The 144,179-nt window shown below is 36.9% G+C and overlaps 9 protein-coding genes, 1 long non-coding RNA gene and 1 pseudogene across 12 annotated transcripts; 9 read left to right on the plus strand and 2 right to left on the minus strand.

Moving 5' to 3' along the window:
• Window positions 1-8,000: 8,000 nt before the first annotated feature.
• Window positions 8,001-9,356, plus strand: LOC143579173 (uncharacterized). Its single transcript, XM_077062557.1, has 3 exons — window positions 8,001-8,157; window positions 8,301-8,475; window positions 9,256-9,356. The coding sequence occupies exons 1-3, from the start codon at window positions 8,001-8,003 to the stop codon at window positions 9,350-9,352; spliced, it is 429 nt and encodes a 142-aa protein (XP_076918672.1). The 3' UTR covers window positions 9,353-9,356.
• Window positions 9,357-11,235: 1,879 nt separating this feature from the next.
• LOC143579175 (monooxygenase 1-like) lies at window positions 11,236-14,062 on the plus strand. Its single transcript, XM_077062560.1, has 5 exons — window positions 11,236-11,491; window positions 12,248-12,295; window positions 12,662-12,839; window positions 12,967-13,195; window positions 13,473-14,062. The coding sequence occupies exons 1-5, from the start codon at window positions 11,271-11,273 to the stop codon at window positions 13,964-13,966; spliced, it is 1,170 nt and encodes a 389-aa protein (XP_076918675.1). The 5' UTR covers window positions 11,236-11,270; the 3' UTR covers window positions 13,967-14,062.
• Window positions 14,063-16,502: 2,440 nt separating this feature from the next.
• On the plus strand, window positions 16,503-17,824 carry LOC143579177 (monooxygenase 1-like). The gene is made up of 3 exons (XM_077062562.1): window positions 16,503-16,673; window positions 16,803-17,031; window positions 17,326-17,824. The coding sequence occupies exons 2-3, from the start codon at window positions 16,827-16,829 to the stop codon at window positions 17,814-17,816; spliced, it is 696 nt and encodes a 231-aa protein (XP_076918677.1). The 5' UTR covers window positions 16,503-16,673; window positions 16,803-16,826; the 3' UTR covers window positions 17,817-17,824.
• A 13,218-nt stretch (window positions 17,825-31,042) lies between these two features.
• LOC143579176 (monooxygenase 1-like) lies at window positions 31,043-34,278 on the plus strand. The gene is made up of 5 exons (XM_077062561.1): window positions 31,043-31,263; window positions 31,559-31,606; window positions 32,640-32,817; window positions 33,338-33,566; window positions 33,654-34,278. Exons 1-5 carry the CDS (start codon window positions 31,043-31,045, stop codon window positions 34,058-34,060), a joined length of 1,083 nt encoding a protein of 360 aa, XP_076918676.1. The 3' UTR covers window positions 34,061-34,278.
• A 5,762-nt stretch (window positions 34,279-40,040) lies between these two features.
• On the plus strand, window positions 40,041-42,899 carry LOC143579174 (monooxygenase 1-like). The gene is made up of 5 exons (XM_077062558.1): window positions 40,041-40,319; window positions 41,076-41,123; window positions 41,499-41,676; window positions 41,804-42,032; window positions 42,310-42,899. Exons 1-5 carry the CDS (start codon window positions 40,099-40,101, stop codon window positions 42,801-42,803), a joined length of 1,170 nt encoding a protein of 389 aa, XP_076918673.1. The 5' UTR covers window positions 40,041-40,098; the 3' UTR covers window positions 42,804-42,899.
• Window positions 42,900-49,542: 6,643 nt separating this feature from the next.
• Window positions 49,543-52,294, plus strand: LOC143579179 (monooxygenase 1-like). The gene is made up of 5 exons (XM_077062564.1): window positions 49,543-49,804; window positions 50,561-50,608; window positions 50,984-51,161; window positions 51,289-51,517; window positions 51,795-52,294. Exons 1-5 carry the CDS (start codon window positions 49,584-49,586, stop codon window positions 52,286-52,288), a joined length of 1,170 nt encoding a protein of 389 aa, XP_076918679.1. The 5' UTR covers window positions 49,543-49,583; the 3' UTR covers window positions 52,289-52,294.
• Window positions 52,295-52,690: 396 nt separating this feature from the next.
• On the plus strand, window positions 52,691-56,148 carry LOC143579187 (monooxygenase 1-like; annotated as a pseudogene). Its single transcript, XR_013143411.1, has 4 exons — window positions 52,691-53,154; window positions 54,748-54,997; window positions 55,127-55,355; window positions 55,650-56,148. The product of XR_013143411.1 is annotated as a monooxygenase 1-like (transcript).
• A 13,211-nt stretch (window positions 56,149-69,359) lies between these two features.
• On the plus strand, window positions 69,360-72,549 carry LOC143579178 (monooxygenase 1-like). The gene is made up of 5 exons (XM_077062563.1): window positions 69,360-69,580; window positions 69,876-69,923; window positions 70,958-71,135; window positions 71,656-71,884; window positions 71,972-72,549. Exons 1-5 carry the CDS (start codon window positions 69,360-69,362, stop codon window positions 72,472-72,474), a joined length of 1,179 nt encoding a protein of 392 aa, XP_076918678.1. The 3' UTR covers window positions 72,475-72,549.
• An 18,722-nt stretch (window positions 72,550-91,271) lies between these two features.
• On the minus strand, window positions 91,272-92,937 carry LOC143579180 (uncharacterized). Its single transcript, XR_013143410.1, has 3 exons — window positions 92,360-92,937; window positions 92,178-92,273; window positions 91,272-91,455 (listed from the first exon to the last, which is right to left on the minus strand). It is a non-coding gene; the product is annotated as an uncharacterized LOC143579180 (long non-coding RNA).
• Window positions 92,938-95,360: 2,423 nt separating this feature from the next.
• LOC143579188 (uncharacterized) lies at window positions 95,361-96,914 on the minus strand. Its single transcript, XM_077062571.1, has one exon. The coding sequence runs from the start codon at window positions 96,912-96,914 to the stop codon at window positions 95,361-95,363; it is 1,554 nt and encodes a 517-aa protein (XP_076918686.1).
• Window positions 96,915-133,779: 36,865 nt separating this feature from the next.
• On the plus strand, window positions 133,780-138,412 carry LOC143579181 (uncharacterized). Of its 2 annotated transcripts, none has more exons than XM_077062565.1 (6): window positions 133,780-134,288; window positions 134,390-134,525; window positions 135,046-135,223; window positions 136,084-136,120; window positions 136,206-136,491; window positions 137,313-138,412. In XM_077062565.1, the coding sequence occupies exons 1-6, from the start codon at window positions 134,070-134,072 to the stop codon at window positions 137,351-137,353; spliced, it is 897 nt and encodes a 298-aa protein (XP_076918680.1). In that variant the 5' UTR covers window positions 133,780-134,069; the 3' UTR covers window positions 137,354-138,412. The 2 variants fall into 2 exon arrangements, with proteins under 2 accessions (XP_076918680.1, XP_076918681.1); XM_077062566.1 differs by having other exon boundaries at window positions 133,782-134,288; window positions 137,293-138,412.
• Window positions 138,413-144,179: the final 5,767 nt, after the last annotated feature.

A 144,179-nucleotide genomic window follows, 5' to 3' on the forward strand; every position in this document is an offset into this window, starting at 1 on the left:
GTACGTCAAGTAATATATAATACTTAAAGATTAACCTAAAATAAAATATGGATATAAAATTACAATTTTCGTAAAGAAAATTTTGTTACGCTAGCTATTACAATTTGAAATAGAAATAAAATCAAGAACATGGAGGAATAGGTTGTTGTGAGGTTGTGTTGACGCAGTTTTCTTAAAACAGATTTTCCGTCTTAACTTTGAACGTGCGTGTCTCTAGTGGTACAATAGCTGCAAGCAATAGTTATACTCAGCAATGACAATCGAGTCTAAATGTACCTAGCAGAAGTGTCATGCTGGAAATTTTGTGCTTGCTGAAATGACTCAAACAAAGGTAGCACCGCGGTTTATAGTCATTCTGAAAAGAAAAAAAAAACCTATCACACTATTTGTAGCATATATAGTAGATGTAAGAGTTTGATTAGTGAATGCGAGTTGTAGTTCTAATTCTTTTTAACCTTACTACATGAAATTACACTGCATTATGCGTGCTCAATAGTAATTTTATCGGTTTAATTAGTAATACTTACAAGTAATTCAAAATTGTTGACTTGTTTGACATATATGTTGTTACCCTTTTCGAAGTGTTACGAGTGTCTATGTATAACATTTAACCTATGACACGGTTCTAGTCCATCCTCAAAACTAGAGACCATTTCAAAACCAACAACCGCTTATGAACCGTACTTTAGAAGGCTTTGAATGAACTAGTTAAGAGGTCTTTGAGTCTCGAGCACACCTTAAAAACATTAAGACAGTACTTAAACGACTCGTGGTTACGCGAATGTGCAAAGTGCACCATCAACTTATTAACCACGACATGTGTTGTGGATGTCTGTGAGTCAGCGTTTAGGGTCCCACGATTTACTTATACAATCTAAGGAGTACTCCTAATATGCCTTTCCAAGATTTCTCCATCCTCGTATGTGGGACAAGTTGACAATCATTTCACTCACTTTCCTCTCAATTTTCGTAGGTCTCACAACTTCGATCATCAACATCTCTTTCATCCTAACTCTATTTTTAATGTACATAATTATAAACTTATTTCATGCCATAGAGTAGAGTTTTCTGTTAGGAGCTACTAGATTTGACACATAGTACTAGTTCATGAGCAAATCAGATAAAGCAATAACAAAATTAATGTAAAACCGGTTAAAAACAGATCAAGCATACCTTGTCGGCTGGTTTTTTAAACTGATTAAACTAGACGATTGAATACCGTTGAGATTTCCACAATAAGAAAATGAATATCAAATGCGGACATGATCCATTGGTAATTACCGACTTTATTTAAAAAAAAGTAGAAAAAAGGAAATCAAAAAACATCGTTAATCCATCACTAATCACTGAACGAATACCACAATGGACGAAAGAAAGACGGTCACATATGGATTACACAAGGAACCCGATGTAAGTTAGTCGGATTTGAGGATAAAATTTCGGACAATTCCTGCTTAGGCCCTTTGTTTTAAATCTGAAAATAAATTAAAACCATAAACGTGATTAGTCATTAGATGCTCATTTGACATAAAATAAAGATGTTTGAAACCATAAAATATTTATCTCTACTAAATATAATGAAAATACTTGTTACAAGTTTAATAAAACACGTTATGGACCATAAGAAGGCAGTATATATCCTTTTGAGAATTACTTGAACTTAATTTGTTTAGAGAAACTATGACCGGCCAACCGCAAAGCTCCAAAAGCCAACAACATTATATATATATATCGTCCCGCCGGTAATCCAATAATCATATATTATTATTATACATAATAATATATTTACGATAAAAAATATGAAAATCTTATAGCATGTAGATATATGTGGGCCAAACTCACAGTCTACAAATAATAAAAAAGAAAAGAAAAGAAAAGAAAATGGAAATGGCCCTTCAATCAGTTCAATGTAAAAGTTTTGATGAGGATGGATCATTTGTTGGTGGACCAAGAATGGTGACATATATAACTATGTGTACTTCTAACAAGTAAATAATGTGAATAGAGACAATTGGTCCCTTAAATCAACAGAAATGGAACAGTACTGAAAAACTCTATCAACACTATGTCGGCTATTGTTAAGTTACGATTGATAATCAAGTTGTAATTAATGATCACTTACAATTGATCATCATTTACCACTAAACTATGTTCCACTGAAGGTACTTATCACGAATGTTTCAATTTTGTTGTTCACAGTTATAACTGATAATCGATGCAATTAACTTGCTATTGATTCTATGTTCACATGCGCTTATGGTTTTTCATATAACTTTTCATTAATGCAATCTACGCCAGCGGCTCAACTCTTGGACTCGCCAACGTTGCTCGTTAGACCACACCAAGGGGCCATGCCTCCTTAGACACCCCCCCCCCCCCCCCTGGCAGTTACTATGGGAGTCGCCCCCTTGAACCATTGAATTCTAAAATGCTATAAAGGAGAATAGTGTGTACAAGTGTATACTCTACATCTTACAACTCTTTAACAATGTTTATTCTCATTTTTCTTTTAGTTTTTATATAACTTCTAAGCAATAAGTGATGTGCCACTAGGTGTTATCCACTTCTTTATATATTACATGTTGCCAAAATCTCTTTATCTCAGTTGATCAATATAAAATTGTTACATTAACATTAGTTCAAGCCGTTATCATGCTTTAGATTCTTTTGTTATACCTTATCTTGTTATCTGGCCTCATGGATGTGCTTTTGCATATATTCCACACCGGCCCTGTTATCGATCTTTGAAACCCGACCTTTATAATTTTAGCCATCATTAGGGGTGTACACGGACCGGACCGAACCGGACGAGAGCATGTCCGTGTCCGTCCGTTAAGCTTTTGACGGACAAACTGACGGTTCACGAACACTCTACCGAACGAAAATTCATGTCCGTGTCCGTCCATTAAGAAATTGAGTTTGTCCGTGTCCGTCCATGTCCGTCCGTTAACATTTTAAACGGACGTTAACGGACAATAATGGGTAAACGGACAATAATGGACATTAATGGACAAGCAAACATGTGAACATTAATGGACAACGAACACTAATGGACAAATATAAACGGTTGCATATTGACACCAAGCATATATCTAAACAACTTCACATACAAATTAGGAATTACACCATATAACATCCAAATATACTTAACACTTAATATATTAACATAAAGTGGATCACTATAATATAAGAGACATCAAACATGTGTAGTAATATAAAAGTGTTATTAATAACACTAGAAATTCTGCCGTTAAATTACAATACTGGATATATATAAACAATAACAATACCTGACGGACATTACCGGACGTAATCGGACGAACGTTACCGGACGTTCACGAACACTATCGAACGGACTTGGCCCTTGTCCGTGTTCGTCCGTTAAGCAAACTGAACGAAATTTTTGTGTCCATGTCCGGTTCGTTTATTAAAGGACGAACATAAACGAACTTCTTGACGCGCAAGAGGGGTAGCGGCTGGGAATAGGCGTGAAGGGGTCTTGGGTTGCGTAAATAGAGCCGTTGGGCTCTTTGTTTATTAAAAAAAAAATTTTTTTTTCTTTATAAAACCAATATCACATATCACATACCAATATCACATACCATCAACCCATTTTAACCATATCAAACACAACTTCAATCTCCAAACTCATATATAATATCCCAAAACCAATTTTAATTTTAAAAATAATGTCGTCGTACTCGTCTGATTCCGACTCCTCCGAAGAGGATGATTTGCTTCTTCATGTAGGGGGAGTTTTGACCGCAACCGTGGTCAATCTCTTGCAAAATCAAGCCCATCAACCCCGACTCCCGAGGGTTAGAGCACCACCTCGTGATCGTGATCGATCGGGTGCTAACGATACTTTGATGAGGCATTATTTTAGCCCTCAACCGGTATACGCGGAGTCGGATTTTCGAACTCGTTTTCGAATGAGCAGGCAATTGTTCACGCGTATAGCGAGTGATTTACAGGCACGTTATCCCTTTTTTCAACAAAGGGAGGATGCTAGGGGTCTTCCCGGTTTTACCCCTCTTCAAAAATGCACGGCTGCTATCCGTCAATTAGCGTACGACATCTCGTCGGACGCTTTGGATGAGTATTTACAGATGTCGAAAAGGGTTGCACGTGAATCCCTTCATTTTTTCTGCCAAGGTAAAAAACATTAATTTTACTTTTTATTAAATATTTATTACATTTTGTAATATATATTGTACGTAGGAGTCATATCGACTTACGCTCGGAGATATCTGCGTAAACCTACAACGTATGACATCCAACGCATATATGAGGTGCACGCAGAAAAACATGGTTTTCCTGGGATGCTAGGTAGCATCGATTGTACGCATGTTGGATGGGCTATGTGTCCAACGGCCTGGCGAGGTCAGTTCCACCGTGGTGATCATGAAGGGCCGACCCTCATACTTGAGGCGGCGGTGTCACAGGATCTTTGGTTTTGGCATGCTTTTTTTGGTGTTGCTGGGTCAAATAACGACTTTAATGTTATCGATCAGTCACATTTGATCAACGACCTTATCGACGGGGTTGAACCACCTCAATCTTTTCTTGCAAATGGAGAACTCTTCAAGTACGGGTACTATCTGGTCGATGGTATTTACAACGAATGGGCTGTGTTAGTTCAAGCTTTTACAGATCCAATCGCCGACAAACGGAAGTATTTTACGAAGAAGCAAGAGTCTGCTAGAAAAGATATTGAAAGAGCTTTTGGAGCTATAAAAAAACAATATTATGTTCTGGCGAACCCGATACGTTATTGGACTCGGGAGAGGATAATGGACGTCGTCTACACGTGTCTTATCCTACACAACATGACGTTAGAAGACGAGGGCAAAGCTATATGCCAAAACTACCAATGTGACATTCCGCCACAACCGTCCACAATCAGTGATCAACAAAAACTTCATAACATAGCAAATATCAAGAGCCGTGAGATACACGGGGATCTTCGACATGAGTTGGTTGAACATTTGTGGGCGAGGCGACCAGATGATCTTGTATTAGATTAGTTTTATTATTAAATATTATTGTTTGTTTAATTTTTAGTATGTTTTTTTTTATTATGAATTTTCAAAAAAATGTGTGTTTTTTTAAATAATTTCTTGTTTTTTTAATAATACGTTTTTTTAATACATTTATAAAAAAATAAAAAAAAAACCGCTCGCGCCCCCTCTCGCGCCCCTCCACACCAGGGCCCGGGGCGCGAGCACAAAAACCAACACCCATCTTATCAAGTTTCTCTCTCTGCCACACGTCACAATATTATTGGCTGGAGCCCCCAATCGCGCCCCCTCTCGCGCCCCCCACACCCCTCAGCCTAATACATAAACGACAAAAGTATATATGGTTGAGATTGTTAAAGATGATAAGTTGATGTTGAGGTGACAACTAATGAGAGACTGAGAGTGATGCGAACCAAATGTTAAATGTTGCAATGATAGGTAGATCGAATACATAAATTATTTTTGTTAAATACCTAAAAGTAACTAGGCTTAATTATATAATTTAAGTTCGATCATACAAGTCAATAAAAGATCAAAATATCTAAAAATCTATACATAGCAAACACACAAGAGATACTGCTAAGAGAATACTCTGAAGAAATTTACTACCATTAATAATGAAATTATCATATGAGATTTTCCGGTTTTTTTCTCTCATTTTTCTCCAAACGTACACCGTACTGTAGTCCCATTTTATAACAATTTTCCCCATTCTGATTTGTTAAATATTAATAATAATCAATACTAGTAATTAGATTAATGATAGTTGTCATGTTTTCTAGAACTCTATATATTTTAAGATCAACAGATTGAGGACTAGAATATCATTTGTCGCATCCTTATCTTCAATCTTAAAACATTAGGATTGTGTCTCTGTCTCTTTGTCTTTCTTTTCTTTTGAGGAGCTTCAAATTTTGAAATTTATTTGACAAAATTTTGAAACTATAAATTTTCAAATAAATAGTGAACTAAACCGCCTATGGTTGTTTCCCACATAATATCGTCCGCCAAAACCTATATGTCCGTTGTTTTTTAGGCCCCATATAACTCCACTCTAGTTATCGAAGTAATGCTTGTTTTATATTAGGCCTCTTTGTCTTGTTTTTCCCTTGTCTAGTTGCCCACCCTCATCATTGCAGTGTCGCGCAAACTAATCTTGCCTCATGTTAGTGTCCCAATGCGATACCATTAACTACAACCCCAAACAGTTGAGAGGGATTCTTAGAGTGGTTAGGAATGAAATGAAAAACGATAATATGATATGAAAAAGAGCGTGGTAGGGACATGTGACCCCCTCCACCCCTAAGGTTGTGTGGCATGCTTCGAAAATAGCCAAGAATGGAGCTGACATGGGACCCAAACCCTACGGGCGGCCTTGAAAGTAAGAAACACAAATTTAACTGTCAAGATATCATTCTTTCAACTAATAATATTTCTTAAAAACAGCTTAATCAAAACATGATTAGGACGCATGCTCATCCATCGACGTATTGACACAACTCAATTTTTAATTAAAGCGAAAAAATATATAAATAAGTTTGAGTTGGTAACCCATTTCACATAAATCTTGGCAACGAGCCAAAATTAATACTCCAATTTAACGTCTAGTTATTCGTCCGGTCTTTGAATTCATTGCCACCAGGCAGCCTTCTATAGCTCATGTGTGACGTGACACAACTTTTGTACTTATGTGCATCACTTTTAGTTTTCTATGTGACTTTAGAGTCAACCATCATGTTTAAATAATCCTTGTATGATTATATGGATCAATCCAAAACATCTATCACTAATCATTTTCAAAGAAGTGGAGATGAGTAAGATTTGACGTAAAAACAAGATTCATAAGGATGATATAACATAAAGATGCGCCTGAATTCATATACTGTAAATCATGAATAGACACCATTTCATGAATAGTCATTATAAGTGAGTTTCAAATCAGAAAATAGACCTAATATAAGTCTTAACATCCAGTGACGAAGCTTGGACGAGTTCGTAGGGGGCCGGACTCAAAATGTATTATAAAAATCACAAACTTAGAAGGGGCGGGCTCAAATTTTCGGTATAAAACGGGTAAATTTACACTACGTATACAAATTTTCGGACGGAAAAATGGTCGATTTACACTACCGCGCAAAAAAACAGGGGGAGGACCCCCGGCCCTAAGGAAGCTTCGCCCCTGTCAACATCGCGAGCATAATCTTCTAATTGTTATCATTAGCTGTGGTATGAGCTATATAGCATGATTTAAGTAGTTTAAATAACATTTTTGCTAATTATATCATTTAATACCGTACTTGTTCCATATTCACATATATATATTTTTCTTAAAAACTAATCACATACTCGGTCTCATAACTAAATACCTATAAAAACAAAGACAAAGTATTATAAAATAAGCTTACAACGGTACATATATAGAACAAAACAAACAAAACTAGCGAACACATGAAAATGGCTAACTTTTATGTACAAACTTTCCTACAAACCTATTTAGAGGTGCACAAATCTGCAGGGAGGGGGCTTCTTTTAATTGGTTTCGGATATGGCCAGATTTTTGACCAGTTTGGCCGGGTTCTTATCGGTTTTAGTCCGGGTCGGGCCAAGTCTGGACCGGGTAGAGGTGTAACGAGTTTTGGTTGTTCCAGTTTGGTTCCGGGTCTGGGTACACTTTCTTTCAGGAACTGAAACCTGATTTGTATCTATGGGTCGGGCTGAACGGGTCCAGTTCCAGGTATGTTTCACCATATTTCGGGCTTTGGATATGCCTTCGAACCCAAACCAATAATATCTTTCTCATTGGTCAGAGACCCGGCCCAACCCAACCCAACCCAACCCAACCCAACCCAACCCGAACGGTGAGCCACTAAACAAGTCAAGACGCTAATTCCACTCAATTACGAAACCATCAATCAAACTGAAACCCTGTTTGCATAATCAATAAAATTATTATTCAATCATAAACCCCAATAAAATAAAATGCCTCACCGGAATCACGGCGACGAGGACGAGAAAGGCCTGCTATGGAAGCTTCCCGTCGTGTATTCATCCAAACTCGGTAAACTCGGTAAACTCGGCCCGGGTTTTGGCCTCGGTGCCGGTTGCGGTCTTGGTTTCGGTGTCGGACTCATCGGAGGTCAAATTCTCATTGCATATTATTATTATTATTATTGATGAAATTGGTTATTATTCTTTATCTTAATAACTCTGTTTTTGAGATTTTGATATTGGTTTAATGGATATTGGATGCTAAAATGATTTGGATGAATATTGGTTCAGGTGCAGGGATAGGCCCCGGAATCCCGGGTTTACAGGTCGGGTTTGGGTTCGGTGCGGGATGTGGAGTTGGTCTAGGGTTTGGGTATGGTGCAGGAAGAGGCATTGCTTATGATGAGAATCGGAAGCATTCGAATGTCGGGAGGTTGTTCAGCGGGCCTGGAAGTCTTCCTACTCAGTAAGTTGCGTGTGTGGGTTCGGGGTTGTTTAAAGTGTAAGTAGAAACAATTTGGCCTGTAAGCAAACCGAACGTTTAGTGAACAGTTCGGTGGGTAGTTCATATAGCTAAATGAATGGACATGAACACACGTTACGAATGTGTTGTTTGTTCATTTATGTTCGTTCATATAAATTTGTTTATGTTCGCTCGTTAATTTAAGTTCGTTAACATATTCATTTACATTTTTTGGGCCATTAGTGTAGTTTCAATAAGTTTTTAGGTAATTAGGCCTAACACATTGCTCTTTACATTACTTTTAACTAGATTCAGGCTTGTAGCTCAGTTATGTTCGCCCATCTATGCTCACTTATGTTCGTGAACCATTCGTTTATACTAAGAACAATCGAACGAACATAAACACGAACATGTTGAATTCCTCTACTAACTAACACGGACAAGAAACTCTGTCTGTTTTATTGATCATGTGCGATCGTCTGTTCGGTTAAAGTTAAACGAACAAACATGAACATGCTTTGTTCGCATTCTTTCGATTCAGTTACAAGCCTAGAAGTTATAAAGCTTATTTGGTTGTATATATACGCAGCCTCACGCCTCGGATTTTGGGACTAAAACGCCTTGTAGCGACTTGCACTTTTTATAGACTATTTATTTCAATAGTATTTTGAATCTTTAATAAAAGGATTAATGAGGTTGTATACATTGGAAATATTATTCTAGGAAATGTGTACTATGTTTCTGATTTGTCAATGGTTTGACCTTTTGACTTGTTAATACTAGGGATGAGATTGGTGTTTTGATCGAGGAGGTTGTCGTGAACAAGAAGAAGCTGATCAAAGCAACTCACAGAGAAGTTGAAAAGTGGAGACGGTATTAACTTATTAGGTTATTGCTTCTGGAATTCAAGATGTTTGATATGATGTATATAAGATTGATTAACATATATACTGTGTATATGTTCTATCTTAAAGATGACTTTTTTGGAAATAAATTTCTGTATATCGCTTTTAAGGCAACCGGACTAGATGGTCGAAATAACTTGCTGTTTGTAACTTTCTTGAAATCTGCTAAAACAACCTCGGGTCAGATAAAGCTTGGTTGAAATCAAGAACCTTTTAGCCAAAATGAATTTGCCGAAGTTGAGATCAGTTAAGGTTTTATATATTGACAGAGAAAACTTAATTCAGCTTGTCTTACAGACCAGATTTTGTAGTTTTAAGATCAAACTGATCTTCAATTCATGTTGTGGAACCTAATTGAGATTCTTGGAATTGAAAACCTAATTCGGTTTTGGTCAAAAACCAAACAACTTAATATGCAAATCAGTTAAGTTTTAAACGGTTACGGGTTGATTTTATTTTTGGTTAATCAGTTCAAAACCGAATAGTGATCACCCATAAATAAGTGTGCTTTCCCAAAGTTGCTTAGAGGTGATTGCCTCCAATACACCAACCAAACTATAGATAAGTGTGCTTCCCAAAGTCATTATATTATTTTCGCATTTGTTTTGATTTTATAAATTTTTTATATTATTATTTTATGTTGAATGGTTTTTTTATGTTCCGAAATAGTTCTTAAAATTATTAATTTTTAAATGGTTCTCACAAATATATATTCCATGAACTCATTCTGATACATTATTTAAAGTTTAAACGGAAGACTTAAAGTCGTTATCTTGATGACCTAAGTCATGATGTAAATTATTTTGTTTTAGAGACTTGATGACCCAAGTCATGATGCAAATTATTTTAAAAAACATTTTATGGATCATGACTCATGAGCAAATAATATATAATATATTCAAATTGGATTTCCTATGGTCAATTTTACATTGAAATCCTCATCATGCTATACATTAGCTTAAAAAATACTACGTCTAAAATTTGTTCATTAAATGGTATTTTTATTATTATTTGTTCTTCAGCTTTAAGAAAATAATATAGGAAATGGATAGAAAATGGTTGTTTTATATTATTCGCATTTAATATTTATATATTTTTTTGAATTATTTATTGTAAGCAAGTTAATAATATACATAGGGTTTGATGATGAAAATGTTATAACTCAGTTTAAAAACTATCTGGATTTATTGAGACTCATGACCAGCTTATATTTTTTAGTATAAAATTGTTTCTTAAATAATATTTTTTTTTTAAAAAATCGGATATTAATTTTTAGTATATTTTTATTTTATAAGATTTTCATATCAAATATTTGGTGAGATTAATTTTTAATTTAATAAGATGTTATAACCCGTTTAATGACTATCTGGGTTTGGTTAGACTTATATCCGTGAATTCGGAACAAATGTATAAGAAACCTCCGATTACAAATAAAACAATCTGGTGGCTAGAGAGGAGATGTGGAGCAACCAGTGAGCTTTTAGTGGTTTCGTCTATATATATTTAAGATATATTAATAAATCTTTTTTGTTATTTAATAAAATGTTTTTTATTAAATAGGTTAAATGATCAATTTGTCCTCATAAAAAGTCACGTAATCCGACTTAACGAGAAAAGCTATCATTTTATTTAAACTATCCTATTCTGAGTATTTTATTTTTAAAATGATTCATGAAGTTACTTTTGTTTAATTTTTAAGACGTCACGATTCCAGCGTATTCCTCAGACTAATCTTTTGTCCCACACTATTTGTGCGACTCTTTTGGCAGAGGGCCCAACATTCTTTGATTTTATTGTGTGGCATGCTTTATATATAATCAAACTACAACCAACCACTGAATTTAGTTACAAAAAAAAAAAGAAAAAAAAAATAACAGTCTTTGAGAAGTAACGATGTGTGATGAAGAAGTGGTGATAATCGGGGCTGGGATTTGCGGGTTAGCCACAGCCCTCGCGCTTCATAAGAAAGGGATTAAAAGCATAATAATGGAAAGATCAGAAAGTCTGAGGAACAACACAGGAGCAGCTATTGGAATCCGGCCAAACGGGTGGCGAGCTCTGGATCAGCTTGGTGTCGCGGACATCCTTCGTCACACGGCTATCCTTCTTCAAAGGTCGCTTATCCTTTACATTTCTTTTGCTTCGTTCAACTAATTTCATAACACGACAACATGAAACATAGAATTATTTTTTATTAAACGAATATGGTTTGAGTCTCTATATGTACACAAAAAAGTTTTTCGGTTTCTTTTTTTTTAAGTATAACTGAAGGTGGACTTATTACACGATTCATAAACTTATGTCTAGAAAATAAGAATTCTAGAATCTACACGCAGAAGGTATTATTTTAAATAGAATACCCGTTTTAAAAAGCCATTTTCAGTATACAAATACAAAATTAGAGACTAGAGAAAAAAGACAGTAAAAAGAACTTGGCAATATCAACTGAATTCAGTATACAGTTAACCCGTATAATTTGTTTAACCTCCAAACCATACCCTTTTGATTTGTGTAGATAAAAAGTTGCATGGGTTATATATATATGCTGCCAGGTTGCAAGTGTATTTGGGTTAAGATAGATATGTTTAACACGAATGGTTACATGGGGTCTTTTTTGGGTTTGTCAACTTTAACCAATTAACTCGAAACAGCCAGCAAGAATAACACGTACCTTTTCGGACATGATATTTTAAGAATTTTATTTTCAGTTTTGTTTAGTAAATTTAAAAGTTCGTTTATAAGTTTTATCATTTATGGTATGTGTGCTTTTATGAATTTAGACATCAGATATCAATTATATCATGTTCGTCAATCTTAATTGGTATATATTTTTGATAATGAGTTAACGGCGATAACATGTCCTTGTACAGGGAAAGAGTCGTATCACTTGATGGAGGGAGACAACAAAAAATCTCATTGTAAGTTTTTACAAGTTTAGGAACTTAATTAATGACATTTTACATTGTTTTTTTGGTTAATTTTTATATATTTAATTAGGATTTATTTATGTGAAAATAATGTTGAATTGTATAATATTAAATGAATTTTGATCCTTATTTGTTTTTTTCTTCATGCTTGCCATTTGCCAATATAATAAGGAAAAATAATATGAGATGGTGGGTTTAAATCTTTACAAATACCCATGATCTATTAGTCTTATTTATCCACAGTACGTACGTTTAATCCAACATTACTCCAATATCAATATATGCAATGTCTACATCTTCTTTTTTTTTTCTCCAAAAGCTTCTGGTATATATATATTTTATTGTTTGTGTATTGAGGAACCATTGTGTTGGCGAAACACGCTGCTTGAGAAGAAAAGATCTTATAGACACTCTTTATGCTGCACTTCCGCCCGCAACTGTCAAGTTCGGTTGCCAACTTGAATCTATAAAACTAGACCCGCAAACTAATAATCCAATTCTAAGGTTCATTGATGGAACCTCAATCATTACCAAGGTATATATTAACATAATTTGAGTATGAAAACTTATACAACATGATCAATAATAATTCTATTTCAAAGCATTTTTGTTTCACAATTTTCATCAAAGTAACAAAGCTAGCTTCTTGGTTAATATTGTAGGTTGTCATTGGTTGTGATGGTGGGAAGTCAATCGTTGCTGATTTCCTTAACCTCAAACCTATAAAGATGTTCCCTAGATATGCAATTAGAGGCTTAACAAACTACCCTCATGGCCATCCCTTTGGCCATGAGTTTACGAGATTCAGGAAAGATGACATGCTTCTTGGTAGAATTCCGATCGACAATAACTTGATATACTGGTTTTTTTCACAACCAAACATTCCTAAAGGTTGTTTATCATCACTTTTTTTATTAGCAGGTGGTTTAGGATACAACTAAGTATTTTTAGATTTTCTATTACTTCTAGACAGTTCGTTACCCTTATTTTTTGAATGAAGGGGTAGCGTACTGCCTTGAAGTACATGAACTTTCAAAATAGCTTGTATAACTAACTACTCATATGAACTCTAAACCACCTACTAAAAAAACTCTTTTATCATCAGATTGCATATAGATTTCTCTTCAAATGTTAGATTGATTGCTTCATTTCAAAAACTGATGAACAGACGAAGGAATTTGGAAAAATAACGAGGTGATTCGACAATACACCATAGAGTGGCTAAGCAACTGTCCCCAAGAAATTCAAGAAATGGCTAAAAACGCAGACATAAACTCATTGTCTTTTACAGACTTAAGATACCGCGCCCCATGGGACTTGCTCATAGGGAACTTTTCTAGAGGAACTGTGACAGTTGCTGGCGATGCTATGCATATCATGGGTCCCTTTTTAGGGCAAGGTGGTTCGGCAGCACTAGAAGATGCAGTTGTGTTGGCTAGAAATATGGCTACAACGGGTTTGAACCATAGAGAAATTGGGGAAGCATTTAATGAGTTTGTAAGAGAACGAAGGATGAGAGTGGTTCGATTGTCATTGCAGGTGTACCTCATTGGCATGCTGTTAGATAGTTCACGTTTAAAGAAGACACTATGGATCATTTTATTAAAGCTTCTGTTTCCTAACCAGGAGAGTCACATGGATTATGATTGTGGTGGTCTTTGATGCGTTCATATATATAGTGTTGGTGCTAAGATACAAACTCGAATAAGTTTTGTAAAATGATTGCACGTTTGATGAAATATTTATGTTTAAATTTCCTTTTTTGTGAGAAGCCCGTGGTATTCAAAGAAATTGGAATGGAAAATCTTTCCGTCAAAAAGTATGTTATTGGTGGTTGAAGCCAATCCATCCATTAGCAAAACAATAATTTTTTTTCTTTTCTTTTTAGTATTTAAATAATATAAATAAAAAGTATAGCACGTGTTGAGTGTTGTGGTTGAATGACAGAAGAAAAGCTGAGGTGACACTAATGTGACGAATGATACACATGAGAGTGACCCATAACACATAGCCTTATATAAAAAGCATGAAGTTGCCGCTCTTCTTACGGCTTGGTGGTTTCTTAGTCTGTCTTGAAATCAAATGGTCACATGTTCTAGTTTGGTATCGAAACATGAATAGAAAGTGTGAAGTTAAGTGTGTTTTTTACCAAGTACGCACAAAAAGTATGAATTTATGATTCTTTGACGTCCGCGATTCTATTTCTAACATATTCTTCGTGTGACTTCCAACATTCTTTGTTTTTATTGTGTGACATTCTATATATAATCTAACTAAATACTTAATTTCTCTCTTTGAGAAGTAATCATGCAAGATGAAGAAGTGGTGATCATCGGGGCCGGGCTTTGCGGATTAGCCACGGCCCTCGCACTTCATAAGAAAGGGATCAAAAGCATAATAATCGAGAGATCAGAATGTCTAAGGAACAACACCGGAGCAGCGATCACAATCCAACCAAATGGGTGGCGCGCGCTGAATTAGCTTGGTGTCGCAGACATCCTCCGCCGCACGACTATTCCTTTACAAAGGTCCGTTTTAATCATAAAATGACTATGTTTACAACTAATTTCAAAGAGATCGATTTACAACATGAAAGTTAGAATGAATTTTCTATAAAAACTAAAGTAACTATAATACGTCCTCCGTCCCTCTACAAATGTCATAATTTGAAAAACACAAAATTTAAGAAAGTTTGAATGATTGCATTTTTTGCTTAACAAATTTCTATAATGCCCTTGACATATATAAAAAGACAAAATTTAAAAGTTTGAATGATTGTATTTGTGTAAGGGTAAACTTGGAAATTAGTTAATAAATTTTAAAAGTGGACATTTGTAACTGGACAAACTAAAAAGGAAATGTGGACATTTTCAAAAGGACGTGGAGAATAAAACATTTTAACCTCCAACATGTGCATAAAAATTTTAAGTTGTACGTGTCGTATATATAGGTTGTAAGGTTTTAAGTCTATGGGGGTTAAGGTTGATGTTTAACTTACATGGGTCTTTTTTGGATTCATCGATTTTAACCAATTACCCTGAACCTGTCGACATGATTAACACTTGTACGACCATTTCTATTAAAAGAGTTTATTTTCTAGTTTTCGTTAAATTAAAAAAAAAACATTTATGAGTTGTCAGTTATAGTATGTGTCTTTTCATGAAGAATATCAAGTTCGTTACTTATTGTTATATATCCATGATAACAAGTTAATGATCATTGTAAGTTTATATAAGTTTAGGAGCTTAATTAATGACATATTTGATTTTTTGGTTAAGTTTTACATATTTAGGATTTTTATGTGAAAATAAAGTTAAATTGTATAATATTAAATGAATTTTTATCCTTTCGTTTTTTTTTCTTTTTAATTCATGATTGCCATTTGCCAATATATTAAGGAAGTTGTATCATCTATCAGTGGGTTAATAACTTAATAAGGACCAACTCATCAATTTTTATAACTTTATGGATTAAGGCTTCTAACGTTTTAAATTCAAATTTTTGTCTTGTTTAAATATATATAACGACATAACTTGTACAATTTTTTTAATCTCGTGTTACATAGATTTAAATGAGAAAAAGAACGCATGGGTTAACCTCTACCAAGAAGAAACATGGGCTTAAATCACTAAAATCGTCAAAGTCAATATTGCTTTGTTAAATATGAAAATGAGAAACGGATTTAAATTTCAAATAAACAAGTTCGAGTTGGTTTTGTTTAAACTCGTGAACACGACTAGCTAAATAGGTTGTGTTCATGTCAACCTAATAGGTTAATTATGGGTTGATTTGTTTAACATGTTGATATATTTTTTTTTCTCGAACTCTTTGACATCCAAATGTAACTATTTTTTCCGTATATAGTTGTGAATTTTGTTATAAATTAATGATTTTAAAGTATTTAAAAGTAAAAGGAACATGGGTCAGCATGCCGTGTTTGTGTCAAAGAGCAAATGTTCGTGTTGTTTTTGGGTCCAACACGATTACTGGGTTTGTGTCAGTTTGGACCCACCAACTCGCAAACCCAACGTGTTTTGTACACATCAAGTTTGTATGTATATTGAATTACATGCATGTATTCTTATGTCCCTTAAACTAAGGTTTTCTCAATCAAATTAGACTTGGGTTGGGGTTTTACTTTGTTTACGAATTGTTGTTTATCTTCAACTATTTTATTGTTTGTGTATTGAGATACCACTGTGTTGCCGAAACACGTTGCTTGAGAGGAAATTATCTTATACAAACTCTTTATGCTGCACTTCTGCCGGAAACTGTCAAGTTTTGTTGCCAACTTGAATCTATAAAATTAGACCCGTGCACTAATAAACCAATTCTTAGGTTCATCAATGGAACCTCAATTATTACCTAGGTATTGACATAGTTTGAGTATGGAAACTTATACAACATGATCAATAATATAATTCTATTTCAAAGCATTTTTGTTGCCCAATTTTTAGGTTACTACATGATTTCATCAAATTAACAATACTTATTGTAGGTTGTCATTGGTTGTGATGGTGGGATGTCGACCGTTGCTGATTTCTTTAACCTCAAACCTATAAAGATGTTCCCCATATATGCAATTAGAGGCTTAACCAATTACCCTTATGGTCAATGCTTTGGCCGTGAGTTTACGATTTTCAGGAAAGATGTCATTCTTGTGGGTAGAGTTCCGATTGACAATAACATGATATACTGGTTTTGTGAACAACCATACATTCCTAAAGGTCGTTTAAAATCATATTCTTTTGAATTAGTACGTGGTTTAAGATTCAAGTAAGTGATTTTGGATTTTTTTCGGTGAGTTTTGTACTTCTTGACAGTTCGCTACCCCAAGTCCCCAACAATCAAAGTTTGATTGTTTAAGGTTTAGGGTTTAGGGAACTGCCTAGAAGTACACGAACTTCCGAAATAGGGTAAATTCTAAATCACCTACTAAAAAAACTCTTTTATCATCATTACTATATAAATTTCTCTTCACATGTTTGATATATTGTTTCATTTTTAAAACTGAAAAACAGACGAAGGAATTTGGAAAAATAACGAAGTAATTCGACAATACACCATAGAGTTGCTAAGCAACTATCCCCAAGAAATTCAAGAAATGGCTAAATATGCAGACATAAACTCATTGTCTTTTACACAATTAAGCTACCGCACCCCATGGGACTTGCTCACAGGGACCTTTTCAAGAGGAAGCGTGACAGTTGCTGGTGATGCTATGCATATCATGGGTCCCTTTTTAGGGCAAGGTGGTTCGGCAGCACTAGAAGATGCTGTTGTGTTGGCTAGAAATATGGCTGCAAGGTGTTTCAAACGTAGAGTTGGGGAAGCATTTCATGAGTTTATAAGACAACGAAGGATGAGAGTGGTTCGATTGTCATTGCAAACTTACCTCATTGGCATGCTGTTAGGTAGTTGTTCATGTTTAAAGAAGATATGGATCATTTTATTAAAGCTTCTGTTTCCTAACCAGAGGAGTCACATGAACTATGATTGTGGTGATCTTTGATGTGTTCAAAGATAAATATACTTTTTAATTGTTATATTACTAAATTTCTTTTTTAAACATGCATGGTTATACATACTATTGGTGCAACACAGACTCGAATAAGCTGTGTTACATGATTACACATTTGATTATATGCATCTGTTTTTAAATTTTCCTTTTTGAGAGAGCTGGAAGTATTAAACTCGATTCGTAATATATTGAATCAATCATTAGGCCCGTTTGGTTTGTGGTATATATTCAAAGAAATTGGAACTAAGAAACCTTTTACTCAAAAAATATGCTATAGGTTGTTGATGGAATTAACTGTCCAATAGAATGTTCAAGGATTACCAATGAACCAATGTTAATACCTCTAAATGATAGTTCCACCTTGGTTCGTTTTGCAATGAACCAATAGTTGTACTGAGGTCTCCGGGTTCGTTTTGCAAAACACACACCCAACATCTCCCATGTTAATACCTCTAAATGATAATTCCACCTTGGTTGATAACTTGATATATATCCGGTCCAACAACAATCTCTTCACACTAAAAAATTTTAACTTTAATCGAGACCCAATTAATCCATAGAGAAAAGTAATGATTAAAATTTTCTACTTCCCCGTCTTTCACAAACAAGGGTTCCAAACCCAACAATCTGGCCGTCTATTAATTGGACGTTTATGATCAAATTTTCACAACGATGTAGTTCAAGTTGCAAATGGGCTGAAAGGAGTCTTTTCCACCTCAAGGTCCAACCTGTTCAACAAGTGATGTTCTAACTTCTAAATGCGGTCCATTAAACTTAACCTAACTTAGACACTCTAGTTTTAAGTTTATAAACCTACGCTCTCCTAATGCTACAACACTAGGCAAGCGATTGTCCGGATATCAAACCCAAGACAGAAAAGAAAAAGCTATCTTCTTTTTCACCTCCATGGACAGGGTTATCGAAACAATCCGCTACCTTACTCTTCTTTTTCAAAACGTTTGCAAATAAATTAGTAAAAACCTCTAAGAGACTCGGTGGTTATCCACCCGAACCTTATACTCGTACCATCCCCAAGGACACCAATTATCAAATTACACATATTTAAGTTGGAAACGGAAAGGAATTCCAAACTTCCGGAATACGTTTAGCATGTAGTAAAATAGACCAGGTGCGAGAGCAACCGTGAATGGCTAGAATTACTTTTCTCCACGTCATTCAGTTTTGAACCACCATGCATGCATAATATAGTGATATACTTATATAGAGTCATGGGTAGCTATTGCATATATTCTTACCATTAGATGTGTTAATCTAATGGTTAAGATTTATTCTTACCATCCTAAGAAAACAATGTATTCTTATTAAATCCACCCTTATATATATACTCATTTAGCGGACCTGAAGCCCGAACCCGACGCCTCATAGTCCGACCGACCCATCCCACTCATAACGATCGCCACTTACCAAACTTGAACCGCAAGCTTTACATCTAGAAAATGTCTTTTAACCTATTATTATATTATCAAAACGAGAGAAAAGACTGCAAAATATCCTAGCTCATCTATCAACTCACCATCTACTCAAAATTAAGTACAATCCATCTTCATGCCAACATCAAGAGAGAACATTTTGCATAAATGGGTTTTTAGCCAAAATAAAGCAGGTATCTTTTTAGAGATCCAGACTGATACAGTCAGTATTGCGCAGATCTCGAACAAGTACGCCGCCCTACGTCTCCAGAGTTTGGTAACCAGAGAGATAATGTCATCGAACAAGTACGCCGCCCTACGTCTCCATGTCTACCTTTTTGGGACTATAGCAGTCTTCAGGGCTGAGGTAACGTTTTCTTTTGCAGTAAACGACCGACGAGTCTTAACTCTATACAAGATTGCGGGTCTGGCTTTTTTGACGGTTGGATGCTTTTACGTCATTGTTTACAATCTTGTAAAGAGTTAAGGCTCGTCGGTCGTTTACTGCAAAGGAAAAGTTATTGTAGCTCCGAACACTACTAGAATCCAAAGAAAGTAAAACATGGAGCTTGTTCTTTTAATTACTTACATAAAAACCTAGAATATTAACCAATAATTAATGAAACTAGAAACCGTGTAGAGACGCAAGATATCGCCACTCGAGTGCTCCAATAGGTGCATTTTGGCCAGAATCATCAGAAAACGCCCTTCCTCCATAGCAACCGCATGGTAAAGACGGTCCGAGTCGATGATCACGTCATTCTGATGCTTCGATGGGTTATATAAAGCCGACGTGGCAGAGAAACCAAGTTTTTTTGGTGGTGAGATGCTTTTACGTCCATGATGACATTATCTACCTGGTTACCAAACTTTGGAGATGTAGGCTGGTGTACTTGTTCGGGATCTCTGCAATACTGATTGATTGTATCAGTCGGAACATATGTGATGCTTTGATCAAAACGTGGAATTGATGACGCATTGCAGGAAGTTTTAGCGGCAATTTTTAAATAAAGTGTTGGTTTATTAATTTTGTGTTTTTTAATTGTTAGGGTGTAATTGAAGTTTACTACTCGATGTGTTTGTTGGAATTGTTAAGGCCAATTTAATGGACATCTAATTATCGTTTGTCTTAAAGCACCTTATCTTTACTTAACTATTTTTAAAAAAACAATTCTTTCACTTATTTGTATTGCAGCTTTGTCGGGACGGGACAAACATAGACACTGATCGTAGTAGGCTTGACATTTCGAAAGAAATTTGGATATGAGGTGAAGCAGGTATGAATGTAGAGTCTGTATATATATGGTATAGATATACCCTACATCTCATACCTGCTTTACCATTTATCCAAATTTCTTTCGAAATGGCAAACCTACTATGATCAGTGTCTTTGTTTGTCCCATCTAGGGATGACATTATGGTGAATCTTCACCACAGTTTCCCTGCAACGACAACTCTATTTACCCCCAGAGCATCATTAGAATGACGGATCATCGACTCAGACCGTCTTTACCATGCGATTTCTATGGAGGAATGATGCTTTTTGATAGTCCCGGCCGGCCAAACCGCACCTATTGGAGCACACGAGAGATTCTATATCTTGTGCTTCTACAAGTACAGTTTCTAGTTTTATTCCATATATATATATATATATATATATATATACTCGTTCATGCATGATGCATATGTGTAGTTGATTTGGTGCATGATAGCGTGGTGAAACTAAGACTTCAATCGCGGACTCACCATGGCGTTTGGAGTCGAAATTAGTTTCAATGTTTTGTAGAGTGGCCAAACTCATGTTTAACATTTACAAATACGAATATGCGATAGAAGTGTTTTCTAAAATAGTAAAGATAAGGTGCTTTAAAACAGACTGATAATTAGATGTCCATTAAATAGGCCCTGAAAATTCAAACAAATAGATCGAGTAGTAACTTTAATTATGCCCTAAAATTAAAACACACAAATTTTATAACCACCACTTTAATAGAAATTGCCACTAAAATTTCTGCAGTGCGTCATCAACTCCATATTAATTCGATCAAAGCAACACATATGTTCTGACTGCCACAATTAGTATTGCAGAGATCCCAAACACACCAGCCTACGTCTCTAGAGTTTGGTAACCGGAGAGATAATGTCATCAAGGACGTAAAAGCATCCGACCGCAAAAAAATATCGCAAACTTGTATAGAGTTATGATTCGTCGTTGTTTACTGCGAAGGAAAACGTTAATGCAGCTCCGAAGACTGCTAGAATCCTGAAAAGTAGACATGGAACTTGCTCTTGTAAATTTACGTACGTGCAAAAACTAGAATATTAACTGTAATTTGCGTACGTACAAAAACTAGAATATTAACTGAGAGCATTCACGTCTTATCCGTAAAAAAATGTGTGTGAGGTTTTATAATGTAGGGAGTGGGTTAGGGTATTGTGAGAGAAGAAAAGGGAAAATGCAATGATATTTCTGTATATTTGAAAATTTCTGTTCACCGCATATAATATTTTAATAATTTTTTAAAGTGTTTATACGTGAAGGAGAAATAAAAGGTGATGGTAAAGTTATAAAAAAATTATTTAACTGAGAAGAAAAAATAAGAGGGAAAATTCCCAAACTAACCATTTTTTACCAAGTTTTTCCAAGTATAACTCAAGACCAACACAAATTCCCAAAATAGCCAAATTATTCTGCCCGATCCGACGAAATTTTAACACCGTCCGACAAAATTTTTGGACCTTTAAAATTGCGTCACGTGTCAACTTATTAATGGATTCGACGGAATTATAGTGGGTCCGCTGGAATCCTTCATCTTCTACCTCTTAACCCCTAAACCTACATAACCAACCTCTGTCTCCATCTTTCTTATTTCTCTACAAAATCAAGCAAATTATTAATACAAATTGCTTTGTTTTTCTGAGAAGAACACAACCATAGTGGTCAATTTCACTATAGAACTCAAAATCAATCCCCCCTCAAATTGAAAAATCTAATCTAGAGTTCGTCGGACAAACTAAACAGTCGGATCAGACGGAAGCAAGAACTAAACCGTTAGATCCGACAGCTTATTAATACGTCGATTTGTTTCATTAATCCGTCGGACAAAACGGAAAAAACGTCGGATACGACATAATTGTATGCTTCGTGGCTCGTCCTGATAGACTCATTATTCCGTCGGATCGACATATTAGTTTAGCTATTTTGGAATTTGTTTTGGTATTGGGCTAAAACTGGAAAAGGTGGTTCAAAAATGGCTAGTATGGGAATTTTCTCAAGATAAAATGTAATGATTTTTAGTGTAATTTTGTATTTGAAGAATGAGGGAAGGGATGTGAATAATCAATAGATTTTATCTTTCCTTATCAATAATAATTTTTTATAACTTTTTCATTAAATTTTCTCTCTCATTTACATACAAACACCTTCAAAAAGTATTAAAAAACTAATATAGGGGTGAACAAATTTTCAAATATACAAAAAAAATTGCTGTATTTTCTCTCTACTTCTCTCATAACACTCTAAACCACTTTACATTAAAAAAAACCCACACTCACATTTTTTGGTGGATATGATGTGAATGCTTTTAGTTAATATTCTAGTTTTTGTACGTATGTAAATTTACGAGAACATGTTTCATGTCCACATTTTTGGGATTCTAGCAGTTTTTGGAGCTACATTAACTTTTTCATTCGCTGTAAACAGCCGATGAATCATAACTTTATATATGATTGCGGTTCCGTTCTTTTTTTTTGCGGCTAGATGCTTTTACGTCCTTGATTACATTATCTCTCTAGTTACCAAACTATAGAGACGTAGGCTAGTATGTTTGGGATCTCTGCGATACTGATTGTGGCAGTTAGAACATATGTGTTGCTTTGATCGAATTAATATGGAGTTGATGATGCATTGTTGGAAGTTTGAGCGGCAATTTCTAAATAAAGTGGTGATTTATTAATTTTGTGTGTTTTAATTGTTAGGGGGTAACTAAAGTTTACTACTTGATTTGCATGTTTGAATTGTCGGGGCCTATTTAATGGACATTTGATTATCAGTTTGTCTTCTTTACTATTTTAGAAAACACATCTATCGCATATTCGTATTTGTAAATGTTACACATGGGTTTTGCCACTCTACATAACATTGAAATTAGTTCTGATTCCAAATGATGCACCCGTTTACATGACCGCCATGGCGAGTCCACTTGAAGTTTAGTTTCACCACACTATCATGCACCAAATCAACAATACAAGTGCATCATGCATGAGGGCGTACTATATATATATAAAGGGAGACTTGAATTATATAACATTTTCAAAGTTTTGTGCTGTAATATTTCGACTTGTTTATCCTATCGTTTTGTGTACTTGTTTTAAATAAATAAAGCAATTACGTATCTAAGGTAATAAAAAATGTTATTTTCAATATCAAACACATTTCTCTTGTAGTACTCTCATGTTCGTTTCTTTTTCCTTTTTCTCCTCTTTGAAACATGACAGTCGAGTCAAGTGCTTTTGTGGGTGATCCGCAATAATTTTCTATTAGTAGAAGATATATAATAAAAAATAGAAGATATTCCATATATTCTGCCTTGTTTACATTTGATATGCTACCGTATTTAGTGACGTTATGTTTGACAATATTGTATCTATTAATATCATTGAAATCATGAATAGAACATCGCCAAACGCCATGATGAGTCCGCTTGAAGTCTTACTTTCCCCACACTATCATGCACCAAATGAACTACACATATGCATCATTCATGAACGCAAGATATATCACCTCTCGTGTGCTCCAATAGGCGCGGTTTGGCCAGCCTGAACCATCAAAAAACATCCTTCCTCCATAGAAACCTTTGGTAAAGACGGTCCAAGTCGATGATCATGCCATTCTGACGATGCTCCGGGGGTTAAATAGAGTCATCGTGGCAGAGAAACTGAGGTGAAGATTCACCATAATGTCAGCCCTAGATGAGACAAACAAAGACACTGATCCTAGTAGGCTCGCCATTTCGAAAGAAACTTGGATAAGTGGTGAAGCAGGTATGAGATGTAGAGTTTGTCTATACCACACACACACACACACATATATATATATATGTATATATATATACACACACACATGGAAAAAATTTACATTTTCGTCCCTCTAGAATTAAATGCATTGCTTACGTTTACACACAAAGTTCTTGGGTATTTTAGTTTTAACCTTTAAGGTTAAGGACCTTTTAGGGGAATCGGGTAGGTATTCAGGTTAGGTTTCAAAGTTCTAAATCTAGATCCGAAACTAGAAACGTGTGTTAATTACCTTACAATTACTTCCTGATTCTCAGTTTTAGCATTAAACGGTTTCACATAGAATCGGCAGCTCAAGGTGTGGAGCTGAAGAACCGAACCATTGATGTTAATAACTTTACCCTATTTTTTTAATCGGCCTCTTTATATTCACTTTTCAAAACGTCCGTGAACAAATAGATGCACATTTGACATTTGTTAAAACCTTAAGGCTAAAACGATTGAACTTTAATCAATCTCTTACAATTGTTCGATCTCAATCTCAAACTCTTTCACATTTACCCAAGTGTTTATCTCTTTCTCTTTGTTGATTTTAAGTGATAGTCTTCATGAACTTGTATTAATTTTTGTTTATTGGCTATAATCTTAAGCAAAAGCCAATATTTGTTTTATACATAATTGAATCCTATCGTTTTGTGTACTTGTTCTAAATAAATAAAGAAATTATGTATATGAGGTAATAAAAAATGTGAGTTTTCAATATCAAACACGTTTCTCTTTTAGTACTCTCTTGTTCGTTCCTTTTTCTCTTCTCTTTGCAATGACAGTTGAGTCAAGTGCTGTTGTGGGTGACCCGCAATAATTTTTTTTACCACAACTAAATTGAGACTATCATGAAACATGCATTTATTCGGTTGTGATTAATTCCGACCAACATGTCTAAGTTGAGATTATTATAATCAATAACACTTTATAAATCCATGTCTCAGTATAATTGTTTTCAAAGCCGGGTTATCAGGAGTAATGTACAAGTAATCAAATCATAAACGTAAATGTTATCAAATCTACCTATGATTTAGTAATTTTTTTTAGTCAAAGCAGCTTCGCCCTTTTGTTTTGCAATATACATATTTTCCACCCATTGAGCAGGGTAAACTTCCATTCCTTGTACACTTTTTAAAAATCTATATTGCATGGTAAACTTCCATTCCTATTTCCTTGTACACTTTTTAAAAAATCTATATTGCTTTGTGTTGTTATGTTTTGTCCAATGTAGAGATACCAAGTTATAAGAAATGACTCGTCTCAAATATTAGCAACAGGTTTTGGGTCGTTGGCTATGAACCAAAGGGAAATTTCATAGTCAAATGTGCTTGGTTTGAAGCAATCCATTGTGATTTGTGAGTGACTTTCTAGTAAGTTTCCTCTAGTCCAACAAAAAACAAATCACATGAGCTTCTCTTGGGCAAAACAAAGAATCTTGGTTGGTACACGAGACGTCGTATATAACAAGTGTTATTCGAGTCCCTCAATTTGGGTGAATTCATTAGGATACAAAATGAAAATTTATTATCCTTAACTTGGTGTTATTTGAGTCCATCCATTTATTCAGGTGATAATTACTTAAAAAAACATAAATTGAGGGTTGAGATGTGTATGAATCACCATGAACTTGTTCCAACCACATAAACAAATGAAATTCATTACTGCCATGTTGATAAATTTTTGATTCACCAAGAATTTATGTGTTTCAACAAATCAATATGAAAAGTTAAAAGAGAAAAAAAAAATCCATGAATCATCAATGGTTCTCATGTTTTAACACAAATAAAATAACTAAAACTGGGTTGAAGAGTTGAAGTGTCCATGAATCACCATAGGTCTTTCATTCTTCAACTAAAACAAATGAAATTATTTAGAGAGATGAAACATCCATGAATCACCATGTTATGCTTCACAAAACAAGATAAGGAATGTAGCTATCTTTATTCAAGATACCACGAGACTAGTTAAAGATTTTGAATCATATGACGTACGTTTAGCTTTGGCCTATAGGATCAAACACTATGTTCGGAAGTCTCATAGGAAAGGAATAGCATCTTTCCTTTGATTCTCGAAATTTTTTGCCAAGGTCTGACACCTAGTTTTCTCCTCATTCCAATTACTACGAAAACCCGTCATACATTTATGCGTTAAGGAGAGTAGATAAAACTAGTGGAATTCGTAAGGAATTACGCAAATAAAAACTAGGGTTAAAAAAAGTAAGATTTTTTTTTCGACCAACGCTAGAATATGTTGGGCGCAACGTATTGATTGTACAACAGCTCAAAAGACACTAACTAAAGCGGAAATAATTATATAATTTATTAACATTAAATCAAGTACACAATTACAATAATTAGATCAGATAAACCGTACATTAATCTTTTGAACGAATAATCTAAGGCCAAACTAAATGTCTTCGATCTTAATTACATCAAATACCTGAACATGTAGCATGCATAAAAGTAGAGTTTCTTAACACGAATGTTGGTGAGAATACAAAAATTTATAAATATTTTATAGATAAAAATTACAATTCACATGTAAATGATGAGTATTACAATCTTTGTGAATATGTAAACAAATAAATAGATGTGAACCCGTTCCTCTTAATACAAATTTTGACGTACTTTGATAATTGTATGATCATACTAGATGAAGCCAAACTAACACTTCAGAATTAAACACATAGACACATAAAGCATGTAATAATCACACATATACATGTGGTTGAATTGTTTGAAATAGATGAGACAAAAACATTAACAAAACTTGATATGGTATACATGATACCCCAAAATATGAAATATGAAAAAGGGTATGTAAACTCACATAGAATTTGGTGGGCTGAAATATTAAGATCATGGTTAAGCGTGTGAATATCATAAAGTATAAACCTTAAACAAATGTTATAAAGCTAATTTAGTTTATGTTTGATGAATAATAACTAAGAATTAAAATATGAAACAATTCAACTTAAAAAAGGAAAAGAAAGATTAAAATAGAATTGGACAGCTTGTCGTCACAGAATTTATAAATTATTAAAAAATATGAAACAATTCTTAGAAATTATAAAGAAAATTGGGACAACTAGATCAATGTGTTAGAAACAACTTTGATTTAGAAGGTTTGATCCAAAAACATGGTGTTTGCATAATATTTCTTTTGTTTGACCATAGAAAATCAAAGATGTGTTCACGGGTCAACTCAGGTTAGATTTGTGTCAAGCCACGGGTTTTTTTTTTTTATAAAAAAGAAGTTGGTAATTTGTGGTTGTTCACGTTTACCAAGGAAAGTCAAATTAAGTGGGTTTCGCATTGTTCGACCGGTTCAGAGCTTATCATTTCTACATTATTTTCATGACGTTCAGGAGTTGGATTCGTGGTTTATAATATTTGAAGATGCTTGTTAAGATTGCAGTGCTTGAGGAAACTAAAGTTAAAGATGGTTAAGCACATAAAAGTAAACGACAACGCAACAAGTTGGGAGATCCATACGGATTGTAGGTTCTCGTATGGATCTCCCAACAATGTATCAGATCAATCTGTGTTGAAGGTGAACGAAAATCACCAACAACACTCGGATCATGTTCTAGCTAAAAACCCGTATTGAGAGAGAAAGTAGAAAGAGAATGCAAGTGTGCAAGAATATGGAGGATAGAGTATATTTTTCTATTTATACTCCATGTCCATAGGTTTATTACTTGAGCCTCATGGGTCGGCCCAAATGGGCAGTTACATAGTCTTCGGCCTCAGGACCATATATAGATTAAACAAAAGCTAGACAAGATGTCAAAATTACATAACTAAATTATCTAATACATAAGCCTACTAAATATCACCGTACATTTTTTAAACATCGTTATGTATAGTATTTGTGCAAAGATACTAACTCAATTAAGTTGTGTAACATAATTACACGTTTGATGACATATAGGGGGCAACTCTGACCCAAAGTCATATAATTGGGTCAGTTTGGGTTAAATTTAAAACCTTATAGGTTGAAATGAGTTGGGTAATTTAATTAGAAGCGTCGAAATGGGTTATTCATGAAAATCCTGAACTTTGAATTGGGTCAAATTGGGTTGATCGTTTTAAAAGATTGGGTTGTTTAGGGTTACTCAGTTTCTTCTCAGAAAATCATGGGTTAGTGAAGTCTTCCTGTCAGCACTCAACACCGTCGTTCGTCGTCGCCGCCGACAACCGGTCAGTACCGTCGTTTTCCGCCGTGTTTAATGGTTTAACATCTTCATCTCCGGGTAACCCTAGGTTATATATCGTGTAACCCTAGTTTAATTGTTTAACATCTTCATCTCCGCCGTTCGCCGCCGGCAACCAGTCAGCACCGTCGTTCTCCGCCGTGTTTAATTGCTTAATTGGTTATGTAACTTGCCGAAACAGCGAAAACGAGCTGAATTGCTGATTTTTATTGCTGAATTGCTGCAAAATTGGTCAAAACATGCTGAAACAAGCTGTTAAGTACTTAAACAAACTGAACAATCGCTTAAATGAGTTGTTAAGTGCTGAAACGAACTGAACAATCGCTTAAACGAGCTGTTAAATCTTGAAACAAACTGAAAAATCGCTTAAACGAGCTGTTAAGTCCTGAAACGAACTAAACAATCGCTTCAATGAGCTGTTAAGTGCTGAAACGAACTGAAAAATCGCTTAAACGATCTGTTAAGTGCTGAAACAAACTGAACAATCGCTTGAACGAACTGTTAAGTCCTTAAACGAACTGAACAATCACTTAAACGAGCTGTTAAGTGCTGAAACGACCTGAACAATCGCTTAAACGAGCTGTTAAGTGTTGAAACGAACTGAAAAATCGCTTAAACTAGCTGTTAAGTGCTGAAACGAGCTGAACAATCTCTTAAATGAGTTGTTAAGTGCTGAAACGAACTGAACAATTGCTGGAACGAGCTTTATGTTAAAACGAGCTGTAGCGTGTTGAAAACGCGCTGATTCGTTGATCCAAAAAAAAAACCGACCCGAAACCCGTTTTGACTCGAACCTGTTGACTCTGACCCGTTCCGACCCGAACCAAAACAACCCTTTTTTTAAGTGACCCGTTTCGACCCTAACTAGTTCCGACCCATGACCCATTTCGACCCAACCCAACCCATTTGCCACCTCTTGACATGTTGTTGTTTTAAATTTTCTATTTTGAGAGAATTGAAAGTATTACACTTAATTATATATAGTAAATGGAAAGATTGGTGACGCATGGCCGTGACTGGTCCTTGTGACGTCATTTGATTGGATCAAACTATTTTTTTATTTTTTGTTTATTTAATTTGATTACTAAACGGTTATTCACGTTGACTCGTCCTTGCAATGTATGAAGCCGACAACGTTCGGGTTTTACCAATGATCGGGTTTTATCAACTTTTTTGTTTTAGTTTCGGTACCGTCAAAAATGTAATCGAAATCGTCCGAAATCGCATAGACTCGCTGCGTTTTGTTTTTGTTCCGATATCGTAACGAAAACCGACTGGATGCCGATGCTTTTCAAGTTATAGTATTCTCAGAAACGTGACGGAGACTGACAGAATTTGCGTCTCACCGCTTCAACGCCCGAAATCAACAATGGTCGGTTTTACAGCACTCGAGTTTTAACAATCGACACCACTCCATTGGTCCATCTCAATTTTTATAATTTTTTCTTGGTCTTATAACGCACGTAATCAAAATTGACCGAATTCGCGTCAACGTTTGGATCGATATCACTTGACTTTTACCATTGTTCTGGTTTTACCAAACTACCCCGCGCAACGCGTCGAACAAAACACTAGTTTATGATATGTTGAATCAATGATAAGGCCCGTTTGGTTTGTGATTTTCAAAAGAAATTGGAATTGGAAAATTTTTCTTCGAAATTTATGCTATTGGTTGTTGATGGAATTAAAACCGGGTAACTTTCCATCAATCAAAGGAATTCACATTCCTTTCTTTATGTGATGGAATTCTCAACTTTCCAAACTAAATGTTCCAAGTATTACTAATATACCCTCAGTTCTTCTTCCTTCAAAACCCAAAAATTAGATATTAAACATAAACATGTTAAGGAGAAATGAACGAGCAAACAATAAAGTATGAGCCAAAATCAAAGTTAAAACATAACTAAAAACCATAATCAAAATCAAAACATGATACTTGTGAACAACTTTGATTTTTGGCTCCTTCATGGGCACATATTCGATCTCGATAAGTGTTTGAAGCCAATCGATTCATTAGCAAACAATAAATATGACTATGGTTACCAAAAATCCTATGTTTCGTTGACGCATGTTTTGTCTATAATTTTTTTGGGATGAGTTATCGTAAAAATACATAGTTTCCTAAGAAGCCTAGAAATAGATCTATGCTTTTGGAATATGGTAGTTAATGATTTATATCTATAATATGCTAAAAAACTATATAATAGTTTTAATTACACGGTATGCTTTATTTTAAGTCTACCTACAAAACAATCAATTCTTATTTGAGCCATTTTTTATATTTTCTTTTAAGCTAATTGAGTTTGGGTTTCACGTGTGTAACTACAAATTCTAAGGCGGCCCAACTATTCCTAATTGAGGTTACTTAAAATTAGTTTTCTAATATATTGTTTTTTATTTATCTGTTTGTCTGTATGTTCTTTTGGTGGAGGACCCAAAATTCTTTAACATCCTTAATATAATTGTTTTAGCCATCAATTCCTTTATGAACAAACACTTGATAGCAATCGATGTCTGGTGATGAAGTGGTGATAATCGGGGCAGGGATTTGCGGGTTAGCGACCGCCCTCGCTCTTCACATGAAAGGGATCAGAAGCATAGTGATGGAGAAATCAGAAAGTCTAAGGAACGTCACGGGAGCAGCGATCACAATTCGACCAAACGGGTGGCGAGCTCTAGATCAGCTTGGTGTCTCCGACATCCTCCGTCACACTTCCATCCCTTTGCAAAGGTCCATCAAATTTTTCTCATACACAAACTTTATTTTTTTAATTTAACATAGTAAAACTAAAAACTGATGTTCTATATGACGAGTAAATTGTTTGGTTCTTATATTGTATCTTATACTTGTTTATAATATTGTTTCTCCTATCAAATATTAGTTAATGTTTAGTTATCAAATATTCTTTTTAACACATTAATTACTTCGAGATATGTTATCGTGTGTTCTTGTAATTTTTGATGTTTGTCCTCACGAACAAGTTAATGATGTTTTAACATCTGATAAGGTACCATTTTTGATACAGGGAAAGAGTTGTATCACTTGACGTTGAGAGACTAGACGAAATATCATTGTAAGTTGTTATTGTAATAAAAAAACATTTTTTTTGACAAATTCAAGGCATGCATACATGTGTTTATCACCTTCAAATAGTCTCACTTTTTTAATTTTCGAGAATTTGACGTCGTAATCTAAATTGTCGAGTAACCAAGAAATCAAGTTAAAAAAGCCAGAACCAATTGTTAATTATCCACTCAATTAAAAAATATTCCAAATAAGTGTCTAAAGTGTAGACGTATATCTCGTATGATTAAGTTGCTAATCTTAAAATTCAACGAGAAGTCCTGTATATAAACTTTAATAACATCATAATTCGACAAGTATTTAATTATATAAGTTTAGCAATTTACATTTATTAAAGATAAATCAAGTTACATTTTATTAAACTTTCATAAGTTAAGTAGTATAATTATATTTTAAATAAATACAATAAAAAAAGCTACACACTCTGATTCTACTCATAAATCTACATTAATATTCTATTCTGATTCTACTCATAAATCTACATTAATATCCATCATGTTACTCAATCTCATTGGGAAAATGCCTAATATAAGTCACTTTTGCCCAATAGTATCCTTTAGATATTTTTGAACGACAGGATCGTTTAGATATTAAGTTCTTACAATTTAAAGAAAAACATTTTGGTTTTTTTATCTTGATTTATTGAGCAACTCCCTGTTGACTTATTTTTCTAATTTCTCTCTTTTGTAAGATATGACCACCTTGTAGAAATAAGTGACTTCCTTTTTGGAATAAATGACATGTTGACAATGCATTTATACATATTATTTTTTTAATGTAATACATAACACGGTTATATAGTCACCTATATTTCTCTCTCAATACTTATTATCTTTTATGTACGATGTGCAAGTGTCCAATTTGCGGTTCTCCTGTAGCATAACTAATTATGAGAGTTGAATAAACATTTACAAGTTATGGTCGCGAGCCATTATACAATTGGAAAACCGTCTTGTAAATAAAAATATGTAAAGAGCATATATATTTCGGGCTAATTGTTTTAAATGTTTTTGTATATTAAGGTACCATTGTGTTGGTGAAACACGTTGCTTGAGAAGGAAAGATATCATAGACACTCTTTATGCTGCACTTCCACCCGCCACTGTAAAGTTCGGTTGCCAACTTGAATCCATAAAATTGGACCAACACACTACTAAACCAATTCTTAGATTCATCGATGGAACCACACTTACTACTAAGGTACTGACATGAGTATAACAACTACAGCCTGGTCATGGATCCAGTTATTTCATTGTCACGAGAAAACTAATTATCAACAACAAAAAAGAAAATTAGTAATAGATAGTTGAAACCACAAAAAGGAAATGAAAAAATATATATAATTTTATATATCGATCCGTCTATAATCTCTTGATGATCAGCGAGTGAGGTATGGGTCAATGCTTTTTTGACAACACGCCTTCATGATGATGATTGTCAATGAAACACCCTTTGTTGATCCGTTGGTAAAATATCATTCGGTTGATCCTTCGGTAGAAACCATTCTAGTTTTGAGTTGGTTTCTTGATTATATTAATAATACGAGAATACTTCCTAATGTGTGTTTGTTTGTGTTTCTGATTATCAATTCGTTCTTGACTTTCCGTGCTAGCTAACATTCATCCACAGATTACCTACGACTATTACTTCCAAAGAGAGCTGCAACCTTTTCTCCATCGTTGAAGGTCCTCAAATCTGTAATATTTTTTTGTCGTTGTAGGTTGTAATCGGTTGTGATGGTGCCAAGTCCATAGTTGCCGACTTCCTTAATCTGAAACCTACAAAGAAGTTTCCTCTATGTGAAGTTAGAGGCATAACAAACTACCCATTCGGTCATTCCTTTACATACGAGTTCACTCGTTTCAAGAAAGATAACCTACTTGTGGGCAGAATTCCCATCAACAATAACTCGGTATATTGGTTCTGTACACAACCATGCATTCCTAAAGGTACTTTTGTTATCGACTTTAATTATGTTTATTTTAACTTCAAATGTTACATAATAACTTGTTTCATTTTACAACTATGATGAACAGATGAGAGAATTTGGAAAGATCCCGAGATGATACGACAACACACCCTACAGTTGCTAAGCCATTATCCCGAAGAAATTCAAGAAATGATTAAAACCACAGACACTAATTCATTATCGTTGAAGCAATTAAGATATCGCGCCCCATGGGACTTGTTAATGGGCACATTCTCTAGAGGTACAGTGATAGTTGCTGGTGATGCTATGCATGTCATGGGTCCATTTTTGGGGCAAGGTGGTTCAGCCTCGTTAGAAGACGCGATCGTCTTGGCTAGAAATATGGCTCAAATTATGGGTTTGAACCATGTCCGTAAAGACGAGGAAGCTTTTTATCGGTTTGTAAGGCAACGAAGGATCAGAGTGGTGCGACTGTCATTGCAAGCATACCTCATTGGCATGATTTGCGTCTAAAGAAGTTTATATGTATCATGTTAGTGACTCTTCTCTTTCGAAATCAGATGAGTCATATGGATTATGATTGTGGTGATATTTGATAAACAGGGTTATTTATAGAGTTAGTGCAAAGATATAAACTCGAATAAGTTGTGTAATATGATTGCAGGTTCGATGATATATAAGCGTTATATATAGATGGAGTACATATATTGTGGTGCACTTGTGAAATATGAATAATCATGGCCATATTATCAAATTAACGACAGCATTAATCGTAATAATCGAAGTATTCGTAGCTACACAAAATATGTATATTTTGACTACATTTGAAGAGGTTACCCTGCTTAGCCCATTAGTAATTAGCCCATCAGGTTTTGGGCCCAATAATCTCAAAAGATGGTACACGCGAATTTTTGGGTCCGGGTAACACTAGATAACGGTGAGGACACTCCGTCAATCCTGTATGCCTTTTATACACCAACCATAGAAAATTAGACACATTGTTTTAACTATTACAAGGCTTGCATCTAATTTACCAAGTATGATTAATTTTAGTATTGAGTTCTTATGCATTTTATGCATCGATCTTCTATATACTTTATAGTTTTTATATATATTATTATTTATTAAATTTTTTTTTTAATTTGAATATGGTATTGTATATAAACAAACGTTTATTTTAAATATTTTATCGATCTTAAGCATTGTTGCATGTAAACATATTACGAAAGGCGTGCCATACTCATTCACAAAATGATGTTAATTTTTCAGGTTTGATTTGCTTTAATAACTAATTTATGTTTTAATGTTGATTCAATGATGCGTCCAAACCGTTATTATAGTACACTTAACTTCCAGTCTGATTTAACTATTTTATTGAGTTCTGAGTGTGTGAGTACATATCCCTCCATTACATTATTGGTCTAAAAACCACTACAAGGGTGAGTCTAACTAACATATATTATTGTAAGAACGTGTATACACTACAACAAATCAGACCTATCCCGACAACTATTTCTGAACTTTTCCCGACAACATGTAGTTGGTATAACTCTAAAATTTCTATCCCGACGATAAATAGTCGGGAAAAGTGTTGTCGTCATAGCTTCGTCCCGAAAAAAACATAAACTCTTTCCCCACTACATGTCGTCGGGATAAATATTACAAAAAACATTTTTAAGAAAATGTTTTATTCTTTAATAGAAAGATAAAAAAATATTTTAATAAATTATTAAAATCTTATCCCGACAACATGTCGTCGAAATAGTAAAAAAATATGAAAATGAGAAACGGATTTAAATTTCAAATAAACAAGTTCGAGTTGGTTATGTTTAAACTCGTGAACACGTCTAGCTAAATAGGTTGTGTTCATGTCAACTTAATAGGTTAATTATGGGTTGATATACTTACAAGTAATTCAAAATTGTTGACTTGTTTGACATATATGTTGTTACCCTTTTCGAAGTGTTACGAGTGTCTATGTATAACATTTAACCTATGACACGGTTCTAGTCCATCCTCAAAACTAGAGACCATTTCAAAACCAACAACCGCTTATGAACCGTACTTTAGAAGGCTTTGAATGAACTAGTTAAGAGGTCTTTGAGTCTCGAGCACACCTTAAAAACATTAAGACAGTACTTAAACGACTCGTGGTTACGCGAATGTGCAAAGTGCACCATCAACTTATTAACCACGACATGTGTTGTGGATGTCTGTGAGTCAGCGTTTAGGGTCCCACGATTTACTTATACAATCTAAGGAGTACTCCTAATATGCCTTTCCAAGATTTCTCCATCCTCGTATCTGGGACAAGTTGACAATCATTTCACTCACTTTCCTCTCAATTTTCGTAGGTCTCACAACTTCGATCATCAACATCTCTTTCATCCTAACTCTATTTTTAATGTACATAATTATAAACTTATTTCATGCCATAGAGTAGAGTTTTCTGTTAGGAGCTACTAGATTTGACACATAGTACTAGTTCATGAGCAAATCAGATAAAGCAATAACAAAATTAATGTAAAACCGGTTAAAAACAGATCAAGCATACCTTGTCGGCTGGTTTTTTAAACTGATTAAACTAGACGATTGAATACCGTTGAGATTTCCACAATAAGAAAATGAATATCAAATGCGGACATGATCCATTGGTAATTACCGACTTTATTTAAAAAAAAGTAGAAAAAAGGAAATCAAAAAACATCGTTAATCCATCACTAATCACTGAACGAATACCACAATGGACGAAAGAAAGACGGTCACATATGGATTACACAAGGAACCCGATGTAAGTTAGTCGGATTTGAGGATAAAATTTCGGACAATTCCTGCTTAGACCTTTTGTTTTAAATCTGAAAATAAATTAAAACCATAAACGTGATTAGTCATTAGATGCTCATTTGACATAAAATAAAGATGTTTGAAACCATAAAATATTTATCTCTACTAAATATAATGAAAATACTTGTTACAAGTTTAATAAAACACGTTATGGACCATAAGAAGGCAGTATATATCCTTTTGAGAATTACTTGAACTTAATTTGTTTAGAGAAACTATGACCGGCCAACCGCAAAGCTCCAAAAGCCAACAACATTATATATATATATCGTCCCGCCGATAATCCAATAATCATATATTATTATTATACATAATAATATATTTACGATAAAAAATATGAAAATCTTATAGCATGTAGATATATGTGGGCCAAACTCACAGTCTACAAATAATAAAAAAGAAAAGAAAAGAAAAGAAAATGGAAATGGCCCTTCAATCAGTTCAATGTAAAAGTTTTGATGAGGATGGATCATTTGTTGGTGGACCAAGAATGGTGACATATATAACTATGTGTACTTCTAACAAGTAAATAATGTGAATAGAGACAATTGGTCCCTTAAATCAACAGAAATGGAACAGTACTGAAAAACTCTATCAACACTATGTCGGCTATTGTTAAGTTACGATTGATAATCAAGTTGTAATTAATGATCACTTACAATTGATCATCATTTACCACTAAACTATGTTCCACTGAAGGTACTTATCACGAATGTTTCAATTTTGTTGTTCACAGTTATAACTGATAATCGATGCAATTAACTTGCTATTGATTCTATGTTCACATGCGCTTATGGTTTTTCATATAACTTTTCATTAATGCAATCTACGCCAGCGGCTCAACTCTTGGACTCGCCAACGTTGCTCGTTAGACCACACCAAGGGGCCATGCCTCCTTAGACACCCCCCCCCCCCCTGGCAGTTACTATGGGAGTCGCCCCCTTGAACCATTGAATTCTAAAATGCTATAAAGGAGAATAGTGTGTACAAGTGTATACTCTACATCTTACAACTCTTTAACAATGTTTATTCTCATTTTTCTTTTAGTTTTTATATAACTTCTAAGCAATAAGTGATGTGCCACTAGGTGTTATCCACTTCTTTATATATTACATGTTGCCAAAATCTCTTTATCTCAGTTGATCAATATAAAATTGTTACATTAACATTAGTTCAAGCCGTTATCATGCTTTAGATTCTTTTGTTATACCTTATCTTGTTATCTGGCCTCATGGATGTGCTTTTGCATATATTCCACACCGGCCCTGTTATCGATCTTTGAAACCCGACCTTTATAATTTTAGCCATCATTAGGGGTGTACACGGACCGGACCGAACCGGACGAGAGCATGTCCGTGTCCGTCCGTTAAGCTTTTGACGGACAAACTGACGGTTCACGAACACTCTACCGAACGAAAATTCATGTCCGTGTCCGTCCATTAAGAAATTGAGTTTGTCCGTGTCCGTCCATGTCCGTCCGTTAACATTTTAAACGGACGTTAACGGACAATAATGGGTAAACGGACAATAATGGACATTAATGGACAAGCAAACATGTGAACATTAATGGACAACGAACACTAATGGACAAATATAAACGGTTGCATATTGACACCAAGCATATATCTAAACAACTTCACATACAAATTAGGAATTACACCATATAACATCCAAATATACTTAACACTTAATATATTAACATAAAGTGGATCACTATAATATAAGAGACATCAAACATGTGTAGTAATATAAAAGTGTTATTAATAACACTAGAAATTATGCCGTTAAATTACAATACTGGATATATATAAACAATAACAATACCTGACTTTGGGAAGCACACTTATCTATTGTTTGGTTGGTGTATTGGAGGCAATCACCTCTAAAGCAACTTTGGGAAAGCACACTTATTTATGGGTGATCACTATTCGGTTTTGAACTGATTAACCTAAAATAAAATCAACCCGTAACCGTTTAAAACTTAACTGATTTGCACATTAAGTTGTTTGGTTTTTGACCAAAACCGAATTAGGTTTTCAATTCCAAGAATCTCAATTAGGTTCCACAACATGAATTGAAGATCAGTTTGATCTTAAAACTACAAAAGCTGGTCTGTAAGACAAGCTGAATTAAGTTTTCTCTGTCAATATATAAAACCTTAACTGATCTCAACTTCGGCGAATTCATTTTGGCTAAAAGGTTCTTGATTTCAACCAAGCTTTATCTGACCCGAGGTTGTTTTAGCAGATTTCAAGAAAGTTACAAACAGCAAGTTATTTCGACCATCTAGTCCGGTTGCCTTAAAAGCGATATACAGAAATTTATTTCCAAAAAAGTCATCTTTAAGATAGAACATATACACAGTATATATGTTAATCAATCTTATATACATCATATCAAACATCTTGAATTCCAGAAGCAATAACCTAATAAGTTAATACCGTCTCCACTTTTCAACTTCTCTGTTGAATGGTTTTTTTATGTTCCGAAATAGTTCTTAAAATTATTAATTTTTAAATGGTTCTCACAAATATATATTCCATGAACTCATTCTGATACATTATTTAAAGTTTAAACGGAAGACTTAAAGTCGTTATCTTGATGACCTAAGTCATGATGTAAATTATTTTGTTTTAGAGACTTGATGACCCAAGTCATGATGCAAATTATTTTAAAAAACATTTAATGGATCATGAGCAAATAATATATAATATATTCAAATTGGATTTCCTATGGTCAATTTTACATTGAAATCCTCATCATGCTATACATTAGCTTAAAAAATACTACGTCTAAAATTTGTTCATTAAATGGTATTTTTATTATTATTTGTTCTTCAGCTTTAAGAAAATAATATAGGAAATGGATAGAAAATGGTTGTTTTATATTATTCGTATTTAATGTTTATATATTTTTTTGAATTATTTATTGTAAGCAAGTTAATAATATACATAGGGTTTGATGATGAAAATGTTATAACTCAATTTAAAAACTATCTGGATTTTTTGAGACTCATGACCCGCTTATATTTTTTAGTATAAAATTGTTTCTTAAATAATATTTTTTTTTTAAAATCGGATATTAATTTTTAGTATATTCTTATTTTATAAGATTTTCATATCAAATATTTGGTGAGATTAATTTTTAATTTAATAAGATGTTATAACCCGTTTAATGACTATCTTGGTTTGGTGAGACTTATATCCGTGAATTCGGAACAAATGTATAAGAAACCTCCGATTACAAATAAAACAATCTAGTGGCTAGAGAGGAGATGTGGAGCAACCAGTGAGCTTTTAGTGGTTTCGTCTATATATATTTAAGATATATTAATAAATCTTTTTTGTTATTTAATAAAATGTTTTTTATTAAATAGGTTAAATGATCAATTTGTCCTCATAAAAAGTCACGTAATCCGACTTAACGAGAAAAGCTATCATTTTATTTAAACTATCCTAATCTGAGTATTTTATTTTTAAAATGATTCATGAAGTTACTTTTGTTTAATTTTTAAGACGTCACGATTCCAGCGTATTCCTCAGACTAATCTTTTGTCCCACACTATTTGTGCGACTCTTTTGGCAGAGGGCCCAACATTCTTTGATTTTATTGTGTGGCATGCTTTATATATAATCAAACTACAACCAACCACTGAATTTAGTTACAAAAAAAAAAGAAAAAAAAATAACAGTCTTTGAGAAGTAACGATGTGTGATGAAGAAGTGGTGATAATCGGGGCTGGGATTTGCGGGTTAGCCACAGCCCTCGCGCTTCATAAGAAAGGGATTAAAAGCATAATAATGGAAAGATCAGAAAGTCTGAGGAACAACACAGGAGCAGCTATTGGAATCCGGCCAAACGGGTGGCGAGCTCTGGATCAGCTTGGTGTCGCGGACATCCTTCGTCACACGGCTATCCTTCTTCAAAGGTCGCTTATCCTTTACATTTCTTTTGCTTCGTTCAACTAATTTCATAACACGACAACATGAAACATAGAATTATTTTTTATTAAACGAATATGGTTTGAGTCTCTATATGTACACAAAAAAGTTTTTCGGTTTCTTTTTTTTTAAGTATAACTGAAGGTGGACTTATTACACGATTCATAAACTTATGTCTAGAAAATAAGAATTCTAGAATCTACACGCAGAAGGTATTATTTTAAATAGAATACCCGTTTTAAAAAGCCATTTTCAGTATACAAATACAAAATTAGAGACTAGAGAAAAAAGACAGTAAAAAGAACTTGGCAATATCAACTGAATTCAGTATACAGTTAACCCGTATAATTTGTTTAACCTCCAAACCATACCCTTTTGATTTGTGTAGATAAAAAGTTGCATGGGTTATATATATATGTTGCCAGGTTGCAAGTGTATTTGGGTTAAGATAGATATGTTTAACACGAATGGTTACATGGGGTCTTTTTTGGGTTTGTCAACTTTAACCAATTAACTCGAAACAGCCAGCAAGAATAACACGTACCTTTTCGGACATGATATTTTAAGAATTTTATTTTCAGTTTTGTTTAGTAAATTTAAAAGTTCGTTTATAAGTTTTATCATTTATGGTATGTGTGCTTTTATGAATTTAGACATCAGATATCAATTATATCATGTTCGTCAATCTTAATTGGTATATATTTTTGATAATGAGTTAACGGCGATAACATGTCCTTGTACAGGGAAAGAGTCGTATCACTTGATGGAGGGAGACAACAAGAAATCTCATTGTAAGTTTTTACAAGTTTAGGAACTTAATTAATGACATTTTACATTGTTTTTTTGGTTAATTTTTATATATTTAATTAGGATTTATTTATGTGAAAATAAAGTTGAATTGTATAATATTAAATGAATTTTGATCCTTATTTGTTTTTTTCTTCATGCTTGCCATTTGCCAATATAATAAGGAAAAATAATATGAGACGGTGGGTTTAAATCTTTACAAATACCCATGATCTATTAGTCTACTGATTATTATTTATCCCCAGTATGTACGTTTAATCCAACATTACTCCAATATCAATATATGCAATGTCTACATCTTCTTTTTTTTTTCTCCAAAAGCTTATGGTATATATATATTTTATTGTTTGTGTATTGAGGAACCATTGTGTTGGCGAAACACGCTGCTTGAGAAGAAAAGATCTTATAGACACTCTTTATGCTGCACTTCCGCCCGCAACTGTCAAGTTCGGTTGCCAACTTGAATCTATAAAACTAGACCCGCAAACTAATAATCCAATTCTAAGGTTCATTGATGGAACCTCAATCATTACCAAGGTATATATTAACATAATTTGAGTATGAAAACTTATACAACATGATCAATAATAATTCTATTTCAAAGCATTTTTGTTTCACAATTTTCATCAAAGTAACAAAGCTAGCTTCTTGGTTAATATTGTAGGTTGTCATTGGTTGTGATGGTGGGAAGTCAATCGTTGCTGATTTCCTTAACCTCAAACCTATAAAGATGTTCCCTAGATATGCAATTAGAGGCTTAACAAACTACCCTCATGGCCATCCCTTTGGCCATGAGTTTACGAGATTCAGGAAAGATGACATGCTTCTTGGTAGAATTCCGATCGACAATAACTTGATATACTGGTTTTTTTCACAACCAAACATTCCTAAAGGTTGTTTATCATCACTTTTTTTATTAGCAGGTGGTTTAGGATACAACTAAGTATTTTTAGATTTTCTATTACTTCTAGACAGTTCGTTACCCTTATTTTTTGAATGAAGGGGTAGCGTACTGCCTTGAAGTACATGAACTTTCAAAATAGCTTGTATAACTAACTACTCATATGAACTCTAAACCACCTACTAAAAAAACTCTTTTATCATCAGATTGCATATAGATTTCTCTTCAAATGTTAGATTGATTGCTTCATTTCAAAAACTGATGAACAGACGAAGGAATTTGGAAAAATAACGAGGTGATTCGACAATACACCATAGAGTGGCTAAGCAACTGTCCCCAAGAAATTCAAGAAATGGCTAAAAACGCAGACATAAACTCATTGTCTTTTACAGACTTAAGATACCGCGCCCCATGGGACTTGCTCATAGGGAACTTTTCTAGAGGAACTGTGACAGTTGCTGGCGATGCTATGCATATCATGGGTCCCTTTTTAGGGCAAGGTGGTTCGGCAGCACTAGAAGATGCAGTTGTGTTGGCTAGAAATATGGCTACAACGGGTTTGAACCATAGAGAAATTGGGGAAGCATTTAATGAGTTTGTAAGAGAACGAAGGATGAGAGTGGTTCGATTGTCATTGCAGGTGTACCTCATTGGCATGCTGTTAGATAGTTCACGTTTAAAGAAGACACTATGGATCATTTTATTAAAGCTTCTGTTTCCTAACCAGGAGAGTCACATGGATTATGATTGTGGTGGTCTTTGATGCGTTCATATATATAGTGTTGGTGCTAAGATACAAACTCGAATAAGTTTTGTAAAATGATTGCACGTTTGATGAAATATTTATGTTTAAATTTCCTTTTTTGTGAGAAGCCCGTGGTATTCAAAGAAATTGGAATGGAAAATCTTTCCGTCAAAAAGTATGTTATTGGTGGTTGAAGCCAATCCATCCATTAGCAAAACAATAATTTTTTTTCTTTTCTTTTTAGTATTTAAATAATATAAATAAAAAGTATAGCACGTGTTGAGTGTTGTGGTTGAATGACAGAAGAAAAGCTGAGGTGACACTAATGTGACGAATGATACACATGAGAGTGACCCATAACACATAGCCTTATATAAAAAGCATGAAGTTGCCGCTCTTCTTACGGCTTGGTGGTTTCTTAGTCTGTCTTGAAATCAAATGGTCACATGTTCTAGTTTGGTATCGAAACATGAATAGAAAGTGTGAAGTTAAGTGTGTTTTTTACCAAGTACGCACAAAAAGTATGAATTTATGATTCTTTGACGTCCGCGATTCTATTTCTAACATATTCTTCGTGTGACTTCCAACATTCTTTGTTTTTATTGTGTGACATTCTATATATAATCTAACTAAATACTTAATTTCTCTCTTTGAGAAGTAATCATGCAAGATGAAGAAGTGGTGATCATCGGGGCCGGGCTTTGCGGATTAGCCACGGCCCTCGCACTTCATAAGAAAGGGATCAAAAGCATAATAATCGAGAGATCAGAATGTCTAAGGAACAACACCGGAGCAGCGATCACAATCCAACCAAATGGGTGGCGCGCGCTGAATTAGCTTGGTGTCGCAGATATCCTCCGCCGCACGACTATTCCTTTACAAAGGTCCGTTTTAATCATAAAATGACTATGTTTACAACTAATTTCAAAGAGATCGATTTACAACATGAAAGTTAGAATGAATTTTCTATAAAAACTAAAGTAACTATAATACGTCCTCCGTCCCTCTACAAATGTCATAATTTGAAAAACACAAAATTTAAGAAAGTTTGAATGATTGCATTTTTTGCTTAACAAATGTCTATAATGCCCTTGACATATATAAAATGACAAAATTTAAAAGTTTGAATGATTGTATTTGTGTAAGGGTAAACTTGGAAATTAGTTAATAAATTTTAAAAGTGGACATTTGTAATTGGACAAACTAAAAAGGAAATGTGGACATTTTCAAAGGGACGTGGAGAATAAAACATTTTAACCTCCAACATGTGCATAAAAATTTTAAGTTGTACGTGTCGTATATATAGGTTGTAAGGTTTTAAGTCTATGGGGGTTAAGGTTGATGTTTAACTTACATGGGTCTTTTTTGGATTCATCGATTTTAACCAATTACCCTGAACCTGTCGACATGATTAACACTTGTACGACCATTTCTATTAAAAGAGTTTATTTTCTAGTTTTCGTTAAATTAAAAAAAAACATTTATGAGTTGTCAGTTATAGTATGTGTCTTTTCATGAAGAATATCAAGTTCGTTACTTATTGTTATATATCCATGATAACAAGTTAATGATCATTGTAAGTTTATATAAGTTTAGGAGCTTAATTAATGACATATTTGATTTTTTGGTTAAGTTTTACATATTTAGGATTTTTATGTGAAAATAAAGTTAAATTGTATAATATTAAATGAATTTTTATCCTTTCGTTTTTTTTTCTTTTTAATTCATGATTGCCATTTGCCAATATATTAAGGAAGTTGTATCATCTATCAGTGGGTTAATAACTTAATAAGGACCAACTCACCAATTTTTATAACTTTATGGATTAAGGCTTCTAACGTTTTAAATTCAAATTTTTGTCTTGTTTAAATATATATAACGACATAACTTGTACAATTTTTTTAATCTCGTGTTACATAGATTTAAATGAGAAAAAGAACGCATGGGTTAACCTCTACCAAGAAGAAACATGGGCTTAAATCACTAAAATCGTCAAAGTCAATATTGCTTTGTTAAATATGAAAATGAGAAACGGATTTAAATTTCAAATAAACAAGTTCGAGTTGGTTTTGTTTAAACTCGTGAACACGTCTAGCTAAATAGGTTGTGTTCATGTCAACCTAATAGGTTAATTATGGGTTGATATACTTACAAGTAATTCAAAATTGTTGACTTGTTTGACATATATGTTGTTACCCTTTTCGAAGTGTTACGAGTGTCTATGTATAACATTTAACCTATGACACGGTTCTAGTCCATCCTCAAAACTAGAGACCATTTCAAAACCAACAACCGCTTATGAACCGTACTTTAGAAGGCTTTGAATGAACTAGTTAAGAGGTCTTTGAGTCTCGAGCACACCTTAAAAACATTAAGACAGTACTTAAACGACTCGTGGTTACGCGAATGTGCAAAGTGCACCATCAACTTATTAACCACGACATGTGTTGTGGATGTCTGTGAGTCAGCGTTTAGGGTCCCACGATTTACTTATACAATCTAAGGAGTACTCATAATATGCCTTTCCAAGATTTCTCCATCCTCGTATGTGGGACAAGTTGACAATCATTTCACTCACTTTCCTCTCAATTTTCGTAGGTCTCACAACTTCGATCATCAACATCTCTTTCATCCTAACTCTATTTTTAATGTACATAATTATAAACTTATTTCATGCCATAGAGTAGAGTTTTCTGTTAGGAGCTACTAGATTTGACACATAGTACTAGTTCATGAGCAAATCAGATAAAGCAATAACAAAATTAATGTAAAACCGGTTAAAAACAGATCAAGCATACCTTGTCGGCTGGTTTTTTAAACTGATTAAACTAGACGATTGAATACCGTTGAGATTTCCACAATAAGAAAATGAATATCAAATGCGGACATGATCCATTGGTAATTACCGACTTTATTTAAAAAAAAGTAGAAAAAAGGAAATCAAAAAACATCGTTAATCCATCACTAATCACTGAACGAATACCACAATGGACGAAAGAAAGACGGTCACATATGGATTACACAAGGAACCCGATGTAAGTTAGTCGGATTTGAGGATAAAATTTCGGACAATTCCTGCTTAGACCTTTTGTTTTAAATCTGAAAATAAATTAAAACCATAAACGTGATTAGTCATTAGATGCTCATTTGACATAAAATAAAGATGTTTGAAACCATAAAATATTTATCTCTACTAAATATAATGAAAATACTTGTTACAAGTTTAATAAAACACGTTATGGACCATAAGAAGGCAGTATATATCCTTTTGAGAATTACTTGAACTTAATTTGTTTAGAGAAACTATGACCGGCCAACCGCAAAGCTCCAAAAGCCAACAACATTATATATATATATATATCGTCCCGCCGATAATCCAATAATCATATATTATTATTATACATAATAATATATTTACGATAAAAAATATGAAAATCTTATAGCATGTAGATATATGTGGGCCAAACTCACAGTCTACAAATAATAAAAAAGAAAAGAAAAGAAAAGAAAATGGAAATGGCCCTTCAATCAGTTCAATGTAAAAGTTTTGATGAGGATGGATCATTTGTTGGTGGACCAAGAATGGTGACATATATAACTATGTGTACTTCTAACAAGTAAATAATGTGAATAGAGACAATTGGTCCCTTAAATCAACAGAAATGGAACAGTACTGAAAAACTCTATCAACACTATGTCGGCTATTGTTAAGTTACGATTGATAATCAAGTTGTAATTAATGATCACTTACAATTGATCATCATTTACCACTAAACTATGTTCCACTGAAGGTACTTATCACGAATGTTTCAATTTTGTTGTTCACAGTTATAACTGATAATCGATGCAATTAACTTGCTATTGATTCTATGTTCACATGCGCTTATGGTTTTTCATATAACTTTTCATTAATGCAATCTACGCCAGCGGCTCAACTCTTGGACTCGCCAACGTTGCTCGTTAGACCACACCAAGGGGCCATGCCTCCTTAGACACCCCCCCCCCTGGCAGTTACTATGGGAGTCGCCCCCTTGAACCATTGAATTCTAAAATGCTATAAAGGAGAATAGTGTGTACAAGTGTATACTCTACATCTTACAACTCTTTAACAATGTTTATTCTCATTTTTCTTTTAGTTTTTATATAACTTCTAAGCAATAAGTGATGTGCCACTAGGTGTTATCCACTTCTTTATATATTACATGTTGCCAAAATCTCTTTATCTCAGTTGATCAATATAAAATAGTTACATTAACATTAGTTCAAGCCGTTATCATGCTTTAGATTCTTTTGTTATACCTTATCTTGTTATCTGGCCTCATGGATGTGCTTTTGCATATATTCCACACCGGCCCTGTTATCGATCTTTGAAACCCGACCTTTATAATTTTAGCCATCATTAGGGGTGTACACGGACCGGACCGAACCGGACGAGAGCATGTCCGTGTCCGTCCGTTAAGCTTTTGACGGACAAACTGACGGTTCACGAACACTCTACCGAACGAAAATTCATGTCCGTGTCCGTCCATTAAGAAATTGAGTTTGTCCGTGTCCGTCCATGTCCGTCCGATAACATTTTAAACGGACGTTAACGGACAATAATGGGTAAACGTACAATAATGGACATTAATGGACAAGCAAACATGTGAACATTAATGGACAACGAACACTAATGGACAAATATAAACGGTTGCATATTGACACCAAGCATATATCTAAACAACTTCACATACAAATTAGGAATTACACCATATAACATCCAAATATACTTAACACTTAATATATTAACATAAAGTGGATCACTATAATATAAGAGACATCAAACATGTGTAGTAATATAAAAGTGTTATTAATAACACTAGAAATTCTGCCGTTAAATTACAATACTGGATATATATAAACAATAACAATACCTGACTTTGGGAAGCACACTTATCTATAGTTTGGTTGGTGTATTGGAGGCAATCACCTCTAAGCAACTTTGGGAAAGCACACTTATTTATGGGTGATCACTATTCGGTTTTGAACTGATTAACCAAAAATAAAATCAACCCGTAACCGTTTAAAACTTAACTGATTTGCACATTAAGTTGTTTGGTTTTTGACCAAAACCGAATTAGGTTTTCAATTCCAAGAATCTCAATTAGGTTCCACAACATGAATTGAAGATCAGTTTGATCTTAAAACTACAAAAGCTGGTCTGTAAGACAAGCTGAATTAAGTTTTCTCCGTCAATATATAAAACCTTAACTGATCTCAACTTCGGCGAATTCATTTTGGCTAAAAGGTTCTTGATTTCAACCAAGCTTTATCTGACCCGAGGTTGTTTTAGCAGATTTCAAGAAAGTTACAAACAGCAAGTTATTTCGACCATCTAGTCCGGTTGCCTTAAAAGCGATATACAGAAATTTATTTCCAAAAAAGTCATCTTTAAGATAGAACATATACACAGTATATATGTTAATCAATCTTATATACATCATATCAAACATCTTGAATTCCAGAAGCAATAACCTAATAAGTTAATACCGTCTCCACTTTTCAACTTCTCTGTTGAATGGTTTTTTTATGTTCCTAAATAGTTCTTAAAATTAATAATTTTTAAATGGTTCTCACAAATATATATTCCATGAACTCATTCTGATACATTATTTAAAGTTTAAACGGAAGACTTAAAGTCGTTATCTTGATGACCTAAGTCATGATGTAAATTATTTTGTTTTAGAGACTTGATGACCCAAGTCATGATGCAAATTATTTTAAAAAACATTTTATGGATCATGAGCAAATAATATATAATATATTCAAATTGGATTTCCTATGGTCAATTTTACATTGAAATCCTCATCATGCTATACATTAGCTTAAAAAATACTACGTCTAAAATTTGTTCATTAAATGGTATTTTTATTATTATTTGTTCTTCAGCTTTAAGAAAATAATATAGGAAATGGATAGAAAATGGTTGTTTTATATTATTCGCATTTAATGTTTATATATTTTTTTGAATTATTTATTGTAAGCAAGTTAATAATATACATAGGGTTTGATGATGAAAATGTTATAACTCAATTTAAAAACTATCTGGATTTTTTGAGACTCATGACCCGCTTATATTTTTTAGTATAAAATTGTTTCTTAAATAATATTTTTTTTTAAAAAAATCGGATATTAATTTTTAGTATATTCTTATTTTATAAGATTTTCATATCAAATATTTGGTGAGATTAATTTTTAATTTAATAAGATGTTATAACCCGTTTAATGACTATCTTGGTTTGGTGAGACTTATATCCGTGAATTCGGAACAAATGTATAAGAAACCTCCGATTACAAATAAAACAATCTGGTGGCTAGAGAGGAGATGTGGAGCAACCAGTGAGCTTTTAGTGGTTTCGTCTATATATATTTAAGATATATTAATAAATCTTTTTTGTTATTTAATAAAATGTTTTTTATTAAATAGGTTAAATGATCAATTTGTCCTCATAAAAAGTCACGTAATCCGACTTAACGAGAAAAGCTATCATTTTATTTAAACTATCCTAATCTGAGTATTTTATTTTTAAAATGATTCATGAAGTTACTTTTGTTTAATTTTTAAGACGTCACGATTCCAGCGTATTCCTCAGACTAATCTTTTGTCCCACACTATTTGTGCGACTCTTTTGGCAGAGGGCCCAACATTCTTTGATTTTATTGTGTGGCATGCTTTATATATAATCAAACTACAACCAACCACTGAATTTAGTTACAAAAAAAAAGAAAAAAAAAAATAACAGTCTTTGAGAAGTAACGATGTGTGATGAAGAAGTGGTGATAATCGGGGCTGGGATTTGCGGGTTAGCCACAGCCCTCGCGCTTCATAGGAAAGGGATTAAAAGCATAATAATGGAAAGATCAGAAAGTCTGAGGAACAACACAGGAGCAGCTATTGGAATCCGGCCAAACGGGTGGCGAGCTCTGGATCAGCTTGGTGTCGCGGACATCCTTCGTCACACGGCTATCCTTCTTCAAAGGTCGCTTATCCTTTACATTTCTTTTGCTTCGTTCAACTAATTTCATAACACGACAACATGAAACATAGAATTATTTTTTATTAAACGAATATGGTTTGAGTCTCTATATGTACACAAAAAAGTTTTTCGGTTTCTTTTTTTTTAAGTATAACTGAAGGTGGACTTATTACACGATTCATAAACTTATGTCTAGAAAATAAGAATTCTAGAATCTACACGCAGAAGGTATTATTTTAAATAGAATACCCGTTTTAAAAAGCCATTTTCAGTATACAAATACAAAATTAGAGACTAGAGAAAAAAGACAGTAAAAAGAACTTGGCAATATCAACTGAATTCAGTATACAGTTAACCCGTATAATTTGTTTAACCTCCAAACCATACCCTTTTGATTTGTGTAGATAAAAAGTTGCATGGGTTATATATATATGTTGCCAGGTTGCAAGTGTATTTGGGTTAAGATAGATATGTTTAACACGAATGGTTACATGGGGTCTTTTTTGGGTTTGTCAACTTTAACCAATTAACTCGAAACAGCCAGCAAGAATAACACGTACCTTTTCGGACATGATATTTTAAGAATTTTATTTTCAGTTTTGTTTAGTAAATTTAAAAGTTCGTTTATAAGTTTTATCATTTATGGTATGTGTGCTTTTATGAATTTAGACATCAGATATCAATTATATCATGTTCGTCAATCTTAATTGGTATATATTTTTGATAATGAGTTAACGGCGATAACATGTCCTTGTACAGGGAAAGAGTCGTATCACTTGATGGAGGGAGACAACAAGAAATCTCATTGTAAGTTTTTACAAGTTTAGGAACTTAATTAATGACAATTTACATTGTTTTTTTGGTTAATTTTTATATATTTAATTAGGATTTATTTATGTGAAAATAAAGTTGAATTGTATAATATTAAATGAATTTTGATCCTTATTTGTTTTTTTCTTCATGCTTGCCATTTGCCAATATAATAAGGAAAAATAATATGAGATGGTGGGTTTAAATCTTTACAAATACCCATGATCTATTAGTCTACTGATTATTATTTATCCACAGTACGTACGTTTAATCCAACATTACTCCAATATGAATATATGCAATGTCTACATCTTCTTTTTTTTTTCTCCAAAAGCTTATGGTATATATATATTTTATTGTTTGTGTATTGAGGAACCATTGTGTTGGCGAAACACGCTGCTTGAGAAGAAAAGATCTTATAGACACTCTTTATGCTGCACTTCCGCCCGCAACTGTCAAGTTCGGTTGCCAACTTGAATCTATAAAACTAGACCCGCAAACTAATAATCCAATTCTAAGGTTCATTGATGGAACCTCAATCATTACCAAGGTATATATTAACATAATTTGAGTATGAAAACTTATACAACATGATCAATAATAATTCTATTTCAAAGCATTTTTGTTTCACAATTTTCATCAAAGTAACAAAGCTAGCATCTTGGTTAATATTGTAGGTTGTCATTGGTTGTGATGGTGGGAAGTCAATCGTTGCTGATTTCCTTAACCTCAAACCTATAAAGATGTTCCCTAGATATGCAATTAGAGGCTTAACAAACTACCCTCATGGCCATCCCTTTGGCCATGAGTTTACGAGATTCAGGAAAGATGACATGCTTCTTGGTAGAATTCCGATCGACAATAACTTGATATACTGGTTTTTTTCACAACCAAACATTCCTAAAGGTTGTTTATCATCACTTTTTTTATTAGCAGGTGGTTTAGGATACAACTAAGTATTTTTAGATTTTCTATTACTTCTAGACAGTTCGTTACCCTTATTTTTTGAATGAAGGGGTAGCGTACTGCCTTGAAGTACATGAACTTTCAAAATAGCTTGTATAACTAACTACTCATATGAACTCTAAACCACCTACTAAAAAAACTCTTTTATCATCAGATTGCATATAGATTTCTCTTCAAATGTTAGATTGATTGCTTCATTTCAAAAACTGATGAACAGACGAAGGAATTTGGAAAAATAACGAGGTGATTCGACAATACACCATAGAGTGGCTAAGCAACTGTCCCCAAGAAATTCAAGAAATGGCTAAAAACGCAGACATAAACTCATTGTCTTTTACAGACTTAAGATACCGCGCCCCATGGGACTTGCTCATAGGGAACTTTTCTAGAGGAACTGTGACAGTTGCTGGCGATGCTATGCATATCATGGGTCCCTTTTTAGGGCAAGGTGGTTCGGCAGCACTAGAAGATGCAGTTGTGTTGGCTAGAAATATGGCTACAACGGGTTTGAACCATAGAGAAATTGGGGTAGCATTTAATGAGTTTGTAAGAGAACGAAGGATGAGAGTGGTTCGATTGTCATTGCAGGCGTACCTCATTGGCATGCTGTTAGATAGTTCACGTTTAAAGAAGACATTATGGATCATTTTATTAAAGCTTCTGTTTCCTAATCAGGAGAGTCACATGGATTATGATTGTGGTGGTCTTTGATGCGTTCATATATATAGTGTTGGTGCAAAGATACAAACTCGAATAAGTTTTGTAAAATGATTGCACGTTTGATGAAATATTTATGTTTAAATTTCCTTTTTTGTGAGAAGCCCGTGGTATTCAAAGAAATTGGAATGGAAAATCTTTCCGTCAAAAAGTATGTTATTGGTGGTTGAAGCCGATCCATCCATTAGCAAAACAATAATTTTTTTTCTTTTCTTTTTAGTATTTAAATAATATAAATAAAAAGTATAGCACGTGTTGAGTGTTGTGGTTGAATGACAGAAGAAAAGCTGAGGTGACACTAATGTGACGAATGATACACATGAGAGTGACCCATAACACATAGCCTTATATAAAAAGCATGAAGTTGCCGCTATTCTTACGGCTTGGTGGTTTCTTAGTCTGTCTTGAAATCAAATGGTCACATGTTCTAGTTTGGTATCGAAACATGAATAGAAAGTGTGAAGTTAAGTGTGTTTTTTACCAAGTACGCACAAAAAGTATGAATTTATGATTCTTTGACGTCCGCGATTCTATTTCTAACATATTCTTCGTGTGACTTCCAACATTCTTTGTTTTTATTGTGTGACATTCTATATATAATCTAACTAAATACTTAATTTCTCTCTTTGAGAAGTAATCATGCAAGATGAAGAAGTGGTGATCATCGGGGCCGGGCTTTGCGGATTAGCCACGGCCCTCGCACTTCATAAGAAAGGGATCAAAAGCATAATAATCGAGAGATCAGAATGTCTAAGGAACAACACCGGAGCAGCGATCACAATCCAACCAAATGGGTGGCGCGCGCTGAATTAGCTTGGTGTCGCAGATATCCTCCGCCGCACGACTATTCCTTTACAAAGGTCCGTTTTAATCATAAAATGACTATGTTTACAACTAATTTCAAAGAGATCGATTTACAACATGAAAGTTAGAATGAATTTTCTATAAAAACTAAAGTAACTATAATACGTCTTCCGTCCCTCTACAAATGTCATAATTTGAAAAACACAAAATTTAAGAAAGTTTGAATGATTGCATTTTTTGCTTAACAAATGTCTATAATGCCCTTGACATATATAAAAAGACAAAATTTAAAAGTTTGAATGATTGTATTTGTGTAAGGGTAAACTTGGAAATTAGTTAATAAATTTTAAAAGTAGACATTTGTAATTGGACAAACTAAAAAGGAAATGTGGACATTTTCAAAGGGACGTGGAGAATAAAACATTTTAACCTCCAACATGTGCATAAAAATTTTAAGTTGTACGTGTCGTATATATAGGTTGTAAGGTTTTAAGTCTATGGGGGTTAAGGTTGATGTTTAACTTACATGGGTCTTTTTTGGATTCATCGATTTTAACCAATTACCCTGAACCTGTCGACATGATTAACACTTGTACGACCATTTCTATTAAAAGAGTTTATTTTCTAGTTTTCGTTAAATTAAAAAAAAAACATTTATGAGTTGTCAGTTATAGTATGTGTCTTTTCATGAAGAATATCAAGTTCGTTACTTATTGTTATATATCCATGATAACAAGTTAATGATCATTGTAAGTTTATATAAGTTTAGGAGCTTAATTAATGACATATTTGATTTTTTGGTTAAGTTTTACATATTTAGGATTTTTATGTGAAAATAAAGTTAAATTGTATAATATTAAATGAATTTTTATCCTTTCGTTTTTTTTTTTCTTTTTAATTCATGATTGCCATTTGCCAATATATTAAGGAAGTTGTATCATCTATCAGTAGGTTAATAACTTAATAAGGACCAACTCATCAATTTTTATAACTTTATGGATTAAGGCTTCTAACGTTTTAAATTCAAATTTTTGTCTTGTTTAAATATATATAACGACATAACTTGTACAATTTTTTTAATCTCGTGTTACATAGATTTAAATGAGAAAAAGAACGCATGGGTTAACCTCTACCAAGAAGAAACATGGGCTTAAATCACTAAAATCGTCAAAGTCAATATTGCTTTGTTAAATATGAAAATGAGAAACGGATTTAAATTTCAAATAAACAAGTTCGAGTTGGTTATGTTTAAACTCGTGAACACGTCTAGCTAAATAGGTTGTGTTCATGTCAACCTAATAGGTTAATTATGGGTTGATTTGTTTAACATGTTGATATATTTTTTTTTCTCGAACTCTTTGACATCCAAATGTAACTATTTTTTCCGTATATAGTTGTGAATTTTGTTATAAATTAATGATTTTAAAGTATTTAAAAGTAAAAGGAACATGGGTCAGCATGCCGTGTTTGTGTCAAAGAGCAAATGTTCGTGTTGTTTTTGGGTCCAACACGATTACTGGGTTTGTGTCAGTTTGGACCCACCAACTCGCAAACCCAACGTGTTTTGTACACATCAAGTTTGTATGTATATTGAATTACTTGCATGTATTCTTATGTCCCTTAAACTAAGGTTTTCTCAATCAAATTAGACTTGGGTTGGGGTTTTACTTTGTTTACGAATTGTTGTTTATCTTCAACTATTTTATTGTTTGTGTATTGAGATACCACTGTGTTGCCGAAACACGTTGCTTGAGAGGAAATGATCTTATACAAACTCTTTATGCTGCACTTCCGCCGGAAACTGTCAAGTTTTGTTGCCAACTTGAATCTATAAAATTAGACCCGTGCACTAATAAACCAATTCTTAGGTTCATCAATGGAACCTCAATTATTACCTAGGTATTGACATAGTTTGAGTATGGAAACTTATACAACATGATCAATAATATAATTCTATTTCAAAGCATTTTTGTTGCCCAATTTTTAGGTTACTACATGATTTCATCAAATTAACAATACTTATTGTAGGTTGTCATTGGTTGTGATGGTGGGATGTCGACCGTTGCTGATTTCTTTAACCTCAAACCTATAAAGATGTTCCCCATATATGCAATTAGAGGCTTAACCAATTACCCTTATGGTCATTGCTTTGGCCGTGAGTTTACGATTTTCAGGAAAGATGTCATTCTTGTGGGTAGAGTTCCGATTGACAATAACATGATATACTGGTTTTGTGAACAACCATACATTCCTAAAGGTCGTTTAAAATCATATTCTTTTGAATTAGTACGTGGTTTAAGATTCAAGTAAGTGATTTTGGATTTTTTTCGGTGAGTTTTGTACTTTTTGACAGTTCGCTACCCCAAGTCCCCAACAATCAAAGTTTGATTGTTTAAGGTTTAGGGTTTAGGGAACTGCCTAGAAGTACACGAACTTCCGAAATAGGGTAAATTCTAAATCACCTACTAAAAAAACTCTTTTATCATCATTACTATATAAATTTCTCTTCACATGTTTGATATATTGTTTCATTTTTAAAACTGATAAACAGACGAAGGAATTTGGAAAAATAACGAAGTAATTCGACAATACACCATAGAGTTGCTAAGCAACTATCCCCAAGAAATTCAAGAAATGGCTAAATATGCAGACATAAACTCATTGTCTTTTACACAATTAAGCTACCGCACCCCATGGGACTTGCTCACAGGGACCTTTTCAAGAGGAAGCGTGACAGTTGCTGGTGATGCTATGCATATCATGGGTCCCTTTTTAGGGCAAGGTGGTTCGGCAGCACTAGAAGATGCTGTTGTGTTGGCTAGAAATATGGCTGCAAGGTGTTTCAAACGTAGAGTTGGGGAAGCATTTCATGAGTTTATAAGACAACGAAGGATGAGAGTGGTTCGATTGTCATTGCAAACTTACCTCATTGGCATGCTGTTAGGTAGTTGTTCATGTTTAAAGAAGATATGGATCATTTTATTAAAGCTTCTGTTTCCTAACCAGAGGAGTCACATGAACTATGATTGTGGTGATCTTTGATGTGTTCAAAGATAAATATACTTTTTAATTGTTATATTACTAAATTTCTTTTTTAAACATGCATGGTTATACATACTATTGGTGCAACACAGACTCGAATAAGCTGCGTTACATGATTACACATTTGATTATATGCATCTGTTTTTAAATTTTCCTTTTTGAGAGAGCTGGAAGTATTAAACTCGATTCGTAATATATTGAATCAATCATTAGGCCCGTTTGGTTTGTGGTATATATTCAAAGAAATTGGAACTAAGAAACCTTTTACTCAAAAAATATGCTATAGGTTGTTGATGGAATTAACTGTCCAATAGAATGTTCAAGGATTACCAATGAACCAATGTTAATACCTCTAAATGATAGTTCCACCTTGGTTCGTTTTGCAATGAACCAATAGTTGTACTGAGGTCTCCGGGTTCGTTTTGCAAAACACACACCCAACATCTCCCATGTTAATACCTCTAAATGATAATTCCACCTTGGTTGATAACTTGATATATATCCGGTCCAACAACAATCTCTTCACACTAAAAAATTTTAACTTTAATCGAGACCCAATTAATCCATAGAGAAAAGTAATGATTAAAATTTTCTACTTCCCCGTCTTTCACAAACAAGGGTTCCAAACCCAACAATCTGGCCGTCTATTAATTGGACGTTTATGATCAAATTTTCACAACGATGTAGTTCAAGTTGCAAATGGGCTGAAAGGAGTCTTTTCCACCTCAAGGTCCAACCTGTTCAACAAGTGATGTTCTAACTTCTAAATGCGGTCCATTAAACTTAACCTAACTTAGACACTCTAGTTTTAAGTTTATAAACCTACGCTCTCCTAATGCTACAACACTAGGCAAGCGATTGTCCGGATATCAAACCCAAGACAGAAAAGAAAAAGCTATCTTCTTTTTCACCTCCATGGACAGGGTTATCGAAACAATCCGCTACCTTACTCTTCTTTTTCAAAACGTTTGCAAATAAATTAGTAAAAACCTCTAAGAGACTCGGTGGTTATCCACCCGAACCTTATACTCGTACCATCCCCAAGGACACCAATTATCAAATTACACATATTTAAGTTGGAAACGGAAAGGAATTCCAAACTTCCGGAATACGTTTAGCATGTAGTAAAATAGACCAGGTGCGAGAGCAACCGTGAATGGCTAGAATTACTTTTCTCCACGTCATTCAGTTTTGAACCACCATGCATGCATAATATAGTGATATACTTATATAGAGTCATGGGTAGCTATTGCATATATTCTTACCATTAGATGTGTTAATCTAATGGTTAAGATTTATTCTTACCATCCTAAGAAAACAATGTATTCTTATTAAATCCACCCTTATATATATACTCATTTAGCGGACCTGAAGCCCGAACCCGACGCCTCATAGTCCGACCGACCCATCCCACTCATAACGATCGCCACTTACCAAACTTGAACCGCAAGCTTTACATCTAGAAAATGTCTTTTAACCTATTATTATATTATCAAAACGAGAGAAAAGACTGCAAAATATCCTAGCTCATCTATCAACTCACCATCTACTCAAAATTAAGTACAATCCATCTTCATGCCAACATCAAGAGAGAACATTTTGCATAAATGGGTTTTTAGCCAAAATAAAGCAGGTATCTTTTTAGAGATCCAGACTGATACAGTCAGTATTGCGCAGATCTCGAACAAGTACGCCGCCCTACGTCTCCAGAGTTTGGTAACCAGAGAGATAATGTCATCGAACAAGTACGCCGCCCTACGTCTCCATGTCTACCTTTTTGGGACTATAGCAGTCTTCAGGGCTGAGGTAACGTTTTCTTTTGCAGTAAACGACCGACGAGTCTTAACTCTATACAAGATTGCGGGTCTGGCTTTTTTGACGGTTGGATGCTTTTACGTCATTGTTTACAATCTTGTAAAGAGTTAAGGCTCGTCGGTCGTTTACTGCAAAGGAAAAGTTATTGTAGCTCCGAACACTACTAGAATCCAAAGAAAGTAAAACATGGAGCTTGTTCTTTTAATTACTTACATAAAAACCTAGAATATTAACCAATAATTAATGAAACTAGAAACCGTGTAGAGACGCAAGATATCGCCACTCGAGTGCTCCAATAGGTGCATTTTGGCCAGAATCATCAGAAAACGCCCTTCCTCCATAGCAACCGCATGGTAAAGACGGTCCGAGTCGATGATCACGTCATTCTGATGCTTCGATGGGTTATATAAAGCCGACGTGGCAGAGAAACCAAGTTTTTTTGGTGGTGAGATGCTTTTACGTCCATGATGACATTATCTACCTGGTTACCAAACTTTGGAGATGTAGGCTGGTGTACTTGTTCGGGATCTCTGCAATACTGATTGATTGTATCAGTCGGAACATATGTGATGCTTTGATCAAAACGTGGAATTGATGACGCATTGCAGGAAGTTTTAGCGGCAATTTTTAAATAAAGTGTTGGTTTATTAATTTTGTGTTTTTTAATTGTTAGGGTGTAATTGAAGTTTACTACTCGATGTGTTTGTTGGAATTGTTAAGGCCAATTTAATGGACATCTAATTATCGTTTGTCTTAAAGCACCTTATCTTTACTTAACTATTTTTAAAAAAACAATTCTTTCACTTATTTGTATTGCAGCTTTGTCGGGACGGGACAAACATAGACACTGATCGTAGTAGGCTTGACATTTCGAAAGAAATTTGGATATGAGGTGAAGCAGGTATGAATGTAGAGTCTGTATATATATGGTATAGATATACCCTACATCTCATACCTGCTTTACCATTTATCCAAATTTCTTTCGAAATGGCAAACCTACTATGATCAGTGTCTTTGTTTGTCCCATCTAGGGATGACATTATGGTGAATCTTCACCACAGTTTCCCTGCAACGACAACTCTATTTACCCCCAGAGCATCATTAGAATGACGGATCATCGACTCAGACCGTCTTTACCATGCGATTTCTACGGAGGAATGATGCTTTTTGATAGTCCCGGCCGGCCAAACCGCACCTATTGGAGCACACGAGAGATTCTATATCTTGTGCTTCTACAAGTACAGTTTCTAGTTTTATTCCATATATATATATATATATATATATATATACTCGTTCATGCATGATGCATATGTGTAGTTGATTTGGTGCATGATAGCGTGGTGAAACTAAGACTTCAATCGCGGACTCACCATGGCGTTTGGAGTCGAAATTAGTTTCAATGTTTTGTAGAGTGGCCAAACTCATGTTTAACATTTACAAATACGAATATGCGATAGAAGTGTTTTCTAAAATAGTAAAGATAAGGTGCTTTAAAACAGACTGATAATTAGATGTCCATTAAATAGGCCCTGAAAATTCAAACAAATAGATCGAGTAGTAACTTTAATTATGCCCTAAAATTAAAACACACAAATTTTATAACCACCACTTTAATAGAAATTGCCACTAAAATTTCTGCAGTGCGTCATCAACTCCATATTAATTCGATCAAAGCAACACATATGTTCTGACTGCCACAATTAGTATTGCAGAGATCCCAAACACACCAGCCTACGTCTCTAGAGTTTGGTAACCGGAGAGATAATGTCATCAAGGACGTAAAAGCATCCGACCGCAAAAAAATATCGCAAACTTGTATAGAGTTATGATTCGTCGTTGTTTACTGCGAAGGAAAACGTTAATGCAGCTCCGAAGACTGCTAGAATCCTGAAAAAGTAGACATGGAACTTGCTCTTGTAAATTTACGTACGTGCAAAAACTAGAATATTAACTGTAATTTGCGTACGTACAAAAACTAGAATATTAACTGAGAGCATTCACGTCTTATCCGTAAAAAAATGTGTGTGAGGTTTTATAATGTAGGGAGTGGGTTAGGGTATTGTGAGAGAAGAAAAGGGAAAATGCAATGATATTTCTGTATATTTGAAAATTTTTGTTCACCGCATATAATATTTTAATAATTTTTTAAAGTGTTTATACGTGAAGGAGAAATAAAAGGTGATGGTAAAGTTATAAAAAAATTATTTAACTGAGAAGAAAAAATAAGAGGGAAAATTCCCAAACTAACCATTTTTTACCAAGTTTTTCCAAGTATAACTCAAGACCAACACAAATTCCCAAAATAGCCAAATTATTCTGCCCGATCCGACGAAATTTTAACACCGTCCGACAAAATTTTTGGACCTTTAAAATTGCGTCACGTGTCAACTTATTAATGGATTCGACGGAATTATAGTGGGTCCGCTGGAATCCGTCATCTTCTACCTCTTAACCCCTAAACCTACATAACCAACCTCTGTCTCCATCTTTCTTATTTCTCTACAAAATCAAGCAAATTATTAATACAAATTGCTTTGTTTTTCTGAGAAGAACACAACCATAGTGGTCAATTTCACTATAGAACTCAAAATCAATCCCCCCTCAAATTGAAAAATCTAATCTAGGGTTCGTCGGACAAACTAAACAGTCGGATCAGACGGAAGCAAGAACTAAACCGTTAGATCCGACATCTTATTAATACGTCGATTTGTTTCATTAATCCGTCGGACAAAACGGAAAAAACGTCGGATCCGACATAATTGTATGCTTCGTGGCTCGTCCTGATAGACTCATTATTCCGTCGGATCGACATATTAGTTTAGCTATTTTGGAATTTGTTTTGGTATTGGGCTAAAACTGGAAAAAGGTGGTTCAAAAATGGCTAGTATTGGAATTTTCTCAAGATAAAATGTAATGATTTTTAGTGTAATTTTGTATTTGAAGAATGAGAGAAGGGATGTGAATAATCACTAGATTTTATCTTTCCTTCTCAATAATAATTTTTTATAACTTTTTCATTAAATTTTCTCTCTCATTTACATACAAACACCTTCAAAAAGTATTAAAAAAATAATATAGGGGTGAACAAATTTTCAAATATACAAAAAAATTGCTGTATTTTCTCTCTACTTCTCTCATAACACTCTAAACCACTCTACATTAAAAAAAACCCACACTCACATTTTTTGGTGGATATGATGTGAATGCTTTTAGTTAATATTCTAGTTTTTGTACGTATGTAAATTTACGAGAACATGTTTCATGTCCACATTTTTGGGATTCTAGCAGTTTTTGGAGCTACATTAACTTTTTCATTCGCTGTAAACAGCCGATGAATCATAACTTTATATAAGATTGCGGTTCCGTTCTTTTTTTTTGCGGCTAGATGCTTTTACGTCCTTGATTACATTATCTCTCTAGTTACCAAACTATAGAGACGTAGGCTAGTATGTTTGGGATCTCTGCGATACTGATTGTGGCAGTTAGAACATATGTGTTGCTTTGATCGAATTAATATGGAGTTGATGATGCATTGTTGGAAGTTTGAGCGGCAATTTCTAAATAAAGTGGTGATTTATTAATTTTGTGTGTTTTAATTGTTAGGGGGTAACTAAAGTTTACTACTTGATTTGCATGTTTGAATTGTCGGGGCCTATTTAATGGACATTTGATTATCAGTTTGTCTTCTTTACTATTTTAGAAAACACATCTATCGCATATTCGTATTTGTAAATGTTACACATGGGTTTTGCCACTCTACATAACATTGAAATTAGTTCTGATTCCAAATGATGCACCCGTTTACATGACCGCCATGGCGAGTCCACTTGAAGTTTAGTTTCACCACACTATCATGCACCAAATCAACAATACAAGTGCATCATGCATGAGGGCGTACTATATATATATAAAGGGAGACTTGAATTATATAACATTTTCAAAGTTTTGTGCTGTAATATTTCGACTTGTTTATCCTATCGTTTTGTGTACTTGTTTTAAATAAATAAAGCAATTACGTATCTAAGGTAATAAAAAATGTTATTTTCAATATCAAACACATTTCTCTTGTAGTACTCTCATGTTCGTTTCTTTTTCCTTTTTCTCCTCTTTGAAACATGACAGTCGAGTCAAGTGCTTTTGTGGGTGATCCGCAATAATTTTCTATTAGTAGAAGATATATAATAAAAAATAGAAGATATTCCATATATTCTGCCTTGTTTACATTTGATATGCTACCGTATTTAGTGACGTTATGTTTGACAATATTGTATCTATTAATATCATTGAAATCATGAATAGAACATCGCCAAACGCCATGATGAGTCCGCTTGAAGTCTTACTTTCCCCACACTATCATGCACCAAATGAACTACACATATGCATCATTCATGAACGCAAGATATATCACCTCTCGTGTGCTCCAATAGGCGCGGTTTGGCCAGCCTGAACCATCAAAAAACATCCTTCCTCCATAGAAACCTTTGGTAAAGACGGTCCAAGTCGATGATCATGCCATTCTGACGATGCTCCGGGGGTTAAATAGAGTCATCGTGGCAGAGAAACTGAGGTGAAGATTCACCATAATGTCAGCCCTAGATGAGACAAACAAAGACACTGATCCTAGTAGGCTCGCCATTTCGAAAGAAACTTGGATAAGTGGTGAAGCAGGTATGAGATGTAGAGTTTGTCTATACCACACACACACACACACATATATATATATGTATATATATACACACACACACATGGAAAAAATTTACATTTTCGTCCCTCTAGAATTAAATGCATTGCTTCCGTTTACACACAAAGTTCTTGGGTATTTTAGTTTTAACCTTTAAGGTTAAGGACCTTTTAGGGGAATCGGGTAGGTATTCAGGTTAGGTTTCAAAGTTCTAAATCTAGATCCGAAACTAGAAACGTGTGTTAATTACCTTACAATTACTTCCTGATTCTCAGTTTTAGCATTAAACGGTTTCACATAGAATCGGCAGCTCAAGGTGTGGAGCTGAAGAACCGAACCATTGATGTTAATAACTTTACCCTATTTTTTTAATCGGCCTCTTTATATTCACTTTTCAAAACGTCCGTGAACAAATAGATGCACATTTGACATTTGTTAAAACCTTAAGGCTAAAACGATTGAACTTTAATCAATCTCTTACAATTGTTCGATCTCAATCTCAAACTCTTTCACATTTACCCAAGTGTTTATCTCTTTCTCTTTGTTGATTTTAAGTGATAGTCTTCATGAACTTGTATTAATTTTTGTTTATTGGCTATAATCTTAAGCAAAAGCCAATATTTGTTTTATACATAATTGAATCCTATCGTTTTGTGTACTTGTTCTAAATAAATAAAGAAATTATGTATATGAGGTAATAAAAAATGTGAGTTTTCAATATCAAACACGTTTCTCTTTTAGTACTCTCTTGTTCGTTCCTTTTTCTCTTCTCTTTGCAATGACAGTTGAGTCAAGTGCTGTTGTGGGTGACCCGCAATAATTTTTTTTACCACAACTAAATTGAGACTATCATGAAACATGCATTTATTCGGTTTTGATTAATTCCGACCAACATGTCTAAGTTGAGATTATTATAATCAATAACACTTTATAAATCCAGGTCTCAGTATAATTGTTTTCAAAGCCGGGTTATCAGGAGTAATGTACAAGTAATCAAATCATAAACGTAAATGTTATCAAATCTACCTATGATTTAGTAATTTTTTTTAGTCAAAGCAGCTTCGCCCTTTTGTTTTGCAATATACATATTTTCCACCCATTGAGCAGGGTAAACTTCCATTCCTTGTACACTTTTTAAAAATCTATATTGCAGGGTAAACTTCCATTCCTATTTCCTTGTACACTTTTTAAAAAATCTATATTGCTTTGTGTTGTTATGTTTTGTCCAATGTAGAGATACCAAGTTATAAGAAATGACTCGTCTCAAATATTAGCAACAGGTTTTGGGTCGTTGGCTATGAACCAAAGGGAAATTTCATAGTCAAATGTGCTTGGTTTGAAGCAATCCATTGTGATTTGTGAGTGACTTTCTAGTAAGTTTCCTCTAGTCCAACAAAAAACAAATCACATGAGCTTCTCTTGGGCAAAACAAAGAATCTTGGTTGGTACACGAGACGTCGTATATAACAAGTGTTATTCGAGTCCCTCAATTTGGGTGAATTCATTAGGATACAAAATGAAAATTTATTATCCTTAACTTGGTGTTATTTGAGTCCATCCATTTATTCAGGTGATAATTACTTAAAAAAACATAAATTGAGGGTTGAGATGTGTATGAATCACCATGAACTTGTTCCAACCACATAAACAAATGAAATTCATTACTGCCATGTTGATAAATTTTTGATTCACCAAGAATTTATGTGTTTCAACAAATCAATATGAAAAGTTAAAAGAGAAAAAAAAATCCATGAATCATCAATGGTTCTCATGTTTTAACACAAATAAAATAACTAAAATTGGGTTGAAGAGTTGAAGTGTCCATGAATCACCATAGGTCTTTCATTCTTCAACTAAAACAAATGAAATTATTTAGAGAGATGAAACATCCATGAATCACCATGTTATGCTTCAAAAAACAAGATAAGGAATGTAGCTATCTTTATTCAAGATACCACGAGACTAGTTAAAGATTTTGAATCATATGACGTACGTTTAGCTTTGGCCTATAGGATCAAACACTATGTTCGGAAGTCTCATAGGAAAGGAATAGCATCTTTCCTTTGATTCTCGAAATTTTTTGCCAAGGTCTGACACCTAGTTTTCTCCTCATTCCAATTACTACGAAAACCCGTCATACATTTATGCGTTAAGGAGAGTAGATAAAACTAGTGGAATTCGTAAGGAATTACACAAATAAAAACTAGGGTTAAAAAAAGTAAGATTTTTTTTTCGACCAACGCTAGAATATGTTGGGCGCAACGTATTGATTGTACAACAGCTCAAAAGACACTAACTAAAGCGGAAATAATTATATAATTTATTAACATTAAATCAAGTACACAATTACAATAATTAGATCAGATAAACCGTACATTAATCTTTTGAACGAATAATCTAAGGCCAAACTAAATGTCTTCGATCTTAATTACATCAAATACCTGAACATGTAGCATGCATAAAAGTAGAGTTTCTCAACACGAATGTTGGTGAGAATACAAAAATTTATAAATATTTTATAGATAAAAATTACAATTCACATGTAAATGATGAGTATTACAATCTTTATGAATATGTAAACAAATAAATAGATGTGAACCCGTTCCTCTTAATACAAATTTAACGTACTTTGATAATTGTATGATCATACTAGATGAACCCAAACTAACACTTCAGAATTAAACACATAGACACATAAAGCATGTAATAATCACACATATACATGTGGTTGAATTGTTTGAAATAGATGAGACAAAAACATTAACAAAACTTGATATGGTATACATGATACCCCAAAATATGAAATATGAAAAAGGGTATGTAAACTCACCTAGAATTTGGTGGGCTGAAATATTAAGATCATGGTTAAGCGTGTAAATATCATAAAGTATAAACCTTAAACAAATGTTATAAAGCTAATTTAGTTTATGTTTGATGAATAATAACTAAGAATTAAAATATGAAACAATTCAACTTAAAAAAGGAAAAGAAAGATTAAAATAGAATTGGACAGCTTGTCGTCACAGAATTTATAAATTATTAAAAAATATGAAACAATTCTTAGAAATTATAAAGAAAATTGGGACAACTAGATCAATGTGTTAGAAACAACTTTGATTTAGAAGGTTTGATCCAAAAACATGGTGTTTGCATAATATTTCTTTTGTTTGACCATAGAAAATCAAAGATGTGTTCACGGGTCAACTCAGGTTAGATTTGTGTCAAGCCACGGGTTTTTTTTTATAAAAAAGAAGTTGGTAATTTGTGGTTGTTCACGTTTACCAAGGAAAGTCAAATTAAGTGGGTTTCGCATTGTTCGACCGGTTCAGAGCTTATCATTTCTACATTATTTTCATGATGTTCAGGAGTTGGATTCGTGGTTTATAATATTTGAAGATGCTTGTTAAGATTGCAGTGCTTGAGGAAACTAAAGTTAAAGATGGTTAAGCACATAAAAGTAAACGACAACGCAACAAGTTGGGAGATCCATACGGATTGTAGGTTCTCGAATGGATCTCCCAACAATGTATCAGATCAATCCGTGTTGAAGGTGAACGAAAATCACCAACAACACTCGGATCATATTCTAGCTAAAAACCCGTAGTGAGAGAGAAAGTAGAAAGAGAATGCAAGTGTGCAAGAATATGGAGCATAGAGTATAATTTTCTATTTATACTCCATGTCCATAGGTTTATTACTTGAGCCTCATGGGTCGGCCCAAATGAGCAGTTACATAGTCTTCGGCCTCAGGACCATATATAGATTAAACAAAAGCTAGACAAGATGTCAAAATTACATAACTAAATTATCTAATACATAAGCCTACTAAATATCACCGTACATTTTTTAAACATCGTTATGTATAGTATTTGTGCAAAGATACTAACTCAATTAAGTTGTGTAACATAATTACACGTTTGATGACATATAGGGGGCAACTCTGACCCAAAGTCATATAATTGGGTCAGTTTGGGTTAAATTTAAAACCTTATGGGTTGAAATGAGTTGGGTAATTTAATTAGAAGCGTCGAAATGGGTTATTCATGAAAATCCTGAACTTTGAATTGGGTCAAATTGGGTTGATCGTTTTAAAAGATTGGGTTGTTTAGGGTTACTCAGTTTCTTCTCAGAAAATCATGGGTTAGTGAAGTCTTCCTGTCAGCACTCAACACCGTCGTTCGCCGTCGCCGCCGACAACCGGTCAGCACCGTCGTTTTCCGCCGTGTTTAATGGTTTAACATCTTCATCTCCGGGTAACCCTAGGTTATATATCGTGTAACCCTAGTTTAATTGTTTAACATCTTCATCTCCGCCGTTCGCCGCCGGCAACCAGTCAGCACCGTCGTTCTCCGCCGTGTTTAATTGCTTAATTGGTTATGTAACTTGCCGAAACAGCGAAAACGAGCTGAATTGCTGATTTTTATTGCTGAATTGCTGCAAAATTGGTCAAAACATGCTGAAACAAGCTGTTAAGTACTTAAACAAACTGAACAATCGCTTAAATGAGTTGTTAAGTGCTGAAACGAACTGAACAATCGCTTAAACGAGCTGTTAAATCTTGAAACGAACTGAAAAATCGCTTAAACGAGCTGTTAAGTCCTGAAACGAACTAAACAATCGCTTCAATGAGCTGTTAAGTGCTGAAACGAACTGAAAAATCGCTTAAACGATCTGTTAAGTGCTGAAACAAACTGAACAATCGCTTGAACGAACTGTTAAGTCCTTAAACGAACTGAACAATCACTTAAACGAGCTGTTAAGTGCTGAAACGACCTGAACAATCGCTTAAACGAGCTGTTAAGTGTTGAAACGAACTGAAAAATCGCTTAAATTAGCTGTTAAGTGCTGAAACGAGCTGAACAATCTCTTAAACGAGTTGTTAAGTGCTGAAACGAACTGAACAATTGCTGGAACGAGCTTTATGTTAAAACGAGCTGTAGCGTGTTGAAAACGCGCTGATTCGTTGATCCAAAAAAAAACCGACCCGAAACCCGTTTTGACTCGAACCTGTTGACTCTGACCCGTTCCGACCCGAACCAAAACAACCCTTTTTTTAAGTGACCCGTTTCGACCCTAACTAGTTCCGACCCATGACCCATTTCGACCCAACCCAACCCATTTGCCACCTCTTGACATGTTTTTGTTTTAAATTTTCTATTTTGAGAGAATTGAAAGTATTACACTTAATTATATATAATAAATGGAAAGTTTGGTGACGCATGGCCGTGACTGGTCCTTGTGACGTCATTTGATTGGATCAAACTATTTTTTTATTTTTTGTTTATTTAATTTGATTACTAAACGGTTATTCACGTTGACTCGTCCTTGCAATGTATGAAGCCGACAACGTTCGGGTTTTACCAACGATCGGGTTTTATCAACTTTTTTGTTTTAGTTTCGGTACCGTCAAAAATGTAATCGAAATCTTCCGAAATCGCATAGACTCGCTGCGTTTTGTTTTTGTTCCGATATCGTAACGAAAACCGACTGGATGCCGATGCTTTTCAAGTTATAGTATTCTCAGAAACGTGACGGAGACTGACAGAATTTGCGTCTCACCGCTTCAACGCCCGAAATCAACAATGGTCGGTTTTACAGCACTCGAGTTTTAACGATCGACACCACTCCATTGGTCCATCTCAATTTTTATAATTTTTTCTTGGTCTTATAACGCACGTAATCAAAATTGACCGAATTCGCGTCAACGTTTGGATCGACATCACTTGACTTTTACCATTGTTCTGGTTTTACCAAACTACCCCGCGCAACACGTCGAACAAAACACTAGTTTATGATATGTTGAATCAATGATAAGGCCCGTTTGGTTTGTGATTTTCAAAAGAAATTGGAATTGGAAAATTTTTCTTCGAAATTTATGCTATTGGTTGTTGATGGAATTAAAACCGGGTAACTTTCCATCAATCAAAGGAATTCACATTCCTTTCTTTATGTGATGGAATTCTCAACTTTCCAAACTAAATGTTCCAAGTATTACTAATATACCCTCAGTTCTTCTTCCTTCAAAACCCAAAAATTAGATATTAAACATAAACATGTTAAGGAGAAATGAACGAGCAAACAATAAAGTATGAGCCAAAATCAAAGTTAAAACATAACTAAAAACCATAATCAAAATCAAAACATGATACTTGTGAACAACTTTGATTTTTGGCTCCTTCATGGGCACATATTCGATCTCGATAAGTGTTTGAAGCCAATCGATTCATTAGCAAACAATAAATATGACTATGGTTACCAAAAATCCTATGTTTCGTTGACGCATGTTTTGTCTATAATTTTTTTGGGATGAGTTATCGTAAAAATACATAGTTTCCTAAGAAGCCTAGAAATAGATCTATGCTTTTGGAATATGGTAGTTAATGATTTATATCTATAATATGCTAAAAAACTATATAATAGTTTTAATTACACGGTATGCTTTATTTTAAGTCTACCTACAAAACAATCAATTCTTATTTGAGCCATTTTTTATATTTTCTTTTAAGCTAATTGAGTTTGGGTTTCACGTGTGTAACTACAAATTCTAAGGCGGCCCAACTATTCCTAATTGAGGTTACTTAAAATTAGTTTTCTAATATATTGTTTTTTATTTATCTGTTTGTCTGTATGTTCTTTTGGTGGAGGACCCAAAATTCTTTAACATCCTTAATATAATTGTTTTAGCCATCAATTCCTTTATGAACAAACACTTGATAGCAATCGATGTCTGGTGATGAAGTGGTGATAATCGGGGCAGGGATTTGCGGGTTAGCGACCGCCCTCGCTCTTCACATGAAAGGGATCAGAAGCATAGTGATGGAGAAATCAGAAAGTCTAAGGAACGTCACGGGAGCAGCGATCACAATTCGACCAAACGGGTGGCGAGCTCTAGATCAGCTTGGTGTCTCCGACATCCTCCGTCACACTTCCATCCCTTTGCAAAGGTCCATCAAATTTTTCTCATACACAAACTTTATTTTTTTAATTTAACATAGTAAAACTAAAAACTGATGTTCTATATGACGAGTAAATTGTTTGGTTCTTATATTGTATCTTATACTTGTTTATAATATTGTTTCTCCTATCAAATATTAGTTAATGTTTAGTTATCAAATATTCTTTTTAACACATTAATTACTTCGAGATATGTTATCGTGTGTTCTTGTAATTTTTGATGTTTGTCCTCACGAACAAGTTAATGATGTTTTAACATCTGATAAGGTACCATTTTTGATACAGGGAAAGAGTTGTATCACTTGACGTTGAGAGACTAGACGAAATATCATTGTAAGTTGTTATTGTAATAAAAAAACATTTTTTTTTGACAAATTCAAGGCATGCATACATGTGTTTATCACCTTCAAATAGTCTCACTTTTTTAATTTTCGAGAATTTGACGTCGTAATCTAAATTGTCGAGTAACCAAGAAATCAAGTTAAAAAAGCCAGAACCAATTGTTAATTATCCACTCAATTAAAAAATATTCCAAATAAGTGTCTAAAGTGTAGACGTATATCTCGTATGATTAAGTTGCTAATCTTAAAATTCAACGAGAAGTCCTGTATATAAACTTTAATAACATCATAATTCGACAAGTATTTAATTATATAAGTTTAGCAATTTACATTTATTAAAGATAAATCAAGTTACATTTTATTAAACTTTCATAAGTTAAGTAGTATAATTATATTTTAAATAAATACAATAAAAAAAGCTACACACTCTGATTCTACTCATAAATCTACATTAATATTCTATTCTGATTCTACTCATAAATCTACATTAATATCCATCATGTTACTCAATCTCATTGGGAAAATGCCTAATATAAGTCACTTTTGCCCAATAGTATCCTTTAGATATTTTTGAACGACAGGATCGTTTAGATATTAAGTTCTTACAATTTAAAGAAAAACATTTTGGTTTTTTTATCTTGATTTATTGAGCAACTCCCTGTTGACTTATTTTTCTAATTTCTCTCTTTTGTAAGATATGACCACCTTGTAGAAATAAGTGACTTCCTTTTTGGAATAAATGACATGTTGACAATGCATTTATACATATTATTTTTTTAATGTAATACATAACACGGTTATATAGTCACCTATATTTCTCTCTCAATACTTATTATCTTTTATGTACGATGTGCAAGTGTCCAATTTGCGGTTCTCCTGTAGCATAACTAATTATGAGAGTTGAATAAACATTTACAAGTTATGGTCGCGAGCCATTATACAATTGGAAAACCGTCTTGTAAATAAAAATATGTAAAGAGCATATATATTTCGGGCTAATTGTTTTAAATGTTTTTGTATATTAAGGTACCATTGTGTTGGTGAAACACGTTGCTTGAGAAGGAAAGATATCATAGACACTCTTTATGCTGCACTTCCACCCGCCACTGTAAAGTTCGGTTGCCAACTTGAATCCATAAAATTGGACCAACACACTACTAAACCAATTCTTAGATTCATCGATGGAACCACACTTACTACTAAGGTACTGACATGAGTATAACAACTACAGCCTGGTCATGGATCCAGTTATTTCATTGTCACGAGAAAACTAATTATCAACAACAAAAAAGAAAATTAGTAATAGATAGTTGAAACCACAAAAAGGAAATGAAAAAATATATATAATTTTATATATCGATCCGTCTATAATCTCTTGATGATCAGCGAGTGAGGTATGGGTCAATGCTTTTTTGACAACACGCCTTCATGATGATGATTGTCAATGAAACACCCTTTGTTGATCCGTTGGTAAAATATCATTCGGTTGATCCTTCGGTAGAAACCATTCTAGTTTTGAGTTGGTTTCTTGATTATATTAATAATACGAGAATACTTCCTAATGTGTGTTTGTTTGTGTTTCTGATTATCAATTCGTTCTTGACTTTCCGTGCTAGCTAACATTCATCCACAGATTACCTACGACTATTACTTCCAAAGAGAGCTGCAACCTTTTCTCCATCGTTGAAGGTCCTCAAATCTGTAATATTTTTTTGTCGTTGTAGGTTGTAATCGGTTGTGATGGTGCCAAGTCCATAGTTGCCGACTTCCTTAATCTGAAACCTACAAAGAAGTTTCCTCTATGTGAAGTTAGAGGCATAACAAACTACCCATTCGGTCATTCCTTTACATACGAGTTCACTCGTTTCAAGAAAGATAACCTACTTGTGGGCAGAATTCCCATCAACAATAACTCGGTATATTGGTTCTGTACACAACCATGCATTCCTAAAGGTACTTTTGTTATCGACTTTAATTATGTTTATTTTAACTTCAAATGTTACATAATAACTTGTTTCATTTTACAACTATGATGAACAGATGAGAGAATTTGGAAAGATCCCGAGATGATACGACAACACACCCTACAGTTGCTAAGCCATTATCCCGAAGAAATTCAAGAAATGATTAAAACCACAGACACTAATTCATTATCGTTGAAGCAATTAAGATATCGCGCCCCATGGGACTTGTTAATGGGCACATTCTCTAGAGGTACAGTGATAGTTGCTGGTGATGCTATGCATGTCATGGGTCCATTTTTGGGGCAAGGTGGTTCAGCCTCGTTAGAAGACGCGATCGTCTTGGCTAGAAATATGGCTCAAATTATGGGTTTGAACCATGTCCGTAAAGACGAGGAAGCTTTTTATCGGTTTGTAAGGCAACGAAGGATCAGAGTGGTGCGACTGTCATTGCAAGCATACCTCATTGGCATGATATCAGGTACTTCATTGCGTCTAAAGAAGTTTATATGTATCATGTTAGTGACTCTTCTCTTTCGAAATCAGATGAGTCATATGGATTATGATTGTGGTGATATTTGATAAACAGGGTTATTTATAGAGTTAGTGCAAAGATATAAACTCGAATAAGTTGTGTAATATGATTGCAGGTTCGATGATATATAAGCGTTATATATAGATGGAGTACATATATTGTGGTGCACTTGTGAAATATGAATAATCATGGCCATATTATCAAATTAACGACAGCATTAATCGTAATAATCGAAGTATTCGTAGCTACACAAAATATGTATATTTTGACTACATTTGAAGAGGTTACCCTGCTTAGCCCATTAGTAATTAGCCCATCAGGTTTTGGGCCCAATAATCTCAAAAGATGGTACACGCGAATTTTTGGGTCCGGGTAACACTAGATAACGGTGAGGACACTCCGTCAATCCTGTATGCCTTTTATACACCAACCATAGAAAATTAGACACATTGTTTTAACTATTACAAGGCTTGCATCTAATTTACCAAGTATGATTAATTTTAGTATTGAGTTCTTATGCATTTTATGCATCGATCTTCTATATACTTTATAGTTTTTTTATATATATTATTATTTATTAAATATTTTTTTTTTAATTTGAATATGGTATTGTATATAAACAAACGTTTATTTTAAATATTTTATCGATCTTAAGCATTGTTGCATGTAAACATATTACGAAAGGCGTGCCATACTCATTCACAAAATGATGTTAATTTTTCAGGTTTGATTTGCTTTAATAACTAATTTATGTTTTAATGTTGATTCAATGATGCGTCCAAACCGTTATTATAGTACACTTAACTTCCAGTCTGATTTAACTATTTTATTGAGTTCTGAGTGTGTGAGTACATATCCCTCCATTACATTATTGGTCTAAAAACCACTACAAGGGTGAGTCTAACTAACATATATTATTGTAAGAACGTGTATACACTACAACAAATCAGACCTATCCCGACAACTATTTCTGAACTTTTCCCGACAACATGTAGTTGGTATAACTCTAAAATTTCTATCCCGACGATAAATAGTCGGGAAAAGTGTTGTCGTCATAGCTTCGTCCCGAAAAAAACATAAACTCTTTCCCCACTACATGTCGTCGGGATAAATATTACAAAAAACATTTTTAAGAAAATGTTTTATTCTTTAATAGAAAGATTAAAAAATATTTTAATAAATTATTAAAATCTTATCCCGACAACATGTCGTCGAAATAGTAAAATGAATAAAATAATAATAAACTCTATCCCGACAACATGTCGTCGAAATAGTAAAATGAATAAAATAATAATAAACTCTATCCCGACAACATGTCGTCGAAATAGTAAAATGAATAAAATAATAATAAACCCTATCCCGACAACATGTCGTTGGAATAGTAAAATGAATAAAATAATATTAAAGTCAATCCCGCCAACATGTTGCCGGGATAGAGTTTGATATTATTTTATTCATTTTACTATTCCGACGACATGTTGTCGGGATAGAGCATAAAATTATTTCATTCAGCTGTATTTTTTCCGCTGTTTTCCAGATTTCGACCTGTTTTTCAGCTAATTCCAAAACACCAAAATTGTAACATCCTAGAATTTTCGTATTTAATAAAAGAAAATCGCGTTTAGTTATTGGGCCTAAATAATTAATTAGTATTAATAAAGATCATGGACTTGGACTAATTAAGATGGATTAAAGGGAATGGGCCTTAGGTCCATGGGCTTTAAGGGACATAAATATCCCCTTAAACCACCCTTAAACCCTAAACCCTCATTCTTACCATCTTATTCTCTAACACTCAAAAACACACACATATCACCACTCACATATTTCGGCCGAGAGAGAGGTGAGATCCAAGCCGAGCAAGCAACGTGATTCTTGATAGACCATTACTACGCGAGCTGCATATAAGATCGATAACCCGTAAGCAAGCTAACCTAGAGCAAATGAGCTCGCGGAGGTATGTCGTTTACCTTTAAAGTTTACGTTCTTATAAGCGTTTAGCCTCGAAACTTAGAACGAGAATGGATCGGGTATGAACGAAACGTAAAGATGTAAACTTGATGATAAAACAACCTAATGAACCCGTAAACATAAACGGCTCGTTAAACCGTAGTTATGTTATTAAAAGTTTTGAGCTTAAAGATCCAAACTTTATGTCTTTGCGGGATAAGTTTTACCCGAACAAGACCATGGGAATGATCGCGGGATTTGTTAACGTCATATCCAAGAATTTTTCGATGAAACGAGGGTGATTTTGGTGATTAAGAATGAACAGAGGCGAATGCTGAATAACTTCGCCTGCAAGCCAACTTCGCCTTCACGCAAGTGACGGGTGGTCCATGGGACAACCCTTAATTGATTTAAAGCCGTAATTATCATGTTTTGTATTGGTTTATTTGGAGGAATTAGATGACTACGGTATTATTGATGAATTGTAGGTACAAAGGAGTTTCCGGAGCGAGTATGGTATATAACGAAGAAACCCAAGGAACCGGATATGCAAAAGAAGTCAAAAATAAGTGAAAGCAAGGGTGCATGGTTGGTGTCCACCGTGACCGCCACGGTCCAAAGAATATCAACTAGACAGAGGCCACCGTACCGTGGCACTCTGTCTCACCGTGAAGACCACCGTGACCCACGGTTCAACCATGGGCCACGGTCCAGCATTTCTAGAAGTTCACCGTGACCCTCGGTGTAGACCGTGGGCCACGGTTCATTTCGTAACTGCCGATTTATTTTGCTTTATTACTCGTTTTTTGGCTGGCTTTTGAGTTATCTTTCATTCTAAACAAGCAAGAGACGAATTTTGGAGATTGAGAACAAGACTTTGGTGATTGTAATCAATCATTTGGGTTTATTATTCATTCGATTTCTTAATGGATGTGATGTTTAATCAAACTATGAGTGGCTAATCATCTTTATGTTCTCTCCCGAATTGTAAGGTTTTCAATTGGATTACTTGTTATTCGCTTATGTTATTTGTGGGATAATCTTTTGATCTTATGAATATATTGCTATGGTGATTGTGAGTTGTATTGTAATTGTTAGTATGATTTGAATTCGTGTTTTTGACTATCCGTTCTTGGTGCCATAGGCAATCGAGATTTAGTAGAAGAGAATTAGGGTTAGCAATACTAAACTGATTCTTGAGTGACAACCTTGCGTTTTTGTAATCCAAGTACTTAGTCCTCTTTTATCACAATTAACTGCATTTTCACAAAACTATATTCGTGTAGTTCATTCCACAAATAAGCGTTAACTTGATTAACATTGGAAACCTGAAATCGGGAGAGAGCATTGTTTCTTATATTGTTTAAAACTCGTTTATTGTTTTAGTTATTTTTGTTAATCAAAACCAAACAACCAAAATACTTGAGTTTATTTTCTGCATTTAGTTTAATTTAGATAAATAACAAAACTACATGGTAACATTATTTCCACAAACTCCTTGTGTTCGATACCCGCTTACCGCTATCTAACTAGTTGTATTCGGTTTATTTTTTAGTCAGTCTTAGACCTTACGTCAAATTTTGGCGTCGTTGCCGGGGAGTAGTGCGCAACGTGTGTTAATTAGTAGTTTTTATTTGTTATTTTCGGTTTTACGTTGGTTTTGTTAGTGTGCAGGTACCTACAGGTGTATGCATACTAGAAGATCCAACAAGTCATCACCACTAGTAATCGATCCCGAAATTGACAGAACGCTTCGAAGAAACCGAGTTCTACTTAGAGAGAACAAGCTCCTGGGTTCTCCAACCACATCAAACAGCAACATGGATTCACCAGTCCCCACTTCGGGTCAACCTGTTCCGACTACACCTCCACCAAATCCACCTCCACCAATCACTGCTAATATATAAACAGCATCAAGTGAACTTCAACCACCACCCACAACTGAACCCATCAATGCTCAATTCACCTATGCAACATCATCCACATTGCCACCTATTACCAACCTTTTTCCCACCTTTGGTGCGTCATCATCATCTCAACAATATCAACCACCACCACCCATTCAACAATCACAATCAAACTACCAATACCAACCCCAACAGTTTATGCAACATTCAAGATCACAAGGTGAGGGATATGGATATGGGTTTAACAATGAATTCGAGGGGTATGAAGTGGAAGGTTACTACACGGGAGGTGATGGAAGTCAAAGGTTAAATCCGGGAAATTTGGCCTATGGTCAATGGCAACATCCGGAATCGGTGCAAGGGTTTAATAGACAAACACCATCGGTTGTTCAACAACCGCCAGAACAACAACCGGTAATTGTCCAACAAAACGTGCAACCACCACCGATTCAACAACAAATTCAACAACCACCGGTTGTTGTGAATCAACAAGTTCCGCCACCAATTATTCAAAAACCGCAAGGGCAACCTCAAGATCCACAATTTCAACCAAAAATGCCCCAACCACAGTTTCAACAACAGTTTGCGCAGCCAAGGCCCGTTTATACGCAAATGGGTCAACCAAGAGTACCAATGGGGGTACCAAGAAGGCATGCAAGAGAGATGGTGAGGGGGATTGAAGCCCATTTCCGACCCATAATTACTAATAATCCGTCTCCGGTGGTTATCTCTCTCAATAATCAAGGGAGGACATTTGAAGTAAGAACAAATTCACTTCAAAGTCTTCCGAAGTATAAAGGTCTAGCAACGGAGGAACCTTACTTCCACTTGGAGGCATATGACTCCATTTGCAACACAATTGGGGGTCAAGGTTTTACATCGGATGAAATGAAGTTGGTTTTATTTCAGTTCTCATTGGAAGACAAGGCAAAGTGATGGTTTTATACTTTTCCTTCAGCGTCTGTTTATACTTGGGCTGAAATGCAACAAAGATTTTTAGAAGAATTTTACACGGCCCAAAAGACCAATGATGCGAGAAGAAGTTTGAGAACCTTCCAACAACAATCGGGGGAAATGTTTCATGAAGCATTCGAGAGGTTTAACATGATGATTAAAAATTGTCCTCATCATGGTATTGCTTTATGGGAGTTGTTGAATGCATTTCATGAGGGGTTGAGCATAGAGGATGAACGGGATTTGCGGTCGATCACTAATGGTACATTTGGTACAAACTATGAACAAGACGATTGGGCGTATTTGGAACAAATGGCTGTTACTTCAAAGAGAAAGGCCCAAACCGTTAGAAGAGCGAGACCGGCGATTGGTAGACCGCAAGTGCAAGCTGTGGAAGAAGGAAATGTACAAACCACTAATCAAGTCATCAATGTTTGTACAAATTGTAACGAATTGGGTCATGCAACGGAGGTATGTACGGTAGGTCAAGCACCGGTGGAAGAGGTAAATGCACTTCAAGGGGGAGGTGGTAGAAATTACCACATGAACTCCAACACCTACCACCCCGGGTTAAGAAATCACCCGAATTTTCGTTATGGAAATCCGGCCACTCAATCTAACCCGAATTTTCAAGGAAGTCAAGGTAATTATGTCCCTTGCCAACAATATAATAACCAAGGTAATTATCATGGCGGGAATAATCAAGGATTTCAAGGTCAAGGGGGTGGCGGTCAAAGCGGGTCAACGGGTCAAAGTTCATCGAGTGGAAATGAAGTGATGGACATATTGAAGTTGATGCAACAAGACATGCAACGAAGAAATCAACTTGATGAGGTTAGAATGCAAAAGGATGAAGTTAGAGATAAGGCCATCCAATCTTTGACCACACAAATGGGTCAACTCGCAACTAAAGTGTCCGAGTTGAAGAAGAATAAAGGTCAATTTCCAAGCGACACAAAGGTAAATCCTTCTCATAACTCTTCTCGTAATGTTCCTATTAACCACGTTAGTGTTTTAAGAAGTGGTAAAGAATATAAAAAAGATTTATCACCGGGTGTGGTTGATGGGGAAGTTAAGGATATTACGGGTAATGAAAGTGATGATGAAATTGTAACTAATAAACCTACTAAACATGTCACTTTTGAAAAACCGTTACAAACTCCGGGTCAAACTTCAAAGTTAAACGATAAAAATAAGGAAGTAGAACCAAAGGTGGTTCCATTTCCTTCGGCTTTACTTGACCCGGGTAAGAAAAATATTATTTCAAGAAGGGGTCCTCAAAAAGAAGAGATGTGGGAAGTTTTTAAACAAGTAAAGGTAAATTTACCTCTACTTGAGGCAATTAAGCAAGTACCCGCATATGCAAAATTTTTGAAAAAATTATGCACTCAAAAGAGGCAACAAAAAGTGCCTCTACGAATGGATTTAACTGAGCGGGTAAGTGCGGTTTTAAAAGGAGATCTTTCTCCTAAGCTTCAAGATCCGGGAACGCCCTTAATTAACATTCAAGTAGGCGATTTTCAAATGTCTAAGGCGTTACTAGATCTTGGGGCCGGAGTAAGTATTCTTCCGGGGGGTTTATACGACCAATATGATTTTGATCCTTTAAAACGAGTTGAGACAACGGTTGTGTTAGCCGATTTGTCCCATAAACTCCCCCGAGGAATTGTGCGGGATGTGATAGTAAAAGTTGAATAATTTTACTATCCGGTTGACTTTTTGGTCTTCGACTACTCATCGGTTGATTCTACCCAACAACAAAATGTTATATTGGGTCGACCGTTTTTAAACACCGCTCATGCTATTATTGACTGTCGATCGGGCACGGTTGATATGGCGTTTGGAAATAGAAAAATGAGATTAAATGTGTTCACTAGCGGATCTAATGCTTTATGCGGTGACGAGTGTTTCATGGCAGATATTGTTGACACGTGTGAACCGCACGATTATGAGGACGGTGCTTTGGAAGCATGTGTTTGTGATTTTTCTGAACATGCACATCTTTGTGCATTGAGGATGGAAGAGAAAAATCAAGACGTGTTGGCGGTTAAAGAAGGACGACCACCATGGACTCATCAAATTGAAAGTCTGCCAACTGTTATCGATTCGGGTACAAAACCGTCTTTGGAGTGTCCACCAAAGGTTGAATTGAAGGAACTCCCAAGTCACTTGAAGTATGCATTTTTAGGGGAGAATGAAACTCTTTCGGTTATCATTGCTTCTAACTTGGAGGAAGAACAAGAGAGGGCGTTGGTAAAAGTGTTGGGAGCACATAAGGCTGCTATTGGATGGACGTTGGCAGATTTAAAGGGTATTAGTCCTTCCATTTTTATGCATCAATTAATTACTGATGAGGAGGCTAAACCCACAAGGGAGACTCAAAGACGGTTGAACCCGAATTTGCGGGAAGTGGTGAAAAAGGAGGTTATCAAATGGTTGGATGCGGGGATCATTTTTCCCATTTCAGACAGTGCATGGGTGAGCACGACACAGGTAGTGCCCAAGAAAGTCGGCATCCAGGTAATAAAAGGTGATAATGGGGAACAAATCGCCACCCGACCGGTAACCGGGTGGCGAGTGTGCATCGATTATCGAAAATTAAATAATGCAACCTCAAAAGACCATTTTCCACTACCATTCATTGACCAAATAGTTGGAAAATTTTCGGGTAAAAAATATTATTGTTTTTTGGATGGATATTCGGGTTACAATCAAATTGCAATTCATCCCGATGACCAACATAAGACCACCTTCACGTGTCCATATGGTACTTTTGCCTTTAGGCGAATGCCATTTGGACTGTGTAATGCCCCGGCTACCTTTCAAAGATGCATGATGAGCATTTTTTCTGACATGGTCGGGGAATCACTTGAAGTTTTTATGGACGATTTTTCTATTTTTGGCTCAACATTCGAGTCGTGTCTCGTTGATTTAGAAAAAGTTTTAAAACGATGTGTTGAGACAAACTTGGTGTTGAGTTGGGAAAAAAGTCATTTCATGGTGCAAGAGGGTATTGTGTTGGGTCATATGGTTTCAAGTAGGGGAATGGAAGTTGACCAAGCTAAAATAAAAGTAATTTCATCTTTACCACCCCCGAAAAATGTTAAAGGGGTGAGATCATTTTTAGGACATGCCGGATTTTATAGGAGAATTATTAAAGGTTTTAGTGAAATTTCAAAACCTTTATGTAATCTCTTATTGAAGGATGTCCCCTTTGAGTTTACTGATGAATGTTTGCAAGCTTTTGACAGTTTGAAGGAGAAGTTGGTACAAGCACCCATTCTACAATCACCGGATTGGTCAAGCCCGTTTGAGATCATGTGTGATGCTAGTGATAGCACGGTTGGAGCGGTGTTGGGTCAACGAGTAGAGAAGAAGCCGGTGGTAATATACTATGCAAGCAAAACTTTATCTGAGGCGCAATTAAGGGGGTGTTTGTTTTTTCTTCAAACATCTTCAAGGGTGCTTATGTCTGCAGGCGCGCAGACGTCACCCTTGAAGACTGTTTGTTTTTTTTTTTAAAACAGATCTGAACACATCTTATTTCCTCTTAAAAAATAAGACACGGATCTCATTCTTATAACATCTTCACAAAACCCTACTCCCTCTTCTCCTCCAACCAGGTACGCACACAACATCAGGCGCTCCTCCTCCGATCATTTTTCCGGTGACCTCCCTCTTCTCCTCCGACCAGGTACCTCCCTCTTCTCCTCCGACCAGCCCCTCCCATGGTGTTGATTGAAAAACAAAACCCTAAACTAGGGGGGGTCGGGTTTAGGTATAATATTACAACAGTTTAAATTGAGAAATTCCTAGCGATCACGAAGATTGAACCATTGAATCATTCTCATATTTTGATAAAAGCTTCATATTTTGAAAATTGAGTGTCCTTCTGTGTTTAGAATAAAAGAATAACTGTTGGTTATTTCCATGGTGTAACTTTGTTGTCAAGGGATATCTGCCTAACTGGTTGAGAAAGTAGGATATTGTAATTGATATTGTAATTGTTTTATTCTATTTTCTTTGTATGATTTTGCTAGCTATAGTCACCTGGAAAAGAAACCACTGGACCGATTGACCCCAACAAACTAGAAGAGAAAATTGAGAAATTCCTAGCGATCACGAAGATTGAACCATTGAATCATTCTCATATTTTGATAAAAGCTTCATATTTTGAAAATTGAGTGTCCTTCTGTGTTTAGAATAAAAGAATAACTCTTGGTTATTTCCATGGTGTAACTTTGTTGTCAAGGGATATCTGCCTAACTGGTTGAGAAAGTAGGATATTGTAATTGATATTGTAATTGTTTTATTCTATTTTCTTTGTATGATTTTGCTAGCTATAGCCCTTAGGACTTGATTAAGAAGTAACTTTTCATTACCATTATGAGGTGGTTAGTTGTAAGAGATGGCTTTATCTAATATAGTCATCTGCTAGTTATGATATCCCTCTTTAGTGATTATAAGTTATGATACAAGCATGATAATCTGGTGGTTGGAAGTTGCACTCAAGGGATATGGTTAGCAAAACACCTTTTTTCTAACATTTATTATAGCATGTTTTCTTGAGTTTATCATATTTCAGTTTCTCTGTATGGTAAAATTGCCTGGCATTCGATTAGCAGAATACTTTTTCCTGATAATAGTTTTCCCCTGCATTTCAAACTTGGAATATCGCATATTAGTTACAGTGTTTCCTCTTTTTGACAGAATTTCAATAAAGTATTTTATTTTGCCCATAGTCATCGTTACATAATAGTTACTGCATTGATATTGGTCCATAAATTTCTCCAGTTCTGTCATCATTGAAGAGTAAGCTTTTATCAAAATATGAGAATGATTCAATGGTTCAATCTTCGTGATCGCTCATCTCTTTACTAGGTCATCATAAAAGGAATTTCTCAATTTTCTCTTCTAGTTTGTTGGGGTCAATCGGTCCAGTGGTTTCTTTTCCAGGTGACTAAACTGTTGTTTCCACAATGATGCTAACAAAAGCCACTGTTAAAAACGGAGAACACGCAATATTTACAACCACACTGGTTACGACTACTTTATAAAAGATAGTCAAAAGCGAAATTAACCGAAATCAGCAAATACGACTACTTCAATTTTGGTTGATTTGTGCAGTTTTTTGAGGTGTTTTGCTGCTGTTTATTAGAGTAGTTTTTGCTGCAGTTTTTATTCAGTTTTTAGAGCTATTTTGCTGCTGTTTTGTGCAGTTTTTTGAGCTATTTTGTGCTGTTTATTAGAGCAGTTTTGCTGCATGTTTTGTGCAGTTTTTTGAGCTGTTTTGTGTTGTTTATTAGAGCAGTTTGTCTTGTATGTTAAGTGTGATTTAATTCTAGATGGAAACTAATGATGGTCGACAACAATGGACGGATGAGGCTGTTAAATGCTTATTAGAAACATGTCTTGAAGAAATAGGGAGGATAGGTAGAAATGGACAAAGCTTGTGCAGGGAGTCTTGGGTTATAGTAGGGAAGAAACTCAAGGAACAATTTCACATGGATTTGACTCAAAAGCAAATTAGGAATGCTTTTGATACTATGAAATCAAAATATGTAGGATGGTGCTATTTGAGAAACAAGACTGGAAATCTATACAACCCAGAAACAAATATGTTCACTTTAACGCCTCAGGAATGGGAAGATTTTAAGAAGGTGTGCATTTGTTTAGGTTTCCAGTATTATGTCATATGTTAAAGTGAAAAGTATTTATTATAGTTCCTATTAATTTGGCGCAGGGTCACCCGAGGGCAATGTCATTAAAAACGCGCCCGTTGCCTCATCTTGACCTTCACATAGCTGTGTTTGAAGGGCTTAGTGCTACAGGTGGTAATCAATGGACATCTACTCAAACATCTGGAGTTTCATCTTCCCCACATGTCCAAACACTTCAGATACAAGATGGTAGCTTTCATAATCTAGAAAATGATGATGGAGACTCTCATGAACAAAGTTTTCAAAATGGTGATGAAGTTCCTACCAATAATAACGCTCAAACATCTAATGATAATGAAGCTAGGCCCAACAAAAAGGCTAAAACCTCTAAGACCACCATTACCCTAGATGATTTGGCTAAAGATATGCAACAAGCACTCAAGCATATGGTGAAAAGCATGGAAGGACCATCAATTGACGAATGTTATGAGAAGTTGAAATTAGTTGGCTTAGAGCCTATAGATCCCTTGTTTTTGGCAGCATTTAACATTTTTGGTCAATCTTTACAAATGAGACAGGCATGGATGACATTGCCATCAGACCCTGAGGTGTTGAAAGGGTGGATTAAGATGACCGGGACGACATTAGGGATGTTCAAGTAGGGAGGGATGTCGGTATTTGTTTTTTTGGTGTGATTCATGTTATGTGATTCGTATTATGTGAACCGTTATTTGCTTTGTATTTTGAACAATTATGTAAGTTGACACCGTTATGTGTATTGTATTGGTAGTTTGGCAGTAGTTTGGCAAACTGAAGCTGTTTTTTATATGTTTGGTGCAGTTTTTGGGCTGTTTTTTGGCTGTTTTGCTGCTGTTTGTGTGTAGTTTTTGAGCTGTTTTTTGCAGCAAATTGCTGCAGGTTTTGAGCAGTTTTTTGTGCAGTTTTTTGACAGTTATTTTTGCTTGTTTTCGACAGGTTTATCATGGATTATAATCAAAAGTTATTGCTCCTCATTGTGATGTTCTTATATCTTCGATACTTTTGGCCGAGAAATCCCAAAAGAAAAAGAGATAACACTTCGGTTATGTCCGGACACCATTTTACTTTAGAGTTGTTGCAAGGGAATGATAGACAATGCATTGAACTCCTACGTATGTCACGTGATTCATTTGTTCGACTTTGCACACATTTTAGAGTAAAAGGTTGGTTAAAAGATAGCAAACACATCTCCCTTGAAGAAAAAATGGCTATGTTTTTGATGATGATTGGTCACAATCAACGTTTTTCGGTTATTAAGCGTAGATTTCAACACTCGAAACAAACAATTCATAAGTATTTTCATGAAGTATTGGCAACAATGATGGAGTTTGCTAAAGAGGTTATAGTACCAACATCTTTTAATCCTAATCCAGATATTCCAGGGCGTAATAAGAGATTACGACGAGTTTTTAAGGTACATTATACAAGTTCTATTGTGATTTCTTTCCATGTATATTATTAACAATTAAATTATATATAGGGAGCGATTGGTGCACTTGATGGAACTTTGATACATGCTATTGTCCCTGTTCAGAAACAACATTTGTATAGAGGAAGAGGAAAAGGCGAGTGTTATCAAAATGTTTTGGCCATATGTGACTTCAACATGGTATTTACTTTTCTCGTGGCCGGATGGGAAGGAGTAGCACATGATTCTAGAATATTGTCTGAATCTTTAACAAATGCTAATGCACCATTTCCACTTCCTCCTCCGGGTATATATTTACGATCTCAACTTTATTATTTATATTACATACATAGTTTTAAGATGATGCGTGTATTGTCTATTTTAGATAAATATTATCTATGTGATGCTGCGTATGCACACATTCGTGGATTTATGGCACCATATCGAAATGTGAGGTATTGGCTTGGAGATTTTCGCCGAAATCGTGCATTGACCGACAAAGAAAAATTCAACCACGCACATGCAAAACTTAGAAATGTTATTGAACGTTCTTATGGGGTATTAAAGGCACGTTTTCCAATATTAAAAAAAATGGCCCCATTCTCATTGCTTACACAACGAAATGTTACGATTGCATGTTTTGCGCTTCACAATTTTATACGGAAAGAGGGCTTAAGTGATGAACTTTTTGATGAATATGATCACCCAAATGTACGCCTTCAAGATGGAGATGAACATGCACAAGATGGTGGTGAAGAAGAAGTAGATCGACATGGAAGTGCAGCGGACCGTGAATTCATGAGTCAACTTCGAGATCAGATAGCACAAGAATTAATGCAAAATAATGTACTTTGAGTTTATTTCACTATTTGTGTTTTTAAACTTGGTTTTATTATTATATTTTCTATGTAACTTGAATAAATGACTTCTATCTTGTGAGATAAGTTTGACAGTTATGCAGACAGTATCAGCTTATAAAAACAAACAGTCTTATATTTTCAGCTTGCAGATCTTCAGACCACATCTTCAGTTGCAGACATGAAAACAGATGAAATCAGCTTGCAGACAGTTTATGTCTGCAAAAACAAACAGCACCTAAATTACACCACTACCGAAAAAGAGTTACTTGCGGTGGTGTACGCCTTGGATAAATTTCGGTCATATATTTTGGGAAGTAAAGTTGTGGTGTACTCGGATCATAGTGCGGTCAGGTATTTGATGGAAAAGAAATACGCGAAACCGCGTTTGATTCGATGGGTGTTATTGTTGCAGGAATTCGATCTTGAATCCGGGACAAGAAAGGTTGTGAGAATGTAGTGGCGGATCACTTGTCTCGAATTCCACTTGAATGTGTCGATGACCCGATGGAGATAAACGAACGGTTTCCCGACGAACAATTGTTAGCCGTGTCGACTACACCATGGTATGCCCACTCTGTGAATTATTTAGCAACGGGGTCTATTCCAAGTCATTGGGTAAAGAAAAGAAGACAACGGTTCATGGCCCAAGTGAAACAATATATTTGGGATGAACTGGACTTGTTCAAAATTGGTTCGGATCAAATGATAAGGAGGTGTATTCCCAATTCTGAGGTACGAGAGATTTTGACTCATGCACATGCATCGGCGTGTGGAGGTCATTTTAGCGGTCAAAAGACGGGTTACCGGGTGCTCCAATGTGGGTTTTATTGGCCCACAATTTTTAAAGATTCAAGTGAGTATGCCCGACATTGTTTGAATTGCCAAAAGTTGGGTAGTATCTCGAAACGGGATGAAATGCCATTGCAACCGATTTTGGTGTTAGAGATTTTCGATGTATGGGGAATCGACTTTATGGGCCCGTTTCCAAACTCGAATGGATTTTTGTATATTTTGGTTGCGGTCGATTACGTGTCCAAGTGGGTAGAAGCGGTAGCAACAAGAACTAATGACCATTCGGTAGTTTGTAAATTCGTTCAATCAAACATCTTTTCTCGGTTTGGCATCCCGCGGGTTATTATAAGTGATGGTGGGTCACATTTCAAGAATTTCAACTTTGGGAAGCTTCTAAAAAGGTACAATGTAAATCACCGAATTGCCACTCTTTATCATCCACAAACAAGTGGACAAGTAGAAGTGTCCAATCGCCAAATCAAAGAAATCTTAATGAAGATGGTGCGGGTCGATAGGAAGGATTGGTCTTCTAAGTTAAATGATGCATTGTGGGCATATCGGGCCGCCTACAAAACTCCTATTGGCACAACTCCTTATCGGTTAGTTTATGGGAAAAGGGTGTCACTTACCAATGGAGTTGGCACATAGGGTGTTTTGGGCGATTAAGAACGTGAATGCGGATTATAAGGAAGCGGGTGAATTGAGAAAGTTGAAATTGAATGAGATCGAGGAAATACGGGATGAAGCGTATGAACGTGCTTCCGCATACAAAGACAAACTAAAGAAAGTCCATGATGCAAAGTTGAGAAAATGGACTTTTGAAGTGGGTCAAAAGGTGTGGTTGTATAATTCAAGGCTAAAGTTATTTCCGTGTAAGTTAAAGAGCAAATGGATGGGACCATATGTCATCACAAAAGTGGGGCAATTTGGTGATGTGGAGATAGAAGATGTCCAAGAGCAAACAAAACAAGTGGTGAACGGTCAAAGACTTAAACCTTACTTGGAAGGAAAGGACATCAATATGCTCGATGTGGACCGGGTGAGTTACTTGTTACGCTCACCGGATGAGGAAACGAATTAAGAGGCCAAGGTATGTTGTATATTTTAGTTTAGATTAATTTAGTTTTTATTTAAAATTGGTTTTAAAAATTGCCTTCCTCGTTTTGGAGCTTGTCCAAATCAAGTGTGGGGAAGACTTTATGTTTTTCTTTACCGTGTTGGGGACAACTCGGGTTTTTCATGGGGGGTAGGGTAATTTTGATTTTTAATTTTTAGTAAATAAGTTTTTATTCAATTTTGGTTATTTTTAGTTCCTTTTTATAGTTTGATAAAAAATAAAAATTAAAAAAATCAGAAAAATAAACAAAAATTTTAAAAATGTTTTAATGAAACCGGAAAGCGGTAAGATGGCGGGGTGAAGTTTTGGGTCCCTTTTCATGGTCACAATTCCTTAAGTAACATGTGCCTATTTGTTTTACAAAAAAAAAATAAATAAAAAATAAAAAAAATACTCCCTACCCAACATTATCCTTAGGAGCCAATTTTTGCTTATCCCATTTTTCTTTGTTCTTTTTAACCCACATTACAAGCCATGTTAGCCTTGAGCTTTTGTTTTAACCCTGTGGATGAAACCCGGTATGTTAAGAGTTGTATATAAGTTGTTTGTCGAGCATAGTACACAATGTACGTATGTCTCGGGTCAGTTGTTTGTATATATTAATGTTAGTATTGAAAAAAAAAGTTGGAAAATCAAAGAAAAGCTCAAAAAGAGTCGATGTTTGAGTAGTATCGTTTGTAAATAATTGTGAGTGAGTTGTTTGTTTGTTGAATAAATTGGGTTTCATCAACCATAAGTCACTAAATAAATCCGCTTTTACACCCTAACCTAAGCCATAACAAAACCCTTAGTTCTATTCTCTATGCAACCGGTGGGTAATGGGTGGAGATATGACTTACTTCCAAGTTTATTACATTGTGTTCATACTTGGTATTGAGGGCAGAGAGATACTAGCACATTTTATGCTGGTCCAGATATTAAACCGAGAGGAGAGATGTTATATTATGAGGGGTGTGATCATGTGTGCCCTAACCGGAAACAAAGTACACTCGTTTGGGCGGTTCCATAGTTTTAAATTGTAACATAAAATTATTTGGTGGATTATCAAGTGAACTAGTGCACCCAATAAAAACTAGGAAATAGGGTATGACTTGGGACCTTGACCGAACCGGATTTTTGTGGTAAGATTGGTGGATACAAGTTGAATGAAATAAAAAGTTTGTGTCAAGATGTTGCTTGAGAGCAAGCAACGATTAAGTGTGGGAATGTGACGGGTGGTCCATGGGACAACCCTTAATTGATTTAAAGCCGTAATTATCATGTTTTGTATTGGTTTATTTGGAGGAATTAGATGACTACGGTATTATTGATGAATTGTAGGTACAAAGGAGATTCCGGAGCGAGTATAGTATATAACGAAGAAACCCAAGGAACCGGATATGCAAAAGAAGTCAAAAATAAGTGAAAGCAAGGGTGCATGGTTGGTGTCCACCGTGACCCACGGTTTACACCGTGGGCCACGGTCCAAAGAAGATCAACTAGACAGAGGCCACCGTACCGTGGCACTCTGTCTCACCGTGAAGACCACCGTGACCCACGGTTCAACCGTGGGCCACGGTCCAGCATTTCTAGAAGTCCACCGTGACCCACGGTGTAGACCGTGGGCCACGGTTCATGTCGTAACTGCCGATTTATTTTTCTTTATTACTCGTTTTTTGGTTGGCTTTTGAGTTATCTTTCATTCTAAACAAGCAAGAGACGAATTTTGGAGATTGAGAACAAGACTTTGGTGATTGTAATCAATCATTTGGGTTTATTATTCATTCGATTTCTTAATGGATGTGATGTTTAATCAAACTATGAGTGGCTAATTATCTTTATGTTCTCTCCCGAATTGTAAGGTTTTCAATTGGATTACTTGTTATTCGCTTATGTTATTTGTGGGATAATCTTTTGATCTTATGAATATATTGCTATGGTGATTGTGAGTTGTATTGTAATTGTTAGTATGATTTGAATTCGTGTTTTTGACTATCCGTTCTTGGTGCCATAGGCAATCGAGATTTAGTAGAAGAGAATTAGGGTTAGCAATACTAAACTGATTCTTGAGTGACAACCTTGCGATTTTGTAATCCAAGTACTTAGTCCTCTTTTATCACAATTAACTGCATTTTCACAAAACTATATTCGTGTAGTTCATTCCACAAATAAGCGTTAACTTGATTAACATTGGAAACCTGAAATCGGGAGAGAGCATTGTTTCTTATATTGTTTAAAACTCGTTTATTGTTTTAGTTATTTTTGTTAATCAAAACCAAACAACCAAAATACTTGAGTTTATTTTCTGCATTTAGTTTAATTTAGATAAATAACAAAACTACTTGGTAACATTATTTCCACAAACTCCCTGTGTTCGATACCCGCTTACCGCTATCTAACTAGTTGTATTCGGTTTATTTTTGAGTGAGTCTTAGACCTTACGTCAAATCAAGTTCGCTTGCAAGCAAGTTCGCTAGCCAAGTTCGCCTTGACAACTTCGCCACAATAAGTTCGCAGCTAGTCAAGTTCGCCCGAAACTAAGTTCGCTGGCCAACTTCGCTTGTTGACAAGTTCGCCTATGATTAACTTCGATGGACTCTAAGTTCGCTGAACCCTAAGTTCGCTTAAGTTAAGTTCGGTAACGAATCGGATTACGAATCAGACTTAAATCATTATGAGGAATGAGTTAACGAATTAGAAAATAAATTGAAATCCTAATGGAAAATGTGTTAAGACATTTAATGAAAATAAACCCCAGCCAGGGGCTCTGCCCCTTGGACCCCGCTAGGGGCTGTCGCCCCTAGAACATCGCTGCCAGGGGCGCTGCCCCCGGACCCCCGTTAGTTGCGGGTAATGATTGAACTAGAAAGACGATATGGGTAGTGATAGTTAATTGATACGTGTAATTGTTATCCAGTTAGTCGTGCACAACTCAAGAAAGGGATTACCATAAACGGAGAACATAACCGCATTCAGGTGAGTTTCTAGCCCCACTTCCTTGTTATGTTTTCGGGGTTGTGTGCATACTCGATGTGATAGTTAATACACTTACCTTGAGTGGTAAGTGTATGCCTTGTATGATTTATGTATGATGATTGCTTAACGGTGCGTGAACGATCTTCGGATATTGCATGTACCGTCAGGTGGTAGCTAAAGATGTGATTGATATGTATGATGTAAGATAAGATGTATGTATGAATATATATGATGTATGCATAATGTATGAATGATATGTTAATGGTACGTGAACGCTCTTTGGAGATTGTACGTATTATCAAGGAAAGTATGTAAGAACAGGTATGGTACAGCTGCATGAAATAAAGGGACCAGACCCTAATAATATCTGTGATGGTAGGGACCAGACCCTAATAATATCTGTGATGGTAGGGACCAGACCCTAATAATATCTGTGATGTTGGGGACCAGACCCTTATAATATCTGTGAGGTTATAGGGCGGAAGGCTCTTTAAATAGGATGGATAGTTATGTATGTAGAATATGTATGATTAATGTACACCCCTTCGGGCACGTGTGCAAATATGAGGACAGATTGTATGTTGTATGATTAACTAGAACTCACTCAGCGTGGCTGACTTTTAGTATGCACGCAGGTGAGTAGGCTAAGGCAGCTTGCATAAGAGGAAGCACATGGCATGGACTTGAAGAAGCTGGCATCTCAGGGAGATGTTATGTTATTTTAAAGACAATGTTTTATGTTTAAATAATCTGAATGCCCGTTAAGACAAGAAAGGATTGTTATGTAATATATTGGTTGAATGTTTTAATATTCTAATTAACTCGGATATTTAGAACTACGTTTATGAGTAAATCCAACGTCCAATGTGAGGCACCGGTAACGGGGCCTTACAAAAATCAAAATCCATAATACACAATTAATAAACTTAAATTATCCAACATCAAACATACCAAACATGCGACAAACGACCCGTCAATTTGTTCAGAAACAAAAAAAAAAGTTATCCAAATGAAACACAACTAAAATGCCATTGTCCTTGTTTAATCATCACTTTCATCTTCGCTTTCATAAGGTCGATGTTGCCATTGTTTCTTGGCATCTTCAAGTTTTTTGTCAAACTCTTGTGACATTTTTGCAAACATCTCTTGCATTTGACTTTGTTGTTGTTGTTGAAGTTCGGCTTTTAAACGTTCTTGCCAATCATGTTGTGATGGTCAGGGGGGAAATCCAAATTTAGGTGCAACAGGTGGTGCTGCCTTTCTTGCAATTCGTCCAATTCCCCGTAGATGCCCGCGTGATTCACCGAAAACATTTAGAAAAACTTGTGAATCGCAATAATCATCCGATCCATCATCAATTCTTGTTCATTCCGCTTTAAGTCGTTCCTAAAAAAAATAAACGTAATACATGCTCATTTTGGCCCGAACACAATTTAATTGACCAAAATATATAAGTTTTGGTAGAAATGGGTAATTTTGACCCATTTGAACCAAAACTTGCATATTTTTGAGTTATTTAAAGTGTGTTATGCTCGTTTTGGCCCGAACACACTTCAGTTGACCAAAATATATATGTTTTGGTTAAAATGGGTAATTTGACCCATTTGAACAAAAACTTGCATATTTTTGAGTTATTTAAAGTGTGTTATGCTCGTTTTGGCCCGAACACACTTTAGTTGACCAAAATATATATGTTTTGGTTAAAACGGGTAATTTGACCCATTTGAACAAAAACTCGCATATTTTGAGTTATTTAAAGTGTGTTATGCTCGTTTTGGCCCGAACACACTTTAGTCTACCAAAATAATAAGTTTTGGTAGAAATGGGTAATTTTGACCCATTTGAACCAAAACTTGCATATTTTTGAGTTATTTAAAGTGTGTTATGCTCGTTTTGGCCCGAACACACTTTAGTTGACCAAAATATATATGTTTTGATTAAAACGGGTAATTTGACCCATTTGAACAAAAACTCGCATATTTTGAGTTATTCAAAGTGTGTTATGCTCGTTTTGGCCCGAACACACTTTAGTTGACCAAAATATATAAGTTTTGGTTGAAATGGGCAATTTTGACCAAAATAAATACAAGTGGGTCCGAATTACTTACAAAGTCTAATCGTGCTGCTTCGTTGACCCATTCACCATCCTTTTTGTGGGTATCCTCAAAACCCTCGATATAACTTGTTTCTTCTTTGTTTTCGGTCTATATATATTGAAAAAGTTAATACTAACTCTTTTAGCATGCGGTTAAATTTGTATGTCTTTGTATAACAGTAACATTGTTCTTACCTGCACCCATCGCTTCTGTGTGTAAGATTGGCTCCCGTGGCAACTCACATAATGGTGTTTTTGTCGGTTTCTCTTATTTGCTTCACATCGGTTTAGGTATTTTATATTTGAGAAGAGCTTATCAATCAATTCAATCCAACGGTCCTCGTTAAAGTCACTTGGAGGACATAGTTTAGCGAGTTCGGGATTGTCACGGCCATCTATGAAGTCAAAATGAGTCTTTAACTCACTTTTTCATTCCGTATAAGCCCTATGGCATTCACGGTTGATTATAGCCTCAACTTTAATCCAATGATCTTTTTCTATAGTGTGCGAAGCAAGATCAAAATAATGTTGCCAAAATAAATACTTAGAAAACATATAACAATATATTACAAATATAACATTATAAAATATACTTACGTATAATTCATCCCATAATTGATATTTATACGTTGGAGGAACACTATCCCAACCTTGATAGTACATAGGAAACTCGTTCCAAATTGATGTCGAAATGAACCTAATAAAAGAAGATTGATTTTCTCCAACAAACTTGCCATCTTTACCAACGAAAGCAACTTGAAGATCCAAGGGCTTATTGCCATTTTTTTCAAATTTATCCATCATTTTCTTATTGCACCCTCTACCTCGTGTAACTTTGGGTATGGCTACAATGATACACATATAAAAAAGTTAGCAAAATAAAAATATAGTTAATTTTAAGATATAATGTATTTAATTGAAACAAATAACTTACATGACTCGCATCTTGAAGGGACCTTACGTGGGTCCTTGCGAGGTGGTCGATTACCACCATATCCCCCGTGTGCTCGGGCCACATGTGCCATTCCTGCAAAAATTACAAATTCGAGATGTGCAATGAACATATAATAAGCAAAAATATTACATTTTAACAATGTTAAGAAATATTTATATTAAGCATACATTTAATCAGACTCATCACTATCATAATATGTGCCTAAATGGTTATCGGGGTTGTCTTGATTTTCGTCGTCTTCCTCGTATGAAAGGTTTGCTTCATCATCATCATCATCATCATCATTATCATCATCTTCATTTTCTTCAGCATGATGATGATCATCATCATCGTCGTCGTCGTCATCGACATCATCATCAACTACAATCGGGATAGTTGAACTAGGTTCACCACCATCAACACGAGTCGTTATCCTGGGAAAACAGCCTAAGTCGACGTAAAGGTTACAATGATGTGACTGAGTTCCCCGTAAGACATTTGTTTCATCAGCCAAGTAGTAATCAGATCGTTCACTTGATTCACCAACTTCACAGTCTGAGTCGACAGCCAATTTATAATCAGATGATTGAGTGTCATGCAATACATCTACCTCATCGATGACACTCATACTTGGATGGTCCCAAATTTTTCGATGGTGAACAAATTCCACAACCTTGTCGGTGGTTTGAGAAGGATCTTGGAGATAGAACACCTGTTTGGCTTGTGTGGCTAAAATATATAATTGATCATCATACCAATTTTTATTGGCATACCATTCACGGCTCACGTCGATAGTAGTGATATTGTCTTTCTTTTTTGTTCTATTGCCCGACGTGTTGAACCATTTACAACGAAAAATCACCACAGAGTACCTATTTAAATATTTCAACTCCAAGATATCCTCTAGTTGACCATACCATGTACTACCATCTTCTCCAATACTAACCACACCACTGTTTTGAGTAGTGCGCCCAGCCTCACGACGATGTACAACAAATCTAACACCATTTACTATGCAAGCGGTGTAAGAATGTGCACTCAATGGACCATGTGCCAATGCCTTTAATTCTTCGATACTCTCTGGAGACGTAAATGATGATGAAAACAAAGATTTATCTGCTTCATACTTAAACCATGAGAAAAAGTGTGCTTTCAAGTCTCGCCCGGGAAATGTAGATTCGAATTCACTAGATGAAGGAAAAAAGGTTAAGGTTAGTTTATCATATAACTAAAATGAAGATTGAAAAAATGTAAAAACTTACTGCTTATAGGCGTTAATTTCATCACAGTTGTTCAGTACAAACCATCCTAATGATTTTGTCTCCTCCATATTCATTGGTTTGAATACACTTTTTGACATTGGTCAACATTGTGATGCAAACACTTGCAAATGCCTCTTTGGAATGCCAGCATCCGCATTTCTATCGGGACGGGTGAATTTGCTTGCTGTGTTTTGAAGATACATAGAGCAAAATGTCAATGCTTCATCCGCAACATAACCTTGTGCTATTGAGCCCTCAGGCTTGGCTTTGTTTCTAACATATGCTTTCAGTTTTTTCATATATCTTTCAAATGGATACATCCATCTCATATACACAGGCCCACAAAGAAGAGCTTCTTCAGGTAAATGAATAATTAAATGAATCATTATGTCGAAAAATGCCGGAGGATATATCAATTCCAAATTGCATAATACCTTTACCACCTCCTTTTGTGCCTCTTTCATATCTTTCACGCTTACCGATCGTGCACAAACTTTTTGAAACAATGTGCAGACCTGAGTGATTGTTGTTGAAACATTTGAAGGAAGACCTCCTCGGATCCCTGTTGGTAGCAATCGTTGCATGAGGATGTGATAATCATGAGACTTTAAACCTGTCATATTAGAATTATTTGGAAGCACCCTCTTTTTAAAGTTTGATCCAAAACCATCAGGTAGTCTAACTTCTCTCATGAACTGACAAAAACTTTCTCGCTCTTTGGCTTTGAAAGAGTAATCGGCGTGTGGTTGGTGGACCATTTTGTTTTGCCTTTTTAGCCATAAATGTGGTCGAATACCCATTTTTTCCAAATCTTCTCTTGCTTTGTGTTTATCTTTTGTTTTGTCATTCATCAACAAAGTACTAAGCAAGCTCTCGCCGACATTTTTTTCAACATGCATAACATCAAGATTATGTTTTAATTTTAGAGAAGACCAATAGGGCAGCTCGAAGAAGATACTCCGTTTGGTCCAATTTAACTCGTTTTCTTCACGTTTTCTTTTCACACCTCCATGGTCAGGATGTTTCCCTGGAACACGATTGGGACTTTATCTAGTTGTTTTATTGGGACTTTATCTAGTTGTTTTATTATTTCTTCACTAGACAACTGTTTCGGACGACCTTTCTTCTCTTTTTTGCCATTAAACAACAAACTATCCCTCCATTTATGTGTGCGATGTAAGAATCGCCTATGACCAACATAAACTACCTTACCTTTTACGCTAAATGAAGGGGTGTCTTTGTTACAAGTAGGGCATCCTTTATAACCTTGACCAATCCATCCAGACAAGCTGCTACGAGCAGGATAATCGTTAATAGTCCATAATAGTGTTGCACGCAACTTGAATATAGTGTCAGATGATGCATCTCTCATTAGGACTCCATCGGTCCACAACATGTTCAATTCATCCACCAACGGCCTTAGGAAAATATCAATATCCTTTCCAGGGGATTTAGGGTCGGGAATCAACAAAGTCAACATTAAAGAAGACTCTTTCATACATAACCACGGTGGTGTATTATATGTTGTCAACACTATTGGCCACATACTATAAGACAAACTCATATTACGGAACGGATTAAATCCATCGGCAGCCAAACCCAAGCGAACGTTCCTGAAATCAGGATATCTTTTATCAAAGTCTTGCCATGCCTCCCCATCTACCGGATGATGCATGATTCCATCTGTTGACCGTCTAGTGTGATGCCAAGTCATATCTTTTGCTGTGAATTTGGAACTATATCTTCTTCGAAGCCGAGGAGTTAAAGGAAAGTAGCGCAACACTTTCTTTGGTACTTTCTTTCCCTTTGTGTTTTTGTCAACCCACCTGCTCGCGTTACAAATTGAGCAGTTATTTAGATTTTCACCATCTTTCCAGAATAAAAAACAATAATTAACACAAGCATGGATTGATACATATCCTAACCCAATCTTCCTCAGCTTCCTTTTAGCTTCATAGTGTGAGGCTGGAATATTTTTCACTTTCGGGAATGCCTCTCTTAGAAACTCTAAAACTTGGTCAAACGAACTATCCGTCCATTTGTTGATGACTTTAATATGCATCATTTTCGCTAGGAAGTATAGGGAAGACATCCCACTACATTCCGGGTATAAAGGGGTATTGAGCTCCTCAAAAAACTGATCAAATTCCTTGTCTAAACCAATTCCACCAGCTTCATCTTCATTTATATTTGTATACTGCTCAGCCATCACATCATCAATCAAATCAAACATCTCATGATTTGTTGTTGTAGGAAGTGTTCTTGGAGATTTTCTTGGAGCGAATATACCAGCAACTTCGTCGTGATTAGGAAATTTCTCACCGTGATAATGCCATATCCGATACGCTCGTAGAAACCCACGGGAATGTACATGATCATAAATCGTTTTCAAATCTTGTCTTTTTATATTGACACAATCTTTACAAGGAGAACGAGCTTTGCCTTTACTATCGACATGGTTTTTGGCATTATTAATAAATCTTTTTAAACCATTAATAAAATCAGGAGAACTATGGTTGTCCAAATCAATCCAACTCTTACAGATTGTTGACATAACTGTTGATACTATCTAAAGAACATTGTATATTACAAAACTAGTTAGTTATACTTACAAATATTAATAATAATAAATATTAAGTTTCTTAGCATGTCAAATATACAAGTATAAAGTTCACCTACCCAAACCAAATTGTGAGCACCAAACAGTTAAAGTTCACATTCATCATATTTGAGTTGTGAGCTATGTAGCACGGGAACGGGTACAAAACCAGGCAACGGGGACCTTACGGGTACGTTTGTTTTATAGTATAATAAAAACTATGTTTGGAATATAATAAATAATATTAAACCCTAATACTTCCGTCTGCCGATATGTCTCTGAAACACCGCGTCAAATGTTTCCGACCGGATGAAGCGGCCGCCGAAACGTTTCCGGCCGTATCCAAGGCGTTCCCGTCCCCATGCCGTCCCCGGTACGGGGACTCTTCCTTCCATCACGTTTCGGTGCTTCAGAGGTTGTGAGATAATAGTGTATCTCAACAATAACAAACAATTGAGCAAAAACACCCTAATCTACAACATAAGGTATAGAATACTCAATAGAGGTGGATTTGGGCTGCGTGGGGAGATGGACGGCAGAGGTGGACGGCGACACAGGTGGACGGAAATGGCGGAGACGACGACACACGGCGGAGGTGGACGGCGACACACGTGGACGAAAATGGCGGAGGTGGACGGCGACACAGGTGGATGGCGACACACGGCGGATTTGGGCTGCGGCTTCGTTTGAGGTGGACGGCGGAGGTGGATATATTGTTCTTATTTATGGGTTTTTATGAACTGAGTATAAGAGGATTATTTGCATATATCAGAGTTTTTATGATTTATATCCACTCAACCTATCCCGACAACAAATCGTCAGGATAAGGTATTATTTTCCATTTTTGGTTTTAAATATTATTAATATTATGAAACGGCGGCGTTTTGTCCAACCTATCCCAACGACATATTGTCGGGATAGAACTCCCAAAAATACAATAATAGCGGACATCTTCCATTAAGACGGGTAACTTGACTTATTTCCCAAAAATATAAACCATCTATCCCGACAACATGCCGTCGGGATATGGTATTTAATTTTTTATTATTTATTTCTAATTTAAGACGATTTTAAAGAAAAGAAAACGTAAAATATAAACAAGTTGGTCTCTACGACATGAAAGAAATATGTATGTATGTAACCATCTATATATATGTATGTATGTAGGTATGTAACCATCTCTATGTATGTATGTATGTATGCAACCATCTCTATGTATGTATGTATATGTATGTATGTAACCATCTCTATGTATGTATGTATGTATGTATGTAACCATCTCTATGTATGCATGTATGTATGTATGTATGTATGTATGTATGTATGTATGTAACCATCTCTATGTATGTATGTATGTATGCAACCATATCTATGTATGTATGTATGTATATGTATGTATGTAACATCTCTATGTATGTATGTAACATCTCTATGTATATATGTATGTATGTAACCATCTCTATGTATGTATGTATGTAAATGTATGTATGTAACATCTCTATGTATATATGTTTGTATGTATGTAACCATCCCCATGTATGTATGTATGTATGTAACCATCCCCATGTATGTATGCATGTAACATTTCTATGTATATATGTATGTATGTAACCATCTCTATGTATGTATATGTATGTATGTAACATCTCTATGTATATATGTATGTATGTAACCATCTCTATGTATATATGTATGTATGTAACCATCTCTATGTATGTATGTATGTAACCATCTCTATGTATATATGTATGTATATATGTTTGTATGTATGTAACCATCCCCATGTATGTATGTATGTATGTATGTATGTATGTATGTATGTATGCATGTATGTAACCATATCTATGTATGTATGTATATGTATGTATGTAACATCTCTATGTGTATATGTATGTATGTAACCATCTCTATGTATATATGTATGTATGTATGTATGTATGCAACCATCTCTATGTATGTATGTATGTATATATGTTTGTATGTATGTAACCATCCCCATGTATGTATGTATGTAACCATCTCAAAAATTATTTTAAAGAAAAGTAAAAATAAAATATAAAGTCTCTATCCCGACAATATGTCGTTGGGATAGGGTAGTTAATTTTTTATTATTTTATTCTAATTTAAGATGATTTAAAAAAAATAAAAAATAAAATATAAAGTCTTTATCCCGACAATATATCGTTGGGATAGGGTAGTTAATTTTTTTATTATTTTATTCTAATTTAAGATGATTTTAAAGAAAAGAGAAAATAAAATATAAACACTCTATCCCAAAAACATGTCGTTGGGATTGAGTAGTTACTTTTTTATTATTTGATTCTAGTTTAAGATGATTTTAAAGAAAAGGAAAAATAAAATATAAACACTCTATCCCGACAACATGTCGTCGGCAAAATATTCGAGTCAAAATTTGGTTTGGTCAAAGTTGGTCTCGCGAATTAACGATTGACACTTGTAACGAATTCTGGGATTTTCTATCCCGACAACATGTCGTTGGGATAGAGTTAGCAATACAACAGCATGTTGTCGGGATAGGTTTCGTCGCAAAAAGATCAAATTCTTGTAGTGATAGTTAAATGAGCACAAGAACTCTTTAACATAATATGTGCACGCCTAATATATGTATTTTAGAATAACCATTGTCCATTGAAACAACCTTTTTGATTATCAAAATACTGGTGTTGGAAATGGAGGCTCATAAAAGATTTGTCGAAATAGATGAAAGATTTGTTATGTTATTAATAAGTTGGTAATGATATATGAAGTAGAACACAAAACATGTATATGATTTTAATTATAAATTGAAGGATTCGAAAAGATGTCTTTTCACGAGTGTAGAGAAACTTCTAAATGATATGGTATTTTGTATACTGAGATTTGATTAAATTATGAGGTGCGGGCATGGTTGTACAAATCCCGACTATGCGCTCATTAATCTCAGTTAATCTCGATTAATCTTGATTAATTTTGATTAATACCAGATTAATTGTTAGCATCCAGCTCACTACCCGACTTATGTGTTGGGCTGTATTTAAACTACAGCAAAAGTGAGTTGTTTGGAAGTTGTTAGAAAGATAAGGAGTTGTTTATGGAAATACATGAGGTGTATCAAAGAAGTTGGAGAATGGAGACAGCTTGCAAAGCAAACTTATAACCTGCGAACAACTTAGAAAAGAATCCACATTCCTTTTTCTAAAACCGGTGAAACGTGCATTCTCCTCCTAATCAGTTTAGATTTTTTTGGAATAACTATTTTAAAATTGTTGGTTATTTTTTTAACAAAAAAAAAACCATAAGAATTAAGAAAAAAGTGATAGAAGTGGGTTTTTAATATTTAAAAAAACCCACAAATATAAGATCATGTGTAGTTATAACTCTTCATTTAGAGGTCTTTTGCGATACGTGTCTTCCACGTCAATAATGAGGCATTTTGCAAATAGTGGTACGGTGGTAAAAAATCTCATGATCCTTACTATCATTATTTTTTTTTGTCCCTTTCTCTCTCACACATGGGTGTTTCCTACAAAATAATTTAAACCAAATTTTGTCTCAAAACGCCTCCAGTGATGGTGTTTGGGGCCTTTTGGGTGGGTAAAACGCGCACCAAGCATGGTCTAATATGGTTGGGTATACGTGGATTACATGACTTTCTTTTATCGATTAAAGATTACTTGTATATTAAACGTTATAAATGTTATATCATTATAGAAATTAACTATAAATGTTATGTAACAACTTTTTCCAATTTTTAAAAACAAATGTAGGGACTTCATTTAAATATTAAAACACGTGGTTTGGTTTTTAGCTAGGTAATAATTAAAACGTATCATTATTAGACTATTTATAGGGAAGCTTTGTAGTTTGAGCTAAGAGTTATGCGAACGCTCATGGACATATAAATGAAAAGAAAAGAATAGTGAAGAAACAAACCCTTAGTGTAGATGTGTGTAAAACTAAAAAATTGACGGTTTCCCAAACAAACTGTCGTCTATAAGTGAATCCCAACATATTTTGTACTTTGTAGTTGTATTATGTTACTAATTAGCAAGTAAATTGCACTAATGTTGATTCAACAATATTAGCTACACCCCCGCTTCGACATTAGAATGAGGCAAAAAAAATGTTGTTTTGAGTTCCAAGAAACAAGATTATAATCAAGAAAGCTGCAACATATATCGTAATGGTACGTAGAGCGAATGTTTCTTGTAAAACATGCAAGTGTGATCAGGGGCGGACACCAATCTTTTTTAAAAATATAGTAGAGACAATAGGTTACTTTTTTAAAGGACCCATAAAAATACTTAGGTGGAACCCATTGTATCAAAGCTTTCTTTGGTGTAGTGGCATACCTTTTCTCTTCCAACTTAAAGGTCACAAGTTCAAGCCTCACTAAGGGTGGGTTTAACATTTTTATTTTGTATTTCTAATTTTTATTTAAACATAGTGTTTTTAAGGGTGGTTTCAACATTTTTATTTTGTTTTTCAACATAGTGTTTTGTTTGGTTTAAAAGCAAATATTCTTTTTCGTTTTTCTACATTTTTATTGAGATTTCTAAATTCTAATTAAAACTAAGGGTTTTATTTGGTTTAAAAGCAATTCTTTTTTGTGTTTTTTTTTATTAAATTCTAATTTAAACTTAAGGTTTTATTTGGTTTAAAAACAATTCTTCAAAGATAATATTATAGAAATCAACAAACAATTTAACGAAAACTTAGATAAGTTAGAAAGAAAGTTTGAGTCTTTATATTCTTTTAACAATATTCTCTCAACCAACCGGAATGGCGACTGCCTCAAAAATTCTAATGTTGGGTGGTGAAAAATGTACACCGAAAAAAAGGGACCCCATTGGATGAAAATCCTGGGTCCGCCACTGAGTGTGATAGCCTCACATTAAGGCAATTACGAGCTTGATGAACATATTTGACCTTGATGATCATCTTGAATTCTTGATCACAAGGTTTAACCATGAGAACTTGATTCTCATATAATCAGTATTATGATCAACTCTATGGCTCACACAAGTATATAGGTGAGGGCAACCAAGATTCTTACATATCAGATGACATGAACCTTAATTCACACGTCTGGGCCGGATGTGTGAACTTTCTTCACACTTATATATTGTAGAGATTTGAAGAAACATTAAGTGACCCCGACAGATTAAGGATAATCTTAAGGTTAAGTAGATGTTTCCCACGAGGGTTAGGTCCGGCAAAGATGGCTATTCTTCTCAACCTGCAAAACAGACACCGTAAGCTCATCACTGAGAAGGGGGGGGGGGTTCCTCCTTGTGACCACCCTCCGACGTGAGAATCAGACTAGGTTGCTCTGAATATAAGTGTATATAGAGAGAAATAGCTAGAGAGAAGATGATGATACCGTTCCAAGGTGTTGGAGTATTTATAGCCGAAGGTAGGTTTCCAAGCAGGTACGGCCAGCTGTATATAATATTCCTTTTCCACCAACTATGGGCTACGTTCGTGCCATGATAGGAGTTGGTGGTGTGACATCTGACCCGATCTGACCCGACCCAGGTACCCGTTTCTCTGACCCGATCTCTTTCTTTTATGATTTAGTATTTATTTATACTTATACTTTATTTTTAATAATAATATATATATATTTTCCTTCCCGCCTCTTTCTCTCTCTTTCTTTCCGCCGTCCCGTCCCTCTCCTTCTCTCTTTCCGCCTTCTTTTCCCTCTTGTCGTCGTCCCGCCCTTAAGCCTTGTTTCCCTCTTTTTCTTCTAACTCTTTGCTTGTCCTTGTTCCTTCCCGCCTAAGGTTGTCTGCGCAGCTTCACGCGCCAGACCCCTTACAAGGAATCCTGCGTGAAGACCACCTGTACAGCGATTCGCGAGACGAACTCTTCTCGCAGCGCGTTAAGAACGGAAGTTCTTCCCGCGACGCACTAAGGATTTGTAGTTCTCGCAGCGCGCTAAGAATCGTAGTTCATCCCTCGACGCGCGAAGAATTATAGTTCTTCCCGCGACGCGCTAGGAATTTTAGTTCCTCCCGCGGCGCGCTAAGAAATGTGATTCTTCCCGCGGCGCGCTTAGAAATGTAGCTCTTTCCGCGACACGTTAAGGTTAGTTCTGTCTGCCTTCGCGCTCGCGCTCCCTTGACCTTCTGTGTCTGCCTTTGCGCCTTAGCCTTCTCGCGCTGAATCCTTTTGAGTTTTCTTCTGTTTAATCTAGCCGTTGCTTTTGAGTTGTCTTATCTTTTGAGCTGTTGACCTAATCTGCTTTATGTCTGAAAAGTTACTTTCAGCGCAGCATGCGCACCAACCCCATTGGTTGGCAGATAAAGTGACTGACATAATCTTTTGAGATCTGCTTTTGCCATGCTTGACCAGTAACTTTATCTGTCCTCCCCCATGCCTTTTTCTGAATCCTGTCAGCCTTTTTCCCTTTTTCCCTGCTACCATATCTTTTGATATATTTACTTTTCAGAACTTTTTACTGTTGATATCTTTTCTTTTACTTTTGGAGATCTTTTCTAGGGTTTGTGTCCCCTAGGGTTTGCCTATATATAGTACTATTTTCTTAACACTTCACACACTACACTTATTCTCTTCCTCCCTTTTTGCTCTCTGCCGTTGTTCTTCAGCCGCCTCCCTCCTCTCTTGCCTCCGTCTTCCTCCCTGTTCTGCCCTGCTTTTCCGGTAATATATATATATAATAATTTACTTATTAATTATGCTAACTTATAATCAAGACTTAAAACCGATCGTTAAAACAATAATCTTTACTTATAGGTTAACTTGCTTGTTTGGTTCTTGCTTTATCTATCATCGCATCTTTATCAAGTGAGTAATCTCGTACCTAATCCCTTTTTGCTTTTAATGTTTTGGGATGTTCATGTGTTCATACAAACTTAGGGTCTTAAACTTGTTTATGAACTTTAGTCGCGCAGTATCCCATGTGTTGAGGACGTAGACTTGGCTGTTATTTGTATGTGTGGATCATTAACCGTCTTGTCGGTCTATTCCGCAGTTTTCATGGTACCATTAGATGAACACGGGAGAACTATCGTTTATGATTTTCTCTTTTGTTACACTTGCATAGTTAGTCTTGTTTGTGAGCTCAATTGTGAGCACTGGCAGTCTTGTCTCTTAGAGTTGGTCCCGATCTGATTACACCCTTGTTGAAACCCAGACATACACATGTTGCGCGCAGATTTATGGTTATCTATGTATTGTATTAAACTTGATTTCTCACCAACACGCAAGTGTTTGACGTTTATTTTAACACATGTTCAGGTTTGCAGTAGCTGTTTTGGAGCTTGTGGACACGTAGGAAGTTTTCTTTACTTTTGACCTAGATTAAAATGTATCAAGACAAGTTATTGCTGTTCGGATATTATGATTTATAATATATTGATTTATGTTGATTTATATTATTTGTGTTTGCTTTGCGCGTGCGCGAACGAATGTATTTATTAAATATTGACACCCAATAGTGTCACGAGTAATGAAACAATATGTGGCGCCCCGATGTATAATCCGCCTTTGGTCGGGGTGTTACAGATTGGTATCAGAGCTCGTTGACTTTAGGATAGGTGGTTAGACGTAACGGCCTAGAATACCTAAGAGTCCCTTCTCGCGCATGAGAGAAATCTCATGTTTGCGCGCTTATTGTTAATTACTCGTTATTTATGAATATGCTCGCGCTTGCGCAGTATATGATTTTATGTTTTATTTCGCGATATTTCGATTTTTGTTGAATTTCGATTCTTATTGATTTTACTTACATATTCGTTTGTTGGATTTGAAAATCCGAAAAGTCATGGTGATACATGAATAGTTGATTTTCAATTTCCATTTACGATTATGTTCTGAGGTTGGAGACTTGAAAAGTCATGGTGATACATGAATTGTCAACCTCCAATACTCATTTTCTTGTATATTTTATATTGAGGATTGAAAAGTCATGGTGATACATGAATCGTCAATCTCCAATACTCGTTTGCTCGTATATTTTAAATTGGGAATTCGGAAAGTCATGGTAATACATGAATTGTCGATTCTTGATTCGAATTTGTTACCTTTATTAAGTCTGCATTTAAAGTCATTTAATCTACTTTAACTTTTGATAGTATCTAACCCTGCGAAACCAAGCTTTATGAGATTACACTTTGCGCTAAGACATTAACCAAAATTAAAACTTTTATAGAATGCCTCCGCTATCTCGCCGATTTCAGAGAAGAGAAGCCTCGCGCATGCGTAGACAGCAACGTTCCCAGGAAATGGCCGCCGCGATAGCCCAAGCCTTGAACCAAAACAATACCTCGAGTTATAACATTAAGTCCTTTAACGCGGGTAACCCTCCAAAGTTCACAGGTCTTGAAGGAGCCACCGTGATGCTCCAGTGGCTTGAGAAAATAGAAAACACTTTCCTCCATACCCAATGCCCCTCAGACAGACGAACCCTGTATGCTTCCAGTGTCCTGGAATCTAGAGCGCTTACATGGTGGAATGGAGTAGCTCATGCGCGTAGCGCAGAGGCTGCTTCCAGCATGACATGGGAGGAATTCAAGGAAATTCTTACGCGAGAATTCTGCCCTCCCAACGAAGTTAAGCGCCTGGAGGAGGAATTTTGGAACCTTAAGCAATACAGTGGCGAAGCGCGCGAGTACGCGACGCGCTTCCATGAACTAAGCCTGCTTGTCCCTCACCTTGTTACCCCTTCCCGCCGAGCCATAGAGAAATTCCTTGGGGGTCTCCCCATGGAAATTCAAGATTCTGTATGGGCCAGAAACCCAGTAACCCTCCCTGACGGTATTGAGTTGGCCGCTGTGCTCAGCGACAACCATGTCAGAGCAGGAACCCTGTTCCTGCGGGGAACTGAGAAGACCAAACTCACCAAGACCGCCCCTGAACCAACAGAAACCAAACCTGAACCCTCAAACCATAACAACCTCAAGCGCAGGCGCAAGGCCTATGCGCTTACCAACCCGCCCATTGTCCAGCAACCCATTTATCAACCCCCAGTTTACGCGCCTAACCCACTGACAGCCTACCCAACACCTCCTGTAGTTCACAACTATGCCCTAACCAATCCAGCACTCCCTGCCCCGCCACCTAAGAAACCTTACACAGGAAACCATCCCTTCTGCCCAACCTGTAGATTTCACCACCCAACCCAAACCCCGTGTCGACTTTGTAACCGATGTGGCCGTACTGGTCACACTGCTGAGAACTGTAGAGTCCTTCCCACCAATCCATTTGCGCCAACACCACCAGTCTACCCGCAGAATCCACAACCAACATACCAAAACCCACGACCCAGGTCGTGCTATAACTGCGGTGATCCCAGTCATTTCCGGAACGCGTGCCCGAGACTACAAGTGCAAATCACACAAGCGAATCCGGTGAACCAGATTTCGAACCAAGTGACGCGTGGACGAGCTTTTAACATAACCGCGCACCAAGCGCAAGCGAATAATGACGTAGTTAATGGTACATTTTTGCTTAACGGATTTTATGCTTCTATACTTTTTGATACTGGCGCCGATCGAAGTTTTATCTCTCGCGCCTTCGAGCAGAAGCTTGCGCGACCGCGCAACGATTTAAAAGAAAATTTTTCAGTTGAATTGGCTAATGGTGAAACTGTTTTAATAAACTCAGTGATTAAAGATTGCACGCTTAACCTTAACGAAAACGATTTTCTGATTGACCTCATCCCCATGCCTCTTGGAAGCTTTGATGTTATCATTGGTATGGACTGGCTCTCGAAGAATCGCGCCGAAGTTATTTGCGCCAAGAAAATGATTCGCATACCTCGAGAAAATGGTGATCTTCATATTTACGGCGAGAAACCCTCCCGCGGTCTTAAACTTATGTCTTGCGCCGAAGCCCAAAGACTCATGCGGAAGAAGTGTGTTGCATTCTTAGCCCATGTGGTCAAACCTGCTGAAGAGAAGAAGCTTCGCGATATCCCTGTTGTGCGTGATTTCCCTGAAGTTTTTCCTGATGATCTTCCTGGTATCCCTCCCGCTCGTGAAGTCGAGTTTCGTATTGATCTTGTCCCTGGTGCTTTCCCCGTAGCTAAATCTCCTTACCGTCTTGCGCCCGCTGAGATGCAAGAATTGGCAAGCCAACTTCAAGAGTTGACTGCTAAAGGATTCATTCGCCCTAGCTCTTCGCCCTGGGGTGCTCCGGTTTTGTTCGTTAAAAAGAAAGATGGATCGTTTCGCATGTGTATTGATTACCGCGAGTTGAACAAACTCACCATTAAAAACCGGTATCCCTTACCGCGTATTGACGACCTCTTTGATCAACTCCAAGGTGCCTCTTGTTTCTCGAAGATTGATCTCCGCTCTGGCTATCACCAGTTGCGCATCCGCGATGAAGATGTCCCGAAGACTGCTTTTCGAACTCGTTATGGCCATTTTGAATTCTTGGTCATGTCCTTCGGTTTAACCAATGCACCCGCCGTTTTCATGGATCTAATGAATCGGGTGTGTAGGCCTTTCTTGGATAAATTCGTGATTGTGTTTATCGATGATGTTCTGGTGTATTCTAAGACCAAGGCCGAGCACGAGCAACATCTTCGGTTGGTGTTGCAAAAGCTTAGAGCTGAGCAACTCTATGCTAAGCTTTCCAAGTGTGAATTCTGGTCTGATGAAGTACAGTTTCTTGGTCATATTGTAAACAAGATGGGTATTCATGTCGACCCATCCAAAATTGAAGCAATCAAGAACTGGATTACGCCATCCTCTCCTTCTGAGATCCGTTCCTTTCTGGGCTTAGCTGGATATTACCGGCGCTTCATTTCGAACTTCTCGAAGATCGCTTTGCCTTTAACAGCTCTAACGCACAAAGGTAAACCATATATTTGGGGCTCGAAGCAAGAAGAAGCCTTTCTATCGCTCAAGCGTTTGTTGTGTGAAGCTCCTGTTCTTGTGCTACCTGAGGGTAATGATGATTTTGTCGTGTATTGCGATGCATCCAACCAAGGTCTCGGTTGTGTTCTTATGCAACGAGGCAAGGTTATCGCTTACGCATCAAGGCAACTCAAGGTTCATGAAAAGAATTATACAACTCACGATCTCGAACTTGGTGCAGTTGTTTTTGCCTTAAAGATCTGGAGACACTACCTTTATGGTACTAAGTGTATCCTTTACACTGACCATAAAAGCCTTCAGCATATCTTTGATCAAAAGGAACTTAACATGAGGCAACGCCGATGGAACGAACTCATCAGCGATTACGATTGTGAGATCCGGTATCATCCTGGTAAGGCTAATGTGGTAGCCGATGCGCTCAGCCGAAAACCCTGCCAGCTTAACTGTATTTTGCCGCGCACGCAGCTTCACTTCGCGCCGATTCTAAGCAACCTTGAATCGCGTATTCGTGACGCGCAGCGCGCATCCATCAGTAATGGTAACCTTCGCGCCGAGTTAGCGTGTGGCGCGGAAGCACTCTTTGTCCCTAATCTGAGTGGAATTCTCTGCTATCTTAATCGCATCTGGGTTCCCTTTGATGAGAATCTTCGCGCTGATATCCTGAGTGAAGCGCACAAATCTCGGTATTCTATTCATCCTGGCGCTGATAAGATGTACAAGGATTTGCGCATAACTTATTGGTGGCCCGGTATGAAAAAGGATATTGCTGTGTTCGTAGCTAAATGCCTGACTTGTTCTAAAGTGAAAGCTGAACACCAACGCCCATCTGGTTTGCTCGAACAACCAGAAATTCCTACGTGGAAATGGGAATGTGTAGCGATGGACTTTATTACCAAGTTACCTTTGACAGCAAGCAAACATGATAGCATTTGGGTAATAGTGGATCGTTTGACTAAGTCTGCTCACTTCCTGCCCATTCGTGAAAACTACCGTGTTGAGCATCTCGCGCAGCTTTATGTCAAGGAAATTGTCTGCCGCCATGGTACTCCTTTGAGCATCATATCCGATCGCGATGGCCGTTTTATATCTCGCTTTTGGAAATCTCTCCAATCTGCGCTAGGAACTCGCTTGGACATGAGTACGGCATATCATCCTCAGACTGACGGTCAGTCTGAGCGAACTATTCAGACTCTTGAGGATATGCTCCGATCTTGTGTTCTTGATTTTGGAGGTAATTGGGATTCGCACCTGCCTTTGATCGAGTTCTCTTATAATAACAGCTATCATTCCAGTATTGGTATGGCCCCATTTGAAGCACTTTACGGTCGTAAGTGCCGCTCCCCGATTTGTTGGAGCGAAGTGGGTGAAACTCAAATCACAGGACCCGAACTTGTTCAAGAGACAACCGATAAAATCGCCAAGATCCGTGATCATCTGCTGACTGCCAGAAGCCGACAGAAGAGTTACGCAGATCGTAGGCGGAAGCCTCTCGAATTTCAAGTTGGTGATCTTGTTCTCCTCAAAGTGTCGCCCTGGAAAGGTGTTGTCCGCTTTGGGAAGAAAGGTAAGCTTGCTCCTCGATATGTTGGTCCATTCAAGATTCTCGCGCGTGTGGGAAAAGTTGCCTACAGACTTGACCTGCCGCCCGCGCTCAGTAATGTGCATCCAACGTTCCATGTATCCAATCTCAAGAAGTGTTTAGCTGACGAGAACCTTCACATTCCACTTGATGAAGTTCAAGTTGATGAAACTATGCATTTCGTTGAGAAGCCTGTTGGGATTATGGATCGCGAGGTTAAGCAAACCAAGCGCAGTCGCATCCCTATCGTGAAAGTTCGTTGGGAGTCCAAGCGCGGAGCCGAGTTTACATGGGAAAGGGAAGATCAAATGAAGATCAAGTACCCGCACCTGTTCTCTGCGCAACCTACTTCGAGATAAATTTCGGGACGAAATTTCTTAAAGTAGGGGAGACTGTGACATCTGACCCGATCTGACCCGACCCAGGTACCCGTTTCTCTGACCCGATCTCTTTCTTTTATGATTTAGTATTTATTTATACTTATACTTTATTTTTAATAATAATATATATATATTTTCCTTCCCGCCTCTTTCTCTCTCTTTCTTTCCGCCGTCCCGTCCCTCTCCTTCTCTCTTTCCGCCTTCTTTTCCCTCTTGTCGCCGTCCCGCCCTTAAGCCTTGTTTCCCTCTTTTTCTTCTAACTCTTTGCTTGTCCTTGTTCCTTCCCGCCTAAGGTTGTCTGCGCAGCTTCACGCGCCAGACCCCTTACAAGGAATCCTGCGTGAAGACCACCTGTACAGCGATTCGCGAGACGAACTCTTCTCGCAGCGCGTTAAGAACGGAAGTTCTTCCCGCGACGCGCTAAGGATTTGTAGTTCTCGCAGCGCGCTAAGAATCGTAGTTCATCCCTCGACGCGCGAAGAATTATAGTTCTTCCCGCGACGCGCTAGGAATTTTAGTTCCTCCCGCGGCGCGCTAAGAAATGTGATTCTTCCCGCGGCGCGCTTAGAAATGTAGCTCTTTCCGCGACACGTTAAGGTTAGTTCTGTCTGCCTTCGCGCTCGCGCTCCCTTGACCTTCTGTGTCTGCCTTTGCGCCTTAGCCTTCTCGCGCTGAATCCTTTTGAGTTTTCTTCTGTTTAATCTAGCCGTTGCTTTTGAGTTGTCTTATCTTTTGAGCTGTTGACCTAATCTGCTTTATGTCTGAAAAGTTACTTTCAGCGCAGCATGCGCACCAACCCCATTGGTTGGCAGATAAAGTGACTGACATAATCTTTTGAGATCTGCTTTTGCCATGCTTGACCAGTAACTTTATCTGTCCTCCCCCATGCCTTTTTCTGAATCCTGTCAGCCTTTTTCCCTTTTTCCCTGCTACCATATCTTTTGATATATTTACTTTTCAGAACTTTTTACTGTTGATATCTTTTCTTTTACTTTTGGAGATCTTTTCTAGGGTTTGTGTCCCCTAGGGTTTGCCTATATATAGTACTATTTTCTTAACACTTCACACACTACACTTATTCTCTTCCTCCCTTTTTGCTCTCTGCCGTTGTTCTTCAGCCGCCTCCCTCCTCTCTTGCCTCCGTCTTCCTCCCTGTTCTGCCCTGCTTTTCCGGTAATATATATATATAATAATTTACTTATTAATTATGCTAACTTATAATCAAGACTTAAAACCGATCGTTAAAACAATAATCTTTACTTATAGGTTAACTTGCTTGTTTGGTTCTTGCTTTATCTATCATCGCATCTTTATCAAGTGAGTAATCTCGTACCTAATCCCTTTTTGCTTTTAATGTTTTGGGATGTTCATGTGTTCATACAAACTTAGGGTCTTAAACTTGTTTATGAACTTTAGTCGCGCAGTATCCCATGTGTTGAGGACGTAGACTTGGCTGTTATTTGTATGTGTGGATCATTAACCGTCTTGTCGGTCTATTCCGCAGTTTTCATGGTACCATTAGATGAACACGGGAGAACTATCGTTTATGATTTTCTCTTTTGTTACACTTGCACAGTTAGTCTTGTTTGTGAGCTCAATTGTGAGCACTGGCAGTCTTGTCTCTTAGAGTTGGTCCCGATCTGATTACACCCTTGTTGAAACCCAGACATACACATGTTGCGCGCAGATTTATGGTTATCTATGTATTGTATTAAACTTGATTTCTCACCAACACGCAAGTGTTTGACGTTTATTTTAACACATGTTCAGGTTTGCAGTAGCTGTTTTGGAGCTTGTGGACACGTAGGAAGTTTTCTTTACTTTTGACCTAGATTAAAATGTATCAAGACAAGTTATTGCTGTTCGGATATTATGATTTATAATATATTGATTTATGTTGATTTATATTATTTGTGTTTGCTTTGCGCGTGCGCGAACGAATGTATTTATTAAATATTGACACCCAATAGTGTCACGAGTAATGAAACAATATGTGGCGCCCCGATGTATAATCCGCCTTTGGTCGGGGTGTTACAGGTGGGTAGGCAGCGGCTGATAGCAACATTTTGTACTGGAGCGTGCTCCTCCTCGTACTATTGTCAGTGAGCTGTCACCCTGTGATTGGTTCATGGGTTGCTTTTGTCAGGTCTTGTCTATTTGTCCATACCTTGGTAGGTATAGTACAAAAGATCTTCTAGAAGCGTACGGACTGGCTCTTTTGGGCGGGAATATTCCCGCCTTGCTCATTCCTTCTTCAGGTGACATTACTGAAGTATAAGAGTTAGTGCCTTATGCGTGTAGCCTTACTGTTAGTGCGGGTAGCCTTCCTTCTTGGCTTGTACCCACAGCTGCGGGGACAGGCAGGGTACTGTACCAAGGGAGGCTTTCCTGCGGGGATAGCTGGCTTACTGCGTGTAGGGTCTTCATCTCTCTGAGCATGGTGGGTTCTGCGGATCCAGTTGGTCTTTGCGTAGACGTACCTCTTCAAGGTGAGTTGTGGGTCCAACTGGGCTTTGCGGGAACCTACCTCTTCAAGTCCCCCCAGTCCATTGTTCTTCTCATGAATTGTTAATAAGTGAGGGGAACTTTTGGACTTTAAGCAAGGGGCTTTAAAAAGGGGTTTTCGTTTTTTAAGGTTCTCCGTGGGGATTCTTCCCACAGTTTTCCTAATGTCACTTGCAGAAAATTCCCGACTTTTCTGCCTGGTCTTTGGGTATGATGTGGGTAGGTGTGTAACCTCTTCGCAAGTCGGGAGCGTTGAGTTTCACTTGTGTAGATTCTCTACGAGGTTTTGGTAGTTTTAGACATAGTGATCAATTATGTTAAACAACCAATTCCACCTTGAAGCTTCAAACAATCTAGTTCTCAACGTTCCCGCCATGTGGGGGTGTTATTTCTCTTTCCGCAAGCATGGCCCATAAGATCGATCTTCTTGGCTTCAATTCCCTGCAAGTGCTAAGTATGTGAAGGGTTTCGCCTTGACACTGTACCCGCACTTGTCTTATGGTTTCTTGCTTTCCAAGGTAAGGGGGTATATTCCCTCTTATTTTTGAATCTTTTTGAATCTTTTTGAAATTCGGAGGGTTGGTGAAAGGATAAGGACAGTCCAAACGGCTGAGAGGACATTGGCGTCTTCTGACGGTTTCAGGATGTGCAGGAAGTTGTGAAGACGTGACAGCATGCGGTCAATCTGGACGCTTTTTCAGGCGCTGTGGGCGCGAGTTTTATGGCACGCGCCTTTTTGACATCTGTTGCCAGCTTGCTTTATCCACGTGTCGCCGTGTCATTGCTCCTACGCTTTCTCTCTCATCCGCATTAAATTCATCGCATTCATTGCGATGAGTATATAAGGTGGAGAGGGTGCATTTCGTCTATTATCTTCACTTCACTCTTCTTTTTCTTTTAAGCGATTTCCGGCGAATTCTCATCTTTTCCGGCAAGCATTCTCCTGAAACCGCTTTCTTTGATCCTTAACATTAAAAAATGTCTTCTTCTTCTCATGACCCAGAGGTTAACGTCGAAGAGTCCGACGTTTTCCCCGAGAACCCGACGTCAACGTCCGATAAGGACGATAAGAGTACTGCTGGCGAGTGTCAGTGTACTCTTTCTCTCGATGTATACAATTACATTGTCAAGAAGTTCATGCTGGAGCCCTATGAGCCGGAATTGCTGGAGACCAACCAGACGGTATACGACGCCCCTAAGGGCATGATAGGGGTTTACGCCTCGTTCTTCATATATGGGAATCTAAGATTCCCATTAACGAAGTTCGTATACCGTGTTTTGGAGAAACACGGTGTTCATTTGACAGAGGTGCACCCAATGGCAATTGCTAAAGTTCGCCATTTCGAATGGGTGTGCCGTATTTTGGATATCGAGCCTCGAGTCGACCACCTGATGACCTTCTATACTTGGAGGTGCGTCCAGGGTTGGTATACCCTTGTCACTCGGATCAAGGGTTTGAAGATCTGTACTACTGAGCGTAGTCTTCGTTCTTGGAAGCGTGAATTTTTCTATATTTCCGCTCGCGTCGTTCCCATTGCGATGACGTTCAAGAATTGGAGGGCACTTCCTAATCTTCCGGCTTCCAATTACCAGGAGACGGAGTGGTTCACCAAGATTTCCCAGATTCAGACTCCTGTTTATCGCTTCGCGGAATCTGGGATGGTCATGCTTGGGATGAGTCGCGTGTGGAAGGACGCCGGGTATGGGACGCCGAAAATACCCATCGTTCTTGAATATGGTTTGAACTATATTCCTTACGGTATGCCCCATCTTTTGTGTTAGTTTAGGGTTGTCCTTCTAACATTGTTATCATTTTTATTTCAAAAGGGAACGACTTACAGTCGCTTTTGCACCCGCGGGAGACTGGTGGTCCAGCGCGGTTGGGTACTCGTGATCTTGATGAGAACGAGTTGCCCGTTTTGGAGAAAACTGCGGATAGGTTCGTAGAGGTCTACCCGCCAGGCCATGAGATTTTAAGCGCCACTCGGCCAGGTAATGAGTTCTTTAATCCTCGTCCTCTTCACGCTCACACTTCTGCTGGAATTCCTCTGATCTTGTCATCTTCTGATGAGGGATCCGCAGATGGGCCTTTTATTGTAAGGAAAAAGAAGGCGGCTAGCGTGAAGGGCAAAACGAAGGTTGCTACCTTCGTTGACTTGGGGAATCAGTCCGATTCCGAGACTGAGAGTGAGGAGGCGGCGAGGAACCTTGGTGGTGGTGACGAGACCATTGTCTCAGAGGTTGGGACAACGACTGTCACTTCCGAGCCGCTAATCATTGCGAAGGTAACTGGCGTGAAGAGGCCAGTTTCATCGGGTCCATCTCCGCCTATCAGGGCTTTCAAGATCAAGAAAACCAGTAAGTGTACTTTTTGTGTACTTTTTCCGCATTTCCTTCCGCCTTCGTTTTTGACATCTTAAGGTTTTTCTTTATGCAGAAGTAGACTTATCTGTTTTTGAAGAGAGTGGTGCGGGAGGAGTTGGTTCAGGACCCACGACGATAGGTTTGGTCAACCTATCCGAGGCGATGACCCAGGCGGCTGCGTTTGTTTACTGGTTCTGTTGCTTTTACTGTTGAAGCAACTGTTCCGGTTATGACGTCGTCTGTCATGGCTGCTGTGCCGACGATGGCGTCCACTTTTGTTGCTGCGTTGAGCAGTTCTAGTTATTCGCCAGCCGTCAGCGCCATATTTACCACGTCACTCACCGGACCGACGGTGACTTTTTCCATGAGCTCATCTGCGGCGACTGCAACGGTTATGAGTTCATCTCAAATGAGTTCATCTCCAATGGTCTCTACCTCTGTGACTTCTACGGTGTCACATTCGGCGTCAACGACTACTTCATCCTTGGCCAGTTCTTCAGGTATGTTTAGAGTTGGGACCTCTAGACTTACCTCTGTTAATGAGGGGGTCTGATCTTTGCCTCCTTCCCATCTCCTTGACCTCTTGGATGGATATCCTTTAGGTTCGGGTGATGGGTTTAGCGGCTATCGGCCTGTTATCGACCCTACAGGTGCGTGGGGTTACTTTGGCCTGTTATCCATCCTTAGTCATTTTTTCTTAACTGTTTTTTGTTTTTGCAGTTTCAGATTCCAATGAAGTTTATGCCCCAAGGTGGAATATCCGCCGAGGGACAACTCTCCGGACGGCTGCAGACTGCGTCGATTGGACGCGCCATGCCGCTCCAAGTGGTGCATTGGGGGAGGCAATGGTTAGTTATCAGGAAGGTCGGTTGTCCACCGAGCTCCGAATTCTACTCGCCCGGATGCAGCCGCGTGTCGAATTACTTTGTCGTGAAAACAATAAGTTAAGGACTGCGCGTAGCTTAGAGGGGTCTCAGGTGCGATCGTTATTCGTACTTGGGAAATCCAGCCGAATAGCGTAAGTGTATTCTTGGCCTGCTGGGTTAGTTAGTTTCAACCCTGCGCCTGAACCTTCGTTGTTAGCTGCTCCATCAGTATAGAGTCGCCAGACATCGTTAATGTCTTGTGCTGGAGAGGGTTGAGCCTCTTCCTGGCACTCTTTTTCCCGTGAAGCGGGGACTTCTGCAATAAAGTCGGCCAAGACTTGGCCTTTTATGGCTGGTCTTGGCTTGTACTTTATCGCGTATACTCCCAACTCAATTGCCCATTTGGCTAGGCGCCCTGACAACTCGGGTTTTCCTAGAACGTTTGCAAGTTTGAAGTTGGTGAGAATGGTGATTGGGTGACCTTGGAAATACCGTCTTAGCCTGCGTGAAGCCTGTACAAGCACTAAGACTAATTTTTCCAGGGTGGAGTACCGGGTTTCCACGTCTGTTAAGACGCGGCTTACATAGTAGATGGGCATCTGGATGCCCTTTCGTTCTACTAGTAAGACTGCCCCAGTTGCTCTGTCTGTGGCGGAGAGGTAGAGAATTAATTCCTCCCCCACTTCTTGTGCTGTGAGTGTTGGGAGTTCGATCAAGCGTGACCGAATCTCTTGAAAGGCTGCTTCCGCTTCTGGTGTCCAGCGGAAGTGCGTTTTCTTCAAACAATTTCTCAATGTTGACACGAATGGGAACGACCTATCCGCATGGTTTGCCAAAAAGCGGTTAAGTGCGACTAGTCGTCCATTCAGTGTCTGAGCCTGTTTGATGGTAGTAGGTGATTCCATTTTCATAATGGCTTCAACCTTTTCGGGGTTCGCTCTGAAGCCATCTTTGGTAACGATGACTCCTAAGAACTTCCCATCTTCCATCCCAAAGGAACACTTGCTCGGGTTGAGCTTCATGTTTATCTTTCTGAGCGTGTTGAAAGTTTCTTCGATGTCTTTCAACATCGCCTCTGGCTCGAGGCTTTTGATGACCAAGTCATCCATGTAAACTTCCAAGTTCCTCCCAATTTGGGCATGAAACTCTTTATCCATCAGGCGTTGGTATGTGGATCCGGCATTCTTTAGTCCGAATGGCATCATTTGGTAACAAAATGTGCCATCGGGCGTCCGAAATGCGGTTTTATCCTGATCGTCAACAGCCATGTGGACTTGATGGTACCCTTTATACGCATCAAGGAAGCATTTAAGGCGAAACGGTGCTAATTAATCTACCTTAAGGTCAATTTCGGGTAACGGGTAACAATCCTTGGGGCATGCCTTGTTTAGGTCTTTAAAATCTATGCACATGCGCCATTGTTTGTTGGATTTTGGTACCATGACGGGATTTGCAACCCATGTTTGATATTTACTAACGCGTACGATGCCTGCGTCAAGGAGTTCCTTGACTTGGGTTCTACACGCGTTAGCCTGCTCAGCACCCATTACGCGACGCTTTTGTATGACTGGCGCAAACGCCGGGTCACACTTGAGCTTATGCTCAGCCTTACTTCGAGGTACACCAGTCATGTCAGCTGGTGTCCACGCGAAGATGTCGGCATTTTTTTGCAACAAGCGTTTGAGTAAGGTGCGTGTGGGATTAGTGATCGTTTTGCCAATGGTAACGGCCTGGTCAGGGTATTTGCCATTGAAGGCCCATTCTTCTGGCTCAGAGGTGGTTGGTTTAGCCATTTTTGGTTTGGGTTTAGATGAGACAGATGCGATGCATACCTGGGGAATGCCCGTGATCATAGAACCTCAGCTGTTGGCCATCCCATCATACCATGGACCGAAGACACCACGGCATTAAATCTTGCCATCCCATCTCTCCCGAAGAGAATGTCGTATGTGTGGTGTGGCTTCCTCATTACAACGAAGTCCACGTCTTCTGTGCGGGAGTACTTCCCGTCCGTGAGAGTGACGGGGAAAGATAGGATTCCCAAGGGGGTGTTTGTGCTGCCGTCGAACCCTTCCATCGAGGCGTAAACTGTTTCTAGGCGTTCTTTGTCTTCGTCGTCTAGCTTGTCGAAGAACTGCCTATACATGACCGTTGATGATGCGCCATTATCAGCAAGGGTGCGGGAGGTGATGTAGTGCCCCCGCTGGCTTTTGATGACTATGGGGCCTTCTTTGTTGGGCCCCCCTGGCACACGCGGGAAGCGCACTTCTGCTTCCTTCCACGCACTTGGCTCTGTTGTTCGTCGTTTTCTTTCTCTGATGTTGCCGTGAACCATGTGAATGCTGATGTCGACGGGCTTCCGTCCATTGCCCTTGTACCGATTGTCTTTCCTCCCTCCGTTCCTGATTGACGCCACGAGGTGTGTGAGTTTCCCATCTTTGACGAATGTTTCGACGACATCCTTCAAGGATGTGCATTCCTCCGTGGTATGGCCTTTTATCCCGTGGAAGTCACAGGATTTGCTCTGATCAGCGTTTTGACGCTGTCGGATTATTGGAGCCTTTGGCCATGGGAGCCTCTCGGTGGCAAATATCTCGGTGACGCTTTTGGTGAGTGGCGTCCATCTGGTATTCCGGTTCGACAACTGCATGTTGTCCCTTCCGCCTAAGAGAGGGCGAGAGCTGGATGAGGTGTCAAAGTTTACCCTTGACTGCCAAATACCAAGCTTCCTCTTTTTGTTTTATCGGGCGGTACGGACGTTATTTTCTCTTGTTCTCTGAGTGTAGAGGTTTGTGCTCTGGGGAAGATTTCTACCCAGTTGCTTCTCCGTTTCGGCAAAGCGTTTAGCTGCCGTCATGATGGCATCCCACGTGGGTGGCATGCCGTCTTTACCTATCAACGTGCGGATGAGCTCTGGGTACTCAGCACCCTGGATGAAAGCGGCTGCGAACGAGATCTTCGCTAATAGTGCCCAGACTTAGCTTCTTAGAGTTGAAGCGAGTGATGAAGTCTAGCAAAGATTCGTCTTCTTCTCGAATACAGTTGAGGATCGTCCATTGATCTTCAGTATATTTTCTTTGTTGACTGAAGTGCTGGCTGAATTTGTGCTGGAAGTCTGCCCAATCGTAGATGTGGTGGACCGGTAGACGATCAAACCACGCTCTGGCTGCCCCGACGAACGTCATTTGGAACATGTAACACCATGTGGGTTCCGTCCAATTACTGACGGTTGCCCCCGCTATAAATCTGTTCATGTGATCGTCTGGGTCAGATATGCCATCGTAAGTGCCTATGTTGGACATCTGTTTGGCACTCTTTGGAGCGATTGCTTCCGCAATGTCCCTTGCAAATTTGGACGTTCCCGCATTCGCAACAGTTGGTCTGAAAGTTTTGGAGAAGTCACGTGGGTTTCCCCCCGTGTTCTTTGGTTTGAAAGTTTCTTCGAAATTTCTTCTCGAGTGGAAGTCTGCTTCTTTACGCTTCCCTTTCGCCTTATGACGTGGGTTTGCGTCACCGTCAGACTCTTCCCAATCTTCATCATCCACATACTCGCAATCATTGCTCATGTTGAGCTGTTGTCGAGTGCTTCCGAATTTGTCATTGGCCTGTTGGAGTGAACGTAAACGTTCGTCCAATTCGGCTTGGAATTCTTTCTGACATGCTTCCGCCCAAGCTTTAATTTGTTCTGGTGTTTGTCGGGGAAGTCTCATCTGTTGTTTCCCCAACTGGGTATCAATGAATCCCAGGAGAGGATTGTTTACTGCACTTGCCCCGGCTTGGGTAACCGGGGTAGTGTTCGTAACAATCGGGTATTCACCGTTGTTCCCCCCAGTAGCTGGGGTTGTGGTTACCGGAGTTTCTTGGTTACCCGGTGGCTTTGGCATCGGAGTAACCTTAACCATCTTTCCAGAAGTTTGAAAAAACTGAGAAAAAGAATAATAAGTTCTAGCTTAATGCACGGATGGCGCCAATGAAGAAACACTAAGTGACCCCGACAGATTAAGGATAATCTTAGGGTTAAGTAGATGTTTCCCACGAGGGTTAGGTCCGGCAAAGATGGTTATTCTTCTCAACCTGCAAAACAGACACCGTAAGCTCGTCACTGAGAAGGGGGGGTTCCTCCTTGTGACCACCCTCCGGCGTGAGAATCAGACTAGGTTGCTCTGAATATAAGTGTATATAGAGAGAAATAGCTTGAGAGAAGATGATGATACCGTTCCAAGGGTGTTGGAGTATTTATAGCCGAAGGTAGGTTTCCAAGCAGGTACGGCCAACTGTATATAATATTCCTTTTCCACCAACTATGGGCTACGTTCGTGCCATGATAGGAGTTGGTGGGTAGGCAGCGGCTGATAGCAACATTTTGTACTGGAGCGTGCTCCTCCTCGTACTATTGTCAGTGAGCTGTCACCCTGTGATTGGTTCATGGGTTGCTTTTGTCAGATCTTGTCTATTTGTCCATACCTTGGTAAGTATAGTACAAAAGATCTTCTAGAAGCGTACGGACTGGCTCTTTTGGGCGGGAATATTCCCGCCTTGCTCATTCCTTCTTCAGGTGACATTACTGAAGTATAAGAGTTAGTGTCTTATGCGTGTAGTCTTACTGTTAGTGCGGGTAGCCTTCCTTCTTGGCTTGTACCCACAGCTGCGGGGACAGGCAGGGTACAGTACCAAGGGAGGCTTTCCTGCGTGGACAGCTGGCTTACTGCGTGTAAGGTCTTCATCTCTCTGAGCATGGTGGGTTCTGCGGATCCAGTTGGTCTTTTCGTAGACGTACATCTTCAAGGTGAGTTGTGGGTCCAACTGGGCTTTGCGGGAACCTACCTCTTCAAGATTGATTCAAATTTGGTTACCTTCTTCATACATGAATTAGGAGAACCTCATATACATATTATTGTCCTGAGTTTTTATAAGTTTGTGTGCGAATAATCAGGTGCGTAACTTATCTTTAACTTCATTCCGTTGTCAATATTAATTTGTTGTTTAAATTAGTGAAGTTATTAATGGTGTTGATATATATGTTTTCAATAGTGATTCCTTGTTTAATTTTGTGAACTTAATATATACTTATATAGTGTTTTCATATGTATTCAGCAGATGAAGTCACTTCTATTATGGGGTGAATACAAGAGGGTATCTACTGATGAATCACGGTAAAAATGAAATTTGTTATGTGGTACTTCGCTATTTAATTAGAACATTCTCAGCTCAAGCATAGTAGGCCGATGTTGGAAGAATGGTAGCCTTATTGTTTTGACTAGTTTTTTCTTGGGTCTATACTCTATACGGTGCTTTATAGAAGAGAGTTTCAAATTCAAAATGACTTTTGCTTAAAAATTTGAAATTATTGTGAGTCTTTTATCAAACTAACTTAATTGTTAAGATTAATTTTGAAGTAATTAATGCTTAAGACTGGTTACTATGGGGCTCAAACGGATGATGTGGCGGGTGCCGATGGGCGCTCAACACCACCAAGGGGCGCCCTTGGTGGTGGGGCGCCGGTGGTCAAGGTGGTTGTGAAGCTGGGCGCGGATGGGGCTTGGATGGTGGGGTCCTCTCTCTCTATCACTCAAACACACATACATACATATGTATATATGTATATAATGGGCGTCTTTACCATAGCGGGGCATTATTGGATAGGGCTTCGAAGCTGTCACACCCTCAAAATCCACTAACGGAGTTTTACCGTCAGAGGGTGTGAACTGGCAGGATCGGAATCATTAGTTATAACCAAACCAAAGAAAACGTTTAAATGAAAAATAAGTGCGGAAGCGTAAAACCTTAATTCAAAAGTTGCGTCACGCAGGACGACTTAAAACCAAATGTAAATGTTAAGAGTAAGATGTTTAACAATTAATGCATGCTCCTAAACCGCGCGCCCGCCTCGGCTACCTGAGAATAACATACTAAAAGGGGTCAACACGAGGTTGGTGAGTTCACAAGTTATATAAGATAAATCGTTTAGCGTTTGAGTTCAGCGTTTTCGTTAAGTGTTTTGCGTAACCACGTTACGGCGTTTAAAAGTTTTGCGTAACCACGTTACGGCGTTTAAATGTTTTGCGTAACCACGTTACGGCGTTTAAGTGTGTAACCACGTTACAGCGTTTAAATGTTGCGTAACCCCGTTACGACGTTTGAGTGTGTAACCACGTTACAGCGTTTAAATGTTGCGTAACCCCGTTACGACGTTTGAGTGTGTAACCACGTTACAGCGTTTAAGTGTGTAACCACGTTACAGCGTTTAAATGTTACCAGATAATGTTATGTCAAATTATATATCGATAGGTAGCTAATCTATACAACAAGTATTACTAAGTGGTTCGAGACCGAAGCTGACTGTTTATCAAGTGCCCGTCACCAGGTCAACCCAGACCATGGTAAGTGTTAGCCAAAAATTACACCCACTCAACCTCCAGTTGAGCTTAGCGTCGGGTGGGGTTTGTCAAACCCAGTAGTACTACTCAACAGTGACTCGCTATTCCAAATATTAACCGGTTCGATGCGTGGGACTTCAAGGGTTACGTGCCGCTTAGCCTCTACAAGTGATATATATAATTTATAACAAAATCTTAAATATGTGTTTATCTCAAAAATGCGTTTATCGGAGTATGTTATCTCCCCCAAGTGAAAACGTTTGAAAACAGTTCAAAGAGCGGGGTAAGTGAACTCACTGTTTGCGAAGAATATTCCAAATTAGATCACCGAGTGATGCGCGTCGTAGAAAACTCTCTAGCGTTCTAAAATAACAAAGGGATTTTCTAAGTATCGGAACGTTTAACGAGTCTCTAGACTCGGCACATAATACCTATGCACGTATCATGTTTCGTGTTTCGTTTGTGAACCGTGTGTGATTTAAACAAGTACAATTGTGATACGATACACGAGTGAGCAATTACTTTCGTGTCATGTATTAATAACATACTTACAAGCAATTATTCCCGTAAGGGCATTTTGGTCAACAAACAAAGACTAACTAACTATTATTCCCCATAAGGGCAATTTGGTCAATTCATGGCAATCAACTAGCAATTATTCCCCGCAAGGGTATTTTGGTCAAAATACCACAATTATATAAAAACTATCATATTTCATGCATTCCTATACAACTCAGCAGCTAGTTTCATTGTGACAGAATTTCTACTTGAAAGATTGTACTATTTCACCGATCATATCATCTCAATTAATTCACCAAAAATCACCACTGAAACATACATGTCTTAGGTTTCCAGAACATATTTTATATTATTTTTATTCCATATAGATTTCTCATAATGATCAAAACACTACAGTAAACTCATATCAGTCAGATTCATGCACAACAGAATGTTATTTGCAATTCCCGGTAAACGAAAAATCCAATAAATGCAAGACCACTTGGGTTTGGTTCCTAACTCAGTGAGTCAACTTCCAGAAGTGGAACCAACCCAATTGGCCTCGTAGTTCATGAGATATAGAATTTACAATATAACCTAACAGCAGGTCTAACAGCTCAGCTTTGCATCACGTTTTTGTAAAATCATAAAAGTATACTTCCACTTATCCAAAAATTACGAATTTATACTTTATAGAAACTAGACTCAACCTAGTTTACTGCAGTACTCACAATCTCAATCAATTTTCACGTTTACACTTCGTTACAGTCAGTTAAACATCGTATATATATTCTGTCCAGAATCTGTTCACATCAAAACTCAACATCATAACAATCTATGAACTATCATGCATCCATATAACCCTCTAGACACCATAACTACTATCCATGCATATAAATCACACCATACATACAAGATTAGGGTTTGTGTTTTAATTCAAATCAAGAACAACAATCAATCATGCAACAACATCAATCTAGTTATCAATCTATTATCCAACTAACAACTATCATATTGATCACATACATACATATAATCGGCTGAGTTAGGGTTTACATACAACCCATTAAACATCAAAATTACACAACAAGGAGGTAAGAGATGATCAAGTATACCTTCCTAGCACCTAGTTCTTGGATTAATCTCTTGATTGATGTGTGTGTGTGTGATGAAGGTGGACGGCAGCCGTGGATCAAGAGAGGGAGAGAGAGCCGATTTAGGGTTGTAGGTTAATAATAAGTTAGGGTTTGTTTATTAGTGATGTATTTATAATAATACAAGTTACACTCTAGTCCCTCTTCTTTCCAAGTGTTGTTTTTCTAGAACATTCCATCATACTTGCCCAATAAGTTAACATGACCATAGTTTTATCACATAGCACATAATCCTAACACATAATAATCACATAATTATTGTTTTTACGTTTATCGTTTATTTATCAATCGTTTGCGTCAACTCGTTTGCGTTTCGGTGCAAATCCCGAAAGACTACACATGTAGTAAGTGTTACGCGTCATTTAAACCCTAGTTTAAATGTAATGAAGTGTACGTTATAGATTCAACGATCTTAAAGTTTGAATTGACGGAGTTGAGTTAACGGAGTTAACCTGGAATTGACGATTGTCACATCATTCCCTTGTTAAAGAATTTTCGTCCCGAAAATTTGAGTCAAGTCGTGATGAGAGTCTGAAAGAGTAAGAAGAAAAATTTCAGTTTGTCATATCATCCCCTAGTAAAAAGAAATTTCGTCCCGAAATTTAATTCATACCTCCGGTGATGTTTAACGGTTTGCCGGGTTTCGCGGTTTTCGGTGTTTGGTTAGCCCTTCAAAAAGGTGGGGATACTTTTTCATCATTTGATCCTCGCGTTCCCACGTGAACTCCGGTCCACGTCTCGAGTTCCAACGAACTTTAACGATTGGAATTTTGCTGTGTTTGAGCGTTTTGGTTTCCCAATCCAAAACCTCAACTGGTTCCTCAATGAACCGTAACTGTTCATCGACTTGTAGTTCCTCCAAAGGGACTACTTGGGTTTCATCAGATAGGCATTTCTTCAAATTTGAAACGTGGAATACATCGTGTACGCCACTGAGTTCTGTTGGTAGGTCCAGTCGGTACGCCACCGGACCAATGCGCTCAGTTATCCGGTACGGACCAACATACCGTGGGTTGAGTTTGTTTCGCTTACCAAAGCGAACTACACCTTTCCAAGGTGAGACTTTGAGTAACACCCGATCGTTCACTTTAAATTCGAGAGGTTTTCGGCGCTTGTCGGCGTAACTCTTTTGGCGATCCCGTGCTGCTGCCATGCGATTTCGGATTTGAACAATCTTTTCCGAGGTTTCGAGTACCAGTTCTGGACCAGTGATTTGGCTGTCACCCACCTCTGCCCAGCAGAGTGGTGATCGACACTTCCGTCCGTACAGCGCTTCAAACGGCGCTGCCTTAATACTTGCGTGGTAGCTGTTATTATACGAAAACTCTACCAAGGGTAAGTGGGGTTCCCAACTTTTTCCGAAATCTAAAACGCATGCACGCAACATATCCTCCAGGGTCTGAATAGTCCGTTCACTTTGCCCATCCGTCTGAGGATGGTATGTTGTACTCATATCGAGACGTGTGCCCAGTGCGCTTTGCAGCGACTTCCAAAAGTGTGAGGTAAAACGAGAATCTCGATCGGAAATGATCGAGACAGGCACTCCGTGTCTAGACACCACTTCTTTCATGTATACTCGAGTCAGTCTTTCCATTTTGTCCGTTTCCTTAATCGCTAGGAAATGTGCCGATTTAGTCAACCGGTCAACGATCACCCAGATGGTATCGCATCCCGTCGGTGTCTTAGGCAAACCCGTAATAAAATCCATTGAGATGTGCTCCCATTTCCACATGGGGAGTTCCGGTTGCTGCAGTAGACCAGATGGTTTCTGGTATTCAATCTTGACTCTGGCACAAGTCAAGCATTTGCTCACGTAGGTGGCAATGTCGGCTTTCATGTTCGGCCACCAGTAAAGTGCCTTTAAATCATGATACATTTTATCTGAGCCAGGGTGGATAGAATATCGGGACTTGTGAGCTTCGTCCATCACTAGAGTTCTCAACTCTCCGTATCGTGGAACCCAAATCCGGTTCTCAAAATATCGGACCCCGTCCGATCTGGTTTCAAGTTGCTTGTTCATGCCCCGCATGAGTTCCGATGGAAGATTTTCATCTTTCAAAGCTTCCAGTTGCGCATCGCGAATCTGATCGGGTAAGCTGGCATGAATCGTAAGTTGCAATGCTCCTACTCGTCTGGGTTTTTCTGTTTCTTTTCTGCTGAGGGCGTCGGCCACCACATTGGCCTTGCCCGGGTGGTACTTGATGGCACAATCATAATCTTTGAGCAGCTCGACCCAACGACGCTGTCGCATGTTCAGCTCCTTCTGATCGTAGATATGTTGGAGACTCTTGTGGTCGGTGTAAATGGTAAACTTGGTACCGTACAAGTAATGCCTCCATATCTTAAGAGCAAACACCACAGCTCCGAGTTCCAAATCATGGGTCGTGTAGTTCTTCTCGTGAACCCGTAGTTGTCTAGAGGCGTAGGCTATAACCTTCTCGAGTTGCATCAGCACACAACCGAGACCTTGTATAGATGCGTCACAGTGTACCTCAAAATTTTCTGTTCCCTCGGGGAGGGCTAAAATAGGGGCGCTACAAAGCTTGGTTTTCAACAGTTGGAAAGCGGATTCTTGCGCGTCACCCCAGTTGTACTTAGTGCCCTTGTGAGTCAAAGCGGTGAGGGGTTGAGCAATCTTTGAAAATCCCTCGATGAAACGCCGATAGTAGCCGGCCAGTCCTAGGAATTGTCGCACTTCAGTCGGAGTCTTAGGTGCTTCCCAGTTTTTGATGGCCTCTACCTTACCGGGATCGACATGGATACCATTCTCGTTGATCACATGTCCTAAAAAGTGAACCTCGCGAAGCCAAAATTCACATTTCGAGAGTTTAGCATACAGTTGTTCCTTCTTCAGTAGTTCCAGGATTATCCTTAAATGCTCTTCGTGGTCAGTCTCGTTCTTGGAGTAGACGAGAATATCATCAATGAAAACAATCACAAACTTGTCGAGGTACGCCTTGCATACTCGATTCATGAGATCCATAAATACGGCTGGTGCGTTGGTTAGGCCAAAAGGCATAACCGAGAACTCGTAGTGACCATACCGTGTTCTGAAAGCCGTCTTTGAAATATCTTCTTCGCGCACTCTCAACTGGTGGTAACCGGATCGTAGATCGATCTTCGAGTAGTAACTCGATCCCTGAAGCTGGTCAAACAAATCATCAATTCGGGGTAAAGGATAACGGTTCTTGACCGTCACTTTGTTCAACTCCCGGTAGTCGATGCACATTCGGAAAGTCCCGTCTTTCTTTCGGACAAACAAGACAGGGGCTCCCCATGGCGATGAGCTAGGTCGGATAAAACCTTTATCCAACAAATCTTGCAACTGGGTGGACAACTCCTGAAGTTCCGCCGGTGCGAGCCGATACGGGGCTCGTGCTATGGGTGCTGCACCGGGTGTCAACTCGATCTGAAATTCGACTTGACGAATAGGAGGGAGTCCAGGTAAATCCTCCGGGAAAACTTCCGGAAAGTCTCGCACAATCGGTATGTCTTCAAATAGTTTCTCCTCCGCGGGTTTCTCAACAATCTGCGCCAAAACTGCCGGATGACCCTTTCGTAAATACTTCTGTGCCTTCATAAGGGTAATGATGCTGGTGGTCATGCCGCTTCTCTCGCCTCGGACCGAAATGATCTCGCCAGAAGGGGTGGTAATATGGACGATCTTATCATGGCATATAATCTCCGCTCGGTTCTCAGATAACCAGTCCATGCCGACAACGACATCGAAACTACTAAGCGTAAAAGGAATAAGGTCGATGTCAAAGACATGACCTGACAGTTTCAACTTACATCCCGCAAGTATATGAGTTGTTATTACAGTTTTACCGTTAGCTAATTCGACAGGAAACTCAGCGTCTAACGGGGTTGGAGTAAGGTCTAAAAGTTGGCTAAAGGCTTTCGACACAAAACTCCTATCAGCTCCAGTGTCAAACAAAATAGAAGCAAAATAATCGTTTACAGGGAACTTACCGGACACCACATGCGGATCATTGCGGGCTTGACCCGATCCAATCACAAACGCTCTTCCTTTGCCATTTCCTCCACCGTTACTGCCACTTCCATTGCCCCCATTGTTGTCATTATGTTTCAGCTTGGGGCAATCCTTCCGGAAATGACCTTCCTGTCCACATTCAAAACATCCCTTAGTCGTCATCGGTTGTTTAGGAGCACCCTTCGCCGCAAGGTCTCCTCTACATTCCTTCGCTTGGTGACCTATCTTTCCGCATCTTTGACACTTGACACGGTCACACTGACCAACATGATGAAAGTTGCACCTGTTGCACTTTGGATATTTCCCAACATATCCGCTCGAAACCTGCCCGCTACCGTTGTTGTTGTTGTTGTGATTCTGAGTGTTGAAACTCCGAGTAAATTCGGGCTTACGGTAGTGGTGTTGCGGTGGGAGGTTTGAGGATGAAGATCTGGTGTTGTCAAACTTTCTCTTCCCGCTGTTCGGGTTGCTGTTGTTGTTACTGTTGCTGACGTGGTCATTACTCGGGTTGTCACGGGCTTTAGCAGTCGAACCCCTCGGTGGTAACGCACCCTGGGTCACAGCCTGATCCGTCAGTTTGTGAGCCAAACGGATCGCTTGTTGGATCGTGGCTGGTCTGGAAGACGTCACCATACCCTGAATCTGTGGTGCTAACCCATCAATGTACATCTCTATTCTCTTGCTCGGCGGATCCACCATCCGCGGACACATCACAGCCAACTCGTGCGAACGAGTAGTGTAGGCTTCAATCTCCGAACCTACCATCTTTAGTGACCAAAACTCCGACTCTAACTTCGAAATTTCTTCCCTCGGACAGTACTCTTCTCGCATCATGTTTTTGAACTCCTCCCAGTTCATCGCGTTAGCCAGTTCTAATCCAAGAATCTGGACGTTCGAATTCCACCAAGTGAGGGCGGAATCCTCAAGTGTCCCAGCAGCAAACTTGACCCTACTGGCAGGGGGACAGTTACACATCTCAAAGGCCGACTCGACCTTCTCAGCCCAACGCAGGAAGCCTATAGCTCCCTCAGTGCCCTTAAACGTACTGGGCTTGCAGTCTAAGTAGTTCTTGAAGGTACATGCTCCATTCGGACCTCCTGTTTGATTTTGAACGTGTGCAGCTAAAGCGGCAGCACTCCCAGCTAACGTCGTTGTCATACAAGCCTCCGGAGAGGCGGTACCTCTTCGGTGCAGGAGCTTCGAGTTCCGGGACTACGTGGGGTGGCGAGGCAGTAGGTAACTGCGGTTCCTTCCCGTGAGCATGCGTCATCGAATCGGATGATGATGAGGGTGGCGTCGACATTTCTACAGGTAAGCCGTGTATATGCGCGCGTATGAGTAAAGGAGGTAAGGGAATAAGATTTCAAGACTACACAAACCTATGCAGTGCGTATCATTATAACTAATGGGTCGTCGCGGTTATAGTCTAGTATGCATGCAGCTTTCTAGTTCGCTATAACCAATGGCTCTGATACCAATCTGTCACACCCTCAAAATCCACTAACGGAGTTTTACCGTCAGAGGGTGTGACAGAAGCCCCCGTGTTTACGTGGCGCTGACGTGGTACGGTGGAGGGGCTTCAAAGCCCCCCACCATAGAGGATAGCCTAAGAGAGGCAAAATACATGTGATGTCCAATGCTTTGAATATTTTGTATGAAACGCCGGTTTCTCGATCTCTCTCAAATATATTCTTTAATATGTCGAGCTAAATACTCTTTAATTTAGGTCTTCCACAATATTTATATATGTACGGCGTGCATGAAAGAATCTTAATGGTATGCGAGCGGCAACATAACTCATACAAAAACATAGATCGAGTTAACAATATCATATTCATTATCGTAGTTTTAATTAGGGGCGACAATTACTGACACGACCCGAACCTAACACGAAAAGCATTAGCTAACACGACCGGTTTTCAACAGGTCAAGTCGAACACAACCGTATAAATTGGGTCAACCCACAAAAATAGTGGACTTGTTAACCAATTTAATTAAGAGTTTTAAAGAAGTTAATATTTTGATTTTAGAGATGGAAATGAATGTTAAGTTTTAAAGTTAAAGCATTTTCATTTGTAATTTTCATACAACTATTAATTTTTAAAACTTAATTAGTTTTCTTTTTAAACTTTTTTATTTACTCTTCACTTACAACACTTTTATTTTATTAGTTATAACTGTCTACTATTTGATTATTTTTATTTGCTTATTCGAGTGATGAGCTAAATATATTAACCCAAGTTTGTTAATTAGGAATGAGCGATAAATACACAAGAACAATTAAAAAATATTACAAATTACAAAAAAGTTTTATAAATGGGAGTAATTTATGTTTGTTACCACGTCAATTGGTGTGTGTGTGTATTCGTAAATGAATCGGTGTAGTTAATTGCTTATATGGGTCATCTTATTGTCTTCGGGTGGAAACATGGAAGAATCTCAACACACCAACTCGCTAACCCGAAAATCATCAATTCGCCACCTGACATAATTAACATCCCTAGTTTCAATATTGCATCCAGTGTCACGTTCAGTGCCATACAATGCTCAATGTCAGTTTCAGAAACAACTAGGGGTGTGGGTCGGTTTAATATTAGATCGGACCAGATATGAAATTTCTAGAAAACCATAACCAAAGACCACATTGATATAGGATGGTTAGATCTTGAAGTTTTCAGGTCGGCTCGGTCTCAAGTTGGAAAAAAATGGAATGTACATCGTAAGTTATGGGGTATACCTTAACGCTTAGGACGTTAAAGCTGATTTGACAAAGGTTAACGAGTGGGACAACACTCCCTTCATGGGTTAAAGTGTTTTAAAAATAAGATGAGTTTCACACGCGAAAATTTTAGAATTGTTAAAATATTAAATTGTTAGGATAAGTTAAGGGGATGAATATATCCATGACCTTATCTTTTGTGTTAAACTAATTTATATTTGGGTATTAACCTAAACTAAGCTCATATTGAATATGAAATTCCAAAACGGAAAAATCCTAGTATTAAAGAGTTAACGCATCACATGAGACATGGCGCCGACACGTTATATATGCGGCTTTTCACGCCGACTAAAGACACAGTACACGGCGGCAAATTACATTAAAATCCTAGGTTAACCGTTTCCTTTTTCCCGACGGATTGACGTAATCTAAGGCTGAGGGGTGTGGGGCTTCAGCGGGGGCGCGAGAGCCCCTCCGCTCGCGCCCCCAGGCGCGAGCACCACACCACCGAGGCGCGAGAGGGGCGCGAGCACGGCTTTCAAAGCAGGCGCAAGCCTGTTCGCGTGAAGGCTGAGGCGTAAAGGGACATGGGAATGCGTGAAAGAGCCGTTGGGATGAGAAATGAGCCGTTGGGCTTGGATAGTTTTATTAAAAAAAATCTGTTTTTCCTATATATAAACCTAAACCAATTACCACACCCAAAATCACATACTACACCCAAAATCACATAAAACAATTACCACAACTTCAAAAAAAACCCAAAATCAACCCATCTTCCAAACCTTTTTTTAAAAACATGGCTAGAAATTAGTACCCAAACCTAGATTCAGGTTATAGTTACGACGATTTATGGTCGTCACCAGACCAATCGATGTTTTTTTCGGGGTCGCAAGAAACATCCGGCTTTCAACCATCCAACATACAACCGTCTCCTAACTTTGTTGTTCCGGAGACACAAGAATCACACGGTGAAGCTACGGGACAAAGAAGACGCGCCCACCGGAAAAAACAAGTTGCAACGGACGGGTCGGGACCGGCTTCGACTCCGAGGACGAAACGGAAAACCACTCCGTGGTCATCGGATGAGAAGGAAGCCTTGTGTCGGGCTTGGATAGTCATTTCTGAGGATCGGCGTTGCGGTAATTGTTTTAACGTTTTTAAAAATGATTTTTAATAAAAAAGTTAAATAAAAAAGTTAACTGGAAATCTAATTTAATTATTCATTTTGCAGCCGACTACCAAAAAAGCAAGGTTTTTTGGACAAAGGTTAGGGAGACGTTCTATACGCTCGTTGGGAGTACAGAGCGAAACGCCGATATGATTTCGGGTCGGTGGTCCGAAATCAGAAAATTTGTCGGCTTGTTTACTAATCTTTTCAACAGGAACGCCGGTCGTATGAGACCAAGTGGCAGTGATGATTTGGCGGTTTACAATTTCACTGTCGAAGAGTGGAAGCAGGAGTGTTTGCGGAGGTATGGGACGGTGAAGACGTGGGACGATGTAAAGTTGTGGGAGAGGTTGAAAAGGTGTTCCAAGTGGGTTGAGCTGGTGGCGTCGGACCATGATGCGGAAGTAGGGTCGAAACGGACTAAAACTAGTTCGTCTGGAGCGTATAGCACTTCTGCCGCGTCGGATTGCCGCGTTGGATTCGACCTAAACATTGCGGGGGAGGAAACGTCTTCACCGCCGAGGAGGCGGCCATTGGGACGGGACGCCAAGGGGAAAAAACCGGCTGAGGGGGGAGCCGTAAACATCGTCGATCTGGTTGAATCCCTCAATAAATTCAACAAAACCATGGAGGTGGTCTCTAATGACAAAAAGGAAAAAAGTCGAATGAGAGATTTGGACTTCCTTACAAGAGACTTCAGTAATCTAAATCCGGTCGATCAAATGCTGATGGAAAAGCAAAAGGAACATATCCGAAAGAGGTTGATCGAAGAAGACCAAGCCGAAGAATAAGAATAATGTTTTTTTAGTACTTTATTATTTTTTTTTTTTAGATATTAATGTGTTTTTTTTAATGTGTGTTTTTTTTAATAATTTATGAGTTTTTTTAATAATACGTTTTTTGAATATATTTATAAAAAAAAAAAAAAAAAATCCGCTGGAGCCCCTGCTGGAGCCCCTCCACACCAGGGCCAGGGGCTCCAGCGGGGGCTCCAACACCCATCTTATCCAGTTTCTCTCTCTGCCACACGTCACAATATTATTGGCTGGAGCCCCCACTCGCGCCCTCGTTAGAGCCCCCCACACCCCTCAGCCTAATCTCCTTCCACATGTCTTTTCCCCGTTCCGTTTCTACATTAAATACTCTCTTTTCACACTAGAATGGCATATTCGTAATAATCCCACTAGTCTCTGCCTCGTTACTTTGACTTTTCTTTCCCTCGGTTCTAGTTTATAATTTGGAGGGACACAATAATACAACACTATTTCTTTCACTGACTCTCACCCTTCAATGCGTGTATCACACGACCTCTTTTCATTCCCATTTGCCGCCATAAATTTACAATTAAAAGATACTTTTTAGGCCACTAGATTTTTGTAAACTTGTACATATACCATATATTCACCTATTCACGTTAAACGGATCGTATTCATGCTGGACTAGTGTTCCGTGTTCGTATTCTTTGCTAACATGGTTTTTGGGTCCGTGAAAAAATAACGTGTTCATGTCGGATTGAACTTATAAACAATATCTAAGTGATAAAATTACTCAAATAAAATTTGGGTCATCTACTTCAAGTTTTAATTATCAAGTTTTAATTATCGTTTTTTTCTGATATACTTTCCCTGAACCCAAATAAGAATTGCATTACCAGTCATAATTTCAAATACATTTGAGGCCTTTTAAGTAATGTTTTCATTTTAAAATATCAAATAAAACAGCTTTTATTAAAGTGCCATAAGTTAGTTAAACATAGGGACAAAAGTATGAAAATCTAAAAGTATAAAATAATTTATGAAGAATATGACAATTTAGTCAAATCTCTTGATAAAACATAATCCTTTGTCAAATCAATAAATCATGAAAATTAATTAGATCTTGTGAAAGATAACAAATTAATGAATTATTTAATTCCAGTTTACTTGAGAAACTTATATAATTTTGATATGACATAATATTATAATTTTGATAATAAGAGCTTACAAATACCCTTTCTTTCCAACACGTTGGAGTTATGCGAACTAGTGGTTTCATAATTAATCTTCACACGTTTTATGAATAGTACACGGTTAGCGCACCCCTCTCTTTCCCCTTTCTCATACTTAATTATCACAGATGACACTCTTATAAACAGACGTAACCCGCTGTCTCTTCTACACTAGGTTCTAGATGCTCTAGAGTAAGTATATAACATGTTGTGACACTTTTTATAGGTTGAATGCTTCATTAATGTTTCTTCATAAAATTCTATAGGATTTGACATAGAGATATGTAGCATGTTCTCTATTAAAATTTGACCAAGAAAGTACGTGTATTACAATCTCATGGTAGGAAGGGTGGTATAGTTTTGATGGTGGGGGGTCACCGGTGGTGTATATAATTGATGTCCGTATTATGATAGGCCCTTCCACCTTTTGCTTTTCTCTCTTCTTCCTCCTCTCTCTCATCCCTTTTATTATTATTATTATTTTTATTTATTAATTTCCCTCGCAGTTTGTTTAATAGCTGGATTTCTGACCCAATTGTCTGCTTCATCATCAACACCATCACTTTCTTACTTTCTTTCTCTCTTTTCCTTTTCCATTAACCACACCTAGCTAGCTAACTAGCTTCATTCAATTCACTCACACCAACCTAGATTAATTCAACAACCACCATGACTCCGGCGGCGGCTGCGGCGGCGGTGACACCTATTACCTCTAACTACACAGCCGGTCAGTTTGGTGACACGACTTACACAAAACTCTTTGTTGGTGGGTTGGCTTGGGAGACACAAAAAGATACCATGAAAACGTACTTTGAGCAGTTTGGTGAGATCTTGGAAGCTGTTGTTATCACGGATAAGACCACTGGCAGATCTAAAGGCTATGGCTTTGTATGATCCTTAATTTCATTCGACTATATATATATTTTATGTTATCTTTACATTTAGATCGTGAAATAAATGAAGGGTTTTTCATGATAAAAAAAATGTAGGTGACTTTCCGGGAAGCTGATGCCGCCATGAGGGCATGTGTTGACGCAGCTCCGGTGATTGATGGTCGGAGGGCCAACTGCAATCTTGCTTCTTTGGGTGTTCAAAGATCCAAACCCTCAACACCTAACAAACTTGGTATGTTGATAGTTTTTACAATTGATGAATGTTTGTTAATTATTAGGATTAGGTCATGTGTAAAGATAATATGAATTAACTAGAGGTTATTAATTAGTTGAGATGAATATTCTTTGTTAAATGAGATTAAGGTAAAAGTAGAGATTTTGATTAAATGGAATCAATGAATATTATTGAGTGAGGTAGGGTTTCCACTTTTGTAAAGAAATGACTGAATTTCATGCTTTAATGACAACCACAAAACATGCATACATCATTCATACCATGTTATGTATATATCTTATGTATGTTTTCTACAAAAAGCAAAAAATTAAATGGAAATGAAAACACTACAGGTCATATAGGTTCAACTTGTTGGTACTGTTTTTACATCATTCTCTTTTATATCTTGTTTTTTTTTTCTTTTATATGATTCATAACTTAATTATAAATGTAGTAAACACATGTATAATTAATGTATATATTATATAAACATGTATATGTGTAGTGATAAATGTGTATGTATAAATGAATACTGTAGGTGGAGGAAGAACCATTAGGGTTATGGGTGGTTATGGAGGGTACCATCATCAACATCATAATCATAGTCATCATCAAGGTGGTGGTGGCATGGGAACAACAGCTTTCCCTTCTGCTACAGCCTTCCCTCATTATGCCATCCACCAAGGCATCCCTTTTCCTGCTACTAATCTTTATGGGTTAGTTTCTCTCTCCTCTTTCTCTCTCTCTCTCTACATATACATAGGATCCATGAAAAAGTTAGTTTCATGCTAGAACATAAAGTATCACAATCTACTAATTTTGTTTTCTCTATTCTAAACATATACATATACACTATACATATATACATGTATGTACGTACGTATAAATGTATGTATGTATATGTATACATGATAAGAAAAGGTAATTTTAATTAAGATGTTTGATCTTTTAAACATTTATTTGTTCAAGAATTACGAGAATAGCATAATTAATCATTTGTATATTTTGTTTTTAATGTAATACATTAAAGCTTTATTAAGGTAACGGTGTATCCAAATATCTTTTTCTGTTATTATATAATATATTTTATACTTATAAATGTTTTATACAGTTCTTAAATAATACTGGTTCTGAATATAATAACTTTCAATTATAATAGAAAAATACATAGTCTAGTAAAAGTTATTTCATTGGTGAGTTAATGGGTGGTTAAACCATGTGGGGTGGTCATGTGGTTGAACCATGTGGGCAATGCCAACTCATTTAAAAAGAAATCATTAAACAAATTAAAAGCATTCTTCTGTAAATTCACTTTCCCCATTGAGGCATGCTCTAACACCCACATCACATGCATCATCATCAGCATCATTATTACCTCTGACCATAGTCAAACTAGCCTGCAACATGAACATGAGTAGTACTGACCATCACAGGACTTCACTTAATAAATAAGCAACTTATTTACAATTTCTTTAATAATAATATTTTCATTATTTTTCACTCATGCATCTTATGCATGTTACTTGTTCCGCACGTTAGGTTTTCATTTCTCTAGCTAATTCATGTAATGTTACAGATACTCGCCATATTCTCCTGATTACACTTACCCAACGGTAATTTTTATTTTTTTTTACATTCAACTTGTTTTTAATTAAATATTGCATCAATTAAAAGTGTTTAATTATTGTACGTACTCAGAGTTACTATAACGTGTATGGAGGTTCAAATGGGCAGTATCCATTTTATGGAGCAAGTGCTGGTGGAGCAGGTGGAGGTATGATCACTGCCGCTGGTGCTGCCGCCGCATTCTACCCGTATCTGAACATGGCGGAAGGTGGTCATGGAAGCTATGCCACGGCTCAGAGCTATGGTGTGTACCCGCACCATCTTTACCCGTATTCAGCCGTGAATACCTCTGCGGGATATGCGCAACAGTATGGTACCCCGATCTCTTTTGCAGCCACTCCAGCATTGCAACCGGCAGGTAAATAGGCATGCATTATAATTATCAAGTTTATTAGCTTTATAAAATCAACTAATTCTATATAATTTTTGAATTCACATTGTTGTAAATATAAAATACAAAGTTTGATCTTACACAATGTAGAAATAGCCAGGGGCGAAGTATAATGAGGGCCAGGGGTGGCCCCGGCCCCCCCTGTTTTTTCGCGCGTTAGTGTAAATTTAGCCGTTTTTCGTCCGAAATATTTTATGCGTAGTGTAAATTTGCCTGTTTTGGACCAAAAATTTAAGCCCGGCCCCCCCTCGTTTATGAAATTTTTTATAAATTTTGAGTTCGGACCCCCGGCGCGTCCAAGCTTCGCCACCGGAAATAGCTAGGGATGTACAAAAATTGCTTAAATCGAGCTAAACCATGGCTCGGTTTGGAGTAATACAGTCTGGTTTACGGTTTGAAAAATTAGTTTTTACGCCTTAGTTAACCCGGGTAGATCTCAAAAATATATACATATTCTTCGTTTATTTTGTTTTAACAAGCTTTAAGTTAAAATTATTTATTTACACATAAAATATAATAGTTATTATAATATGTATACGTATTTTTAACTATATATATAATACGTATGGGTTAATAATTTTACTAGTTTTGGTACAAAAATTCTGTCAAAATTGGCTGAACCAGACCGAAACATCCCAAGAAATAAGTGTGGACAATCTAATGATTTGTTATATGGTGTGAATTAATATTAAAGAGGCAAAAAAAGAAGTTTAGGAATGAAATGAGAGAATCACTTGGCTAATGAAGGGTTACTAACATTTTTGACAGTTTGCTTTGCTGTGCCGCAGGCGTAAACGTGGTTCTACAGTCGGCCGCTGCTCATCACTAAAAGATTCACGAATTGCATTGCTCAACGTTTATGTTTAAACAACCCGACCTTTGGCCCAACCATGGTTATCTCAATTTCATTCTGTCAATCAAGGCATGGAAACAAACCCCCCATAGGGGTTACCATCCAAATTTGGAAGACATTTTCTGTATTCTCTTCAAAGAGAAGGTTCCCCTACAAGAGAAGGACACCCCACAAAGCATGCATGTGCATCTCACCAACTTATGGCTATGGAAAAAGTTTCATAAGTTGGAGAAAATTATATAAGTTTTGGCTTATGGAAAAAGCCAAAAGTTTTTTAAATGTTTAGAAAAAAAACCCCAAAAAAATAAAAAAATTAAGATGTCATAATGTCAAATCTTTTTAAACTGAATTAAGAGAAACTGTAAATGCTTCAAAATCAAAACTTTGACAAAAGATGTCTTTTTCTACATATAAATATAGTTTAATCATGGGCATAGGAGTGTGCCCTAAGTTTTTGTTTTTAACTTGAACACTAGTCTATGATTTTTAAAAACTTGGCTAGGTTTTTTCTTTTTTTTTTTCAAGAAAAAAACTTTCTTTTTAAAAACCGTCAATGTGTTCTTATGGTAAGGACATATGATGTTTCTTTACTTTTTATAAATTCTTGTAAATTTACTTTGGCTAAACAATGGGTGTTTTAGTCATGTGACAAAATAACATTAAGGTGTAGTTTAGTGCATTTAGGTTTAAGTTCGTATCAACCTTTTAGCTAGGTATCATGAGTTTCGTTATTGGAAATGAAGCTCAAATGCATGAGAAAGTAAACTGAGAGAGATATTTTCAATCTTTCGGTTTATGATCGGTGACACATCAACCATGGTTAGGACTCAGGTCAACTTTTCCCCACTCTCTTTCTTTTCTGTCTATCTTGAGGTCTTGATCTCAAAAAAACTTAGCACTTTCTTATTATGTAGTCATGGTCTACGTATGGTCTGAACTTGGGATTGTAACTAGGAATTAATGTTGTTTAATTACAAGACTCATTCTCAATCAATGGTGATTGAGATGAGTCTCTACTTACTCTTTTTATTTTCATTTAGAGACTGCGTTAATTATCGTTACATTTCTAATCTCTTGTTAATTAACACCATTATATAATTGTTAGGTTGCATATTTATTATGCCTCTTGTATCACGTACCTATTAACATCGTAATTCTGACTCTTTTAGAATGAGAAATGCATAAAAAACATTGTACATATATCAATATTTTATATTATTGAAACTCTTAAAATTTTAAAGATTGTATTTGAAAATATTTTGATGATTTTGTAAACATACAACTTAAGTCGTTTGTATTCAAGCCGCTTGGAAACATTTAAAACGTTGGGTCTACAAGTCTTTTCATAATGATTGTTTAGATGCCATGATGCATAATGTCTTCACTTTATGGAACCTTCATTTGCCTTTAGTCTATGACAGGCCCGGCTCCGAAAACCATTAAAAAAATTTGGGCCAAAGACGAGTATAAATTCGGGCATTAAGACTTAAGTAAAATATAAAATTCGATAACTCAAATAAGAGTAAATCATACGATTATAATTGCAATTTCCATACACAAAACATAAATATTGTAGCAAAAATAATCTAATTACATACCTAAACGAATCGTGATGCTCTCATAGCATTTTTTTGAAGCAAAACCCTCGATCAAGTCTTAATAATTTATGCTTTCCAATACATCGCTCTCAATAGATATCAACGCCAAGCCATTAAGTCTTTCTGAAAAATATATATACATATATATTAGTAAAAACTGTAAAATATATAATCATATAATAATATAATATAATATAATCTAAACGAAACTGCTAGAGTGTACTGTGCTAGATATAATTTACTAAAATATATTAAATCTATTATTGCTACTGTCATACACTGTATACACATACTGTACTAGATATATTATATATAATATATATTGCTAGATATATTATATATACTAGTAAAATATATAAAATTCATATGAGTAAAATCAAAAGTCTAACAAGTCACAAATCTCAACAACTCAACTCAACAAGACAATAACTCCTCGTCTCCTTGCAGCTTCGGTCAGTCGGAGAGTCGGACTGTCGGAGATTCGGAGGGATCCAAGAGACCAAAGAATGAAAGACCGGTGTCGCGGCGCTGTGGCTGGCCGGAGTGGACTGTGGACGCCGACGAACTGGTCACGGCGATGGTTTAAGGGTTTCAAGTTTTCTGATGATAGTCGTACGTCTTGCCTCTTAGTCTCCTAATTCACAACCTGGTAAACAAAATCTGAAAATTGTAAATGGTTTATGGACTTTCATATTTGGGCAATTAGAAATTATAATTGGGTCTTGTTAAAAGAAAGCTGAAATACAATTTATATATAAAATATATAAAAAAAATTTAAAAATTTTCGGGCCTATCGCGGAGTCGGGCCTAGGTCCGTCGACCACTCCGCCCTGGTCAATGGCCGGCCCTGGTCTATGATGAGTACTGAAACCTAACTTCAAACACCAAAATCGTTAGTCAAATTTATGCTGGAATTATTTACTTTGTTAATTTAGGTTTGGTTTATGAAATTTTACAAGTTTAAAGTACGGAAAGAAAAAAAATGGAATGTGTTACCCATTCGATCATCAAACAAGAACAATAAGAAAGTACTTGTAGTAACATGACTAGCTAACATCAAGCAACCCATACAAAATGAAATAGAACCACCCTCTCTAATCTCTAATCATCCCTAGACAAAACTCCAAAATTGACAACACCCAAACATCTCATATTACGTTTCAATTATGTAACGATATACCTTACTAAGTTACTAGGATCATTATTGAAGTATTGAAAGTTTACATGGTGTCAAAACAATGCTAGCTCTATACCCTAGTCATCGTTTTCTGCTCATTCACCGTAACAAGGCCACAGTCTCGCTGCCTTTACCTCATCTACTTCTCTTTGTTCTAGTAATCACATTTTCCCCTATTCAATTCCGATGCTATGGCAGTGCCACCATCGTCACCAAGAAGCCAATCCCTCTCTACCTTATGCATTCGGTATCAAGTATTCAACACAAGGTATGTGTTCTTGATGGCATGAAATTCTCATATTTGTCTTGGGTGCATGCCCGAGGATATAAAGTCATGGCCCATATCGAAGATATTGATCTTCTAGCCAAAACTGATCCATCTTATGGCTCTTAGGCTGAGATTGATGCTATAGTTCTTCAAAGGATCTATGTTACTAATTTGTCGGATGAACTGCTAGTACATGAACCAAACGAATTAACAAAAAATGGCTATTAATTATGAAAAGATATTAGCCATATTGTATAAAATAAAAATAGACAAATTAGTTTTAATCAATATGAAAAGATCTATGTTACTAATTTATTTTATATATAACATATTGTATAGAATTAACAAACGAATCTAGTATATTTTAAAAAGATATTTGAACCTAGTAATTATGAAAAGATATTAGTAATCAATATTTTTTTATAAAACTGAAAAGTGTTAAAATAATTAAAAAAATTACTAATAAACATTATAAATGAACCAATAATAACTGATCATATATAGATTTTTCAAAAATACCCAAAAGTATTCGTAAATAGACCAATAATAACCAATTAACATTCTTAAACATAATACCTATATAAAAGTTGCGATTGAAAAGGAGGTTTTTTTAAGTCGTGATTGAAGATGTTATGAGTTATTTTCAAAGCATGAAAGCGTGTATAAAACAATTAAAATATATAATATATTTTTTATTTAATATGGTTTTGTATTTTCTTGAATGTTGACGACTCACTTTTGTTATGATAGTGATATTGCATTTTATCTATTTGACCGACCTAGCCAGACCCATATGAGTCTGAAAACTTTGATGTCGGGAAAAATTAAGCAAACCATCTACAAATATAAAAGGCTCCTTAAACCACCTAGAAGTAAAAAAATTTCCTATGCATGGGAACTTGTATCGTGCCCGTCTAACACACAAATTTTGTGATGACAATGATATGTTTGGAATTTACCGTTTTTTAAATTTATTATAGTTGTTAAAAATATGAAATCATATGAAAATTACAAAAACGGATGAACAAATTATATCCTAACAACGGGACACGATTTTATCATCAGCCATGAGACTGAGACACTAATATTTACAAACCATATTTTAATGATTTTATCTTTATCATCATCGAATGAGATATATAAGTTAATTGAACATGTATGCACCTAACATATATCTTATCTTTTCTTTTCTCTCTGGAAACCCATATAGGAAAATATCGTTCACACATTAGCGTAAAATGCTTAGTAAGTACATATGATCTTATAACACCGATATAGAGTAAAAAATAATGAAGGTGAAACAACTATGTATTTGTGAGGACATGATAAACATCTAAAAAGGTGGTCCAAACATGTTACTAATGTATAAACTAGTTTTTTCTTGTAGGGCACGTTCAACCATGGTCCAGTCGTGTGCCCGTGTCCAATTTTGTAGATTTTTTGTGAAAATAAAAACGCTTTGATTTTGCATGTTTTATTAAGTTTCCAGTTGGATTCACTTTGTAGAAACATTTTTAGAGGTCACAAATATATCTTGAGTTTTAATCATAGTTAATAGGTGATAAAGACCCTTAATACCATGATAATGGGTTATGTCACCTTTCTTTTCCTTTCTTTCATTAGGTAAACTCAGGAAAACATATAACTCGTGTAAATTACTTGCACTTAATGTTTCATGTGCAATGTCGGTATTATCAATTTGCTAAATTACATGTGGCCCTTTAATACCACCATTATCACTTTCCTTTCAAATGATAGGTTTATAAGTACGTATATGTCTCTCTTTCAGATATAGTGATCAATTTGATCTTAATTTACAACCGAACCGACCCATATCCTAAATGCTCAACAGGGGTACGTATGGAACGATATTTGCCCTAAATTGTATCCATAATTGTCTTTTAACCAGAGAATGATAACCATAGTTATGGTTAATAGATTTTACTAGCTTGTTTGATTAACCATGAACTAGAATTGGTCATAAGATGTTTGAGCCTGACTAATCCTAATGCTCAACAGGTGTAATTGTATCCATAATTATATATTATATGGACAGAGAAGAGTGAAATTAATTCTCAGCCCTAGATTACTTCTAAGATTAAATCTCAGCCATACATAATCTCTTAAATGGCAGTTACTGACGGTTTTTGCTTCTCACCTTTTACTCTTCCCACGTCGCCTCATAACTCATAAGTCATGCCTTCTTCTTAGAACATGGTTCCTTTATTTACCCAGGTTTGTTTAATTTCTTCTCTCTTTCAAATTTCTTCTACAGACCGGAGATGAAGATCGATTATAGCGTGTTTCATTCAGTTGGAATCGTGTTTCCTTAATTGAATTTGTATGTTCAAGTTATAAATTTGACTAATCAATTGGGCGAATTTATAAGTGTCAAAATTACGACTTTCAATGTCTGATTATTACTTTTATGTATCAGGGCCTTGGAACCAGGAATATGCAATCGTTTATTGTACAATTTCTATAGCTACTCATGATTCAAATATAGTCAAAAGGTATGAACTTTCTTTACTACAATTACTATTTCAATTTCATCCTTTAAGCAAATGTTTGTAATTTGGGGTTTAGAAAACGCAATCTGAACTTGGCATGTTGTTCATTGGTGGAATATCATTGGGACACTAACGAAGGACGCATGTTTGAAAGAGTATTACAGTAGCTATGGTTAGATTTTGGAAGCTGTGATCACGAAGGATCACACAACAGGTCCTGCAGTACGTTCTTTATGTTTATGAGATTTGTTAATGAAAGTTTATTCATTAGGCTGAGGGGTGTGGGGGGCGCGAGAGGGGGCGCGAGTGGGGGCGCCAGCCAATAATATTGTGACGTGTGGCAGAGAGAGAAACTTGATAAGATGGGTGTTGGTTGTGGTGCTCGCGCCCCGGGACATGGTGTGGAGGGGCGCGAGAGGGGGCGCGAGCGGTTTTTTTTTTTATTTTTTTATAAATGTATTAAAAAAACGTATTATTAAAAAAACTCATAAATTATTTAAAAAAACACACATTAATTAAAAAAACACATTAATATCTAAAAAAAAATTAAAGTACTAAAAAAAACATTATTCTTATTCTTCGGCTTGGTCTTCTTCGATCAACCTCTTCCGGATACGTTCCTTTTGTTTTTCCATCAGCATTTGGTCGACCGGATTTAGGTTACTGAAGTCTCTTGTAAGGAATTCCAAATCTCTCATTCTTTTTTTTTCCTTTTTGTCATTAGAGACCACCTCCATGGTTTTGTTGAATTTATTGAGGGATATAACAAGATCGTTGATGTTTACGGCTTCCCCCTCAGCCGGTTTTTTGCCCCTGGCGTCCCTTCCCAATGGCCGCCTCCTCGGCGGTGAAGACGTTTCCTCCCCCGCAACGTTTAGGTCGAATCCAACCCGGCAATCCGACCCGGCGGAAGTGCTATACGCTCCAGACGAACTAGTTTTAGTCCGTTTCGGCCCTACTTCCGCATCAAGGTCCGGCGCCACCAGCTCAACCCACTTAGAACACCTTCTCAACCTCTCCCACACCTTTACACCGTCCCACGTCTTCACCGTCCCATACCTCCGCAGGCACTCCTGCTTCCACTCTTCGACAGTGAAATTATAAACCGCCAAATCGTCACTGCCACTTGGTCTCATACGACCGGCGTTCCTGTTGAACAGATTAGTAAACAAGCCGACAAATTTTCTGATTTCGGTCCACCGACCCGAAATCATATTGGCGTTCCGCTCTGTACTCCCAACGAGCGAAT

The sequence above is a fragment of the Bidens hawaiensis genome, unplaced genomic scaffold (genome assembly GCF_021521415.1).
Source record: "Bidens hawaiensis isolate Kalapana, Puna unplaced genomic scaffold, B.hawaiensis_p1.1 tig00029631_1, whole genome shotgun sequence".
Taxonomy (NCBI): domain Eukaryota; kingdom Viridiplantae; phylum Streptophyta; class Magnoliopsida; order Asterales; family Asteraceae; genus Bidens; species Bidens hawaiensis.

Bases quoted from the DNA above. Each gene is read 5' to 3' on its own strand.
- LOC143579178 (XM_077062563.1), top strand. From the start codon at position 69,360: ATGTCTGGTGATGAAGTGGTGATAATCGGGGCAGGGATTTGCGGGTTA. The intron at 69,581-69,875 runs GTCCATCAAATT...TTTTTGATACAG, and splicing joins ACTTCCATCCCTTTGCAAAG to GGAAAGAGTTGTATCACTTG. The intron at 69,924-70,957 runs GTAAGTTGTTAT...TTGTATATTAAG, and splicing joins AGACTAGACGAAATATCATT to GTACCATTGTGTTGGTGAAA.
- LOC143579175 (XM_077062560.1), top strand. From the start codon at position 11,271: ATGTGTGATGAAGAAGTGGTGATAATCGGGGCTGGGATTTGCGGGTTA. The intron at 12,296-12,661 runs GTAAGTTTTTAC...TTGTGTATTGAG, and splicing joins AGACAACAAAAAATCTCATT to GAACCATTGTGTTGGCGAAA. The intron at 12,840-12,966 runs GTATATATTAAC...TTAATATTGTAG, and splicing joins GAACCTCAATCATTACCAAG to GTTGTCATTGGTTGTGATGG.
- LOC143579176 (XM_077062561.1), top strand. From the start codon at position 31,043: ATGTCTGGTGATGAAGTGGTGATAATCGGGGCAGGGATTTGCGGGTTA. The intron at 31,264-31,558 runs GTCCATCAAATT...TTTTTGATACAG, and splicing joins ACTTCCATCCCTTTGCAAAG to GGAAAGAGTTGTATCACTTG. The intron at 31,607-32,639 runs GTAAGTTGTTAT...TTGTATATTAAG, and splicing joins AGACTAGACGAAATATCATT to GTACCATTGTGTTGGTGAAA.
- LOC143579188 (XM_077062571.1), bottom strand. From the start codon at position 96,914: ATGTCAACAATCTGTAAGAGTTGGATTGATTTGGACAACCATAGTTCT.
- LOC143579177 (XM_077062562.1), top strand. From the start codon at position 16,827: ATGTCGACCGTTGCTGATTTCTTTAACCTCAAACCTATAAAGATGTTC. The intron at 17,032-17,325 runs GTCGTTTAAAAT...ACTGAAAAACAG, and splicing joins ACAACCATACATTCCTAAAG to ACGAAGGAATTTGGAAAAAT.
- LOC143579173 (XM_077062557.1), top strand. From the start codon at position 8,001: ATGCCTCACCGGAATCACGGCGACGAGGACGAGAAAGGCCTGCTATGG. The intron at 8,158-8,300 runs GTCAAATTCTCA...ATATTGGTTCAG, and splicing joins CGGTGTCGGACTCATCGGAG to GTGCAGGGATAGGCCCCGGA. The intron at 8,476-9,255 runs GTAAGTTGCGTG...TGTTAATACTAG, and splicing joins CCTGGAAGTCTTCCTACTCA to GGATGAGATTGGTGTTTTGA.
- LOC143579179 (XM_077062564.1), top strand. From the start codon at position 49,584: ATGTGTGATGAAGAAGTGGTGATAATCGGGGCTGGGATTTGCGGGTTA. The intron at 50,609-50,983 runs GTAAGTTTTTAC...TTGTGTATTGAG, and splicing joins AGACAACAAGAAATCTCATT to GAACCATTGTGTTGGCGAAA. The intron at 51,162-51,288 runs GTATATATTAAC...TTAATATTGTAG, and splicing joins GAACCTCAATCATTACCAAG to GTTGTCATTGGTTGTGATGG.
- LOC143579181 (XM_077062565.1), top strand. From the start codon at position 134,070: ATGACTCCGGCGGCGGCTGCGGCGGCGGTGACACCTATTACCTCTAAC. The intron at 134,526-135,045 runs GTATGTTGATAG...TGAATACTGTAG, and splicing joins CTCAACACCTAACAAACTTG to GTGGAGGAAGAACCATTAGG. The intron at 135,224-136,083 runs GTTAGTTTCTCT...GTAATGTTACAG, and splicing joins CCTGCTACTAATCTTTATGG to ATACTCGCCATATTCTCCTG.
- LOC143579174 (XM_077062558.1), top strand. From the start codon at position 40,099: ATGTGTGATGAAGAAGTGGTGATAATCGGGGCTGGGATTTGCGGGTTA. The intron at 41,124-41,498 runs GTAAGTTTTTAC...TTGTGTATTGAG, and splicing joins AGACAACAAGAAATCTCATT to GAACCATTGTGTTGGCGAAA. The intron at 41,677-41,803 runs GTATATATTAAC...TTAATATTGTAG, and splicing joins GAACCTCAATCATTACCAAG to GTTGTCATTGGTTGTGATGG.